The 121,693-nt window shown below is 36.1% G+C and overlaps 1 protein-coding gene across 5 annotated transcripts; it reads left to right on the top strand.

Moving 5' to 3' along the window:
• The first annotated feature begins 1,490 nt into the window (after positions 1-1,490).
• LOC110374607 (SCY1-like protein 2) lies at positions 1,491-120,201 on the top strand. 5 transcript variants are annotated; one of them, XM_049838163.2, is made up of 17 exons: positions 1,491-1,669; positions 28,768-29,000; positions 84,116-84,340; positions 92,092-92,256; positions 99,560-99,680; positions 106,278-106,373; positions 107,163-107,308; positions 110,599-110,729; positions 111,073-111,199; positions 111,665-111,810; positions 112,290-112,443; positions 113,523-113,772; positions 114,008-114,144; positions 114,235-114,496; positions 114,569-114,828; positions 115,027-115,098; positions 117,219-120,201. In XM_049838163.2, the coding sequence occupies exons 2-17, from the start codon at positions 28,833-28,835 to the stop codon at positions 117,516-117,518; spliced, it is 2,760 nt and encodes a 919-aa protein (XP_049694120.1). In that variant the 5' UTR covers positions 1,491-1,669; positions 28,768-28,832; the 3' UTR covers positions 117,519-120,201. The 5 variants fall into 5 exon arrangements, with proteins under 5 accessions (XP_049694120.1, XP_049694126.1, XP_049694129.1 ...); XM_049838169.2 differs by having other exon boundaries at positions 114,235-114,828; positions 117,219-117,359; positions 119,014-120,201; XM_049838172.2 differs by lacking the exon at positions 115,027-115,098 and having other exon boundaries at positions 114,235-114,828; positions 117,219-117,359; positions 119,014-120,201.
• Positions 120,202-121,693: the final 1,492 nt, after the last annotated feature.

Here is a 121,693-nt window from a genome sequence, read left to right as displayed (position 1 = left end):
AACATAGGCTATATTTTATCCCGGTGCGGGCGGTAGCTCCCGCGGAACGCGGGTGAAACCGCGGGAAAACGGCTAGTTTATTATATTATACGAATGTTTATTTTTGCTTTTGGTTTCGTCAATTAATTCACATTTATTTTAGCATAAAAGGAGAACTACATTTTACTTCTTTCGCTGTATTTGTAGATCCTACACAGTTTTTAATTGTTCTGACAGAAGATGTTGTGTTGGCGAATTACCTACTTGATTTTGTTTTTTATGACTATTCCTCCACAGCAGCAGCCGCAGCAGCAGTATAGTATTTTGCCGAAAGATACCTAAATACAAATAAATGTTTAATGAAATCAGGAAACGGATTGCAAATGTGGAATAACTTTTTTTTTCATACTAGGTATGTTGTTACGGTTTCGCTCACGGAAATCCGGGTATGGAAGCTGACTCCAACATAGTTTGGAAAAGGCTAGGCAGGTGATGATGCTCATGACAAAATATAATATAATCGATGTTTTCAATGCGAAGAATATATGTTATATTTAAAAATATTGTCACGTTTGGTACGGTTTAATAATACAGGACATTGATCTAAGTAGTTTTTGGGCGTCATAATGTGGTTGATTTTAAAACGTCCTCCTCCTTTTACCCAATTTTCTTTCGTACCTTTCTCAACTTCAAAACCAAAACGTAAAATGATTGCGTGGTTTGTAAAACCCTTCATGATAGATGTTTATCTGACACGCACCCTCCTTGTGATAATATCTCAGACCATCCAGTTGTGACGTTTATAGGTTGTTATGAGAGTAAGTTCCCAGAGGAAAATGAACATTCCACAAATATGATCGCAGTATCTATTTCTATTTTTTTCGACAAATGGATCTTTAGAAGCTGATGTATGTACATACGAAGTCAATATTTGAAAGATGACGTTCTTCGTCTCGTTTTTTTTAGGAACCCATCCTTAACATTTATTTATTCTTTGATTATTTCTTGTTTCAATTAGTATAAATAATTTATAAAAAAACAAAGCAGCACAGCAAATAATTCATTGTCCGGAAAGTGAAATAAACGGTTCAACCGTACATCCCGCGGACCAACTGTTGCACTAACTTGGTAATTTTGGCACGCAATCTCGATTACGCTAGTTCTACCCGCTCTTAACTCTTTTTGTCAATTTGACTTTATACTAAAGATTGTGTTCAGCCACGTGTTATAATGTCATGTTTGCTTATATGTGAAAATTAATTTAAATCTCTAATTTATTTTGTTTCCTGATATATTTCATATTTACTACCCATATTCACGTAGACCTAATGACTGTTTTTCGACAGCCTGTCGTGCCTAATATCGAATTTTTGGGACCAAAAATATTTTTGTTACTTTTTGGGGGAGTGATTGGGGAAAGGCGCAAGAAAGGTAGCTAGGTAGAGGGCGAGGTGTGGCGCGGGGGAGGCAACAGCAGCGGCGGCGCTCACAGCCCTCACTGTCGTACAGTACGGCTTTGTGGCAACACGCCCCGAGCCGAACCCCGACTTCGCGAACAGGCGCGTTCGTCGCGCCATGTAGTTATATCCCAACAGTTAAAGAACAAGCTTCAAACTGTTTTCAACTCTCACAAAAGTTGTTAAAAAATACTCCGGTGTCGGAACTGACTCCCAGCAGCCGCAGACTTCAGGTGAGCATTTTAAGATTTTGGATATACGCGCGCCATTTTATTTCAGGACCTTATCTTACCCTACAAGGCTCGCACCCTAAACGGCCCATTCGCACCTCGCGGAGGCGCGAGCTTTCGTGCACTACAGGTGAGTGGAGTTCAGTTCTGTTGCTCTGGTTTTAGCTCCACATTTCGGGACTACTTTGTGGTACATACGGTAATGTAAAAAAAAAACCTTATTTAATTTAAGCATAAAAAGTAAGAGTATTATTTTAGGATTCTTAAGTAAATCAATACTATTACAAAATATTCTTATTTAAAATGCATTATCATATTTTTTCGATTTATAAATATAATTTCAAACAGCGTTTCACTTGCGATATACAGAAGCCCTTATTTATTGATTTGTCAAAGGTCCAAAAAAACTACAATATATTATGTAGTATTGAAATTACTTGAATTAATTTTGGCAAGTAATTTACATAACTTCCACTTTTGTGGAACATTATTATAGGTTTGTTATTTCGTCAAATTGCCATCGACGGCGGACGGGCGGTACCGCGCTGACGTCCATGTAGATTTTAGCCCATATTTTTGTAGAAGATAAACTTCAAGCGTCGTTGAATAATCCTTTATAACTAATTCTAAAAATATTAGGTTGTAAGTTCATGTGTGGAAAAAACTGCGTCCGTTTTATCTCTGATCAGCAATATAATACTGAAATCATTTTTTAATGCTTGGAAAAAATCTTGAAGGATTTTTAAAATTATACGTATTTATGCTTCACTTGAATTTCTACTGGAATCAAATTATTGAATAGATGTCAAGCTAATTTACTTGTGCATGGCTTCATGCACATTTATTTAGGTGCAGAGCCGCAATTAGGTTCCAATTTAAATTATACTACTTAATTTACTTGGGTTACGGACTGTGTCCATAATAAATTGAATAAGCTGCATCACGTGAGTTCTAGTAAAAAGTAAAATGAGTAAAAAATTCAAAAGCCGTGGCAAGCTTGCAGCTTTAATTTTACTGGTTTATTTTTTTACAACTGGTCCAGTAGTTTACAAACGAAAACTATTGTAATTTTTCGGTAACAAATATTCACATTAAATAAATATTTCATTCTAACTGTATTATAATAGCTGGCTTATTAATTTACAAATATGTTTAGCATTGGATAATAGTAGGTCTATTTGAAGTATGTATAAATAGATAAAATAGATTAAAATGAATTCTGAAACCCTGCTGGAACTCAACTAGAATCTTAACCATCTGAGATCGATCAGAGAAAACGATAACACAGCTACTTTAGCGGATCATAAAATTTTGGTCCTTTTTACGACGCTGTATTGAATGAAGGTTTTAGGGGTGCTTACTCAGGAATAACGTGCTGGCTATTTAGTTTTAGTTCTAGTTAGTTCCTACTCCCATATAGTAGTAGCTGTACAAGTATCAGTTGTATAAGTAATCTGGATTTATAGTCGGCTCAGCGGTGCACATTGACGCTTTGCGGGTGCGGGCAGGTCAAAGGATCGATTTCTGAAGGCGTCCCGGGCTCTGTAGTACCTCGTTTCGTTTTTGTGGTAATTTTGATTATTTATCATCACCGTCTTATATTTTCTGTTGCCTTAAAAATATTATAACCTTTATTATTTCATCAAGGTAGATTAAGAATATATTTTGCTCTAGAAATTTGAGATAAAATGTTAATTATTAGCAACTTCAATTAATTAAGATATCAAATAGTTAATTAATATAACTTTTAATTCAAAATACGACTACTTAATGGAATATTATTTTCAACTGGGTTTTAATTAAAGCTTAAAGTATTAAGCTAACTATGGTTACATATTTTAAATCAATGATAATAATTGCAATGTCCATAATCTTTTGTACTTCGGTACGTTTGCCATTTTAAGTGATATGTTCAATTGTACATTATAAGAGTCAATTTATCAATGTTTTTCACATTTGGAGTGCTACATTATTATAGCTTCGCTTTTTATAGCTCGGCTCGTTGTGCCGTCGCGGACGGAATATACTCGTTGTGGGCATGAAGCAACAAGTTCAAAGAGCTTCACTGATGTTGCCCGAATAACGTTCTGCGTTTCAAAAGAAATAATCATAAGGAAATATGATTGATATTGTTTAAGAATGCTTACGGTTGCATTATTTTGTTAATTGACGTTCTACAAACAGTGAAATAAATGAAGTAGAAATGGGGGTTTATCGTTCAATATTTTGTGCTTTGAAATAGCGAATCAGATATTTGGTCATATTACTATTAATAGAACTAAGTGCCCTCGAGTTAAATGGTTTGGTTTATATAAAAGCAAATACATGATTAATATCGATGAAACATAGCTACATAATTAAATATAACACGTAATAATCACACTCTTAAAATGCATTAACTTAACAGGTAGATAAGATATAACTACCTACCTATATACTGTTAATATTTTGAAAAATATCTACACCCAGGTCACATTAAAGAATTTTAATTGAATCAGGATCGATTAACATAGATTTCAAAAATTAAAACTTAATTAATATTTAATTAATTTGTCAGATAACTCCAGTATATACTTTTGCATATAAAGCCTTTATAATATTGTAAACGCAGTGCGCCTAAAGCTCTTCACGCACAACCGAACAACTACTCGTGTTGAACGTTTGCTAAAAGGCTGTGAATATAGATATTTTCACCTCGTTGTAAAATAACAAAGGGCAAAAAAGGACAATGCCCAAAAATGCATAGACCAAAAACCAGAGTCGATTGGAATTACTAGTGTTTAATAAGTTAGAAAACAGACATAGGTACCTTATTATATAAATATTAATTACCGCTAAATCAATCATAACTTATAGAGTATCACTCTTAATATAATGAAAAGGAAAGTCGTTTTGTACGGATAGTTGTCAAATATAATGAAAAGGAAAGTCGTTTTGTACGGATAGTTGTCAATAGTTTGTTGTTGCTTGCATGCGCGTGACACCGCCGTGGGATCCGAGCGCGTAAAATCCGCTAGTGTGAAAGCACTGTGTGACGTTACTGACTATATACTGTCGCATTTTGGGTATTCCTGGCCTCTCGTAGGTCAGCCTAGGAGATGGCCAAGGTTCAAATATAATAACTACACAATATATATAATAATTTTATCACATTCTTTCTGAGTGACAGTCGCAAATCGATTAAGCTATCGACTGGCATGGACCAAAGGGCCATAGACTGCTCGACTCCAGGGTAGTCTCTGATAAGAATTCAGTCAGAGTCCAGTCTAAACCGGTCTCTGGATATGTTGCCGCCCCCGCCAACACCTTCGAGAAGAATCTTCCCTAGCATGGAATCCTGTCGAACACCGTGTGATATTTCTTGGCGGTTTGATTATCTATTATGAACGGCGCCTGTCGGTCTGTTAGAACTCATCTACTTAACAGAGATAGGTCAGAATTCTGAGATACTTGAGTGTCTCCCCACTGCAATTACAGGTTAAGGCGTACAAGGCGTTGGTGATGTCGACAGACACAACTACCCCAACCCAGGACATAAGGTCCCCCGTCATGAGGGAGCCCTGTACGGTACAAGAGCACAAGAGCCTCCAAGTCACGACACATTGACATTGGTGCATGATTGTTACTAGCTTGTAAGCCTGACAGCCAGTTTATCGATGGATATCGTATTACCAGCCAGGCGTTGTGTGAAGGTTAGATAGGCGATTATTTCATGTTGCAAAATGGATTAGTTGCACCCATTTTGTACCACATGATGTCATAAACGAAACACTTACTCTTCACTTCTGTCTTATGGCAATCCACTTTTTGGATATTTTAAACTATTCCATTCGATAACTGATTTGTATCGGTGCGTTATTTTTTGTTCGGCAAGCATTTGCTATTCCAGTGGTTTATTGAGTAGTATGAGGGTATTGCAGTGACGTCAATGCAGAGGGATTATACTAGGGAACTGCATGATGAAGTATGTAAACCCCATTGAGTCTAGGTTTGTTTGATTGGCCTCTGGGAGGGTTTTTTTTTGTTAAGTGTGTACGATATTGAGTTTTTCTAGCCCACTTCGTAAACTGCGTTCTATCCAAATGATTATAATTATACTTGTACATTATAATTTACAATACTTACTTATATTCTATGACTTTGCTTTATTTTGATTTTACTCTTTATATTCAGTCCTGAATACCTATTAGGTTTCAAATGGTTCGGTTAATTCTAGCCATAAGCATAGAATGCGCTAATGAATGAATATTATTAATTGAAGTTATTGAAAGCTTTATAGAAAGTTGAAGTCGCTTTTTTAAAATAATCACCTTTCAAAGGACTTGGTCGGTATTCAAAAGGACCTGCATTTTTTATAGAAACATGAGCAAATATAAATTAATTAACTGATACTGGATCTATTATTGAATTTATGGTTGTTCGTAGACACCTCAATTCATGGCTGAACTTTTTTATATGTCGTCGCTATACGTGCACCGGCCTTAAGTCTGTGTTCAAGGTTATTTCAGATATTCCAGAGCACGATCTTCTTTTACTCGTCATTAATGTCATTTTGCTTTTAGACATTCTGCGAAGTTTGGTGGAAAACTCCTGGGGGCGTGTAAAAATTCCATGTTGGTTTTTAGACTTTCATCTCTGGTGTATTAGTTTCTTATCTAGTTTTACTTTTTCTACTACTGCTTCTAAAACAACTATAATAAAATACAAGGAGGTTTTACGTGCGTCGCCAATAAAAATAATGACAAATAATTTTAATAAATATCTCATTTTTTAAGATAGTAGTCTGTAAATTAATGGGACTCTTGCAGCCATCTAATTTCGTTTGTTGTTATATAAGACTAATTTTGCGCAAGAGCGATAAAGTGATTATGGCTCCGATCTATCAATAATAATTATCTCTGAAATCGAAATTCATGGATGATGGCGAGAAATCGGATGACGGATAACGTACCCAGTGCACAAACTATCAAAAAAATAGATCTGCGGCTATACTGGGGCGTAATTTCAGGAATTTCAATCAATAAACAAATTCGGAACTATCAAGAGGAAACATTTTTTGCTTATTTGTACATTAGAGACTCCGAGACTACCGAATTGATTAAAAAAATCCTTCAGTTTTGGCAAGGTAAGATTGCCGTAAGCCGATAATAATCTACATCTTATCCGGGTGCGGGAGGAATTTCCCCCGGGACATGGGCGAAATCACGGGAAAACTTCGTATAATTCATGTTAAGGAATTGCAATGTGCATCAATTAAGCAGGAAAAAATCTTCCATTGCCGACACGTGGCAATTTAGTCGAAACAATTTAATTGGCAACGCTTTCCATTTTTCATTCAATTTTAGTAATTGCCCAAGAGATGTAACGATTCAATTAAATGCTTCCGCGTTGCAATTTGTTCCATTGCTTCTTTTCATATTGAATACGAGTAATATTTGAATGAGTAGGTAGGTAACTAAAGCTCAAAGTGCATGTCATCAAGAGACTTGAACAATTACTTATGTGTTAAATACACATATTTGCGTCACATACGTTTTTGTAGTTCTGCTTCACTTTGTTTAGTTTATTGTTTTAGTTAATTTACAAATGGTGTTTGAGCACTTTGATTACCCTACCTCTATAGAATCTCTATCGCTCTAAGGTTTGCTGTTAGACTCCCGGGCTTGAGCTCGCATTTGCACATGAACTTGCAAGATTGTAAGTGTTAACAATGTATTTGTGAGCGCAACAAAGTAGGTTCTAAAATTAATTAAAATTATTTGAACTTTTATTAAATGCGGAACATGACCGAAGTTGGATCAACGACAAGTAACTGTAGTAATACGCTATATTAAGTCAGAAATAGTCTAATGTCTGAAGAATATACACAAGCTACTCAAAAAAATAACGTTAAATAATTTTGAAACAAAGCTGGTTTTGCAGAAATACTTGCGTAGGTAATCTCTAAAAATTATTAGATTTTTTAGGAGATTTCCTGCAACGTTTACTAATAAAACAAGTAAAATAAAAGCTCTGTTTTGCTTTTCTTAATCCGGGGTTATCTAGGTATGTGTTGCACAATGACTTGACTGATTAACAATCCCGTCATCCAGACACAGCTACATCTAAGCTTTGCGCAAGTACGCACAGTACATGTATAATTGTATGTATAAAATAACGTATGGTTAATTAAACACAACTCCCAGCAACAGTTTTGCTTGCACTATATTCATTTACAATATACTCCAAAGTGGTCTGGGAAAATTATACTACGTTCGAAAATTGTAATACCTACGTTTCTACGAAATAATTGTATTTTAAGATAATTTCAGTAAAACCAGATATGTACTGTGCTTTATAAATACAGATCATACAGTTCTGGTTAATACAAAAATTGCGTTAAAGTTATGGAAACAATTTTTTTTAAGCGTGTTTCATAAACGAACCTCGATGTGCAATCTGAACATCGCGCTACCAGGTTCGACGGTCATTTCAGGCTTCAGGTCAGTCTGCCGCTGTCTATTGGCAGCGATGAACGTCTGCAACAAAAACCATGTACTTCATTTTTTACCAACTAATCTCGAACAACTATTACTTGATTAAACTTTCTTATTCAACAATAATTATCCAGTAAATGTACTCTCCATAAAATCTTGTCTCTTACTGACATATTATCTCAAAAAAGGGTTGAAAGTATCAAAAACAATAAACTTAAAATATGGATTCATTCGTGCTATTACAAAAAGTAATACAGTCGTTTGACAGGTGTTTAAGAAAACCCTAGTATAAAAGCTTACACGCGTGTCAAACGTTCGTTCTAGTTATATTCTGCATCAACCTTAATACATAATAGAACACGTTATTATCTTCAAAAGCAAGACGGAGAGCGCATCTATTGGTAATAGATTTGCATCGCAAGTGTACGGTTCTCGAGTAGGTACTCGTACACTAATCGTCTAAAGCGCAATGTGTAATACCATTAATGTGTGGATTTAAATGCAAGTTTGCTGTTCGGAATATTGACCAATGTATAGATGTGTACGAGTAGGTATTTAGTTAATACTTGCCTTGTAATATGTACATTTTAGGTAACATTTTTTATCAATTAATAATAATGTACTTTGATTACTATGTCCTGTCCTGTCCAGTCCTGTGTACTATGTATACATATTCACTCTAGTCTCTATTATCTCACTTTCGTAATCCTATAGGACGGACAATGGGCCAACGGCTTTATGTTCCATCTAAGACACGACAGGCTCCTTCGGTCTTAATATTGTGGACCATTATGATGCAAGAACAATTTGGACAGGCAAAATCGATTTATATACACAGCAAACAAAGCTATTGATGGCCAAAATCCTATTTAGATGTTAGTTAGAAAGATGATTCTACGATGAGCATCCATATTATTGTGAACAAGTATTAGTGTCAACCTAACCGCATGCAACTGAGTACCAGAGTTTTACACGGAGCGATTGCCTATTTGAACCCAGCAGAGTTACTTGGGCAACTTGATAGGCGATACTTGAGGCAAAACAGGTTCTTAAACTGTCTGGCTTCTGACTACACGTAACGACTGCCAAAGATGAGAGAGACCCAACAATTGTACGTACCTTTCGAAACATGGAACTCATCTAAGCATTGCTTAAACTTATGTTGTCATTATGTATTTCTCAAAAGTGGTGGTCTGGTAGTCATTCTTCAAATAAGTTATATAAATGTGATTGCACACGTTTTTCATAAAATTAAACAATGCTGGGGGTATATCGTTGTAAATTACGAAATTAGGTAATTTGGTACGTACTGTAAAATATGCACAAAAAAATAATCTAAAAGCGATAGTTTTGAGTTCTATTACTTTGCTATAGCGTCTATATTTGCTTAGATTGTCTACAATATCTTCAATATACAGACATTAACCTGTTACAGATGTATTATAGCTATAGATTTACTTTGCTCTGTTAAGCAAACAACGCCACTACCGTTCGTTGCTTATTAAATTATTCAGTCACTTAATTACCTTTAAAGTGACAGGCTTTATTCAGTGAAGGTAGAATATAATCCGAACAGTTATTCGTGGAACTATTTTTTACTTCATTATATTTCCTAGTATTGACCTTCAATTTCACCCACCCTTGACCCTGATTGTTAAAGTCAGTAAGATGCCACGAGGAGTGTGCATTCAAGTGCATGCAAGAAAAGTTTTCCAAAGTCGCTAGAGATTAGTGCGTCCAAGTTAATAAATTCTTCAGCACGATAGCGTTAACTTGAGACCTTGAAAATACTTTAGAACTAGTTAATAAGATTCACTATCAATATCAAGTCTTATTAGATCCACTTGAATGTCACAATTTTAATTGGAGCAAAGAGATTTCTTTGCTGAACTTGAAATACCAATGGAGAAGAAATTATTCAGTAACCACGTGTTTTTTTTGCACGTAATTAAAGTTGAGAACACTATTTTCTTGAAGTGAATTTTCTAACATGAAAATATGTAATATAATATATACACTGAATGTTATTAAACTAGTGCAGATGCCTTTTGAAAACGGCAAAGAACTTAAAATTATGGAAGGATGAAAAACATTGCAGAGATAACAGAAAACGGCAAAAAATATAGGAAAAATAATTTTACGGGCGATTTCAGGTCGGGAAGTAGGTTTTTAAGGGGAAAAAAATTTAAAAACTGTAAAAATTGTAAGTAAAAATATAAAAATTGAGGGTAATATAAGGAATACCTAGAACTTTTGTAAATTATTTAACCTCATCACGTGTGTAAAAAAAAAAGACAGAACAAGTTTTTGTTTTTTTTATTTGACAACGTTTTTATTTTTCTTATAACTTTTGGCCTATTTTCGTCCTTTTCGTGTTTCGTCGCCGTCGTCATCGTCGTCATCGTCGTCGTGACAGGCTAAAGACGTCCACTGATGGACAAAGTAGGTTGAGTTTCATCCTATTTTCAATTACTTTTGAAAATAATGCATCTACCCTAGCCTATTTGGGAAAGTTGCTGTACCTGTCTAATTATTTACTCCGCTGTTCATATTATGTGCATGTCCAAGAATATTCAAGCGAACTTAACTCGTACGTAGAACAGAATTTGCATTGTTCATGAGCAACTACGATAGACGTATCGACTGGCTTGTTGAGAACTAATATGGGAAATTGAGGCTGACAGATTCAATAATACCAACATTTTATCACAATTTCACGTGAACACATCGAAGGAACTCCCTTCGCTATTATACCGTCGTTGTATCGAAGACTTGTATTCAGAAGCTCGCAATACTACGAAACTAACAATACATCCCGACCAATTTCGTACGTAATTGGAAATACATACGAATGAACATTTGGTTGTATGAGTGTTAGATATGAATAACGTTCACTATTAAATAGTTATAGTAGTTGTACTTTATAGCATTGAAGATGAAAGGTTTTTTAAATTATTTTAATGTTGAATCTTAGCCTTTCCCTGAGGTATATGATCTCGAAAGACATAGAAAAAGAGCATACAATCAAATCTTTACAAGTAACACGTAAATTAGATTTTCTGATAAAATATGTGTGTGTTTATTTATGTAAGCGGAAAGTAATATTAGTATTCATATGGTGTAGTGGGATCATTGTGCGGTCCGTTGATGTTGCTGCGCCGGAGGGCTGCGGTTATGATGACTGACGGCCTCAATCGCCGCTTCACTCTGCGGGTAATACTGTGAAATTACGTTACCGGAATCCTTAATAAACTTGCTTAGTAAAAGAATCGTTTAAAGCATTAATTTTTAATAATTCCAAACTGAATGCGTCTCAATACATTGATATTCTAAAAGTTTCCCTTTTGAAATTCATACGGAGCTAACAAAAATTCTAAATGCCGACTTAAGCATTAATGCTATTCGTATCACGAGGAAAACGCTCTTGCTTTCTACATTATGGAGTAACCATTAGTGTGAGTAAACAGGCTGGATTAAACGACTACTTGTTGAAGCACCTTTTGCAAATAAAAGCCTCGAATGTCGTTGAGATCAACACCAGAAACAGAAGGTAATCATTAAATATATCACTATCGTGAAAATAACTTGTAAGCGGTGACGGTGACCTATATATCCATTCTGGCAGCTATTTCGAGTTTTTTGTTAGTCATATAGGTACCTACATTTCTAGTATGCGTTTAATAAAGTCAATTTTGCCTGAGCACAAATTCCTCTGCGAGTCCGACTCGCGTTAGTCCGGTTTGTTGGTGTTTTATTTTATACTCCATTAGTTGTTTAAATAACTTACCACTCAAGTTAAAGTTGGTTAAAATAAATCGCATTAGACGTACATAACTCACAAGTAATATGGTGATAATGATTGCATCCTGTTTTCTCTTGTTGAGGGCAAATGGATAAAAGGATATTCCACACCTTTCGAGCTGGTGCAGTTTGACGTCATTTCCGCCAAGACCAGCTAAAATAAATTAAATTCACATGTTTCCTAAATCATAATCTAACTAGGGAACTGGCCCAACTATGTGGGGGTCAGCTTCCAGCCTAACCGGATGCAGCTAACTACCTGAAAAGGCAACTGAGTACCTCTTGGCAAGAATTTCGGGCTTTTAACTTCCCGTCACATGACAAGATGGTCACCCATCCACAGACCGACCGCGCCGATCGTCGCTTAGCTTTCGATCGAACCGCGCGGGTATTATTTACCACAAGCTCATACGTATTCTTAATATTATAAAAGTTTATTTTATATAAACTTGCATGACTAGAAATAACGATGCACAAAAATATGGCCACTCAAATGGAATGAAAAACATTGTAAGAGCTGCTGAATGCGCGGCAACAGGTAAAACCGTTCGCGATTTTGTACAAAGAGCGCTGGACCGCGCTGTACTTCACTGTAATATTCAGTAAGTACCATTAAACGGTTCATTTTACTTTGTGGCATTCTTGTGTGGGGAAGAAATACAATATTTTATGTATTTGAAATAAAATCGTTTAGAGTTCATGAAATAGTAGTGATATTGAAAGAAAAATGAACGACGAGAAGAAAAACTTCATAAAAACATCAGCAAGTTAATTAGTGCCGAGCATTCCCGTTCTCAAACACAGATGTTCTGCTTCAAAATGTGACAAGAAATATTGAAATATGGTAATCTAGGCCAATACGTCGAGCTGTCTCAGATTAGTAGTGAGATGTTCTGTAGACCATTTTGAAATCATTTGCTTGGTTTAATCGCAGATCATATTGTATCTTGAATCATAGTTTACACTATTGATCGGCAAAAACTTTAACTCATACAAAGCTTTTATATGCGGCTTTGTATGAGAAGAGGCATTATTCAACGTGGAAAATAATTGGCTAGTGAAAATAGAAAAATGTTTATTCTTTTTTAATAACATTATAACCTAAATAATATTTCAAATTGAATTTTCTTTAGACATCTCAAAGAAACACTCTCATTATAATTATTCAATTCGCTCAGGGATCTAACAACCGCACTGTCTACATATAAAACATCAAATCTACCCATCTATGTGCATACATAATATAGACCCATGTACCCTCTTTCGAAAGGTTAATCAAATTGTTTTGTCCTTTTTGTTATGTTTAAACAAACACGTTAAATGAATACTGTTTTAGAAAGGGTCGCAACAGTCAATAATAATCAGAGCTTATTTAAATATCTAGTAATACCCACGGGGCCATTGACAAACGTTTAGAGATACCAATGATTAGGTACGTATGTTCCGTTCTGAACGAGAATTGAACCATGTCGCAAAATGATTCCAGAATCATAAATAGATAAGGATAGATTATTTTATATTGTAACTAGCTTATATCAGCGGTTTCAACCACTTCCTGAAGGAACTACTCCCCGAATAAAAAGTAGCCTATAAGTAATTCTGATGGGGTGTACTACGCCCAATCGAATAACAAATAATCGAATGCCAATTGCTCGACCACTATAAATCGAAATTCTAAATACTCGAACATTCATAATATCGAATGGTTATTAAATCGAACATTCAATACATCGCGCAGTCAATACATCGAGTGTTCAAAATATCGAATGTTTGTTTGATCGAGCGTTAAATGCATCGCATATTCATCCTATCGAAAATCTATATTTTTTATGAATACAAGAAAAACTCAAAATTTTGTAATAAATTACATTTTAATCTTTAATTCTTATTAGCTACATTTTAAACTAGAAAATTATACAAAACAAAAAACACTTCTTATTAAAATTAAAACTAAACTTGTTGCAATAAATAACACATAAACTTATTAGAACAATAACAACTCGGAGGATGATGATGACATTTTAAAGTTTAGTGTGAATTGCAATTGCACGCAGAAACTTATTATTTATTACTTTTTCAATTGCATTATCGTCCCTTTTGCCTCTTTTTTGGGAAGTAGGTCTTCCCAATCCCGCGTTTACCTTTTCAATCGTCCTGTTTGTAATGGCTTGCTCCTTAACTAAAAATTCTATTGTTGCATAGAGACCCCGTTTGTTCTTATCAAGTAACGTGTTCCATCTTCTGTGCCATCCTTCAATGTTGTTCTGGGTTCTAGGAAAACCCAGGGTATTATTTTGAAACACAGACCACAGTGAAGGTGGAAACATAGGAGATAAGCGTGCTATAAGTAATTTATTATTTCCCGTGTCGTGAGAATTAATATTTCCCCACACATAATATTTTGAAAACCAGTTGGTAATATCGTTCGCCTCATTAGGTAGTACTTCTCTCAATTTATCAAAAGCTTCTGGTATCTCTTAGTGGGGTAAATACGCGAGTGCGATTATCTGTCTCAACTTGACTGCAAACTCAGCATCCTGACCATATTTACTTTGCAAACCATTTTGTTGAATTTGACGCCATACATTTTGACCTAGGTGGAATAGACAACACTTGTGTTGCGCACCGGGAAATTCTTGTTTTACACCATTAATGACTGCCATCTCGAAATCCGTCATTATTACTCGTGGATTTAATTCGATTCCATATTCTAAAGCGTACAACTTCAGTGCTTGAAAAAAATGCAGGTAACAATTTAGCGTTTTCTTCGTAAGAAACGCATATACTAATGGCACGAAATAACGGTCTGTACCCGTGTCCACCAAACCATGTACACTATATATTTGTCTGAAAAGTATAGGACATGTTTCAAATGTACCATCCATCAGCCAAAGTTGAGATTTATTAAAAAGTATTAAATTTGATTTAGTCGCAAATAACATTATAAAGTTTTCATCAAACTTAATCTGACGCCCTAAAAATCTTTCACCGTCAACTTTCTGCAATCTATCGGGGACGTTTATATCATCCAAAGTAGTTGGTTCCTTCGGCATTTCTTTTCTTCTTGCTCGACGTATAATTTGCGATGCTGCTTTTTTGTTTGGAAGAGCACACGCACTTGATTTAGAAATTTTAGCCTCATTTCGCTGAATAATTTGACTCGGTCTGTCAAGCGAGCTGGTAGCATCAATTTCTAAAACGTAGTTCGTCTACCTTACCAGGATCTGGTGCGTGATTATGCTTTGAAGCATAGCTTTCCAACAGATGCTCCTCTTTGCCGTGCAATTTTGTTATTGCAGTGCTATTACAACTGTATTTATTTTTGTAGGAACAATGCCAGTAAAACTTGTTGTTAATATTTTTGTTTATTGCCATTACATAGCCATCCAAAAGTATGAGCGGCTTGTTTTTTTGAGATAACTCAGGCTTATAATATGACCCTACCGACATTTTTCACAAAATTCTCTACAAGTACTACGTAGGAACAATGCTTTTTGTGAATTTGCAATAAATGACGTTAGCCTGAAATAAATATGACTTACCTAATGGTTGCGTTCAGAAAGTCAATAAAATTATACATTTAATTATTTAATTTATCAGTGTTTAACTTGCAATATAATCATCATTGTCTTAAAAAAGGGGTACTTACAAATTATGAATTATAAGAAAAAGTAATAAATAATAAAAACAACATGGATTGTTGCAATTCACACTAAACTTTAAAATGTACCTAATAAGAATTAAAGATTAAAATGTAATTGATTACAAAATTTTGAGTTTTTCTTGTATTCATAAAAAATATAGATTTTCGATAGGATGAATATGCGATCCATTTAACGCTCGATCAAACAAACATTCGATATTTTGAACACTCGATGTATTGACTGCGCGATGTATTGAATGTTCGATTTAATAACCATTCGATATTATGAATGTTCGAGTATTTAGAATTTCGATTTATAGTGGTCGACCAATTGGCATTCGATTATTTGTTATTCGATTGGGCGTAGTACACCCATTCTGATGAATAAGATATACCAAGTTTCATCAAAATCCATTATGTCGTTTTTGGACTTACTGCCCGCTGCAACTCAATACCACATGGTAAAATTGGTTGTCGAGCACTCTGGCTTTTGTCTACCCATAACGACTGCCCATCCATGGACCGATGATGCTTAACATTGCTTATCCTTATGATCAAGCGACCCGTGCTCCTGCTTAACCACGATGTTCCAGATATTCCTATGTGTAGCAGTAGTTTGACCACGTAACCTAATAACAATACCAGCCAGTGATGGCGCAAGCAAGCTTCATATGCTAAATAAATATTTAGCCACACCATCTAGTTACACTGGAAGGCAACTGGCCGACAATCACATCAGTCCAGACATTATGCATGTAAACTATAAATAAATAAACGTTTGGCTGGACGTAGTTTGTGTGATACCCGGCGCCCGAGGATTGGGGACTTCGCGCGAGTCAAATCCAAATTGTTCATTTAGAAACGTTATAATGTTTTATTGTTCTGTGAGGAATCTAAAATCTTTCATCGGGTTGTCTAACCGTCATTTAGTGAGTCGAAAGCGTGAATGGTGTCAGAACACGAAACTGAGCATCGTGTTGCACTGTGGCATATATGGGTTACATTCTATTTCGGTGGTGATTAGGCAGAGTGCCTTTCTCCGCGATGTATCTGGCCGTTCGTGTGAGTCCATACTGATTTGCTTTCCCGCTTTTCCTCGAATTTCGTGTCGGTCAGCCGTTAGCCGTCTAACGAAACGCCTGCGGTGTTATTCGCTTTTTACTCAATTATTTGATGCATACATTTTCTTGGTGATTATTTACCAAGAACCAAAAACAAACTTCAAAAGGACTGAATTGACCTTCGCTGATGCGCTCTCTATTACTAATCAGCTTATGTACCTAAGTATATCACTTTTTTGTAGGAAACCATCAAATGGGCCCTGTCAGTGGGTGCTGAAATAGAATGATATTTGAGCAGTCTTTGAAATTGAGTGGCGTCGCAGTAGGTATTCGGCGGTCAGTAAGTCAAAAATAGTAGTTTAGTAGTGTTACAGAAAATTGTTTACGAGTTACCACAAACCACCGTGGCTAATATTTAATGAAAATAAAACGGTCTCAAACAAACCTGGTAACGGAATTACTTTTTCTCAAAGCAAGGTTGCTTTCAACGAGTCCAATTCAATAAAACAATTATTTGGTAGGTTTTTTATTTTTATTTGTTAGTTCCGGAGATCGGTTGGAAGCCCGCAAATATCCTGTCTAGGAAAACGAGTACTTTAGAAATTTTGTTACGGCTTGTGAATTGTCGCTGTAACATGTCCCGAGGGATATACTTCCCACACATAGAGGAAAAGTAGCCTGATATATAGGCCATACTAGTACCAAGTTTCATTAAAATCTACCCAGTCCTCACAAACTTTCGCATTTATAATATTTTTATTATTATAGGTAGTTACGTCTTACAACGAATATTTTAAACAGTTGGCCGATCGGACTATCTCAGTAACCAATTTTCTTAGGCAATCACATTCACGCACGGTAGGGATACAATTTATAAAGGATATACATATAAAGGACCTTTTACCTTTACGTCGATGAAAAAAGCGTTGTGCTCCCATAACCCTCATTCTGACGTCTCGGTATTATCAAGTATGATGATCATCCATCACTCTGTATTAAGATCATACATCACGTCTTACCAATATTTATAAACATTCTTTTTTAATTAAATCTTATATAGGTTAATATAAAAATAAAAGGTTAAAAGATGCCTCTCAGTTATAAAGGACCAAGGTCGTGCCTCTGTTCCATTGGCGAAGAGAATCCTTCCAACTATTATACTTTGCCGTCGACCTGCGCTTAGTCCTGATAATTAATACCTGACATTTAATGGCACGGATACTGTCTGGTTTTACTGGCATTCTCCTTGCATTCTTTTTGTATTTGGATAAAAACGCGCTTTGTATTTGAAAATGCAGTTGTAGTGTTTGCCTCTTAAATGGAATATAAATAATTATATAAATATCCTTTTTGTTCTGTAAGCGCAGCTATTGATCAAAATGACCTTTGTTATTTTTGCAGGGCTTCCATACGTCATAGAGTTTTATCAACTGACCTATAAAATCATCACTAAATAAAGTCCGTTGAAAATGACAAAAATCTGAAATGTGCAAATGTAAGTGTGTTCAATCAATCCATTTAATCAAAGTCTCAAGCATTAAACTCATGTAATCTCTCAAAGGAAATTAAGCCTTCTATTAGGAAACTTGAAATAAGTCATTGTACACAAACGACTTGTCTCAAGTAGTGTCGGGAGGTTTATGTAGATCATGTGACTCGGCAAAATTCAATGACATTGCGTCACTTGAATTGTCGAGTGTGAAGAGGCTTTTCGCAATATATATAGGAATAATGTATGACTCGCAGCGTATTACTAAAGCTGATGACGTACTACCATATGTATATCTATGTAAGTCATGAATACTTTAATTGTACGAACTGAAATAGACTAACAATTAAGTTATGAGATTAAAGAGGAGCTTCAAAATTAATTTAAATTATTTTTGTTTTGGAATTTAAAACTAGAATCGATCCTATTTATATTCTTAGCATTTATTAGTTCTCGCTAAGGCTTAAATAAAATAGATGATTTGACCTTAAACTGTTTGTGACGAGTGTGTCTAGTTCAATTAAGCAATGTATTCGCCAATCTTAACATGTATACTCGTCAGTATCGTTGTATCGTTGTAGAGTGTTTTGTATGATAGATAGACTTTTTGATTTATATCTCGCGTTATATCTATTAGACGAAGAAATACGATATCACTATCTTGTGAAACCACATTAATCAACTCGTTCAGCGTACTTAAACTAATACAATGGATATGTTTGCGTAGCTCTGCGCAGTGACGTGTACAGTGGCATTTGCATTATGCTACGGCGTAGCCCACTGTGCTTCGGCGTAGCCCTTTTGGAATGTTTGAGATGATTCACTTCAGGGCTTCAGTGCAATTCTATCGGTATGTGGTTTTAATTGAACAGCGATCCACGCTGCTAGCTTTGTACGATTGAGCTTTTGTATATATAAACCACAGAAAATACCAAACAGCCTCTGTTATTGGATTGTATCGGCCGTACTACGAGCAAAAACTGAGCACGGGAATTCGGGTGAAACAAAAAGTTAAAAACATTCCCAGTAATGTATTAACACGAGTAAACTACACGCAGACTTTTTAAATCAAGTAATTGGATATTACGACAAAGTTTAAACATATAATTGGACTGTCCTAATTAGTTGTTCTCGACTGTAATGTGTCCAATTATAAACAAAAGTTTAAACTAGCGATAATTATGATTGATTTCATGCATATTCATAATGGACTACTGACGATTAAATACGTTTTAAACAATGAATAAACGGAACTGAAATGTTTGGTTTGATTTGATGCACTTCACTGGGCAGGAAATAGCGAATCGCGGCTTTAATTCCTGAACTGAACAATATTGTTTGTATAAATTACAAATTGTTGTTCTTTGTGGGGCTAACCGGGTTTTTTTTTAACTTATGTATGAAAGATAAAGAGGATTGTCTAGCTAGCGTAACACAACTTTGTTATAACGGTCTGGGTATATATGTAGATCATTAATTACGGAAAAGAAACTTCCTATTATATAAGTGGTGTTTCTTGGCTTTTTGAACTGCTGAAACTTGACAAAGAATTATTGTTGCCCAAATATAGTGACGCATCAATTAGAATATTCTGATAATCTCTATAAATGTAAGAAAAAAATATTAATTAACAATTTATCCGGCTTCCCATTGGTGGCCTATGATTTTGCAAAATATCTGGTTACAATAAGTTTGTCCTATTTAAAGCACAGAGTACAAACGTTAATTATCCATTTGGCTGTAGTTTTTCTGGCTACATTTTTTCAACCTCGGATTATTTCTTTGCATACTTTTTAGTTTAGTAGAGCCTTTGGCTTCGCATAACTTAATTAATGAGTCCATCAAGACCGTAACTTTAGGAACTTACTGTATCTTGAAAACCAACACTTGGTTTAGAAAAGTTTTTTAAAACTGAAGAGTTTCTCCGAAGCCAATAAAAAATCTTGTTTTCTAAGTGTGCAAAATATTATATAAAGCAAAATATGATTATATAATATTATATATAAAAGCGTGAGCTTGTCTACTCTTGTTCGACCGCTCCTACGAAAGTGACACAACGTTGTCACGTCATGGGCTATCGCCGAGTGTCAATGTGTTACTAACCTAGTAATCTATATAAATAAAAATAATGTTTCGATGCGCAATTTACTTATATATCTGATCGCAAAACAATTTTAATGTTTGCACTGATTATTTATTAATTGCGGTATAGTAAACGGAAACAAATATAACCAGTAAACTGTAAACATATACATATATGTATAGTGAACCTTAACCGTGCATACATTAAATATGCAAAAGCAAATAACTGAATATTGTTGTAACAATGATATCAAAACAAAATGCTCCAATTTTAAATAAACTCGTTTGTTCTGTTCCTGTGTACAAATATTACATCAACAGGTTGCCTAAAAATGTGGTTCTTTTCATCGTTCACTTTGTTCTTTTTTTGTATATTAAATTAAACAGTAAAAAACCTTAATATCAATTTTTTTTTAAGTTTAGGTAATTGCCTACTACACACTCGTATGGTATATTAAAAAGATCACGCAAACTGTAATGGATAACTGAAAGGATTACAATTTTTTTTTTCGAAATTTATACCATATCCAGACGCATGAAATGATTATATAGAAAACGTCAGAAAAAACAACAAACATAATCTGAGGTTATTATAATCATACGTTGAAAGCAACAAGATGTTATATAAGGATAAAATAAGGTTGTTACCTTAATAAATAGCAAGAGCACTCAAGAATTTACAAGCAAGTGTGTTTATTGATTTTGCGACAATGGTCTCGTTCGAGCCCCGGAGATTTGGCTACAGCCCGCCCCAACCCTCCCCTAACAAAATTTAAACGAGCCATAACATTCTTCGGGTTATCTGATTGTGTTCCTGATTTATTTATGAAGATTAAAAAAATAAATTTACTTTCAAATCCCTATTACTGTAATGGAAAAATAGTAACATTTATTTATGTACCTACTTAAGCCTACTTCAAGCATTCATAAAAGTATTTACGTTTAATAATGCCGCAATAAAGAGAGCCTTGAAGAGTATCTCATAAAGTATTTATGAATGATACATTTATTGCAAAATCAAATATGATACGACTATTTATTTTATTCAGTTGTAATTGTTTTTTAGTTGTACAGTAGTTGTTCATAGTAGATACTTGTATGACTACTACGCACTTCTACTGCAAAGCATTAACTTGTTTCATTTGCACGAAGTACCGGTTTATTTACAAGCATATGACACATATTACAATATTAGACGTTCAACTTTCTCTGTTGCCATTAAGTAAGACGGAGAGATGAAATCTACTGAAGAGCAGCGTCCCTTTCTCACAATGTAAACTTGATGGGTTAACGCGTGGTAATACAGCCACGGTGTTGTGTCTGGGATCTTATCTTCGAGGCTACTGTCGCTGCAGTCATCACTTATAGAGCTACCAAACGATCTGTGTAACGCTAGAAAGTAAAAATTAACTGCCAGTATTGACAGACGAGGGTTTTTGTTTTAGAGGGAGCGTTATTATTAATTTTCATATTTAATAACATATTCTTGATACGTCTCTTATGTTGCGCCACTAGCAGTAAAAGATCTGTGGATGTAATGTTATAGAAATTGTTGCTGATTGGAAAGTTGTCTCTTAACTTTAAATTCCAGTTTTTCTTGGTTAAACTCTAAATAAAAATGGCAACATCAAATCAAAGCTAGCAGCGCTAATCTGAAGAGATTGCTCAGTGGGTCTCTATCTCTACTATAAGTCTGTCTGTGAGCGCCATCAAATTACATGAAAGTGTGACTCATAACACAAATTGCTACTTCTGTAATAACAAATAAACTATGGTTAACAGTCACACCCAGTATTTTAACTTAACCTTTTAAAGTTAATTAAATGTACGTTCCTAGAATTTTGTGACATCATCGCATATTCAACATTTCCATGTTTTAATTATGTAATTAAGTTATGCTACTGCATTACTATATGGCTTGTTCATATTTAATTAGGATATTGTGCGGTTTTTATTTGGCCGACACGAACGATTATAGGTATACAGATTCTTTATTCCTTGTAACACATATATATCAAAATGGCCCAATACCTAAATTATGTCAATTGGATCGTTGAGACATATGTCTTAGTCTTATTAGTCTTATTGTCCCAAGAGTTTTTTTTTTTTAATTAGCCTGTGCTGTCCCACTGCTGGGCAAAGGCCTCCCCCAAAGCCTTCCACTTTTCTTTATCCCAGAGAGATAAAGAAGAGGGATAAAGAAAAGTGTCCCAAGAGTTATCTTACAATATTTTGCTAAGGCACTATGATGAGTGTGAGACAAATTGGAGTGAAAAATAAAACAAATCAAAAGAACACATGGGCTTTCTAGATAAAAAACAAAAAAGTCTCCCAACTACAATAGTTTATTTTGTTTCCGTCGTTAATTGGTGCAAAATCCATCAACACTTGCAAACACAAAAATGCAGGTCTGAATTTTGCGTGAATTCATTTTACGATAACCATATTTCAGAGCAGTTAACAGGTTTTGTATATGATAATCTTATTATGCACTCCACGCGAACTACTAAAACATAATAAAGTATCAGACCGCTCTTCTACTCGTTTAACTACATAAACGAGAACATTTTGCAACTTTTGCTGCCAAAAAAGAATATTTTAAAAATAAAATCAAATAGATAAAGCAGACTAAACTGTAACATGAAGTGCGTTTATATTGCGTCTCTTTAAGATTTCATGCATTTAATAAAATAACTCAAGGATGTTATAATATTTAGATTATAGACCAGAGATAAAACACGTTACTTTCTGTCGAGAATTCTTGTAAGCAGCGTAATTCAAAACCATTACAAATGTTTGTTTTTACCGCCTCTCATTTCCATACTATTTTTCTTTCAGCAAAGTTGATACGTCAGAAAAAAGTAGATACGTCTCAATCAGATATTCAATTTTCTAACATTTACTCGTTTCAATGAATTTCTCAACGCTCCGATGTATATTAAATTCTTATATCAACACGTAAATTCCTTATAACGAGGAACCTATCTATTCACCGCTTTCTTTGCGTTTATTTAAAAAATAAACAAACACTGCTCCGTCGTAGTTCAAGCATAAGATGGAAAATCTTTTATAAGGAACATTTATGAAATAAATTATATTACGTGGATACTAGAAGAGCAGCCTGAGCATCTTTGTATGCGATACGAGTCAATACAAAAGAGGGAAGAAAAAATATAGGAGTATATTGGATTTTTCTCGGTCCGGTCACGTAATTAGACGCATTTCATAGAGGCGGGCATGTCCAACAGGTGATATAGCTCAATTGAATTAATTAAACCCGGTAAACTGATGACATGTGTTAGTACGATGATTATCTGATTTATTACATGATCGTATAATACAACATTAATTACTACAGCTGAAAGCAGGTTTTACATTATATTAAAACTTCTCCTATTTTTATTTACCAAATACTAAATTAAAGTTTCAATTGATGTACAAATATGCAATAAACGCAACGAAAATAACGTCCCAAAATTATTAAAATGACTTCCCGGATTCACATTCGTTTTTAGATATTTTTAAAGAGATGAAAGAGAGATAAATGGTGAAGGTCTGATTAACCGATAGTTAACTCAAGCTAAAGAAAGAAAATGTAACCCTGAAATAGTAAAGATATGGAACGTGCTACAGATGAGTTCCAAGTGAAGCCCGAGGCAGGGCCTTCGGCGGTAGCCTTACAGAGTAATCGTTTAGTACCTCTTAGTAAAAGAGTGTTTATTATATCCAGCTGTAATAATAAATAATGAGCCGTGAAGGTTTCTTGTAATAATAGACACGATACATCATTATGTACGAGATCAGAGACACCTGTCGATATTCTTTTCATCATATATAATTGATGAAAAATAATAGTTTTGCGGAAGATATGTTTTGTAAGTTTCGTAATATAAAACTGTTGTAAATAAATTAATACATTCGTACGCAATTGACACTTTAATTTATTTCTAGAACTTTATAAATCTCGTCACTTTATTAAGATTTTCCTCTTCGTAGATTATAAGTAAAACAATTCATATATTTATTACAATAAAGTAATAGAAGATCGAATAATACAAACTTCTTATCTATACTTAGGTATTGTTTAGGCTCCGGTGACAAACAAAATAAGTTAAAGGCGAAATTGAGCGTGAATATGTTCATCATCAATTATTCGTAAATTTAGATTTTAATACGTGAAGCAAAAACTTTTGATTCCTATCTACTAAAACCATGTGCGCGTAAAGGTTTTGATAATCTGGTAAAATATTTGAATAAAAGAGAAGGCATCTCTGGTCGATACATAATATACCAACCTCAACTAAGGACGGCACAAAAGTAATGTAAATAGCCAGTTATTGTAGAAACAGACTATTTCTGAGTCACATACATAATGTGACAAAGACATGGTTAAAGAGAATAGCAAAGTGACACCTTAAATGCCTTGCACAGTTTAGTTGAAATGCTTTGTTAAACAATAATAAAACTTTGTGCCTCTTTAATATTTAATTTTATTTTGTTTACTTAGAAATTATTACCTACAAGACGGTTAGTTTAAAGTGACTGCCAATAAACAGACCGCCGATATTACTTTATGAAGGTTCATAAATATTATATATGCTATATAATTATGAAGTTTTACGTATTCCTCACTCCTGAATAATGCGATTACATCAGAAAATTTCCAGTAAATGCAGCAAAATATTTAAGTGTAAATGCTTCAAAGTCATAATCATTAAAACTCTTTAGAACACGTTGCAAGTAAACGTAAAGTCTGCGTCTAACCTTGAAATGTTCTCTCGGGAGTTGCAAAAGCTATTATACTTTCCTTAACTACACAGATGACCTTCACACCTGCTGCGCTTCATTATAAGCATTAATTAAATTAAGAGCAACATGTTTTGCACCAGGCTTATACCAGTATGAAAAGCTCACATAGCCAGATGTAAAGAACGAGAGAAAAAATGTTGCTTCAGTGGACAGCAAAGGGAAGCTTTGGGCACCTTTAATTTAGTCAATGCTTGCAAAATATTATGCAACAACTGGTTGGTAGAAGAAGTATCTCAGTGATTTAGGCTATGCGTTTGTAAATGAGAGAGTTTACAAGTAATTATGGAAACAATGTATGTAGAATGACTTCACAATCCGCAATCACTTGGAATATAATATCTCGTACGCAATTGGCTGATCTCCTTTGGGATAGGCGACGTGACCCAAATTCTGTTTGAACTTAATTAGTGTAATTGTGACGCCGAGTTAGAATTTATGTATTGTGTAAAATGTAGAATTATGTATAGAGCAAACCCGAAGTTCGCCTACCCTAAGTTCAAATTATGCCAACGAAAGTCCTTTTGGGGATCGATATTTTTATTTAAAACTAAAAACTTCTTCTCAAGGAAACAGCAAAAGAACAATACTATTTTGATATGTTTGTTTTACTAATTGGTACATTATTTCCATATAAAATATAATAAGGAACACGTGTAACACATGTAGCTAAAGCCTGAAGATCCACAGGTAATAAAAAATAACCAGCTTACTAACCGACTATCATTGTAACTAGTAATGGAACGTTCCTATATCAAGCCTAAAATTAATTATATTGTGGTAACATGTTGCGCCCGAGGCTTCGAAGATACTTTGTTAAGGCAACAACGATGGCAAAAACTGTAATACAAATAAAGTATTATAACTAGCCTTGCCCGCGGTTTCCCTTGTTTTCTGAACTTCTTTCCGATAAAAGGCAGCCTCTACGGTACTGTGGTGCATACGCTGTTTTGTATATTTGAATGTGTATAGCGACTTGGCGTTTACACCTGTGTAATGTCCTCCGAGACCTACAGATTTCGTTGTTCGGACGCGTATTCCGAGGCATGCAGGTACCTTTTAAACACAGATGGTCAACCATACAAAACAGCGCTAACCGCAGCTTAACCTTTGACCGGTCGACCCGTGCGCTTGTTACTTATGCAATATCGTCATATTTTTGTGTTATTTCCTGGAAATATCGATATAATATATTGGATGATTTTCCTATGAACTGAAGTCGAGTAGCACATAAGGGAAGTAGCTAAACTTTATTTTCTTTTGAGAGGAGGAACGTGTCAACTTTGTTAACGGTTCGTTTGCTCGTTATCAAGATTCTAATTAAATTATACACTGGCTAGACTGGTGTAGTCGATTGGCTATAGGTATAACTGCTGCACTTACACTTTAGTAACTGCTATATATACTGGTTGCTGCAGTTTTTGTGTTAACCTAGTTTCTGCAGATATAGATTAAAAGATTTGGTAATAGTTAAAACTTTGGATTTCAATCAGTACTGGTCTTAGTATATTTCAATTGAATTGATCAATAAGCAATAGATCCACGTCCCGGGAAACCAGTTCCCACAATGGTGTAGAAAGTAACCTCTGTCATTTCTCAGGGTCTAGACAATATGGGCGCCAAATTTCATTTAAGTCGAATAACTACATTTGGCGTGGAAGCGTGACAGTCGACAGAGTTAGTTTAGCGTTCACAACGGGTGCTTAAGAAATAAAATTGCAAGTTATATAATCATAGGTGCTGACGACAAAATTTCCAATTTTAATATATGCCAAGAGTGTTTACCTTAACGAAGAAGAATTTTACAAACTATCGGAAATAAACGAAAAATATGGCAAGAAACTGAAAATGTTCTCCATTTCTGTATCGGTTGAATTATAGCAAAAAAGGTTAATTTATTTTTCCTCTTCTTAACAAAGTCCCTCCACTCTTTCTCGTGGCCTTTAAGATAAAGAGGGTTGCTTTCAGTTTTTTAATAGTCCATGTTCTTCACGATAAGTTTATTCGCTGATATTCACCGGCTTCGACGATAAACTTAGGAAGTTCATAATGAGTTTATAATTGATATTTATTTGCTAGGTTTTAAACGTTCATATAGATTTTTATTGCTTATTTTTTGTTCGAAATGAACGATATTGAACTGTTTTTTTTAATGTAGTAAACTGTTGTTTAATAACTGCGCGTAGTAGCCATGTTAGTACTATGTATGAATGATAAATTAATTAACTTTTTTTGTTGTTCTGCACATGAGTCAATTTTGGATGTTTAGGGCCTTACTACAAAAACTTTAAACCCTGTTTTACACTTGTCTAATAAAATTTTGGCTGCAAAATGAACCATATGTCAACGTCATAATTTGACATTTTTTTAGACAAGGCATAAACTGACGTTTAAAAGTTTTTGTGGAAAGACGGTTAGGGCCTTACTACAAAAACTTTAAACCCTGTTTTACACTTGTCTAATAAAATTTTGGCTGCAAAATGAACCATATGTCAACGTCATAATTTGACATTTTTTTAGACAAGGCATAAACTGACGTTAAAAAGTTTTTGTGGTAAGACGGTTATTGTTTTTGCAAATAAGGACAGTTGATTTGATTTGTGAACAAAAAGTTGGCAAGAAAAGAGAGCATTTAATAAGCACGTGTCACAGGGTAGATCTCGAAAGAGTAGCAAGTAGCGAGCCAGACGAAGAACTCCTAAAAAGAGTTTCACATTCTTTTTTAACCAAAGATTTATACATACGTAGTTTGTCTCCGAATTATCTGAGTCGTAAATAACAGTGAGAAGAAGGCTTCATTATCACCGACCTGCTCGAAAGCTTATATCAAATACCGGACATAAAATGTTACGATTGAATTTCACCAACAGATTTATACATTACAATTTTGATAATGTGACATTTATGGATAAAAAGGTTTTTGTGTCAGACACAGACAAATATCCCTTTACCATAGAAACTAAATAGAGTTAAGAAAATATTCGGCCTAACAGATGAAGTGGATTTTTTGAGCTGCTACTGTCCTATACAATTATTCGTGATATCTGGACAAATTTCAGGTCTCATGTTACATACTTATTTAAAAAGCTCTGTTACTACCAGTAAGATTGTGTATACCGATAGCCATCAAATTGAATTTGTACAGGACGGAAGTTCCACCCACATCGCAAGAAGGGTCCAGGAGTGGATAGAGGAACAAGAGAATTTACATTCATTTAAACTCCCGTCAAGAAGTCCGGATCTCAACCCCTTGAATTTATGGGGTTTAATAGTTCAAAATTCTATCTCTACGCGAGTTACATCGGTCATCATTTTACTACATACGTGTTTGACGAGCTTTTAGAAGTAGCGTCGCTTATGATACAAAATCTAAATCGGTCTACTGAGTGAGAACTTGAGTTTATAAACTCAATGCCTTCAAGGCAATGAGCAAAAACTTCACATTGAAAAGCATGTGGAAACTTAACTAAGTACTGTACCTATTCATAAACATTTTTATAATAAAATGTAACAAACCTCGGGAATATTTAAAAGGAGCTTAGTGGCCTACTTATGAATAGAGCCAATGTTCAACAGGGTAAAGAATAATTCAATGTAAAAACTTTTTAGAGACACAAAAACTACTTCTTTAGGTACCTGGTTTCCAAGTATTTTTGTTTCGGTATAAAGTTTTAATTTGTAGAAAGTAGAAAAATATTATTCTCAGTTTATGCTTTCAATAAAACCAATGTTTTTTTTTATAGGGGAATCAGCTTCCGACCCGGGTAGATTCGAGCCAGCATCTCTCGGCAAGCGACTCAGCGCCGGTATGTCTGGGATCATCACCAAACTGAAAGTGGGGGCTAACCAGCCGCCCCCGCCGCCGCTGGAGAACAACCCCATCCTTCAATTCTTCGAGGTGGGCAAGGAGAGCAGCACGGCTGGACCTGGCCTCATCTGGAGAGTACACGATGCTTATAGGAAGAGCGATGGCAAGGTAAGTGTATTTCAACTTTAAAGTAAAAACAATATTTCAACATTGTAAGGTCCTTGTTACTTGAATAATACTCAAGCATTCATCTAGTCTTGATCAACATTTTAGAAATTTATCTTCCATTAAGGATGTTAGTATTCACAAAAAATCCCATACTTGATACCTAATGAAAGTCAAAAGAAATAATGATTTGACGATTACGCAAATTGTGTCTGATTTGATATTCTTTTTACTAGAAATCTATGAAATTCGTCATTGTACTATTCTTGGTAAATGTATAATTTCTAACGAGGTTGGAATGGTGAAATAAGTTTCACATTTCTTAAGAAAATTATTCAAGATAGGTAAATAGTTGTGAAAAACACCACAAGTCAGAAATATCTGATCGGGATTCCTGCAAATATAAGATAGTAATTACATAAATTAATATACATCTGCTAAGCCTCGTAATTGTACATGTTTTCTAGGCAATGAATACAACTCTAGACATCACACATGCCCATTAACATATATTTTTCAAAGGAATGAATCGGTTGCTGACGACTGGCATTCAACATAATGTATGTACTATGAATTTCAAAAGGTTCAAAAGGTTCATACTATGAATTTCAAAACTTTACCACCCACAAGGTTTATGCATCGTCAATTTTTCGATATTCCATAATACATAATATTTTGGAATTTTTGTAAGATGCAGCATTGACGTTGGAGGAAACATCAAGGGCTGCTTATTGCATTCTTGGAATTGAAAATAAGCATGTTTCGTACAGACATTTTATGAAACAATTTTGTTGAAAGATGTAGGTATCTAACCCTGACCCTCGTCCTTCGTGGAAACGCACTTAGAAGTTTATTGAAAACAATAATGTCGGGACACCTTTTCACACACGGTCGGTTAGCCCCATGGTAAGTTATTAATTAACTTGTGTTATGGGTGCTAACACAACTGATAAACTACATACAGCTACATATATACATATTTATAAATACATATTGTAACACCCAGACCACGGCCAACAAGCATGCTCATCACACAAATGTCGACCGAACCAGGAATCGAACCCGGGACCTCAGGTTCGGCAGTCCGGCATGGTGACCATTGCGCCATCGAGGTCGTCACACAATATTAAAATAAATGCACAATCATCTTGAATGCTCATAATCCTAACTAATATTATAAATGTGAAAGTAACTCTGTCTGTCTGTCTGTCTGTCTTTTCTTCACGCCTAAACTACTGAACCGATTTGTGTGAAATTTGGTACAGACATAGTTTGGAACTTGAGAAAGGACATAGGATAGTTTTTATTTCAAAAAAAAATATAAAAATAAAAAATAAAATTTATTCCGGACATATAGCGCCATCTATTGGTACAAACCAAAAATATGCCGGAAGTCACTATTCCATGCGAACGAAGTCGCGGGCAAAAGCTAGTTTTCTCATAAATAAAAATAATATTAAACGTCATTTACAAAGATATTCAACATCAGCACCAAACTTCAGGTTTTAATTAAAATTAATAATTTAATACCACCATTCATAGGGCGACAGGCAATGCAACAGATAAAATGTGCTTTTAATTTATTCGGAAAGTAAATAAATTGACTTAACATATGTATTTACCAAAACAATATAGTACAGAAGGTATTTAAATAATACAATAAATTGTCGTTAGGAAATCGAAGCGCAATATGAAAATAAATATAGAGGCGTAGAATAGATAACCATAATACGAATAAATACCTAGGTAAGCACTATAATTACGATCTATTCGTTTAATGCAAGTGGAAAAGCTTTTAAAGACTTATTAGAATAAACTGTAAGGGAAATTGCATAATTATATGGAGGCAAGTGAAGTATTTCAAGTGCTTGTGGAATTACGCTCAAGAAGGTAGATATATTTTCTACACATGCGAATGTGTGCTCCTGCATTCCCGCTGCTTTTTTCAACTTCGATTCGCACAATGTTCCGAAACGACAAAAAGTTTGAAGGGAAGTATTACTATAGTATCTTCTCCGAGTAGGAAATAACCACTTTAATATCCGCAATTATCGCCTCAACAGCCAATTTACTGTTTGTATAATCAACCGTTCCTAATCGCTCTCCGACGTTATCATTCAGTTGGAGAATATAAACATTGGCTAGCTGAAGTGAGGTGTTCAATAGTCCGCCATCAAGAGATTTGCACAAAATTATCATTTTTAATTTTGAGCTTCCAACATAGAGTAACCGTTAAACTCTCAAGATTTAAGATAAAATTTTCTTTATAAAAGCTTTGTTCTATCGAGAGTTTATCGTAGCGATCGTGGAATGCAAATGACAACAGTATCCCATCTACAGCCGTTCTCGGTCACACGGCTATGTAATGTGTGTGTATGTACAATCTTGCGGCATTGTCAAAGTTATGTTGGACAAACCACGATATAATTGTGACGTGCACTAGTGTTGTAACAGGCGACACCTTGAAATAACGAGCTAAGGAATTAATTTAAAAACAATAGCAATCTTAACTTTGTCCTTAGAGCAAGAGAAAACAAAATACCGGCCGAATTGAGAACCTCCTCCTTTTTGAGAAGTCGGTTAAAAAGGGATGAAATAATTCTAATGGGTTAAATAAAATATGTTTTAGAATTCAACGCAGTGTTAAGGTTTTGATAAAGCTTATGTACTCAGATATATAAACATCAAGGGATCTATAGCGCGGGGAAACAAAGTGAAAGTATTGACGAGTCGTATATCGCCCAGATCCGAGAAAATAAAGATTCTCGATGAAGAATATTGTACCGAGAAAACGGTTTGTTGGCTTTGTACTGAGCGAAGTTCACCGCAGTCGCTCTTCGGTCACGTGCCTATTGCTTGCACATGTCAGCGGTGTGAAGACCGCAATTGTTATTTCAACGGGCCTTGTACTAGAAATGTAGTTACTCGCACCATGCAATAGAATACCTGAAACGAAACTTTATGGTAACGATGATCATTATTAGTTAAACAACAAAGACAGTAGGAAATTTTATTCTAACCTAGATTTGAGACGGTGTGCATTCGCATTGATTAATGGGCCGTACTAATTACTTGATTAGGCTTAGCAAGTCAAGCCAACTTTGTATGATTCTGTGTACCTATTACTACTTACTATCATATTATGTAACTAACGTTTTATTTATTTGTAAAAGCTATGGATTCCTAAAAATGAGGATCACGATACGCACGGAGAAGACGCACTGACTTCGAAACTCGCGAGTGGCAGACTAGCCCTTTCGATTTCCTCTGCTGCCTTGTCATGGGATTTATGTCAAACAACGCCATTCGGTTCTTAGGGACTTAAACAATAGTAGACGAGTATAGCAATAACATTGTTGATATTATCTTACCTAACCGACATTCATATTAATTGCTCACAATTTCTTGTCCCTGTCTCTTCTTTGTTTAGATGGTCTACATAATAACATAAATATTCTTATTATTTACCTTTTGCGAAATCAAAGGAAGTTCGCGGCTTTTTTATATGTCGATTATCAATGACTAAAATAAATTTTTGACTGAGTATCCTTTCTACAAGTATGCTTTTGACAAGACGCCTCTAGTTGTTGTTTTGATTAAGCACAGCTTTCTATGTAGGATTGATGTATAGAATATAATAAGAATAAATAATGAAAGAACATTCATTCAATTTCCCAATCCTGAAAACCTTATATAGATTCCCAGAAATATATAGGTAAACGCCAAGTAGGTAATAATACTTTCAAGAAACAGATGAATAGCTTTTCTTCATTTGTTCCGAGACGTGCTCGGACGTAAACAAAGGATGGGTTTATTCTATTTTTGGCCCTTTAATAATATTATTGTTCACACTTCTCTAACATTCGGAACGTATCTAAATGGATTCTGGTTTAAAATCTGCCAAATGAATACCGAATGAGTTCAATAACAACATTAAAGCTATTATATTGTGTAGGTACATAATGTCTAAAGTATATTTCAACATACTTTTGTATTATCTTAGGTCAAGATCGAATTCCAAACTCTCATTCTGAAGGATATTTAAAAAAAAAAAAAAAAATAAAGGGTCCTTTTTCAAGCGAGCTGGACTGCCGCTCGCGCAGCAACTAAATGAAATCGGTCGATATCTGAGAGCGACTGCACGTGCTGTCGACGATCCAAAACTATTTCATGTACATACATGCAAACAATTAGTGCAGCTGCGGCACGTCCGGTCGGCTCCCAAAACGAACCTAACACTTTATAAACTGCTAGCCAGAACAAAACGATCCCATCAAAAACATTAAATGTAATTAAAAAAACTAAAAAACACGCTTTTTATAGAAAAACGAACTAAAAAATAGGAAATAAATTTTAATGAATTTAAATTAAGAAAACAGTGTTAAAAATTTCAATTAATATAAATTAATAATAGTGTGAATACAAAAAAAATATTTAAAAAAAAGCGTGGGGTGCATGGTGTCAATAGTTATAAATATTTTATTGACAGATATGAGTACAGTGATTTTCATTTCGATAATATCTTAAAAAGCACCCCACGCTTTTTTTAAATATTTTTTTTTTGTATTCACACTATTATTAATTTAATTTTAATTGTTTTCTTAATTTAAATTCATTAAAATTTATTTCCTATTTTTAGTTCGTTTTTCTATAAAAGCGTGTTTTTAGTTTTTAAACTATTATTTATTTTCTACTTTTAGTTTGTTTTCAAACTATTATTTGTTTTGTAGAATTAAAATTCTCTTTAGTATACAAAAATTTGTCAATATTAGAGAAAACGGCTAAAGATAATTATTGGAAATAAAAATTAACATCGAGTCCTGCCTTATCGACTGTAGAGAAAAATTCTAGAAAATTTTAATTAATTTTCTTACCTTATCGACTATAGATGAAAATTATATAAATTAACAAAGATCATATTTTGCAAATTGAAAAGCCTAGAAGTCGGTGTCTAATGGATGTTACTAAGTTAATTTTGCCACCGACTTCTAGGCCGATGCACCTAAAATTAGTCTTTTTGCTTTTTAGTGTTTTGGGAACTCGGTTTAATTTTTTGTAAAAGGTTATTTATTTAAAGCTTTTCAGTGATACGAATAGTTGTCACTATCCATACAAGTGGGAAGTTCTCATCAATACAAAGAATATAAGTCCAAACGAGGTATTTTACATATTCAGTTGTCGAGTTCCCTTGACTTTCTCTGGTCTCCATCATCAGGTCAGCTCCAAACCTTCACTGTTGCATAGGTCTTGTCAATACGAATAATTTAAGCCCAAACACGAGGTAGTTTACAGATTCAGTTGTCGAGTTCCCTCCATTTTCTCTGGTCTCCATCATCAGGTCAGCTCCAAACCTTCACTGTTGCAAAGGTCTTGTCAATACAAATAATTTAAGCCCAAACACGAGGTAGTTTACATATTCAGTTGTCGAGTTCCCTCGACCCTCTCTGGTCTCCATCATCAGGTCAGCTCCAAATTTTCACAGTTGAATAGTGCTTTTAGGCGTACACCTAAGTGTCAAGTTTTTACCCTATGTATGCCTACAAGTTTTGAAGGTTGCCCTCGATTTCTCAGGGTTTCCATCATCAGATCCTGACCTGATGAATATGGGACCAACTGGCAGCTATTCCAAGTCGAACAAAAAAATAATCACGTAAATCGGTCTATAAACCTCGGAGTAATCTATGTGTATGTGTAACCTCCTCCTTTTTGGGAAGTCGGTTAAAATGGAATAATTTTATCAAATTAGTGTATTGTCATCGGTCCTCAATAAATCTACAAAGTTTGAACGAAATCTGGCCGTTTAAAGTGGGTCAAAATCGCGCCCAAAGAAGTCGGTTACAAACAAACATACAGGTGAAGCTAATAAAAAGCGTGTAAAAAAGCCAAGTCTCTCTAACCAATTTTCCTACCATAAAACGTTTTGAGATCGCATAGAAGCAAAGTCCTGTTCAACTTAATTTGTAATAATAAATGAATATCTTGTGACTATATCAATAATTTTGTTCGCAATACAATAATATTGTCCACATGGATGATACAGGGGGGCCGTGCCTGCTTTGCTCGAGACTTGGCTGGGGCACTGCCGTGCCCCCAGATATATCGAGTCTGAGTCTGTATGTGGCGCTTTGGCGTAAATAGTCAAGCCTGAGAAAAGCCATATTGCCTTTTATTCGATAGCGGGAAGTAGTTCCCCCGGGTACCGCCGGACCGCGGGAAACTAGTGAACACAAGTGTCACTATTTTTTACAAAATAAGCGTAAATACATGTAAAGTTGCAAGTCCTAAACCATCAGGGGACAGAATAGAGCAGTATATTATTGCAAAAGGCTGTCTACTTTTCCATTCACTATGTATATTAGATACACCTGAGAGAATGTAACCTAGATTCCGATAGGTTTATGTTTAGACTGGCTCTAAGCAGGGACTATTTTAGCTTTATAATACTAATGTATTTATATAGGTACTTTGTAATTTATATGTTAAGTGAATGCGTTTTTATGCTCGTAACTATAACAAACATTTTTAGTTTTTGGAGTGTAATTTTGGTGTAATGGATTCGTATTGTGTGTGGGATTTAGTTTTTTAAGCACACACAAAACGGATTTTACTAAAAAAAAAACACGCTTTTGTATAAAAGCTATTGTTTTTTCCAAGCCACTGAAAAGGGGATTATAATTTGAATTTGCTGTATAGTAATATTTGATCATTTCAGTACCTTCAGCCGTGTTTGGAAAATATAGGAAAACAAAATAGTAGGTAATAGTAATTGGTGTACCACCACCTTTTAAACACATACAAAAAAATATTTAAAATCAAGGTCAATTTGAACCTGCATACATATTAATCAAAAAACTGAGCCAACTAAAAGAAACCATTTGTCTACATAATATTTATAACCAACATCCTGAAGTATTTATAATACAAGAAAAATATTACCCTCTTCGTTTAGTTAAAGTTGATGTTAATCTTTTAATCCCTATCAAAGTACATAAAAGTTATGAGAACAAATAAAATATAAATAGGTAAAAAATATATAAAACGGAAAGTTATCTATAACTACAGATTAAATTTTTATAAGTAGATAATTTCTGATATCCTGTTGAAAAGATTTAAGTTCGGAGGGACGGTGGCCTGTGATTAAGGTAGCTTGTATAAAAGTGATGGTAGAAGGAATAAGTACCTTTGGCTCAAACGACTTTACCTACTAATTAAAAATTCTATATACAATACTAAATACGAAATACTATATACAAAACATAAAAACAAATATAAAAGAACATCGATTAGGCGTCGAAGTACGCATCACTATCTTCCGGAAACGTGCCCAGAAGACTGGCTGCATTGCCGCGTTGAATGAAATGCTTATTTTTTGTCCTAAGAATAAGCCAGCCCTCTGGTCACGTGAAACGTCGACAATCCTTTTCGCGATATCCTTGTAAAGCAATCGTGAATTCGGTCCGAGCGTTTCGACCCCAAATGACAAAAAAACTATAATTTTCAACAAGGTATATTTGCGCCGCTTGGTGAAATGAAATGAAATGAAATTGAAATGAAATTGTTTATTTTGCAAGTTGGACATTACATCACTTTTACACGTCATCAAATCTCTGTGATCTGTGATCGGTGATCTCTGCAGAAGCAGCAGCCGCCCCAGCACAGCCCGCCGTGCCGTGGCGCCTGGGTGTCAGCGCTCGTTGCGTCCCACACCAAGGGCTTACCCATCTTCCATGGCAAAAACGTCATACCATCTGGGCTCTTTCCATCGTCACGTACTAAAGGGTGTTCATTTTGACAACTTTATCTAATAGGTTCGGATGTTTGCACCGATGAGAGAGCGAAAGATATATGTAAATTTTGGTCCGAAACAACAATATCGAATAACAACAACAATGCCGAATTAAAATAAAATTTTAAATAACCTGTCCGAAATTTTGATTATAATAGAGGAAAAAGAGTCGCCATAGATTGGAGACCCCCCGCAGGCGAAGAGAAGCTTCCTCAATGATTTTTAATTGCGGAGCTGTGGTATGTAATTTTGAAATAATCGTTTGCCTATCTATGAATGGTGGTGTCAGGAATGAAAATTTCGCATTTCGAAAAGTTGAATGTGAGACCAATTGACTGGATTTTTTCTTGTAATAGTGTAAGATCATTGGAAAACAGTATCTTCATCGCCCCCCAGGGTGCCATCACCTCTAAATACTGTACGTTTTTTGAATTTAGTTTACGAATTATTGGATTTATAGCTAAACTAAAAATGACTGCCCCAAGAGGGTCACCCTGTTGACATCCAGTAGCAGATTCAAGAAAATGGTGTTTATATAATAATTTGGAAGGGTATCTATAGCATTGCCAAAGGAATTTAAAAACATTGAGAATTTCTTATTTTGCTTCTGTCAACAGAATGTCCCTGTTTACGGATTTAAGGGCATTCATGACGTCAACCTTTAAATTGACCTCCCCTTCATTACTATTGAGGAAAGTTGTTAATGCATGTACCGCAGCCCCAGACTTTAGAACCAAAACCTAACTGCAGGGGCTGGAATTTGCTGGCCAAATCGCTGTAATAGGCACACACAACAAATTTTGGCTACGGTACGTCGGTAGGTGTAACCTACGGCAACGGGACGAATCACCATCCTTCTTAGGGCACATAGATTGGCTCCATACAAGACATCACATTGCCAGAGAGCATTAAATTTATAAGAGCTGTCAACTCCCTCAAAAGGGACTCATCAGCTTTCTCGGCACTTGAACTCGTTAGGTCTTTTAAGTGTTGCGGCGTCAAGCCGTCGAGGCCCCCGACGGAACCACTCCTGAAGGAGTTGACAGCCGACCGCAATTGGACAGCTGTAATGTATAATGGATCTGTATCATTGGGTTCGGGGAAGGAGAGGTCATTTGCTAGGGCCGGGTTTTTACTCTCCGGGGCTAAAAGTGTCTGAAGAGTATGGCGCGACCACATCGCTGCTAAAAAGAACCCTAGCAGCCCCCCTTGTCACCTTCCCCTAATTTTGATTCCACATGATGTAGAAGCCCTTTGTGGGGTAGATGTGCCGGTATTTAAAGAAGAAAAAGAACAGTTTTCTTTATTTTGGGCTGTTAAAGTTTTTTTAGATTAGCCAAACTTTTTTGAACATGTAGAACCCTATAAGGGAAGGTTAATAAGTTTTCCCAGGCACGTTCAGAGTTCTCTCGGGAAGCAAAGGAGACGCATCGTGCTAAACTTTTTGCAACCGACGGTATTGTGCCGCGAGGAGCTCTCTTCAGAATGGGCACTGAATGTATTAATTTGGAAACTTGTTGCCAAAGTAGGATGAGTGATGTAGCTGTTTGAGAGCCTGAGGGAACACCGCAAGCTTTATGTACTTTGCCATAGTGCAGGCCTCGTTCACCTTTAAAAAAACGTCACACCTGTTATCCTTCCTTTAGAACAATCCGGCTTCTTATGTCCTTTCTTTCCACATTTGAAGCATTTCACTTTGTCATTGTTGTTCCGTTTCTTGCTTTTTATTCACAGCCAATGCCGAGTCTGCTGAAGACGATGTACTAACCTTGACGTGAATCCTCTTCTAGTAGTTTCTGCCGTACATTTTCCGATGTGAGTTTCATACCAGAATGTTCCAGTGCCATACGCATGGGCCGGTACTCGTCAGGTAGTCCTCTCAGTAACACGACAGCTACAATATCTTTCGGTCGAATCATGTGGCAATATCCTTCAGCTCCTGCGCAAGAGCATGACTGCAGCAATATAACGCCTTTGTCCTCAAATGCTTTCGCCAGGCTATCCTGAGAATCCTTGGCATGCTTCAAATCCTGCACGTGAGCATATAATGTAGGCTCAACATGCAAACAAATCAAAGCCAGTGCCTCTTGATCCTTTTCGATAGCCACAGAGTAATTGGAATCAGGGTATTTACTTGTGAACGCGACTAATTTTTCTTTTATTAAAATCATTTTTATTGTGAATTTCCACGTAGCATAGTCATCTAGACCACAGAGGTTCTTGATGGCGAATTTAGTGAAAAGGGCCATAACCTTTAGAAGAAATAACTAGAGGACTATAATAAATAGGAATGAAAATAAAAAACGTTGTTTTTAAAACTCAAACGTTGTTTGCAGAGATAATTTTCATGTATGTGAATGACATGAATCAATGACACACGTCAGTAATATAAAAAAAGCATTCTCTCAAAGAGTTCCAACAATCATATTGGTTACATAGAATAAAAACCGTCTGCGTCAGGACCGCCGTCACAAATCACCGATCCTCTCGAAATATATATATAGAGTTGCTACCTAATTGCTACCAGCTACCATTAGTTGCTACCAATTGCTACCCTCGTGGTTTTGAAGATATTCAGCATCCTAAGGTGACAGCCATTCTGATATCAGGATGGCTATCACTTTTCCCAGTGTGAAGAAATGGCGCAAAAGTATTGAGTTTTTTTTACCCAGAGTTGCTACCTAATTGCTACCCTCCAGAATTAAATTTTCGACCACATCGATTCCGTGGATAAAAAGCTATTAAAAAAATTAGTTTTTGCACCTAACAAAAATAGATTAGCAAGTTGACAGTTCAATATAAAACAGTACTTTTGAGTTAGGCGCTATCTATATTCTACCTGTCATATTAACTTGTATGCTAACTTGCTAATGTATTTTTAACTAACGAGATCCTGTTGATGTAGTTTTATTTCTATTTTATTTATTTATAGTTATAAATGATGTACGGCGATATTTTTTTTATAGAGGGGAAGTTCCATGAAAAATAGTTTGTATCAGGCTTTCTGGAACCTTCATATTGAAACACCATCATAGCAAAACAAATGAGTACTTATACTTACATATAGATTCGAACCATTCAAGTGCTGTAGTGCAACAAGTTACAGGAAGCAAGCAGTAGGCTTTTGAAAGTGGAAACAGGCTTAAAATGCTCGTTAAACTATTAAATATAATACTGGTTCTACATCGAGTTGGAAGTTCTTACATGAAACGACGGGCCTAAGTTGTCACGTCGGCTTCATTTCATAGTGATGAGTATGCGAAAACTTTACCTCAAAGAGGAAAGAAATTTCCTACACCTGTGATCAGCCATTTTGTAGACACCATTTTATATGCCTTGATGCCGTTCTCGTATATAAATTTATGCAGAATATTAAATGGAATAATGGTTGTCGCTACATACTTCGGAGATAAATTATATAATTTATGAAAGCTTGTTACTTGTAAGCTTATTAGGGGTATATCGATTAAGCTTCAGCTGGCATTGCTGCGGTCGGTCCGTGGATGGGTTACTGCATCTATGTACTTTGTTATACTGACCTACTTTGAAACATACAATGTTTGTCACAGCTTTGAGTTGTTGCATACAAGTTGGGTACCGCCCAGTTTAGACATATGGCGTCCCCATTCCTGTGCAATACATGTTTTAACAGATTTCTTATCTACATAATATGAAGTCGCGATGGCCTAGTGGCTAAAGAACCAACCTCTCAGGGGTATGAGTGCGTGGGTTCCATTCCAGGTCACGCAAGTACCAATGCAACTTTTCTAAGTTTGTATGTACTATCTAAGAATATCTTGGACACCAACGGCTGATAAAAAGGTGAAGGAAAGCATCTTAAGGAAACCTTGACTATTAAGTCTGAAATCACTAACCCGCATTGAGCAAGCGTGGTGATAAACGCTCAAGCCTTCTCCATGTGAGACCAGACCTCCTGTCTGTGCTCATCAGTGGGACGATAAAAATAAAATAAAAAAAAGGTTATAACGAACGAACGATAATATGGTCATATGCTACATTCAGTTTATATAAAGTTAAGTATGTCAAAATCCAGTTATACTTATTTATTTTGGTACCGAAGCCGTCACTGCCGTCAGCATCTATTTTCAAAGGCAATTTCCTTCAAAGAACCATCGCTGTATTGACAAACTCTTAATGAGTTGGCATGGCTCATTCACGGAAACATTTGTATTTATATTTACGCACACATACTCATACTTCTACCGACTGAGCTGTCATTTCCACAGCTCTTTGCTTTAGCAGTGCCACCACAAATATCTTACATAATCATAACTCCCACGGAAATGTCAAAGCAGAAATTAAATTAGGTATTATAGCTGGGCTTCGTTCCGAGATTGATTGAAAGACGGTTTCGGTGGTAAATAAATGTATAATGCGCACACACGAATTAATTTAAAACTAGGGACATTAACTAGCGGCACGCAAGCGACGCAGGCGTCCGTCAACCACAGAGCGCATGCGTCGTGCTTCACGGTTCATCGGTCACTGTTGACACTCCGCGCGCGCCGCAAAAGCTGCGCGGCTGTTCGACTTTTAATTTTGGTAGCGAGCCGGCGCGCGTCTTAGCCTAGAGGGGCGCGGAGGGGCAATAGATAAGGTCCGCGCTACATCCTCCACCTCCAAGTCAGCGGAAACTTGTGGAGCTGGCTTGGGAACCGACTTTTTAGGTCTACCCTTACTTCTAACCTGAGCTACATCGGATTCACCTACGTAAGGTGACAGGAGACTAGCATGGCACTTGCCGCGAGGTTTATTGTTTTTGTCAACGATTTCGTACGTGGTTGGTGAAACAATTTTCCCTATACGAAACGGGGCTTACGACGCGGTCACGCGCAAATAGTGCTTCGCGGGTAACGCAGCAGCCAGCAGAGACGTACTCTGTGCCTAGTGAGCAGGTGTTCGACGGTGCGATGCCGTCGACTACGGATGGAGGCGCATTTTTCGTTGACGTGCGATCGTCAACGCCAACGCTGGCAGGATGCCCTGGTGGTCACGCGCAAATAGTGCTTCGCGGGGGAGGAAGAGAGGACGTAATGGGTCGGGAGATTCAGGAAAAGGATTGAGGGTAGCATGGCAACGACGCTGTCTTCTTTGAAGATAATAAAGATTCTTCGGGAACAACACACTTGCTCTTTAAATAAGACCACCAACTTTGCATTGTTTTTTGTTTTTCACAATGAAGTATGAAACTCGAAAACGGCCCCACGTTGGGCGCCACGTATATCTGGGCTTCGTTCCGAGATTGATTGAAAGACGGTTTCGGTGGTAAATAAATGTATAATGCGCACACACGAATATATTTAAAACTAGGGACATTAACTAGCGGCACGCGAGCGACGCAGGCGTCCGTCAACCACAGAGCGCAGGCGTCGTGCTTTGCGGTTCATCGGTCACTGTCGACTCTCCGCGCGCGCCGCAAAAGCTGCGCGGCTGTTCGACTTTTAATTTTGGTAGCGAGCCGGCGCGCGTCTTAGCCTAGAGAGGCGCGGAGGGGCAACAGATAAAGTCCGCGCTACAGTATTAATAATTTCCCACACACCTATTTTACGAAAATCTAATTCCAATCTCTAAAGTTCGTAACTTTTCCGGCAGTTATTGACTTGAAAACTTCATAGGTATACATTTTTAGCTCTGCTAATGGAAGTAAAATAACTTACCAATAATTTTCAGAGTTAAAGAAAATATAATTTATATTTTTAACTTACCTATATGACGTCAGTAGTTTTGCGGCTTAGTAGTCTACCCACTCACATGGCTACATGTAGGTATATATTTTTTTTATTATATGATGCGGTCGCTGTATGACCAACTAGAGTGACCACAGAAAATTAACTTATTAAATTAAAAAAAAACCTAAACAAGAAACAAGCCGTTCGAGTTTATATCGAGTTTATAAGCGCAGTAGTTCAATAGGTAAATATTCTAACAATTCTACTATCAGAATGTTTTGATTTAAGCTAAATCTATATTCAAGCTATTATTTGTGAAATAATTCCTGACATCGAAGTTCAATCCTTCAGCTTCCATCGCCAATGCCAATGTTAATTGAGCCATAAAATATTCACCCGTCCATGGAATGAAACCTTCAAAATACCTAGATGTTTATATATTATTCAAACAACTGCTATTATTTCAGGTATTATCAATCTACTTTTTGCATAAAAAGGACTCCATAGCTACATATTGTGGTAATGGCCATTTTAATATATGTTGCGTTTCGTTAGCTCGTGTTCCAGACAATCTTCTTACTAGTCTTACCAGGGGATATTGGTTTGCCCGGGTTGAAGACGTCAGATAGGCAGCCGCTTCATTACAAATATAGCTGAATCCCTTAAGTTAGTCAGGAAGCCGACGCCAACATAGTTGGAATATGGCTAGGCAGATAGTGTGTTGTGTGTATGCACTCCAAGCTTTATTTGTATTGAGCAAATGATTTTGCTCTTCTTAAAAAAAATATAAACCTTCTTTCTCAATTCTTTAACTCGGGACGTTTTCCAAACGAATTGAACATTTATTTTTGGTTTGAAAAGGTAGGTATTACTTCGCAAATGTGCACTAAATTGCTTTTCAGTGTTTTGTTTTTTCGTAACTGAAAGTTTTTTTTTTAAATAGTGGTTTTTTTGTTGCAGTACTTGAGTACGAAAAGAATTTATTAATGTAGCGATTATTATTTAATTTTGTTATGACACCCCAACGCAGCCATTAACACGTAAAGGTCGTATATACTAGAAAAAAGTCTAACGTAAGTACTCACGGTTTACGACCCGACCAAAGCGACAGTTTTTAGCTTTTTTATATTCTGAGCGAGTCCGAGACGTAACTTAACGAGTATCAGATCGCGTAAAAGAAGGCTCCGAAGTAGGTGAATGGAAATAAGACTCGGTAGACTTATTTCACGAGGCAATTTAAAATTATATTACTTCAAAACAGGCCACAGGTAGGTAAACGTCCTTGGTTGTACTGGACCCATTGATATAGATCAAAGGTTTCAAAAGAGGTTTTTCCATTAAGTCATATATTATGTATACTAGGTCTCTCTTGTTTCATTTACTAAATAAATACATGTCTACAGTATCAAAATGTAATCCCAACAGCGACCAACTGAATGATAAATGATATCTAAGAATAATATTAGCGGGGCTCCAACGAACAAGCCAAATACCTATTTGATCAATGAACTAATTAAAACTTAGAGAAAACGGTCGCTAGGTAAGGTTTGAAGACGAGCTGTGTCACTAGTGATTCCGATTAATTAAGTCGACTGGTACAAAGATATTGTCCTTGTACATACAATGGTGAATCTTAACAAGAGAATCGTTGCTAATTAGTTTGTATTCTGGATTTATTTAAAATATTATAATTCCAGGAATAAACATGTTTCATGGGCAACTGAATATATGTACATACAAAGGCAAGATTAACCCAGGCTTAACCTAAATTGTGTTCCTTGTGTAAGTTTCCATCGTATTTTCATTTTACATAAACTGTTTTTTATATTATTTGCAATTAATATTTTTCAGAAATCCTTTAAAATTCAATAATGGAGTTCAATGCATGTATGAAATCGTGCTAAATTGAAGTATTTTCATGATATTTTTCTGCGTATGAATAAAAAATTAAACTACAGTCAAAGCCGTTAAGCACACGAGTATGTACAATTACAACACTTGTGTTTTAATTTCAGTATACAGTTCAATACAAAGCCGTATCTGTAATTGAAAACGAAAAGTTACTTTAAATCATAGGACCGTTCGCACGTAATTGAAGTGAGCTGTTTTCCATCAATTGGCGGTCCCCTAGCTCTTTGTTTAGAGTAATTGATTGCCTAAACCGGTTTAAGCCAGGGCTTCGAAGCCGGACTTACCGTAATTATTTAACGTTGTAAGCAATTGTTATGGAATGAAATTACGCTGTTTATTGATTATGAACTTTTGCAATTAACTGGTAGGTCAGTATATTAGTATATAGTATATTAGGCAGAGAAAGCCTTTCCAGCCCAATTATACCGCTTTCGGGTTATGATGAGTTCACAGACAGTAATATTTTTCCCTGCCACGCAAACCGCTTCAGAGTAATTATAAAAACCCACAAGAGAAACAAAAATATTGTCTCTTCGTTAATAACCGAACTTTAATTAATTCAGTAAATATAGTTTTGTATGTTCGTTTTACTAGGATAGTTTTTTATATGTATTGTAAATATGTGTGTTAATATCTCCGCAAATAAATGAATGTATATTTGAAAATACAATTAGGTAAATATAGTAAGCAAAAATTAATGACAGGTTTTATTACTCGTTTTCTCAATAAAGTTCCTTGAAGCCTCTAATGCGACATAAATCTTGCAAAAATATCGAATCTGTATAAAGTATCAAGCTTAGCACGCACGGTTGGAAATTTTATCCGCTTTATAAAACGTATGAAGATTACTTGGTTGTCATGTTATAACGTGAGCATACAAATGTATGAAAAGAGCGAGCTCACGTATTTGATAAAAGTAACTTTGTATTATATTCGCAATAAAATAATATATGGTACAGATAGCACCTCTGCAGTTTTACAAATATACCTAATTATAATCACTTCTAAAATTTATAATTTCAAGCGCAACCCAGAATATTACCCTTTTTTAAATATCCGTATAATACCACTTAGATACCTTGATTAAATTTATGCAAAGATGAATACTTAATTTCTCAATAGCAGTCTGCCTGCTCGGTAAGACCGACTCAAAATTAGAAATGTCTGTCTTGAAGTAGCTCGAGGAAGCTGTGTAAGTTAGAAATGAAGCGGAGAGATGAATTGTTCCGTTCCAGTTGCACCCGTACACCCGTACTACTTCATTTAGAGACTACGAAATCGGTAGAAGCTTTAGTTAAAAACCTTTATTCAAAAGTCGTGTTGTCATTTAGTGGTGTGAATGCAACTCTCATGCTTTACTGCTTAAAGGTTTAGTTAGTTTTATCATTCAACATGTTCTATTTACCTATTCTACGTAAAGTGCGCAACCACCCGCCAAAATAATATTAAAAGTAATGGTTCGCAAAAAAGTGCATAGGATAAGCTGGTAACATTGTTCAATAAATTGGAGTAGTTGAATATCGAAGATTTTTCCACCGTACAATTTTAAAATAGAGCCGCTTTCTCCTTGCTGATAGAAAAATATAAGGACAAATTCACTGCAATTTTCTACAAAAAGGTACTGTTAACGTTTCTGAGACGGTGTAAAAATGTTGCAAGTGCTGATTGAAATAATTAAAACATTTCAGTAAATGTATTGCGTTTATAAGTTATTTCTTTGATTCGTTACAAGTTGTAGTGAAAGCAAATAAAGTAATAAAAATACCTTATCACCCAAGCTTAATTTAATATGTCATATAAATATATGACAAAAGATCTCAATAAATGACAAATATCCGAGTTTATGCGCCAACAATTGCACTCACAATAAAATCATAATGTTACTTGTACTAATTTATTCAAATTAACCACATAGTAATAAAGTGGAACGGTTTAATTAATATTTGTGGTTATTATTTAGCTATCATACTGACTACATTTATGAAATTACTTTGTTGTCTATAAATTCAGTTAGTGTATGTCTCATTTCTAGGACATTTCTAATTAATTATTTTTTTTACTGAAGAGTAAATGTTAACTCCCTCGATCAACCCTTTGTGCTCCAGTGCGATGGTAACTCTTTTAATCTATCCGCATCATAGTTTATCAGACATTCTAAAAGGATGTTAGATGACTTAATTTCAACTAGCTTTTGCTTGCCAATTCCTACACTCATTGAACGAGAATTTGATGCAAGTGTCGCAAATAATAAACCTTCACTTCTTTGGTAATTTAGACAACTACAAATCCATTTCATTGAGTTGGTGAAAAATAACTTTTTGACAAAAGCCGCATCTAAATCCATTGTGCCGTTTTTGAGCCTATCGCACGTTAAAATTAATACTCGACAAAAAGTAAAAAGAGATTGTAACGCGGTTAACTAACGTTATTGTAACTGAAGTTCAGTCAGAATACACGTGAAAATATATAGGTATATTTTTAATGTGTTTTGGATAGGTAACATACACTATTTGCTTATTAATTAGGCCCTAAGACAGTCATGTGTCTGAACACATGAGTGTGGTTGCTTAACATTGGGAAGGCAACAAGTTAAGTAAAGTTGTATCTAACGTACCGGAATGGGACAGTTTACGCGAGTTTGCGGTGTTAAATCAAACCATCGGCGGTTACTTGACTAACTTATAACTCGATAGGTCCTACCATATTTACTATTACTATATACTTCGAGGATCTGTTAAGACAAGTGAAATTGTGCTATATCGACACCGTGTCATGTCAAGTTGAACATCACGATATCATTAATGAAAAATGACCGCTGCTGATTTTGATGAGAGTAGGTGTACTAAATTATTTTGATATAACTCCTATGTCTTAATTATAATAATTGGGAACAGTAGGTAAGGAAATTAAAGATGTTCAAATGACAGCCAGTTCTAACAAAAACGCATCTTTCGAAACAAGAGAAGGAACTTGTTTTGCGGAACCTATCCATCCAAGGTCCGCATTAAGCGTTGCCCAAGTTTTATCGAGTGATATGATAAGTCTTTTTTAATCTTTTTAAAATGACGCGAGAAAAATTGCATAATTTATTACATTGAACGAGCTTCCGCCAATGGTTTCACCCTCGCCCCGTGGGAACGGATGAAAGAAACCTATAGCCTATTTGATAAATGGGCTATCAATAGTTTCTGAGCGTTTTAATATTTTTATAGATATGAAATCATCGTTAAGGACTGACCACACTTCGATCAGCCACTAGTGCTACTTAAGCTTAGCACACAAAGCCATTAGGATCAGACACGAAATGCCACTCCTGTATGTTCGATGATATTGTTTTTCGAATGGGTAAGAAAATGTAAAGAAAATAACCCGAAGACCGAATAATAACTTGTAAAAAATATTGGAAAGAAAGTGGGTACATTATGTACGTGCATATTTATCACTCCTATTTACATTACACGACGAGCCACTGATCGTACGAGTTTTTATTTACTATCAATAATAATTTAATTGATGATGTAGACAGTAAATAAGTTAAGTATTTATACAAACATTTATTACACATACTAAGTGACTGAAGGAATCATGCAGCACTTAATAGAATGAAATCTTATCGCATCTTCGTAATAAATTACAAAATGTATACAGTAACTGACCTATCTGAATATTGCATGAATGCAGTCGTCGGACTATTTCATTTAACCGTTAATAGTGTATGAGCTGTGGTTACGTAAATATTTATATTAGGTATTCTGTTTGTCTGCTTCGTCGGTGTAGTAGTTGAATATCGCGACTGCTATGCGCGGAGTATCGAGTTCGATTCCCAGGTCGGGTCGAAATCGCTGTGGGTTTAGGGAACTTTCACAAAGCATTCCTAAGTGTGGAGTTTGGTAGTACACCCGTATACCGGAGAGTACATAAATATCGGTCTTGCGCCTGATCTCTCTCCGGTCGTGTCGGACTGCCATCTATGCTATGCTAGGCTATGTCCACAGCAGGCAAACTGTTGGCAGTCCACTGAGTTTGCAGCGTTTTATTTATTACGCCCTTCCATACAAGCCCCACAAAACAATTTTAATAGTTTGACTGTGGGGTCACTGAGTCTCTCTTTGGATAAACTTATTTAAGTTATAACATTTCTGAATAATAGAATTTTACTCTACGGTCAATAGTTAGGGTAAGTTTTTACTTTTAGGAAAACATCTCGAGGAATCTTCCTCGTGATTATGCCGAGTATACAGAAGTACTTAACTATATTACACAGATATACATGGTTCAGGAGAACTCTTAGTCTGAAACCATCAACCCACATTGGGCAAGCGTGATCATTAACGCTTTATCCTTGTCTGTCTTAGATTAGGCCTGTACCCAGCAGTGGGACGACAAAAGGTATGATCATGATCAATTCAAGAAACGCTGCACAAATGTAATATCATTTCATTACTAGAGCTTCACATCAGGATAGATAAGCATGATTTAAATCAGCTTTATCTATTTATTTTTTAACCATGTCTCCACGTGCAATTAATTTATAAACTGTTTCCTCTTATAGCACGAATCAAAAATGTATTCGCGAACTGCTGGCACTCTGTAGGCACTCTAATGTCCTTTATGACGGATGAAATAAGGAGAAATTCGTGCAGATGTTGTGTTCTCGTTGACTTACTGCGGAAAAACAAAAAGGTTTTTGATGATTTAATAAAGTGGCATCAGACATTTGCGATGGGTAAGAAAGAAATATTGCGGAGTATTCGCTCCGTGCTAAGTAGGTACGTGTGTGTGTATGTAAAAACGCACGCCCGCCGTGATTGTTTGCAAAAAAACCGTCAAAAATCTTAGTTCATGTTGCTTCAATCGTTTTTATTAAAAAAATCCTCCAAAGTTACATTTTTATTTTTTATTTACTTTTGATGTTCTAACCTTTTTTTAAAGAAAATAATAAAATGCTTGTTAGACATTACTTATTTCAGACTACTCGGTTGAATTGCGAATTTCATGCATATCGGAAATAGCGTTGCTGTCGTAATAAGCTTTTCATTTATAGGTGTTGTGTATCTCGCATGATACAAATACGTATCCAAATGTTTTGAATTGGTTAGGTGCAATCTGCGATCACACCTCATTGTGAAGCAGTTGCTTTTATACTGGCCTTGCTTTTAAACTGTAGGTTTTTCACTACTTAAATCACTATTTTGTTTACCTGAATTCACCAAAACAGCGTTCGAAATTATTTTACCGCTATGTACCTAATATAAAAATAACTACTATTTTTAAATTTTAAAAAATTGTGTTTTACTGTCCAGTAAATATTTTAATATTTAAAATTATTGTGGCATCATCTACGAGTAGGCATGTAGGTGAGGGATGTTTGAAATATTTATTACCTTTATTAAACTGGCAACACGATCGGGGTTAGAACCTAATAATACTATTAAAACATCAACGCACCATTAGTAGTTCATAATTGCAATATACTATACATAATTGTACTATCTTGAGTGCCTCATTAAGTGAATTACAAAGTAATTGACCCATCCTTTTGGTATACACAAGTGATTGTTCCACAGATTTATTTTGTCTTATGAATACCTAGCTAGCGATTCCAGCCGCGTCGTGGGAAAAGGCTAGGCGGTTGATGATTCCACCCGTTTTCCGAGGGAACCACTTCTGGCACATGGATAAAGACTATCTGTGTGCCTTTCATTGAAATCGTTTCACTTATGTTTTCTATAAAATGAAATAGATAAAATAACACGAAACATGATGATTGAATATAGGATTGCATTTTAATCCTTCAATAGAAATAAAATGCCTATATTGAAAGTGAACACGAATGGTTCAATCTAAATCTGTTTTTATTTACTATGTGGACTGGCTACGTAATAAATGAATAATGGCTCTCATATTTTCCGCTCCGTTGAATGAAGAGTTGAATAAATAGGATTCCAGAAATGTATGAAAAAAATATTTAAAGTGGTTTTTATACTGTGACTGGTTGTTAATCCTAAAAGGGTACAAATGAAACATGATTAATAAATTATTTTGATATTATTTTCCTCGAAAATCTTCTGTATTTTAAAAATTAGTAGGATTTTTTAAACTTTTACAATGTTGCCACACCGCGTTCCTATAACAAGTGATTTTGAAAACAAGTGAACGTCAGTGCACCAGACTATAAAAGCATTTCAGCACTATAGCCGCATCGACACAAAATGACCTATTTGTATGAACTCGTAAGGTTTATATCCTAACTTTTTCAACACCTGACATGCACTGCCACTGTTAGCTAAAGCACTTATACTTTTTTCCATAGTATTATGGCAAGTCCATTTCCACTACAGCATTTGGGTAAGAAATGTCAAAACAACAAACATAATCCTGATGCAATTTTAATTAAATCGGACAACTTCTACCTACACACTGTTGCATAATACCGCTCTTAAGTGAAAATTACAAAGTTTATAGTGGCAGCATTCGTGTGCTTAGTGACAGCTGCGCAACTACAATGCACCTAAATACAGGTGCTGTAACTTCAGTAGACTGGTGTACTATGATATTTACCTGAGCGGGCGAATTTATCTTAGCATTAAAAGCTTTAAAGCATAGAATAGCGGACAGATTTCAAAATATCAGCGTGCTCCAAGAATTTGCAAGTTTATAGTGTCTGTATTTATTTCGGTGCTTTCATCATAATACTGGCTGCACTGCATTTCAGACTGTCACTCAACCTTAGCAGAGCATAGTTCATATCGTGGCAAAATTATTTATTGATACGCTTTTGCATTTTCTGCCTAGGTACGATTCGTTTTAAAACAATATCAACTTCTATCTGGACGTTTTTGAGAAACGCTGTTCGTTTTGCGGTTTTTCCCAGTAATGCCACGTGATTTCTAGGCATTATTTCCGTGGAAATCTATCAAGGGAATTTCTAACTAAAAGATACACGGAATAAAGACACATTATTTTTCTTTATTTGTTAGCGTATAATACTGTCCATTTGAAAGTCAATTTTTCTTATCATTTATTTATTTTCTGACATATGATTTACATTTTTAAATATTAAATATAAAAATAAAAAACATTTAAAAATATAAAAAATAGGTTGCCACCGATATCGGGCACAGGGTCCAAGGTACCGGTGGTTAGGGTCCCAGAGACAGAAACCTCCTCACAATACGTGCCGTATCAAGGAGTACTGCCTTCTGAATCAGTCCCTTGATCCAGCCGCCCAACGAGAGCCTCCTGAGGTGTTCGTCGAGGCTCTTGGCTATTAAACCATTGGCCGTAACGACAATCGGCACAACAACAGCCGTGTCGACACTCCACATGGCGACAACCTCGTGCGCTAAGTCGAGATACTTTATTTGTTTCTCTTTCTCAGCTTTCACAAGGTTCTCGTCATGCGGAACGGCGACATCGACTATCATCGCGCGGCGCGCTAATCGATCTATCACCACAATATCAGGCTTATTGGCTACAATAGTCCTGTCAGTGATGATAGATCGATCCCAGTACAACGTGATATGGTCCTTTTCGAGAACTGGGTCGGGCGCATACCTGTAGTACGGTACCTCAAGGTCTACAAGGTTGTATTGCAGAGCAAGCTGCTGGTGGATAATCTTGGCCACTTGGTTATGTCTGTGCAAATATTCACCATTAGCCAAACGAGAACAACCAGATATAACATGTCTGATAGACTCACCCGGATGGTGACATGCCCGACATATGTCAACCGTCCCGTCTTTCACGATATATCTCCGGTAGTTATTCGTAAGGATAACTTCGTCCATAATTGCACATACAAACCCTTCGGTTTCTCCAAACAAGTCACCGAAGCGTAGCCAAGATACGGACGCATTGAAGTCTACATCGGGGCCATGAAGAGCCCCGAAGAAGCGTCCGTGTAGCTGTTTGCTCTGCCATACTTCCTTGCGATCATGGGTAGTTAGTACCACAGGTCTGCGCCAGTTCTCATTTGCCAACGATAGCGGGTGAGTCCTTTGTCCACTGCTACCATATCACGATGCATACCCACGTCGCTTTTGAGAAGATATTCTCTGAGACTGCACACCTCGCGGTTGTGGAGCGTCTTTGCATTTAAAAAGCCTCGGCCTCCACATTTCCGTGGGATGTACAGTCTCATCACCGACGATCGTGGGTGATGCATTCGTTCTGCGGTCAGCAGTGTGCGGACTCTCCTATCCAAGGCATCCAATTCAGTTTGAGTCCATTTGAGTATGCCGAAGGAGTACATCAGGACTGGCATGACCCAACCATTATAGGCGCGAACCTTGTTGCCGCCTGATAAGGAACTTTTTAGGACCTTATTCAGGCGGCCAAAGAAACGCTCCCGCAATGACTGTTTCATGACAGCCACATTGATGCCTAACCCCTCCGCCATACCCAAGTATTTATATGTATCGTTTGCGGAGAGTGATCTCAGATTTATGGAATCTGAGAGTTGTACTCCCTCAGATTCCACAATTCCCCCTCGCTTTACATGCATGAAAGTCAATTTATTATTATATTTTGAACTAGCTTCTGCCCGCGACTTCGTACGCGGATCCTGTCCCTTATGCCAGCGACTACGGGGTCAGCAAAATCAAAGATCTGAATAGTCGCAATAGACGTGACCATAGGGATAAAAATAGTGATTCTAATTAGTCCGCATTTAAGTTGTGTGTGGATAAAATATTACACGTATTATTACGTAAAAAAAACATTAAATAGATGACAAAGTCGTGGTGACTTAGTGGAATTTGTGGTGGTTTAGTGGGTAGAGAACCAATCTCTCAAGTATGAGCGTGCGTCTTTAATTCCAGGTCTGGCAAGTGCCTGCCGATGCAACTTTTCTAAGTTCGTATGTACTTTCTACGCATATTTTGGATACCAATGACCGTTATTTGGAGGGGATGTTAAACTGTAGTTTCCGACTGTCATTGAACATTCTTGGCAGTCGTTATGGGTAGTCAGAATTACTGGCTTCTGACCTTCCAAAGGACCGTCTTACCAAAGGGTGTTGGGTTGAGCGGGTAACCGGGTTGTGGAGATCAGATAGGCAGTCGCTCCTTGTAAAACACTGGTACTCAGTTGCATCGTGACTGGAAGTCGATCCTAACATAATTGGGACAAAGGCTCTTGAGATAATAACGACAATAATAATGAGATATAGGCACCGCAGGACATCTGAGGCTGATGACGGGGAGTAGCGACCCCGCGGGGCTATATATACTGAGTTCTCCAGGGAGTGTATACTGTCCCCCATCTCCGGCCGGTCGGAGTGAACCATGACGGGGGTAGGTCTCACGCCTCTGGCTTGGCTTGGCGGTCCAGAGTGAAATCGCTAGAGCAGGATTAGTAGCCCTGCTCGGAGGGTAGGAGCCTCATGGTAAGCACAGGGAGCGCGTAATCTGCGTTTAAAGTCCGCCGAGGTATCCTCACCCTTCAGCCACTCATGTCCCTGTTGCCCTCTTGTTGCTATTCAGTGACTGGTTCCCGGGGGCCCAGTAAGTGAGGTGGCGTGTCTCCACCTGCCGTTTTTACATGTACCTAATACATTGTCATCCACTAACATACCATCACAATAGCCCAAGTAGTTTCCTCCATAGTTAGCAATAGTTTAGCACAGAACTGGGGATTATCTTTTTTTTAACGACGTCCACCGGGGATTGCCCTTAGTGTATAAAGGGATAATCGTCGGTTTTGTGTCACCATTTCATTAAAGTTGTCTCAAAAGGGCTCCAGCGTGTTGGCTTCGGTCCCACGTTTGCCTCCCAAAAATTCGGAACTCTGTAGTCCCGAGGTCTGGAAGAGACATACTAAATAATAATGAGATATAACGCAACAAAGTTAGAGAGTGGGGGCTCGTGACGCCACGTCTAGGTATGTAAAATTTGTACTAAGCAGTGACTTAACACGAAATTCAAGCGTTGTTGTATCTTCGTTATTATTTGTTTGTGAGAGAGAGAAAAGAAAAATGCGTGTCCATTATTTTAGGGTTTTAAAAAAGACGGACTAATTACTTTTTTTGATTCACCATACCTATTTCATAACATTCATTTCTATACATTTCAAGCTCTTGAAGTTCCACATCAGGTGTTCCAGATCTTCGATGTTTATACGTCAATAGAGAGTGCTTATCAGATTGAACCACTTTTGCTAAAACGTCATATCTTCATATGCTTCATATAGCCTAGCAGGGCTCCTGGAGTTCCACATCAGGTGTTTTAAATCTTCAATTTTTATAAGTCAACAGAGAGTGCTTATCAAATTGAACAACTTTTGCTAAAACGGCATACCTGTATATGGTACAGAGAAGCTGGGCTGGAGCTGGGTGTTAGAGATCTTAAAATTTATTATCTCAGCTGAAAATGCTCATCAAATGAAACAATTTTTCCCACGGCACCATATTTGTATCTCTTATAGTTTTATTGGTCTGTTGGAGTTCTGCATCAGGCCTTCAAGTTTCGAAGATAAATTATAGCCTATATGTTGACCAGGCCTAATACTGATACAACAAAGAAAAAAACATTGAAATCCGTTCAGTGGTTCGGAAGATTAGCGTGTACAAACAAACAGACAAACAGACAGAATTTTTTTTTTGGATTTGTGCTCCATTACTGTTTCTAAACCCCACCCAATTTTTTTTTTAATATATTCAATGTACAGACACCGTGTTTTTACAGATTTATTATATGTATAGATACCTATAGATTAAGTAGTCGGTAGATTTTATCTTATTAGTATTATCCATCCGTAATAAAATAAATACTGTACCTACTAATAGGTAATCCGATTGTTGATACTTATCACTATCAATTTCAACTTAACAGCCCACACAATTATGTTTCCTGACAGTTTTTTAAAGTTCTTTATTTTTCTTCATAGAAATTAGAGACCGACACTTCATAAACATTAAAGTAACATTTCCCAGCAAAAGCGAAATTCTGCTAGTGCTCAAGCAAGCGAAGTTTGCGAGAGAGATAAAATTTATACACCAAATTGGTGCCGCATAAAACGAAATATGCATTCTTGACAAATATTTGCACATTCATATTTGTTCCACGTCTCACTCCACGAATGAAACGATTTTTAAATGTTATATTCTGACATTATACAGCCTCTATGTTTTTCTTTATTTGTGTACTGAGTAGTAGAGAGAGTTGTACAGAACGGAAAGCATTATAAATTGGTGGCTCCCAGCTGTCAATTGAACATCTTTGGGTGTTGTTACGGAGTTAGTTGTAACCAGTCTGACCAAGGGGTATGAGGTTTTCCGGGTAACTTGGTTGTGGATGTCAGATAGGCAGTCGCTTCGCAGTAAATCACTGGAAAAAGGCTAGGCAGATAACATGTACAAAGTTTTAAACTATATTACACTCAAACATTTTGAACCATCTTCGTTTTCTTGCCTTTGCTTTTTTTATTATTTCTAGCATGTTTTTAATCTCATTTACCTGAGCACTATTCAGGGAGTACTCCTGTACTCTTTTCGCCTGAGGATGCCCAGTTTTTGTTCAAGTACGTCAAACTTTCACCTGCCAATCTGGCTACGTGACTGGCCAACTTTTTCTTATTTTCGAGAGCATCTATGATAGGTATTGTACTTTCTGATTTAATTTTTCTTTAAGCCTGAAATTCATGTAGGTTATTTTCGAAGTACGGGTGTTAGAGTATTTTGTTAAAGAGTGGACCGCCATTATTGAAGTTCAATTTCAGATTTTTTTTTACATTGTTTGGATGAAAGTTTCAGCAAGAATCTTGGAAACACACACTCCTGGGTCGAGGTACACGTTGCATAGGTTATCACCTTGAATACCCATACCAGACACATAACATGACAAACCAAGTAGTAAGCACCCACCCGTGAGTTCATTCTAAACGTAGTTGGTACTTAATTCCCAAAAAACTGGTGTCAATATTTTTTACATTACTCTGTTTCTATTGCCAATGTGAGCTGTTCTTTTAGTGAATAATAATCCTCAACTATTCATGTCATTCTATTATTATATCGTATAAAATTAAAATAACAATATTTCTAAGAGACCCTATACCCCATAGATGTTATTTTGGGTCCAAGGCTCGGTCATGCGAAGTTTGCCTCGGAAAATTCCATAAATGTATAAATTGTTGACCAATTTTAATAATATCCTTTTCCATGCTAAATTTAAAGTTACATGTGTATGACAGTTTTAAGTTCCTGTAATATAAAAGCGCATTCGTTCATTAATTATTTCGTAAAACATATTGTTTTTTTGTAATCAGTAAGCAAATGGCGTCGCGTGACTGTTACAGTTTTCTAATGGCATGAATTACCAGCTATGCTAGGCCAAAGCATTTATTTTCATAATTATTATATCTTTGTGATTGACAAGCCAAATAACGGTGGCTGATAGTTTAAGGAAAATCACCCATCGTTCCAAAGTCTTTTAATGCTGTATGGGGTCAGCTCGCATCACAACACTAAAAGAGGCCTTTTTATAAATTTAATTCTGATAATTATACAAGCTTGTCTAAAAAACCGTTGTCTCAACTATGTTGGGGTCGGCTTCCAGTCTAACCTGATGCAACTGAGTAGCGATGTACCACATGGAGCCATTACATATCTAACCTCCTCAGCCAAGTTACCCAGGAAACCCGATACCCCTTTGCTAGGATGGTTTGCTAGACTTTCTGGATTATTATATTATTATCGTGCCCACCAATCGTGCCTTATAGTCCCATCCACTGACCGACCGCGCCAAGCGTTGCTTAACCTTATGATCGATCGATCCACGCGGCTTTGACCTAGCCTTGAACTTTTTTATTCAATATAAAGTTGCAATATTTTCAGTGAATTAAAACAAAACGACAATGACCTTTTGTCAGACATACAAAATAATAAAAAGGGCGTTCTAAAGTTTCACTTTAAAAACTGACTTATGAAGAAAAAAGTCCGCGAGCCACAATCGTACTTTAGGTATCTTCACTAAAAACATTTTCTCTAAGTTAACTGCCACGAGGTTGTGAACTAAATCATGAATAATTTCTGCGATTTTAAAGCCAGATAATCATCACCGTCGCAAATAAAAGTCAGAAAGTTCACAGAAATTGTAAAACTGTTGAAAAGTTAAATGCTTGCTTTGTTCCATTAAAAAATACTTACATAAGCTGTATGATTTTACGGTGATAGATATTTGAGCGAGCTAGCAAATTAAAAAAAAATGTTTCTTAATATTCTGCACGGTGAAAATATCAGAGCAATAAAAATATATTTTGTAGATACTATAAACAAGACAACAGATTAAAGAGATAAAAACTTGTAACTTGTAAAATAGTTAATCTTGAGCTTTAAAACACTCGTAAATCCCCAGCTATACCGAGCAAAAGTCTTGATAGACGCGTAGACAGGCAAATTGACAGCAAAGTCATTCAATCTGAGTTCTGGTTTTGCTGACAGAGGCACGGAAATCCTAACCCACGTTGTTTCCATACCTAAGAAATTCAAACTAATAAACAGACTTTCGAATCAATAATGCCAATTACTCTCAGTAGGGATTATCCGTTGAAAGCTGTGAGAGTTGTATCAAACAAACCCGACACCAGACGTAGCTAGAAAATGTTTCTGCATTAAGCACCTTCGTTTTCTCGCGACGTTTTCTAAGAACATAGGTAATGTTGCATTTTTGCGATACAATCTTTTTCTCTGGTTCTAGTGAGCTTGCTAGTAGTTCTAGGTTAGAGCAGCATTATGTCAAGTTCAATGTTGAGTTATTGCGAAAGTCATGCGCAAGGAGTTCTCGTGAATCTTCTGACAGCGAAGCGGGATGTGGAGTTGACGAAGGATATTTTAGTGGGTGTGTGCCCTTCATAACCATCTCGTATTCCCAAGCGCTGGCAGTACCTATGCGCAGGTATTTTCTACTTATGATAAAAAGTTAGATACCTAGAAGCGCGCACTGACGTATTTATGGATATATTACGTTTAAATGTATTTGACTTCGTTTTATTTACTTAAACATAGCAACCATGAATGGTGTTCTTTCATAATAATTCACTGATTCTGTGTAATAATTTTCAAATACCACAACACTTCATCTAGGTATTGGTATCAATAATTCCACAGAAGTGCATTTGCATACCTGGAAATGACATGGATGGAGCTACAAAGGTTTTATTAAAATATACGTTAACAATGTAGACCAGGTACAAGAGTTGACCAATACACGAAATTAACGCCTATGTGTTACATTGGTTTGCATTGAGTTCAAAACTTTCAGTTACAATACTCGTAATCTCGCTAAGTGCAACAATATAAATTCATATTACTACAACGTGTTTGATATTCATCGCTAGCAATTACTTTATGAACCGGAGATATACGATTTGCTTTGCACTGCTGTTTTGTTATTTGGTAGTCCATTAATTGGTATCTATTGTAAATTATTTACAAACGTTTCATTAGATATCTGCTTGAGCTGCAATCACCGTGACCACAACATTGGAAATAAAAAGAAACTTGATTTCGAATTAGTCTTGTGATTTAGAAAAATGTCTTTAAATTAGTTAATGTCTATTACAAGCTGTTTCCAAAAGTGTCACCAAGACGAAACAAAAGACTGCGGCTGAAGTTAAAAATAATATATCAATAAGTACCTACAGAATAAAAATATGTATGTAAACAAAATACGTTTCTGGCGAAACATGACGCTAACTAAATGTCCCTGGCCCTGCGCAACCAGTTAAACGTTAAGCCTATTATTTTTAGGTTTTAGTACCTAAAGCCTAGACTAGATCTAACACGACGTGAATAAGGCACATCCATTAATCAAATGCAACGTGAAATACTCCAACACCACCGCTACCTGATATTCAGTCATCATGTAGTGAATCTGTTATCTGATAAATGGCTTGGTGTTGGTATCCTGCCGCATGTGAAGGTCATCAGCTTGAATGTTTATTATTCAAGGTCGATACGCAAGGCCGAAAACAATGCTTTTTTCGTGCAGGAACCTATCTCTTCGCCAAAAAATCTGGCATTGAAATGTAGGTATATCATTTCGAAGCTTCCGGATTTAAAAACAACGAACCGGGTCAAACTGATTGTTTGCCCGTAGAACTGAATTGCACGTTCATAAATAAATATTCGAAATTAATCGCCGATGTTAATTCAGCGAGTTAATGTTCCTGTTTTTTTACCAAATCTTCCAGCTGAACAACTTGTTGTTTAAAGTTATTCATAACAGTCAGCGTTCTTCCATAAACTCTGAACACTTTTAACTCTTAAGCTCGAGTCTAAACATGAGTCTGAGCGATGCTAATGTTAATCATATTACTTTCTAAAGTTGCTGAGATACTCGCAAGGGAAAATAGTTTTGCACGTTGCTGGTTCAATTAGGTACTACCTACTAACAGTTCAGTTAATTAAAATTTACGCAAACATCGCATAGTTTATAATAAATTATTAAAACTAAATATTCTTTTTAACACGCTTATTACGTTGCAAACTTTAGTTTACCAAAAGAAGCGAATAAGTCGATAATCAGAATGATATCAGCTATATTATTTGCTATGTTTGTTGTTTTAGATATATGTTTCTTCGGTTATGAAGTAGAATTATTGCCTACTTATATTATATACTTTAATCGCTCTCAAATCACTTAATCGCTCTAAGATTTGTAGTTACAAAACTCAACTTGGAGTTAAGCTCTCCTTCTGTAACGTGTGCGTAAAAAACAATCTTGAGTATGCAATAAAGAAAAAAAATACTGCACATGAAGGTTACGCTATTGTACAATGGCGGCAATTGAATAGCCGACAGAATGCAGCGGTCCCGATAAGCGGAAGTCGACCGACTTCAATTAATGCCGTTCGAGCGAGTTGCTCTGTCCATTGCCCATTGCCGTTCAAATAATTCTCCTTTCAATTTGTCGTATTTGTTATAATAGAAATAGCTCTCGTGTGAAATATGAGACGAAAAGAATGCAATGAAGGAATAGAAAAATATTTTATGTAGAAAACTAGGTACCTAGGTATTTATAGAGATTCAATTGTCACAAGGATGCTTCGGTTCCTAAAGTCAAACTTATTTTTCAACAAGAGGTAGTTGCCTCTACAAATGGACTTCTGTTCAGTTCTGTCAGAGTCCAAGCGACGCCACGGAAGGAGCTTTCGACATTTTTGTGTAACTGCCACTCTTAAACGGGTGCAAAAGATTTTTCCCGGAGAGCTTGAGTGTATCTTTTGTTGGTTTGGATTCACAGTTCGACGAAGCCTGATAGCTGGAACTGAATTCAACGCAAGTAGTGTTTGCTAGTCCATATTAAATTTACATAGTTGCGCTAACGTGTGGATAGCATTAAAAGTTTCGCTTTTCATTGCAGGGACCTACATACATAGCAGAAAATTTCTAAGCTTCAAAATAAATAAACCAGTGCTCTAACAACATTTTAAAAGGAAAACAGAGTTAGAATAAATACTGAGCAAAATTCCATTTTGCTATGAAAGCTGATTTCATATAAAGTACTTGCAAAGCTGAAATTAAATAAAAGTTCAGTCATTGGGAGTTATGTGCCAACATTGAAATTCAAGCATAATGTTTAGTTTAAATGTATGATGTAGGTATGTGGTTAATTCTATATTTTCGTATGATACAATATTTAAATAAATGAGGTTTAATTTTACCTTCCATATACTAATAGAAATTTGGGATTTGATTGAATGTAAATTTATTTGACTATTCTGTTGGTTTTAAACATATTTTTTAATGAACCATGTTATTAACATAGCGCATGATGATGTTAAATATTTGTATAAATGATATATACCCACTAATATAATAAAGAGCTCATGTGAACTTGAATTAGTTATAAGAATATACTTGTAAGTACCTAGTTTATAGGTAATAATCGATTAGAAGGATATGAAGAACTATATTTGCTAGCACTTTTAAACATCAAAGAAATAATATTTTTATAAAATTTCTGTATAAATAAGGCGCATTTTAAATAAAACTCTTTTAGAATGTTCCTTTAATGCCCAGTTTAGCAAAGTGAGTCTACGTAAGCCTCACTAGGATTTGCTTTGAAAACGATGTCAAGTTCTCGATAACCTTGATATCGACTTATGTTATTTATGACATACTAGTTTTATAATATTATATTCTAATTCTAAAGTTAACGTTTTTTACATCCAACAAAAATTGAACATCGTCTACTGATATTTTTATTGTCCCCCTTTTTTTTGCCCGCATGCTAGTTTGGCCAGCATGCGGCGAGTCACTCGCCATAAATATTAGATGCAGAGCAGACATTTTTCTCTTCACTGTGGTCCGTAGTACGCTGTGTTCCGTAGTTTGCAGTTTCCGATAAAACATGCACGATACCATCGTTCGCGTGCGGCACGAATGCGTGCGTGGCCTGCATGCGGGCATAAACACGGATGGTAGCAAACAGGCCTTTACTCTGCACTTACACCGGTTTCGATTCCTGTGTACAAAATCAGATTCATTCATGGAAATTACTCTCATAATACTTATTTTCGGTACTGATTTTTTGTAGAATAATATATGTTTTTATCTATGTATTTGTATACATACACACAATCAGACTGTGTCTGTACATCTATAATATAAAAATGAATCGCAAAATGTGTTGGTAAGCGCATAACTCAACAACGCCTGGACCAATTTGGCTAATTCTTTTTTTGTTGTGTTTGTTATCGTCAGGAGAAGGTTCTTATGAAAAAAAAATAGGGTAAAGTAAAGAAGTCAGTTGACGGGAGCGAAGCCGCGGGCAAAAGCTAGTTAAATATAATAAAAAAATAGGAGGGTTTGGAAACAGTAACGGAGCACAAATTCTATACAAAATTCTTACTGTTTGTCGGTGTCTTTTTCTTTGTTGCACATTAAATCCGGGTGACTTATAATTTATCTTGGAAACTTGAACACCTGATGCAGAACCGCAACAGACCAGCTATATTATAACATGATGTGGAACTCCAAGAAACCAGTATGTATAGGAATGACGTTAAAGCGAAAATTGGTCACAGTGATGTGCATTCTCTGTTGACTTAAAAGTATAAATAAACTGGAACGTCTCGAATCGTCTCGCGTCTCGCGCATCCCGTTGTTTTCCCATCCCTAGTCTCTTAGAATATGACATCAGACGTTTCAGATCTTTGATTTTGACGAGTCCATTATCGCTAGCATAAGCAACAGGATCCGCGTGTGAAGTCGCGGGCAGAAGCTGGTATACACATAAATTCAAAAGCATAATCCCACATCAACTTTATCACCGGTGACGAGAGTCTCGGCAATTTTGCGTAGTATCAAACTTTATTACCGGGTAATAAGGTTGAAAATCATTTCAAGGCCATGCTCGCTACACCCCTACAAAATTTAATAAAATCCTAATTTATCCTACGGCAACTCCAATTTCTAACTTTTGGATATTCTTATTTACCCCAAAATTTAGATCCTTGGCCTGATTAAAAATCTATCGCTTGCTTATAAGCGTGATTACCTTTTCTAATTTTTCATTTTCTTTAATGAGGATTGTGCATTAAAATTAACACAATAGCAGTCTTACCTAAAAACGTGAATTAAATAATAAGTTATACTTAAGGGGTATTTAAGAAAAAATCTTACTTATATAGGTGGCTGAAATAAATAATTTTCTTAGCAATGTCTTAAATGAGCTGTCAAATTAAGTAGCCTCACACCCTTGTTTAACCCACTAATTAGCAAAATGGCTGGATTCTTACCAGCTGATTTTTCATTTCCGGTTTATTGACAGCTCAACTTTTAAATTTTATATTTTACGGATGCCATTGTTGCCATTACACAACGTTTTCATGACAAATTTTTTTTTAAGCTACCAACATTCCGGTAGTGTTGAGAAATTAGTATGTTTTTATGTCATTATCTGTTCATTACTTAAGACATGCTTAAGCAACGTTTATAGGTCAAAATAATTTAATCACTACTTAAGGCTTTAAGTAGTAATTAGTTAAAACAATGATTAGAAGATGATTAGTTGATTTTTATAAGTAAGGCTGTTAATGGATAAAGTCAAAAGCTGTCAAAAGTCAATGTCTGTGTATTTTCGGTTTTAAATTCATAAGCAGATGATGTTTTGACAGCATGTAGTGGGCTTAAGAATCAATGTACTTACTAAGAATATTCTTTCAACCGAATTTGAATTGGTCGCTTTCAGAGTTGGTTGTCATCTTTGGCTCAGACGAGTAACTTGGCAAGCGGCAGCGACCAAGTTTGCGTAATGTTATATCGGTACCTAAGTATTTACTCTATTGAATCGAGTTTGGAACTACACCGCCATCATAATGAGCTGTTTATGAGTTCCTCGCTGAGTTTGTTGTTCATTGAACTTATTTGTAATTTGGAACATTATACTGTTTCCATATTATGCTGTCCACTAGAAGTTAGTTAAAGCATACTTTTATAACGATAATGTATGTTTAAAGTACTTAATATTATTTTACTTTAGTTCTATTTAAACTTGCCAGAAAAAAATAAAGGTTTTTCCAATCTTACGATTATTTATATGAATGGAAGACCGAAAACTCTCATATAAGAAGCCGAGTAGAAAATTATCAAAAGACAAATTCATTTGTTGGGCTAGCAACGTTTGTCTCATGCGCGGTCATAAAATGCGCGAGCGAGACAACACAACACTCAGTATTAAGCTTTTACAAATCTCTTTGCAAAACGTACACCGTCCTTCTTGCACGTTATGGTTATTTAGATTAAATATTCTTAGTACTTACACCACTGCGGTTTCATAGATAAAGATATATAGAACGTAACCAATAAATAAAACAAACAAATGAGCATCCTGTGTCTCCTTACACTGTACAGGTAAAAATACTTTAGGCGAAACAGGTTACCGCGTTGTTGTAACACCAAAATGCTTGCGTAGTCCACGCCCATTTTGTTGTATTGATCTTATTATGTTACGGTTTTAAACTATGAACCGTCGCTTAATAAAAAAACACTCTTTACGTACACCACCACAATATTTCAGCATCATAAAACACGCATCAACTAGAAAAGTTTAGATGCTACATTAAATAGAAAATATGTATACATTAGGTACCCTTTTCAGTGGGACAAAAATGTTATTTTTACGAAATTATGTTCGGGACTTCCAAGAATTTTGTTTGTGCATTACGTGGAAACTTATTTGATTCATTTCGTCGATTTAATTTTCTGTGAACTGTATTTGCGTGAAATAGGAAGGCATGTGCAACACATACCTACATAAGTATAAATCCACGAATTTATTACGTTTTGAAGGTCGACTGAGCCTGTTATGAGAAATACATGCCTTTTACAGAATACTAATAGGATTACGAAGTAGTGTGATAACTACTTATGACTGCTGTGGCCAGGGAATTTTCAATTACATAGAAAGCAAAAAGTCTATTATAATAAGTACGTATTTAAAACGCCATTGTTTAAATGAACAAACTGTATTCTAGTGTTCAACTGTTTATTTTATATAAACAGTTGAACAGCAATCTATTTGCATGAATTAATTTGAAGAATAACAAATGTAACTGTATTTAAGCTTTTAATAAAATGAAGCTATATCCAGCGGTCAGAGAGCAACTGACAGCGCTCACTCATGAATGGACATGTTCATCTTTCATCGGCACATTTCAATTGGGAATCAACCGATCCGATACACGTGCCGGCGATCGAAGGTACATCACCTTACGTATGTAATATAATGCCGATTTACAAATGACTTTCGCGCAAAAAAGAATCTGGATTCGTCTTCTAACTAAAAAAGAGATTCTAAGTTTAACCTGTGTGTATGTATATGTTTGTGCGAGATTATCTCACGTTTGGCTGAACCACTTTTGATGCGGTTTTCAGCATAATATTTTTGACTGCATTAAAATATTGTAGATATCTATTACTAGCTAATTTCCCGCTTTCGTTTTCGAACTTCTTACTGCCTTACCGGAATAAACTAATTCCGATACCTACTCGGGAATAGTATTGCTTTCCAATGGTGAAATAATGTTTCAAATCGGTCCAGTAGTTTTGGAGCTTTTAGGGTACAACTAAACAAACAAAGAAATGTTTCTCCTTTATTATATTAGTATAGAACCTAAAGTTCCATGATATATTCATTATTCCAACATTTTTAGTAAAAATCAAATCAAATTTTACTAATTCAGATGTTACATCAGTTTTACTGAGGTACTTTGAGCACTTCTCGCTCACAAAAATGTCACCTCGTTAACTTCAAATAACTTTGAACTTGTTTCTTGAAGATAGCTGTTTGAGGTGATCATTTATTTTAGAACGAGTGTAGGCTTCTAGTCACTGAATAAAGTCGATCAACTCAAAGTTCAAACATAAGTTCGTATTTGTAATTCACACCCCGAGAAGTAAATATATCATTATAACACAAAAGAGCACGTACCAATACCTTTTATATAGTCTTAACTAGAACTTGATACAATAGTCCCCAATAAAACCGATACACTTAAATGGCCCAGTTAACACTATAGTTAAATAAATACGTAATAGATTACAGCACCACTGTGCCAACTTAATGGATTAACAGTCTCAAGTTTCTCAACGAATGAATTCAATTGAATTATAGTAAAAGAGAATGTTCTGAATTCAATTGTGAAGGTACCTACTCGTATTTCTGTCCCCATCTCTGTGGCAGCTATTTATTTCGTGCTATGTTTTAACAACTTATTTTCGTGCAGTTTTTTTTCCTTTCATTTACATTTTAGAAAATAAAATATGAGATAGTCAAAGGAATACACAAATTATATTTCGTTGATTTCATCTGTGGCTGGCGCAAATACGAATATTTTTAGTAACACGCAATATTTACTCTTTCATTCCAACCCCTATTTTTTATCCTTCCCGCTAAACAAATATTTAATCTGAATATTCCAAATATTTGCCAAATACCAATGACAACAAAATAGTGTATAAAAAGCTTCCATAATGTTTGTTAGTCCATTGATTTTTAAGTAAATATTTATCAATCTTCATTTTTCTCTAATTTATTTTATCAACAAAATTAATAAATTAAATAGCAACAACTAGGGGTTTTTAAATTGAGTGGAATTTAAGATAAAAATATGTAGTCTATTTTTGTGACTAAGAAACCAGAACAAGTACATCCATACAAAATTTTGTCTCTATCGCTTCAGCCGTTGTTAGCGTAGCAGCGTAACAAAATAAATAGACTTTCGCATTTATAAATAAACAAGATTTTATTTGGGCAAACTACATTTCCTCTTAACATGCTCACCACTAAACCGCTCCGGCAAAGCACCTTCATTCCAAAACTTCACGCTCCGAGTGACAGCTTGAATGGCAATTAAAATCATAATACTAGTTTATTTTACACTTTCTGCCTTTTACCGAGAGCGTTATACACGCTCAAATGAATCCTTTTTTAAAGGCTCACGTTTATAAATGGGGCTTCTCTGAAAGGAACGGCGGGTACGCTTGATTTAGTCTCCATTTTACGGTATTATCGGAAAATCCAAGTGTTATTGACTAATATATAAATGTTAACAAGACTTCATAACTTACACTTTTCCAGTTTAGCAAATAACGAGCTTTTCGCGGTGAATGAAACGAAGTAGACATATAAATAAAATATAAAAATAAAATGTGGAAATATATAACATTGTGCCAAAAAGACCAGACTCTATACGGATAAAGACCGTCCTCATAGAACTAATAATCTTTAACAGATAAATCATGACGTTTTTAGGGTTCCGTAGCCAAAATGGCAAAAACGGAACCCTTATAGTTTCGTCATGTCCGTCTGTCCGTCTGTCCGTCTGTCACAGCCGATTTACTCGGAAACTATAAGTACTACAGTGATGAAATTTGATGGGAATATGTGTCGTATGAACCGCTACAAAAATATGACACTAAATAGTAAAAAAAAGAATTGGGGGTGGGGCCCCCCATACATGTAACTGAGGGATGAAATTTTTTTTTTCGATGTACATACCCGTGTGGGGTATCAATGGAAAGGTCTTTTAAAATGATATAAAGTTTTCTAAAAAACATTTTTCTTAAAGTGAACGGTTTTTGAGATATCAGCTCTCAAAGTCGTAAAAAGTATGTCCCCCCCCCTCTATTTTTATAACTACGGGGTATAAAATTCTAAAAAAAATAGAGGTGATGCATGCTAATTAACTCTTTCAACGATTTTTGGTTTGATCAAAGTATCTCTTATAGTTTTTGAGATAGGTTGATTTAACTGTAATTTACGGAACCCTTCGTGCACGAGTCCGACTCGCACTTGGCCGGTTTTTTAAACCTGGAGGTTATCAACGAGTACCTCTGGGTTTTGGAAGGCGCGTTTTATTTATGGGCTTTAGACTATCATGCGAACATCTTAGTCTGAGAAGTCACAAGCCAGTGAGTCTGGCAACCAGGCCTACTGGCGGATATCAGGTTGTCCAGGTTGGTAGGTATTGAGTTGAGGACGACAGATAGCACGTCGCTAGACTGGGCTTCCAGTCAGCCTTCAACAAAATTGGTAAAAGTCTAGGCAAATAAAGCGAATTGTTATAATAAGGACAAATCAAGGTACCCTAGCAGGTATATTCATACATGTGTAATTGATAGACAGTTTTTCCACTCCATTTGATATTCGTGGAATCAAATAACATTTTCACGCTTGCTATTATTAGCATACTGGTACTTTTTGTGAGCTCTTTCTTATTCAATTTGTATATTTACAGATTATAATGTAGGTATTCTGTTACGTATTCTGAATGTAAGAATACCTTATTTAGTTGTGTTAAGACCTCGTTTATTGGATAAGTATATTTGAATGAATATTTTTATATAATATATTTGCTTTTGCCCGTGGCTCCAATTGTGTACCGAGTGAATTTCTCTCCACACCTGGCTATAAAATAGGTAGGTCCTTTCTCATGTCCTAGACTAGCTTTGTACCTTTCAGTAAAAAGTCGCTACCTTTCATTTTGGCGTAAAAGTCTTTGACGCAAAAAGCAGCTACATCGGCTATTTCGGTGGTTTTCGGTGGACCTCTGTCAAACAGGCAAACCCCATCTTTTTGCACCGAGGATTACAATCAATATTAATAAGCAACTGATTGTTGCTTAATTATCTGTTATTTGAGGAGGAAGTTAATATTATAATTAAATATTTCGATAAGTTTCTGAAGTAATTCCGGGACTTGATTAATTGAGCCCGATACAAGTCGCCCTCGGGTCGATTCGGAAGCCGATAAAACTGCCTTCGCAAAACGAAATTATTACAAGCTGATCACGTTTTATAGACAAAAGCAAAAAATGAATTAACCCAGGGAAATTATGTAATACATTTAATTTCACAATCGCATCAATCAGTGAGAAGTTAATGAATAATTAAGGTGTAAAAAATCCTTTGTAATTCAAAGCCTAATGCTCCTTATGGTTCTTGCTGACCGTTCACAGCATAAATTGACAAAAATGTCACGTGTTATGTAATTGTCAATCTTATCAAGTCTGTGCATATACGTTATTGTTGGTACATTGTGAACGTGTGCCTTTTATCTCCAATTAAATTGAACATAAACAATTTTAGGATCTAGAAGCTTTCAATAAGGTTACATTTCACTAGCCGCTCCTAAAAGAGTAGCAAACGCAAAATTATTTTATTAAGAGGATAAAACAAATAACAGGCATGATAAAAGAACAAAAACCTAATTAAAATATTATGTGGGCCGTTACTACGCCCTAAAACGCATTCCATAACAACATCGTAATATAAAACAACCTGTAGAGTTTGGAGGGTTAAAGGCCGGGCGTTGGATGTGTGGCGTAGCCCGGGTGGCGTAGTACGTAGCGTAGCCACGGAGCGTAGCGAACACGCGGCTCGAACGTGTTCGGAGCTACAAGTGTCAGCGACAACCTTTTGTTACGAACGCTTTACATGATACAGTCTCTTTGTTCTCGACAACAATATGGACAAATAATAAACTAAATTGTCATAATCGCTCTCAAGATTCTTGATAGTGATTCCTTTATGACGGCTTTTATTTTATTTTGCGACGAACAATAGCTGAAGAAATTAACTTAAGTAATTACTTTCGCGTTCTGGTATATAAATAAAACTCTTTAGATTCCTCTAGGTTGAAGGAAGACCCATTATTGTTTAGACATCGCTCTATACCAATGTTTGTATGTACTGCATAAAACAAAAACTGATTTACTTTCAGAGAATCACTCTCTCAGTCAATAGGGCTGTATAAAATTTGTGATAATAAGTGAGTTTGGGTTCCATAGTAAGCGAAAGCCCGACCACTCCCTAACCCGTGAGGCATCACATCTCCCCACTCCCCCGACCTCGGGGACATTTAGGGGTCGACCGACTTAAGAACTCGGTGTCTGGGTCTACGGACCCCCTGTTTTGTGCTACTATGATAACAAGCTTACATCAGCGCGCTCTTTTATTTGTGGCCAATTAAATTGTTCTAAAATTATTAGCAATCAATTAGAAATTTCAAATCAAGAGTATTAGAGGCACTTTGGCATTTTAACAAAGTGTGGGCGTGTTCAGTTGGTTAGTACACAAAAGCTAAACTATTATTCCCAAAAACAATATTTCAGTCGGATTGTCATCCATCAAACTGAGGTTTCTCTCCATTTAGAGTTGATACGAAAATAACTTTACCATAGCACTACGTACTTTTTACTTGCCTACGTCAAATAAAATCATATGAAAGGTATTAAAATTACAGTGCTGCTAAAAATATATTTAAGAACCTGCACCCAATTTATATTGGGTCTGGTCTGAAAAGGTGCGTGCAGACCAGCCGAGTGCGCCGCTAACGACCCACCTGCGAGGCGCTTACAATTTTGCACGCATGCTGTTCGCGTGACAAGTTGAACATAAGTATTGCTACTGGATAAAACTGAGCAAAAAAAGGAGACAATTACTAAAAAACTAAATTAACATATAAATATAACAATGTTGAAAAAAACACTGCGCGCGTCCTACGCCTGCTTTGTGGCACGTACTCTATTCAAAATTATTGGGTTGCACTGTCACCGATGAACATTTACAAGATTTTCTTATAAAGACATAAAACGAGTTGTATATAGGTATTTGCATTGCATTGAATTTAGTTCAAACGTCTGACTGCAGGCGGCTTAATATACGGAGCCGTAATTGAGGAAATCGTCCAGCATCGTCCGTGCTCTTGACTTTGCGGTGGCTACAGAGATGCCTCGCTTCGACTGTGGTTGTAGCGTGGTTCACAAAAGCAACGGATCAACATAAACGTCAGTTCTTAAAACACCTGATTAATATGAAGACCAATATTTAAAGAAAACAGTTGTTTTACGAAAACAGACGTTTATGTTGTCAGTGAAGACGGGCCTTAAGAGTGAAATTCACATAAACTCTTCTACACTACGTCGTCTTGTCACTACATTTCATCTACCTGAATAAAAACTGACTACAATTAATGTAAATAATCGCGAAATTACGTAAAATTTAACAAGCAATTAAAACTTTCTCTTATTTATTTTAGCACATGTACACGTGAGGCTCCGTTAATTTAACGCCTGCACAACAATTTATTTCGTAAATTGACAGCCAATGTATTTCCAGATCACCCCAAGGATTATTTTCGATTGTCAATAAATACTTGTCAACATTATATTTATGGGAATTTGTATATGCTGTATTTGATTGATGGTGAAAATATGGAAAAATCTTATGGTTTATTGTTTATTCATATGACCTAGCTTTTGACTTACGGCCGTTTAGAAAGTTGAGAATTCACAGATAGTCGACGCCGATTACGACGTTGATTAAAAACCAGTCATGCAATAAATAATAATTTAATAATTAAATGAACAGATAGTGAGTCCATCTTCATTAGTAAATTAATGAAACCAATCAGTAGAATTGACTTAAAACCTCAGATGGGAGCTTACATCAGCCAATCAAAATAATGGAGTGCTTGGTTACAACTGTTAATGCCCACAAAAGTATAATATGGGGTCAGCTAAGAGAAGCAATAATACTTTATCCTCGAGTGATTTAATTAATATATTTTTTACAAACCTGTACTAAAAATATTTGTTACTGAGCCATCGTTCAGAATTCCATAAAGATTGTTACACTTTAATAATTCACAAACCTCCAAATCGATTTGATCCCACTAGTTCTACGGTAGAACTGAGCAGGAGAACTAGTGGGAACAAGCCATTTTCTCCATCGATTATGGCTAAAGAGCAAACTTTGAATTCCGTGGCTGTTACCCAAGTATTTTATAAAAGAGCCATCGCTCTCTAGGGCAAGTTGAATCACTGTCTATTTAGTGACCATATAATAATCATGTTCGTCGTGGTGGCCTAGTGGGCGAAGAACCAACCTCTCAAGTACGAGGGTGCGGGTTCGATTCCAGGTCAGGCAAGTACCAATGCAACTTTTCTAAGTTTGTATGTACTTTCTAAGTATATCTTAGACACCAATGACTGTGTTTCGGATGGCACGTTAAACTGTAGGTCCCGGCTGTCATTGAACATCCTTGGCAGTCGTTACGGGTAGTCAGAAGCCAGTAAGTCTGACACCAGTCTAATCAAGGGGTATTGGGTTGCCCGGGTAACTGGGTTGAGGAGGTCAGGCAGGGCAGTCGCTTCTTGTAAAGCACTGGTACTCAGCTACATCCGGTTAGACTGGAAGCCGACCCCAACATAGTTGGGAAAAAGGCTCGGAGGATGATGGAGGATGATGATAATAATCATGTTGAAAATTAGATTCTTACGTTTCCATTTTATGGTTGTTTTTCCCTTGATCCCCTTCTTGTTTCCTATATTCCATAAGCTTCTTTATTTACCGCTCTGCTTCAATGAGCATAAAGGGTGTCGGCAATATTGCGAGTTGCCTTTATTGCTTTTAATTACGCTTCGTAACTATTTTGGGATCAGCTTGATTAATCCCCGGTTTCTGAGCTATGTACTTTTATCTATTTTATTATCGCTATACTCATCTGATAGATTATGAGAATGAGTATCTGAACGACATGCTTCGCAGCGCCCCTTCCTCGGTGACACATGCTTCACGCACGTTAAACACATGTTAACAACACTGTCATGCTGGAAGCATTATCATGACAGTGTCTTATAAAACTTCAGTTCCACGATATTTATAAGGCTTTATCAATTCAACAAAAAAATTGATAAAAGCAGTAGTTTTCCGACTATAGATCAAACCTATTCCGACCTCATCGACAGAAAAAATCGGACAAAATCTTATTTGCTTATCTAATCTGACAAAATCTATCTTTGACCTTCCAAAATGTTAATTTACATTACTTTAGCATTATTAAACTTAATAAAGCCCTTTTAGTAAAACATTTTCAATTCTATAATTGCACAGATCCATCTAGAGGTTGGCTAACGAATCTCTTAATAGAGTTCAAACCGCTCTGTGTCTTAACTCAATTGGAAATAATAATCGGGTTGTTTTATTAAAATGATTTTTAGTATTAACTTAGAGTGCCCGTCGCTGCTTTACCCAAAGTACCTTCGGTGGCTATGTACGAATATGGATTTTTGCCGAGCCTCTGGATGGATCTGACAGTACCTATTTATGTTCATTTATTATTACAATGATACGACAGTTTGCGCTTTTATTTAATCCTCAACGACTATAGGGGATATAATGTGAGAGACGGTACGCTTAACATTGTATCCTAAATGTCGTTACCTCGGTGAATCCGACATATCATCTCTGGTTGTTCTAACCAAGCTCATGGCCAAGATAATACAACAGCCACTTGTCTCTAAAATATAAACTTGTGGAATCCGAGCTACAGGTTGTGCCCGACCCAGTTCCCGAAAATGTTCATATCTTCTTCTTCTTCGCGAGTCGATGGCAAACTTAAATTTTTGAGGCCCAATATTTCGCTACGCATACGGCATTGTCAGTAGCGTTATAGAGGTCATCCACTATGCAGCTGTCGGGGCATAGTGGGCAGCATAAAAGGTGCCGCATGTTCATATAACCTTGTACTAGAATCGATATATCATCACTGATTGGACTGTTATAGCTAACAAGCCTGATGTGATTGTGATAGATCGATTAGAGCGCCGCGTAATATTTTTTGACTAACGAATTTGCCAAACAATAGCACGCATAGCATATATTTTATTTAGGTGCGCGAATTTGATCTCTCACGACATAATCTTAAGGAAACTACAACTTTGTCAAAGTATGACGCAGCCTCATTGTAACGTTTAAAAGCAAAACCTTTTTCAAGTTTCCGTATCAGTCAAAGTTCCGTTTAACAACGTTCTAAACACGCGAACGGTAACAACCAATCAATCTGTTAAAGTTACTGTGACTTGACTATAAAACCTTATCACACGAGAGTAGAATAGAGCAATCAATAGATTCTTATGGGGACTTTTTATGTGGTCGTAACCACTGCTTCTGTGCTGAGTGACTATGTGACGTCATACTTGTCTTGATGTCCGAGTGAGCGAAATTGATAATTTAGACTAGATTTATGCCTAAGTCGTGGTTTTCTGTAACTGTTTTAATCAATCTTCATACCTTTTATCTAAGACTGCATTCAGTTTTTGCTCAAAAGCATAAGCAACAGACAGAGTAACTATTGAATTGACAATCAAGTATCACATTTATACAAGGCAACATGCGATTATAACTATATAGTTCTCGGAGTATAATCTCATAATGAAATATGCAGTAAACCGTTTAACCTTTACTTAACATTGTTAGAATTTCTGAAAGCCTAACAACTAACGTACATACTATGGTTACATACATAGACTGGCTTGCCAGTCATTATAGAATTACGAGTACTATAATTATCTTAATGCCATATTACTAATTAAAACCACGTTAAGTTAAAGCGAATGTATGTAGATTTAAGAATAGTCTAGAAAAGCGTTTGTGCTGGAATATTCTTGTTACTAGAGAAAAAGGCAACATTTTATTCTGTTCAAAATGATTGTTCTGTGATTGACCGTTCTATCTTCTTCTCTTCCTAGTCCTTATCGATTGCCTAGTAAATATCGAGTAAATGGCGAAGTCCTTTTGCACTAATATTAAAAAGACACTTTTAAACACAATCAAAATAAAAAAAATCATTTATGATGTGTATGAGAACTTACTTTCAAAGGAATATATCAATTTTATTGTTATAAAAGTGAAGTGTAGACTAACACGCGAGCTATTTATACCAACATACCGTGAGGGAATAGATAGAAACTAGTTCGCATAATATAACTAAATGTAATGTAATTAATATACCTGGCTTCTGACCTCCGAAACTACGCTAACATAATACATTCCATTACTAAACCTGTATGTTGTGGTCACGGATATATGCTATCATACCCACAAATATATTAATTAGCACAACTCCTGCTGATAGTTAAATAGTTTAAATTACATAGAATGCTAAACTGGATTGTAGTGAATATCGTTAACATTGTTTCATAGTAAATTGTTCTTCTTTATGAAAATGAAATTCTCTGAAATTCATTCAATGATTTCAAATTGACGGTATAAATGCTGCAATATACTTGTGCTCACGTTTTTCACATATCAATGAAATATAACGGAACGAAAAAATAGCTTCCAAATAAAAGTCCTCTTTGTTTAAAAAAAATATTAATATCATTCTAGTAGATTTTCGATTTCAAATAGTATAAAAACGTTATTCTGCGACAAATAGTGCCAAGTAAACATTAACCTATTTCATTTTTTTTGCTTAGACCTAAAATGCGTTGTGTGTAAATATTGTCTTATATCTTTGCAATCGAAAAATAATGAAATAATAATTTTCCTGATAAAATGTAAGAACAGTCAAGAATTTCATGGTGTGTTTTAATTGTGACTATCAAGAACTAACACAATGTTGGATCAATTCTGTACTGCTCTTCTTAAGAAACTCAATTTTATTAAGAAAATCTAATTACCGGCAAAGTGTGAATCGGACTCGGTTATGAAAGTGAACGTATCTGGGAATGAAAACTTCAAGAACAGTACCGGTTTATTAAAGATTAATAAGACAGTTTAGCTCCTTCTACGAGAGGACAGCCAGAAATGGAGGAAGCGACGCCGCATAAAAGTATGACGAAAAGCACCTCATTATTTTATGACACTACATTTTCTTTGCTTTCCACCCTCGGAACGCTGTTTTTCATATTTTTCTTGTAATAGTAAATCTACAAAGTTTCAAATAAGTTAGATTTTTTGAAAGTCACTGCCAACTTTAATGACTCACAAAGAAATCACAGAATGAATTTGTTTGATGAAAGTTACAATATTAAAAAATATTTTCTGCTTTAAGTATATTGAATGTTTACTAGCTTTACAGTACAAGTGCACTGCAATACGTTCCAGAAATTCAGTGACGACACAATATATAAAACGTTTCCATATTGCTGCAAGGCTCTTTACACTTGTTGAATTTGTGAATGCACCAAAATGTGTTACACGAACCTTGATGCAGTTTGTAACCTTTGTGCATTTTTGCAAGCGATGCATTTTATAGTACGTACGAAAGCGGTATGAAAAGGAACTTTTTCATATCCTTCAGTACTAGACTGGTTTGACTAATCGTACACACGATATCAATAAGTCCCTTTGCACACTCGAAGAAATGATTGAAATAATGCCTATCCTTAATAAAAGCGAGATTCCTCCGGTCTGCAGCACTTTATGTTGCTCACCTGACGATCGGTACGCTTAGGTATATATCTTTTAGTTTACCTGGTTTAGCAAAGAAATTCTAAAATTTCCGTGAAACTACAACCTTTGTTCGCAAACACAATCCAGCAGTAGACTTCTGCTGACGCTATTTTTTGTTGCGAACAAATGTGCGTGAACAATAATGGAGTCTCGCCATTACGTTCACAAAATATTTTAGTTCATCCGTTCACAATTGGCCTCAAAAGAACAAGGTTTTATTTCTGCTTATTTGTATTGTGGGTGTGTATATGTGGCAACCCTACTCGTCAGTTAGCCATAACAATTGGCCCATGTAGACTAAACAACCTTCAAATAGAATATGTTTTCAGTTAAATGCTGTAACAAGTAATTATGGTGTCACAAAAAACAGAAAAGGTACTACTACAGCCTTGGTTTTATTTCGAAACAATACATATAAGTAATCATTTTATTTCTGTTACAGCGCTTTAACTTTAGTACCTACTGTGTTTAGACTAAATAATACTCAAATGGAAACCGATACACCTTAATAACAATTGCTATTAACAACACCGTAAAAAAATATTGTAAGTAGTCATACATCAATAAAATCAAAGAGAAAGAAGAAAGTGCACCCGCAATTCCGGATTTTGCTGGCAACGTATTTCCCTTCAAAGAAATACAACCTCCGCTTAGCAAAATAAAATGTATCGTGGCTCTTTTCAAGACTTTTACTTTCTAAGATATATCCCAAGGTCACGGTTAGAAGCTAGTTATCTCTAATATAGAAGAGGATTTACGTTGAACGACAAAGACGGGCATCTAAGTCTGTAGATTCCGCACTATTCATCGGGAGCTTATAAAGTTCCCCTTTATGCGCTACGATTGGATTTTCCAGGATTTCTGAACCTACACAAGGGCATGTGACATTAATACCTAAAATCGATCTATTGTAAGCTTGCATAATGCAAATTCAAGGGCAAGGCTATCCTATTGAATTTACGTCCCATAGAGCCGCATACAGGTAATTGCATACCTAGTTGATTAATTGAATCGCATCCCTGATATTCTGATATCACGGGAATTAACTAGGCTATTTCGCAAAATGTATGATTGCAGGTATAGTAGCTGGGAACAAATTGATATTAGATTCATCATCATCATCATCAGCCTATCGCAGTCCACTGCTGGACATAGGCCTCTCCAAGTGCACGCCACTGAGATCGATTTTCGGCTTCTCGCATCCAGCTCCTGCCAGCCGTCTTGCGCAAGTCATCACTCCACCGTGCCTGAGGACGTCCTACACTACGTTTGCCGAGGCGCGGTCTCCACTCTAGAACTCGTTTACCCCAACGGTTATCGGTTCTTCGGCTAATATGGCCAGCCCACTGCCACTTCAGCTTGCTGATTCGGTAGGCTATGTCGATGACCTTGGTTCTCTGACGGATTACCTCATTTCTGATGCGATCCCTCAGAGAAACGCCGAGCATAGCTCTTTCCATAGCCCGCTGAGCGACTTTAAACTTGTGGACCAGCCGTACCGTCAGTGTCCACGTTTCAGCTCCGTAAGTCATGACAGGTAGGACGCACTGATTGAAGACTTTTGTCTTTAGGCACTGTGGGATCGACGATGTTAGGACTCGACGTAGCTTCCCAAATGCAGCCCAACCCAACTGAATTCTCCTATTCACCTCGTCCTCAAAGTTGTTTCTACCTAACTGCAATGTCTGCCCGAGGTATACATATTTCCGAACAACTTCGAGAACGGCGCCGTGTATCGCAATCGGTTCCGGTAGAACATGTTCATTGAACATGGCCTTGGTTTTGTCCAAGTTCATCCGTAGGCCGATGCGTAGAGAAGATTCAGCCAGGTCGTTCAGCATCTGTTGTAGGTCCTGCAGCGTTTCCGCCATGATGACGATATCGTCAGCAAATCGCAAGTGAGAGATGTGTTCGCCATTGATGTTGATGCCTCGCCCTTTCCAGTTCAGCGTCTTGAACATATCCTCCATTGCATTAGTGAACAGTTTCGGGGAAATAACATCCCCTTGTCTCACTCCTCGATGCAACGGTATGGGCCTTGTTTGCTGATTCTGTACTTGGACGGACATTGTAGCGGCTTCGTAGAGACATCTCATCACTTGGATGTATCGCCAATCTACTTGACAACGCTGCAGGGACTCCAGAACAGACCAGATTTCAACCGAGTCAAAGGCCTTCTCATAGTCCACAAATGCTAGACACAGGGGCTGATTATACTCTTCGGTCTTCTGTATAATCCGAAGAGTATAATCATATAAAAAAGATATTAGAAAGATATTAGATTATTGGAATAATATTAGAGAAAGTTCTAGTTTACAGCAGGTAGGTACTTTAGAATAAAAACTGTTTGATAAGCATATATTTATTTTAATTTAATCGTTTATTATAATCGTATACAAGTTTTAGAGAGACAAATAAAAAAGCGAAAGAAAAAATTTTACTCGATGACAAATGTGACAGAGTGAAGTTCACGTCGCAGGTTCACATGGCGTCGTTTACATGGCGGTAACAAAAACTTAAAAAAAAAAACATCGACTTCCTTAATGTATCTAAAGTCTTCTCCTAAGCTTGACATAAAACTGCATCAATATCGGTTCAGTCAAAAGTGAAAAAATCGAGCACAAAACTACACACAATTAAACTGAGAACCCTCCTTTTTTGAAGTCGGTTAGAATAGGCGAAGCTGTATATGTATTATTAATTTTGTAATCTCCAATAAGACCTTGACCTAGATAATATATCTTTATGTTATGAAAAGTTACATTATAATACATATAATACATTAAATTGACACTTCCCGGGACCCAAAGGCTGGCTTTTATTTCGCACAGAGGTTGAGCATTGCCATCCAACGTGGCAATGCTGCCAGTCTTTTGGGTACATTACCCAGTGACAGCGATGAGGAGCAATTTTTTGATGCATTGTATTAGTTTTAAGTTGTATTTATATGTATATATAAGTTTATTTTATTTTCAATTAATGTAAATATTTTTTTGTAATTAATGTAAATTGTGAATAAAATATGTTAGTGCAAATTTTATGATGCAAATGTTATGATATCGTGTTTGCTCTAGCTGTATAATCTTAGCTAATAAGAGCCGCGTGCGTTGTGTGTCAAAGGTAATGCAGGGCTTTGCGTAGTCGTCGTGTGGATGAGTGATCTATGACGTACATACATAGTTCCTCCCTGCTTCGGAAAGCAGGTTTAGCGTCAGGTGACAGCCATTATGAAGTGCATCTTTGACAGCCGCCAGGGACAGTCGTCCACACCGAGAGCAGTAGCCCTTTTCTTGATCTCTCATTTCCTTATGGGTAAGTGGCTGGCTGAACTGTAAAAAAACATTCAAACGCTGGGAATCATTCTATTGGTTTAAAACATATCCTGTTGACCCCACTTGGTGGATTCTGAACTTGTCAAGTTCTCATATTTTTCCAGGCAGATTGCAAGCCAACCTCTCCGCAGTTTTGATATTAGAGTATTATTTACAAATTAATTAATAATGAAGTATTTGTTTAATGTACAGGGTGTTGATATTGTTTGAATCTATATGTGTGAATAGAGTTAATAGGCCGGCACTCTAAAACGCGAGGCTTTAAATGTAATCTCTTTAACTTTGCAACATTATGAACCATTCGACACACAAAAAATATTTATATTTCGTGAATAAATATTTGGTCTTACGTACGTAGGTTGGCAGGCGAATTTATACCTACCTCTGCTCTTTCCCAGAATATACAGAATTAATATTATTTAGTATCTGAAACATATATTTTTACCACTGGGTCTACTTAGAGTATCACATTAAATGTCTTGACCTCAAAATTTCAATGATAAAGAGGTTTTTGTTAATAATGCAGAACAGTCGAAACTCTATCGACATGAAGCGATTTCGTTTTATAGTAAAAAAAAAAAAGTAAAAGTTATTGTAATTATGTTTGATTTTTTGCTGCAAACACTTTGCCGTCGAATTTATTGGCCTCAGCAACTAAAGTATTAGTATTGTAATAGTCAAATTCTTCTTTTCTTATCACTCAAATATAGCCCAGTCATTCCAGTCTGCCCATTCAACTTAATATACCCTAAAACCACATTTAACTTGTGCGATTCACCCAAACTATTCCCTTTGTTCGTAATTCAAGGATTTTATGTCACCCTCGAGTTTTCACGAGTTTCTAACTTTTAGTACAAAAGGTCAAATCAAGTACATGTTTATTTAGATGAAATGTTTTTTCAATAACTAGGTATATCGAAGGTAATAAGTGTATTAGCAGAAAAAGGAGTAGGACATACTTATGTTCATTCAACAGCCATTTTTTATTTATAGATCTTCTCTTAAATAGGCCTGTATCAAGAAACAACTTTGACGAATTTCATGTTGTTTCCGTGCTAAGGAAATATTAATATGTTTAGTGGAGGATAGTTTCCAGGGCAAGGCAATGTCGGATCCATGAAGTCAGAAAAAGCATTGCGCAACCTTTTCAAAGAACTTCCGTGTTGATAACATTTAACCGCGAATTGGGAATTGAACCATGTGAAGTGTGTGCTCCGCGTTTCTTCTTACTCGCTACTTCTTGTACGAAGCCTTAGTTCGCCATTGGTTGGCGAACAGCTATTTCCCCTGTATTTAAGTCGTTACTCGCGTCGTTGCAACAATGCGAAGAAACTTTTGATATAAAAATGTTACGGCGAGAGGGTATGGTTTCAACTTAATTTTCTCATTTCATAATAATGAAATTTATTAACTGAACTTAAATGAAGAAATGAATAAAAAATGTACAACACAAATTATTGTGAATAAATTAAAATAAATGAAGCAAGCAGTATTTACATTTCAGAAGCAGGTTTATTGAAAGGTAATTTAAAGGCAACGGTGGCTAATTGTTTGCAGTTTCAACATTCAGTATTCATTATCGAATAGTAGTCATTCGAAAACTGAGTCGATTGCTCAAGTAATTACACGTTTAGCTCTCGAATAAAGTGATTCATTAGTGCCGTCTTTATCAAAGGGCAGTCCTGATACTAACTTGTTAAGCTACCTTATTTTATGTGCGCTAAGCACCGCCACCGGCTTACTAATCTGCTTAATCACAGAAATTGTTTGCTATAACAAAATTTTATTGAAATAGCCACCAATCCCGGCAATATGCAATATAATCATCGTCGAATCTTCTTATTTAAAACATTAACAGACCAAAATTAAAATCAAGCAACAAGGTTTCTATTGGCCCAAATTATAACGTTAATTAAATCTAATTATAGACATTTTATTTACCTTATTGGATTCATCTGATCTTTAAGTTGGTCAAATATTTTGCTAAAGCAGCAGATTTTTAGTAGTAGTAGTTTATTAGATGGTGACATGTGATGCGAGAGGCATCGTGCATATACATGTATATACTTACCTACAATCTGGCCGCTGCCTCTGTAGCTTTAATTGAGCAGAAATCATCTGAGTAAAATACACTCGTTGACAAAATAAAGAATCACCTATTTAACTCCAAATAACTTTGAAACTACATAAGCCAGCTAATCGAGTGAAAGGTTTTCAGTGTATAAATTTCGGTTCTTAGAGAGTTATATCTTGCTCGTTTTCTATTGGTAACAACAACACTTATGACTGTGACAACACCTGTATTAAATCCGTTGATGCCTAACACACGTACACCGCCTGACCGCGCGTTTGAGCGGTGCTCTTTTGTTCGAGCGCCACCGCCCTCCGCGGCGGTGCGCGGTGCCGTGTGTTTATCGCCTAAGACTGCTGAAGTGCTCGATACGATACGATGTCCAACGATACCTTTTTAGTGATGCCTTTACATATACTTTTTTACATGTACCCTATGTCCCCATGTTCCTCGAACAAGTCAGTAAGCTGGAAACATTCGATTTAAAGTTTGCCTTGAAAGAGCGTCCCTCGTTTTGTGTAAACACAGTTCAATGATTACCTATAAATAAGCCATCTTTTTGGAAACAATTGGAACTCTTTTTTGTTTTGTTGGACCCACATATCATAGATAGTTACTGTTCTTCAAGACAAACCTCTTAAGAAGAAGATGTGACCACTTATTCAGAATAAAACTGATTAGTTCGTTCACGCACATTTGAATTCAGTGACATTGGCCGGTTTTGACCTCACAGTTCTTGTCCTTCATCTCTGGCCTGTGTGATACTACAGTTTTACACACAAAAGCCATTTAGAAGTTAGCTGAAAAAGACGTTCACCTCCAACGAAAAACTGCACATGAACACTTAAGAGTAGGTACTGTGACGTTTACTTCGCGTCCAGGGACTCATTTTTCACATTACACAAATAATTCCATTTTCGTCATGAAATACAAGAGAGAAATGTCTGTGATGCCTTCACAAAACAGCAATTTAAATAAATAAAAAAGGCGGAAGATTTGATTGTCTGTTTGAGCTACAAAACTGTAGAACCGATCACAAAAACAATAGCTATTCGGAAAGTACACCATGCCCCGGAGACGAGCTTAATTTCATCTCGTTTCAAATGTCCAATAAGTAGGTCGTATGAGGACCTATGCTACGGCATTTAATACAAAAAGAAACGTCAAATATACGTTTTAATTTTCATTTGTAATGACCAGAATAATCCTATACAATTTGTATAGTACAGTTAGTAGCAATACCACTTGTGAGGTAAACTTAGCCCCTGTAAGCGCATTAACATTGTTATACGCAATGTACTCGCGTATAACAATGTTAATAACGTGTCAGTACTAAAACATAACATATCAGTGATTAAGAAGTCGACAGAGTTTCACAGTTAAATTTATATGAAGAAAACTATGCTTTGATCTACTGAAGATTTCCAAATCAATACCCATCTTAATCGCTCAGTTGGTTCTACTCATGGAATTTCGCGTATTTTACATAATCTTTAGCTATATACGAGGTATATGTCCACAGGTATACAAATAAATAAAATCATAGTGGGTAGTATCTGTTTGAAATATTAATATAATTTTATCGTTTTTACTACGTACACGCATATGGATGTTAATACCTACATAGGTACATATTTCAATACAACACTTTTTAATATTTTTGTCTGTATGTTCGTTTTGACTAATCTCTGAAATGGCTGAACCTTTTACAAAGGACTTTCGCCGGCGGATAGCTGATGTAACAAGGGGGCTACTTTTATCTCGGTAAAGGAAGTAGTGTCTTCCTTTGGACGCAGATGAAACCGCGGGGAACAGATAGTCCTTAAGGCGAGGAAGTGGTCAACAATAATTCCATAACCGGCACGCGCATCTAAGGCGCCAAAAGGGGTCGGAGCGTCTGAGCGGGGCGAGGATAACAATACGCGCGCTAGCTTATAACTAAAAGTCGTAAGCGACAAAATGGTTTTGTAATTTTAATATTTAGAAATGATAATTTAATAAAAAATCCTACTACCATTTTAAAGAGTATGTATATACTCAACTACTAAAAAAGTTAAGAGGCTTAAATCGGTCCCGTTTGCCCATAATATGTGAATCTCTTTTTAAAAAGAGGTATGTTTGATATATTTTTCTCTGTTATAAAAGTTACCTAATTATGTTTCTACAACTAACAAAATAAGGCTTATATCATGAACTTTCAGGTAACCAAGTTGTATTTTGATCCGTTTTGTATTTACTGAGAAAAATTGACATCCTTGGCGCCAAAAATTCCAATTCGTCCTCTTAATAAGTAAAGATGTGCTTGAGCGTATTTCCTAATAAAGTTTGGTCGTTAACCCAAATTGTGGAGTTTAGTTTAAATTAATGACTGAGCGCTGGTGACTTCACTCGAATTAAGGCACAAATTAATCTCGAACAATGTCTAGTAATAGACACGTTTCTAACATGCATAACCAATCAATTGTCACAAGGCATCTCTACTAGCCAACCCTTGAGAGAAAGGACTCGAAGCAACAACAAATACTTGACCTTTGTTATTGAATAAAATCATTTTTCATGTTTTGACCGGTTTTTCTTTTTGCAGGAATGTTCGGTGTTCGTGTTCGACAAGCGCATCGCGGAGAAACTTTACAAGCCGAAGCGCAAGGAGAGCATGTTGGACTGCATTCGCATCTGCATCACGTCTATGGAGAAGTTGCGACACCCGAAGATGCTGCAAGTCATCCACGCTCTCGAAGAAGGCACCACTACCATAGCCTTCGCTTCGGAACCCGTACTTGCGAGCCTGGCTAACATCTTGTCTTGGCATGTAAGTATTTTCCAAAATTTTCCTTAATAAAATATGCCCTTCGAAACATATTTGGCCCGATATTTTAACTTTATACTGTCAACTAAATACTACGTCTAATCATCATCCTCCGAGCCTTTTTCCCGAACTATGTTGGGGTCGGCTTCCAGTCTAACCGGATTCAGCTGAGTACCAGTGCTTTACAAGAAGCGACTGCCTATCTGCCCCCCGATACCCCTTGGTTAGACTGGTGTCAGACTTTCTGTCTTCTGACTACCCGTAACGACTGCCAAGGATGTTGGATGTTCAATGACAGCCGGGACCTACAGTTTAACGTGCCATCCGAACACAGTCATTGGTGTCTAAGATATACTTAGAAAGTACATACAAACTTAGAAAAGTTGCATTGGTACTTGCCTGACCTGGAATCGAACCCGCGCCCTCATACTCGAGAGTAGGCAAAACGTCTGAAACGTGGTTGTGCGGACTTACTGACTGCCATCAACATAAAAACCTTATAACCTGCCCCATAATTCCATCTATTTGCCTGTAATGTTCCAATTAAATTGATTTGATAATTACCAACGTATTAACAGTTTGGTATTTCAGATTATTGATTGGTTTATTAAATTACTTACATTAGTTTAACAGTACAAGTTTGGTACATATTTGTTCACATTTTATTTGTCGTAGGTCAATCGATGACACCCAGAGAATAAACAGTATATTCCAAAATACTAATAAGGATAAAATTATCCAAATATACACAAACGGAGCAATTTACTTTAGTATAAGATAACAGCTGTAAGTAAGTCCCGAAACATCGGTATAGATTATTACTTACATTCATGTCATAACGTTCATATTAATATCTCGGATTCAAGTCGATCAATTATTACATAATCATCAAAATTAAATATCAATCAGTTGCATGAGAGCAGAAAGATTAAAAAATCATTTATCGAATCAAATACTTAATGTGATATCATTTCAGTTTGCTGAACATCATTTAAAGGTTAAACAGTTGATTAATGATTAATTTTTTTGTTTATTTAATGCGAACTGGACGTACCGGGTTGAATCAACATCGAAAATTGACAATCGTGGATTCGCAAACACTTGTGTGTGCATAATTATGTCAATGTTTGATAATAGTAGTCCAATTTGACGTGACAATCTACATATTTCCTTAGTGATTTAAGTTATTACTTTGACCTCAAATGCCGTGATGAGTGTAATTCATTCTACTTATGCCAGAACTTTTATAACAAATATCAATATTCGGGTATTTTTCGTATTATATTACGACAATGATACCGAACGTAATGTAATTTGAAATGTTTTTTCCACTGAGTATTATTTACTACAACCTCAATCACCCATGTCAATCATTCGTTTAAGTAGATCAATTTTATCAAAGTACTTACCATAAAATATTGAAGTACTCATTTGAAGGTTCATTTTACGATTGACTGACTTGTTATATTTACCGACAGTAAATACTGTTACGAAAACATAACTCAAGAATTTCTCGTTAAATATCATTGTTCCTTTAAAAATATCTCATTTTTTGGCCATCGAGTGATAGAACTAACAGTAACATGATATTTATCGGACATTTTCATACCGATCTATTAGTTATATTATTTATCTATTATCTTCATGATTATATAATCAAGAAGTGACTAAGTGCTAGTTATTATTTAATTTGTTATAAATAATACTGGTTATAAATAGCTATAAAATGCGATCCTATTCACAAATTAGATCGTGTTTATAAACGGCTCCTGCTATTGACGTAAGTTTCAACAAACTTCGGGTGTTTATTCAATCGATAATCTCTCCTTCAAGACTACACACAAAAATACCTCAGATAATTATTGTACTTTCGACTTTGACATCGCGAAGAAGATTTTCGCTTGTCTAGACGTAGACATTCTTGGATGTGAAGTTGACTTTGCATGTTAACGCCGGCAGCGCGTAAATCATACATTAAATAGTTAAGAACTTGATCGGAATTTTTGAGGTATTGAGATACTTCATAATGTTATGAAGTATTTTACCAAGTTAGAAGTAAGAATTTGGTTCAATTTAAACACATATTAATATGATACATATTTTATCGCATAAATACCTACCATAATGAAGTTAAAGGCAGTCAAAGTGTTAGGCAGTGCCATGATTTTATATGGATGGTGATGTAACGTATTGAGAATGTTAAAAATGAACACTGAACTTTACAAGTACCACAAAACACCGCACTAAACCCTGAAATGGTACGACAAAACTATTTTTAATGAAGAATATTGTAGGTACGTTAAAGCAATATTGCTTATCCAAGCTTGAAATGAGTTGATTTATGAGCACCGTATGTCACTTAGTACTTTACCGCAAGTATATTATCCCGGCTTTAAACAAGACACCTCATCGTCTCGGGGGTGGCGTAAATATATAAATAAGCTGGGTGTGGTGAAAGAAATCCTCCTTTTTGTTCCAGCATTCTAAAAGCACATTTTTGGCAAGAGCCTCCAAAACCATTTCCTAATTTCCTGCAATGAATGATGTATGGAAAGCTGTGAAAATGCCCACAGTGTTTGTAGCAAGCTCGCATCGCTCATATTGCGATTGATCCCACAATTTACTGCATTGAATTGATATTGAAAATACATGAACAATATTTGAAGGTCACGCAATCAGCTGAAACGCCCGTGAAACAGGATGCTGAATATTTTGATTGTGAGCATTACTTGATTGGTTTGATGTCCGTGAATCGGCGAATCGTGTCGAGGGCAGGGTAGATAATTGTTAATATCCGCAATAGAAATCGAATGGTAATCCGTCCGGACGCTGCAGTATTAGGCAAGTAGATACAACTGCGTTTGGTTTACCTACTTATCTCGGTTCACCGCAGCCGGATCGGTATTATCGTTACTAATTATTGCTAAATCCTAGTATTAAACTAGAATTGTAATGATGTCATACGGTAAACTTGCCGTGGTATCAGACGGATCATTTTGTCGATGTCCATGTTATATGTTACTGGCTGTTTTCAACGGTTTCAGCCACGTCCAAAGAAAATAACTGCTCTTGCTTATATACATAAGATATAAAGTCGCCTATAAGTTGGCATAGTCATTATAGCGAGATATAACAAGCACAAGTAAAAAGCTTTAGGAATTTACCTTTTATCCCGTTTTATTATAGTATTTATACCTATTTTACTTACCTAGATCTTGATCTTGTGATCCCACTCTCAAAAGCCGCTGGCTCGTTAGTACTAAGTCTTTGATCCTATATTTATTTTACTCAAACTCATATTTCGAAGTATTTTTGAATACGTAGACTTCGCTTGATATTATTGATAAAGCCAGCGACTTGTAGGAGAATTGTTAAGATTAGCTCTACCTTCTGCCCACCTTATGATAGTATTTTACAATTTTTTCCCGAGCTGATCCTTTGCCGTTGTAGGTACTCGTTTATGTTAGACATTTGACGGGATTTACTCAGACTTACTTAACTAAGTATTACTTAAAATTCCCCTATAAAAATCAATTGGGTAAAGGTTGCCCAAAAACTTTTTTTAGGATTTCACAACGTGGCTTTGAGCCTTAAAGATGTGTCTTTCCCGACATAGCTTTTCTTAAGAACATCAAAAGCTGGTCGATTTCCCCTTCCCCCTCAAACCGTGGCGCCCTATTTCCCGCCTACGGTTTACTCGCTTTCACTTTCGCCCGGGGTCTTCGTACCTCGGCGACGTGGCCGGATGGGGGCCGCAGGGGGCCATGAACGACTGCCAGCCGCGTACACACCACCTGATGCTATGCCGATGTCTCCACGTCCTAATTATAAGTTGGTCGTTCACTTCCTCTTTGAAATACTCAATATAAAACTTTTATTTTGTTATTGTATTAATTAATCGTTGGCTAAGCATCATCTGAAAGAGAGAGACAAGTGTTAGATAGGTATGTTTATGATTTTCAACGAAAACTTGTTATGAGTTTTGTGGTATTCAACGTACCTACATAGGTATTATGTAGGTTCGCCGTACGTCGTGGTGACGATCTATACTTCATGTAACAAATGAATTGGTGTTCCATTGCATTTGTGTGTGGGTTCGCCACAAATACACTCGGATTGTTGCACGGCGATTGTACAGATGACACGTGTATTAAATCGCAATGCCATTAATAACAACAACTAAAACGATGTATGGAATAAACTTATTGAAACAGTTTCTGTTGAATTTCGGTTTCTGTGTCAGTGTCATATTTAGTGAAAATATTAGTTGCTAAGAGCATTTAGTTGGAGTAGCTTAACAAAACATCAAGTGCCTACTCAACTATCTAGAATGTTTCAAATTGGGTACGATGAGCCGAGAGATAACGAAGACACATTATCCATCTTTCAGCTAACTACAAATTGATATTGGGTCGCAGTAATGAAATGGATTTTCAGAAACTTCTTTTGATGATATTTTGGGAGGGTTACGTTTTTCTTATTCCGAGGGATCGGATAAGTATCCATAAATTGAAAATACAGGTTACACAATTTGTACTGGTGGTACTGAATTAAATCTTGAGTGAAAAGTACCTTGTTCTATTTATGTTTAAGCGAAACGGTTCGGACGTTACGCTAACTGTCACTCAGATTGATTTATTATTAGGTGGAGCAAAAATGTGTTACGTACTGGAGCTGCGGAGGTGTGCACTGCAGGATAAATGGTGACTGACCAGCTCCTCCAGGGACATGACACTGTCAACAGTTCGTTTTTTTTACACTCACGATTCCACATTCACGATTGTTTTGTGTTGAAGACAACTGTTACTCATCTTGGATATCTTGATTTGATATTAGCCGTATTTTAGTGACCGTGAAATGCTAACTTATTTCTGTGATACCTTATCGACGTCTTCAATTTTAATATAACATCAAGTCATTCAGTGTTCTATTTCAAAGGTATAATTTTATTCTAGAAATGATACGATTCGCAAATAGATTGTCAACTACAAACATACATTTAAATGCCGTGTAATTAAACAAGTTTTCCCAGAAATATTGGACTCTTGTTGTTACACACTGTTATTCCAACTCAATGCAATCATGTTTAATACATTTGAGAGCATTTATTATTTTACAACATACTAAACAGGTTTTGAATTTCAATTAAATGTTTCTGTGGCAGGTTGAAATGGAAAATGTATATTACTCTATTTGTTGTTATAAAATAAATTACTTACGTCTGTCCAACTAACGTGTATCAAAGCATTTTGAATTTAAGTAACCGTTGCTAAATAATTAATGTTGCAACCACATTAGTTAAAATGAAAGCCAGTGAATATAAAGGTACTCTACGAGCACATCAGCTTGCAGAGAGCAGATTCATGATTAACTCACTTATGATGTAACAATTATAATAAAAGTCGTCCTGTACTTATCATATCTTTTCTTATAAAGAAGTTTTCCAAGTTGATATACCGCTGACACAATAAACAACCTTGTTGCCCCAATCCCAACTACTTATTTCAGAAAAACAATTTCACTTAGCTTTGGTAAATAATAACTTTGTTGTGCATTAAAAGAAACATGTTATTTTGTAAATGTTTCATCAAAGCACTTGCGTCTGGCTATAAAAAAGCAATTTAGACGCGATTTTTTCATTTCAAGCCAAACAAAGGTGTTGTTCAATACCGTTTAAATCCACTAGTTTCTATTAAAGTCAAATACGGTAAATGCGGCTCAAGTTGCGGGTAAACGTTTAGCTACCGACTCTTTGAAAGGGGTCCTTTTGCACAACTTTCATCAGCAGATTGTTCAATGAGGGTTTCGTAAAGCTATGCACTCCATCTATTCTTACACGACCGTCTAAAGTTCGAATCACTTCACACAAATTTGATTTGTCGTTCGAGATTGTTGGTTTAAGGCTTGAACGATGAGGATCCTGACGTAGTAGGGTGGTTTTCAATATTGGACAACTAGTTTTTCGTTAAATTCGATTATACGGGAATACTCTAGATGTTTTGATTTTGACCGTCTCAAAAAAAGTACATACTTATATGATCGCGATGTGGTTTTAAAGCACATAATAAAACAAACGAAACAACATTAAAAACAAACATTGGGAACTTTTTATTATTATTATTTTCCATTTATTTATTTTTAAACATATAAGTTACATTTTTAAATATTAATTAAAAAATAAAAAACATTTAGAAATATTATTTATTATTAACTGAACTTTAAAATATTATTCATATATGTTTCCATACAAGATGTTATTTCAATGGATGGGATGGGATGTGCTTGAAGATTTTTTAGATCATGAGTTCTGCACACCTACTTATGTGCCATGAAATACCAAGTGTCGCCTGCATCGCGGGGTATATGTGCTGTCATTGTGAATTATTGCCGCCGCCATTAACCTGGATTGCCTCGCTTATCCACGTGGACACCTTTCAGCGCCATTGAACATCAAGCTGTTTATTTTGATAACACTTAAAAATGAAAGCGGCGAATGAATTTTGAAAAATCCATGTTGTCAATTTAAGACTAGTCTTGATTGATTGATCTATTTTTTAAAAGAATGCTTGGGGTTGATCTATAATCTAGTAGTTTACATATTCAGTTGTTGAGTTGCCTCAACCTTCTCTGGTCCCCATCATCAGGTCAGCTTCAAACCTTCACTGTTGCAAAAATCTCGTCAATACAAATAATATAAGCCCAAACACGAGGAAGTTTACATATTCAGTTGTCGAGTTCCCTCAACCTTCTCTCGTCTCCATCATCAGGTCAGCTCCAAAACTTCACTGTTGCATAGTGTTATCAGACGTACACCTCATTGTCAAGTTTCTCTCCAATGCATGCCTACAATTTTCGAAAGTTGCTCTCGATAATCTGTACTAACTACTAACTACCTCGTGTTTGGGTTACATATATCATTCGTATTGATGAGAAATTTCCACTAATGCGGATAGTGACAACTATGCTTGTCACTGAAAAGCAAAAAAAAAACTATTCTTAGGTGCATAAGAACAGATTTCCTTTTCAGTGTTTTTGGGAGTAGACTTTTTATAAGTACCTAGGTACACTCAAGACTACGCAACTCAAAAAAGAAGAGGCAACACAAAAAATCAGCGATTGCAATAAATTTCCTCCGTCATCCGAACCGACGATCAAAAACTAAGAGACCAACTCTTAGTTTTCGATAAATCTATATGAGCCCAGTATAAAATTCCGTAAAGGGAATCGATTAACCCTAATGCACGTAGGCGATGAGGCTAACAACCTTTGTTGAGGTGATATTCCTAAGCTCAGTTATAAATATGTAAATGTGGCCATTATATTTATAAACACAAAAGTATGTATGAACGTATGTATCTTTCTCACTCTTTGACGCCGAAACTACTGAAAGGATTTTTATAAAACTCGGAAGTAATATAACTCGTATACAGTGCGATAAATTTTGCGAGGTATTCATTGTGGAAAATACATAAATCCCACGTTTTTGCCCCCAGGATCTTTATCATAATTATATATTACGATGTATAATATGTATATTAATCGGATTTTTTTACTGACGTCAAAAACTATCAAATGACCCCTCCCGCTGTGGGTTAGCAGCGGTGAGGGAGTGTCAGACTCTTACTGACTAAAAACCGTCGTATTCCGTCGTAGGCCTTTTAACTATTTAACATTTTCGGAGAATTTACAGCTAGAATAAACGATATTAGATGCAAAAAACTTGCAGAATGTATGATGCAAAACTTTGTTCTCAGGAGTGCAACGTGCTGCCAGGCAATGCGCCTCCCATTATGCCGCACCCCATTACCCTGGGCCCTCCAAGCGCTCAGCAGCAAATCCTGAACACTCCTGCCGTGCTGCCTCCACATGCCAAGGAGTACTTCTTCCTGGACATCGAGCTGCGATATGGATTACTGCAGGTAAAAAATATCTTTATTCTCAACTAGCTTTCGCCCGCGGTTTCACCCGCGTCCCGTAGCCGGATGGTGACAAAAACTATCCTAAAACCTTCTCCCGGGTCTAAGTTACTTTCCCTCTAATTTTCAGCCAAATCAGTCAAGCCGTTTTCATGTTATGTCGTGACAACGGAAAGCGGGATTCATTAAACGGTTTTATTTAGTTTTTATATAAATAGATATATAGATTACCACATTACACGCCACTTACTTGAGTACGTAAGATTAGGTTCAACAACATCTGGACAAAACAAAAAAAAAACAAGTCCCATCCAACACACTAATTTTTCGGATATTTGATTTACACGTTATTAATTATTTAATCGGACAACTAAACGATCCATAATCTTAGTAAAAATATCACTATCTTATACCTAATGTTAGTCTACACACTATCATGATTTTAAAATAAGTAGCATTTAGCAAGGAAGATGACCAAGTACATATTTAATTACTAGGTCATCATCCCCAATAAAAAATATAAATAAAAGGTAAAATAAAGCTGTTTTGACTTAAACTCAGACAATATGTCCTCGTATCGGTGAGCCTTCACTATTGACTGCTTTGAATGTGTTCGGCGCCGTCGCTTTTAGTACTTTTCTGTGTGTGAGTGTGTGTGTATCACCTGATGGCTATGGTTCCCGTTTTCCTGTGGGTTTCCGGGAAAGAAACGTACTTATTTATTATTCTTACTGCGCTTTCCCATTATCTTAGTCAATCTAAAATGAAGTATCGACCAATAAGCGGCGATTCCATAAAAAAATGTACAAGGCCTGTTCGTTTGATTCTTGATAAAACTATTGTTCAAGTCTCTAATGACCAAAGAGACCGCGGCCGCTCCCTATGTAATATACGATAACACATTTCCACGAATCGATGTACGACTCGTGTTCGTCTAAACAAATATTATAAGCTTAGACTCACTTCCAAACTGTATTCTGTTCACGCAATATTAAGTCTCACTTTCCTCTGACTGAAGCCACACCAAAAAATATATGAGAAATTAGAAATTAAAAGTCCTATGAAACAAAGATACCTATTGATATCATATGATCCTAGAGAAACATCCAAAGTGTGTTACTAGGCAACTCAGTGCTTTGGTCATGAAGAGTGGCGTTTTATCAAACTTAAAATATATTAGTGTTCCAGTCCTTACATATGTATATATTAACTAGCTGACCCGGCGAACTTCGTACCGCCTAATTATTGGAGGCATATTTTTGCACAATACTTTTTTTTTACTTTCGCATTTTTTTCTTATTTGCTCACCGTTTAGACCTACCCTGGACTACGACAAACATTTTAAAACCAAAATAAGCCAAATCGGTCCAGCCATTCTCGAGTTTTAGTGAGACTAACGAACAGCAATTCATTTTATATATAAGACTAGCTGATCCCGCGAACTTCGTTATCGTTTAAACCTTCCCTGCAAAATGAACCATATGTGAACGTCATAATTTGACATTTTTTTGGACAAGGCATAAACTGACGTTTAAATGTTTTTGTGGTAAGACGGAATATGTTTAATTTTATGGGACACACGCCAAATAAATTTTACAGCCATGTCTAATTTTTCAAACATTGTGTCCTCCATTAAAAGTAGGTGTCTGGAGTCTGAGAAACTGACTCGGAACTTGGTATCCGACAAGACGTCGGACATTTCTCGCTAACTGTCGGACTAGCTTGTTGGTGGTAGCTTGGAGGTATTGCCTTAAGTTTGTGATATGTCACTGCATATTCTGACTTTATCTTGGCACCCATTTATACTAATGGCTTTAAGGGTGTGTCTACACTACACGGTGCATGTAGCTGGAGCAAGTTAACATGCGCAAGTGACAGGTGACAAGAGCACGCGGGTGGGCATTTTGCTTTGGTACATGCGCGAGTCACAGGACCCGCACGTTTTTAAACTGCATGTAACCTGCGCATGTGCGACAACATGCGCAAGCTACTTGCACCGTGTAGTAGATGAACCCAAACTGAAGTGGAGCTCGTGACTAAATAGCAGTAGCACGGGTCGATTAATCATAAGGATAAGCAGCGCTAACGTGGTTGGTCCGCGGATTGGTGACCATCCATGTTATAACGAGCCCCTCCGCGTTAAAGCAGGAGTATTAAATTGGTGGGTCCCGGTTATTATTCACATATTTTTGACAGTCGTTACGGATTGTCTGAAACCAGAAAGTCTAACAACCAGACTTATCAAGGAGCATTGGTAGTACGGGTAACCGAGTCTATCTATTTCCCCCAGCAATCACTCCATTGAAACGTTGACATTACCTACCTTTTTCCTAAAATGTTAAATGTACTTGTGAGATACTTTCTATTTTATTACAGCCCCTAATATATATACAAAATTCTTAAGAACAAGATCACACTCGAATTATATCGTATAGTATATGTTTTTCTACAATAAGTAAAAGATTTTGTTTAATACATTACGTTCCTCGAGTGTCGCGAGTGAAGCTGCAAGCTATTTTGGAGACCCTAGAATCTTGACAGAGATCTGAATTATATTTATTCAAGGCTCAACTGTGACATAATATTCTATTAATATTTTCACTCCAATTACTTAGCCATCGATTTAACGTCACTGCATCGAGGCCACTAAGTCTCAGGTCTACGCCTACTGCATTACTATTACAAAATACAACCATTTTATTAAGCTAATATTTATTGTTTTGACAGGATAATATGTAAATAATCTCATAACTACACTTATTAAATTACCTTATTAGGTAGCCCAAAGGTTTATGAAAAAACACCGTTTACCAAGCTGCGAGTTTGAATATCTTTTCATAATTAAAAACGAACGTAATTTTTTAATTACGGACCGAATCATAAAAAAATATCTGACGTCATGACCCGCGCAAAAGTTCAATATAGTATTCAGTAATATTCGGTGTTCTGCGTAAAAGATGCGATATTCTTGCGAAATATTGTGGACTTCTAGCGCTTATAAGTAGTGTTCATGATTTGAATAGGCTTATGTTTAACTGATCACCAGATATAGTAACAAACAGCAGACAAAAATAGTAAATGATCACCAAAATGAAACTCGCATTTTAATGTAAAACTATCACCAAAGTTTTAACACTTTGCTATCCTATTTAAGTGAAATTACTCCAAAATAAATCATGCGTAAGCCAAAAATAGTAAATGATCACCAAAATTAAACCACCATTTTAAAGTAAGATTATAACCAAAGTTTTTAAATTCTGCTATCCTATTTAAGCAAAATGAGTCCAAATAAATCATTGTTATCCCAAAAGTAGTAAATGATCACCAAAAGTAGTAAATGATCATCAAAAAAGTTTTTACATCTTGCTATCCTGTTTAAGTAAAGTGACTCCAAAAAAATAAGTTCGGCCTGATAAAATAAATGTAATAACATTATGGGGACCCTTTTCCTGCACTAGCGTGGAAAATTGTCTGTTGCATGCCTCTAAACTGTGCGATAAGAGTGTGTTTTCAAGGGAGTGTATTGAGAAACACATTCTTCTTCTTCTTTCTCCTGCCCTGTTCCCAATTTTACTTGGCGTCGGCGCAATATGTCATTTTCTTCCATTTTCCCCTGTCACTCGTCATACTGACACTCACGCATGCATCGCAAGCCGGACACATAACTTAATGTGGCATCATAATACTTTATTTGGTAATAAGCCTACATTTTATGGCAATCACAGTGACTTATTTAGGCAAAAATAATACATAATTTGGTCGTCAAGAGTTGGTGATCATTTACTAAATTTGGTGGTCGAATACAATTTAAAGTGAAGTCGTGACTAAAATGGCTGGTACTATTACATTTTTAGACTTTATTTTTCTGGTGTTCAGTAGATATTTCTGGTTACAAAACTTAGGGTATCAAAGCATTTTATGGTGGTCATTATATTTGTTCCCATTTGAATACATATATCAGACACAGTATAGATGGCTTGTTAAGGTTAAGGAGAGCTTCGTCTGATGTTCATCTCGTTTACTGACAAACGCGTGGATAACCAGCCTGATTGAAAATCGATGAACGAGCTCGATGTGATGTGGTCTTCCCATAGCGGAGATGATGGTGATTATGAACAATTTACTTATTTGCTTTAACCAAATAGTTTTTTGAGCCGTAAATAAAGTTTCAGCAGATTTCTTGCCAACCTTATTCAAACTTGTAGCCTAGGATTAATTAACGAAGTTGAACACGGTTTCCTAAAAAAACATTACGAATACTACGATAACAGGTGATACACAGATAAATCTTTATCTGTTTGTACATTTAGGAATGGAAAATGCGAAAACAGTAATTGAAATCGAGAAATACGTTAATCGAATCTATCCTCTATTCGATTGATCTGAATAATAAAAATAGCACAAAAACTATTCTCCGTATCTCATCGATTTGATGTATTAACGAACGTTCAGCCACAGGTGACTGCTAAAACTAAGCAATTGAAAGCTTATGTGTATCAGCAGTTGGGTCCAATTGCCAGAAACAGACTTTTTATGATGGTATAGTTTTACCGTGGAATGTAAATCCTTGAGAAGAGTCAGAATATTTATTTCGCATTGAAATGTGTACAATAAGATATTCAATTAATCCAGCTACATTCTACCTCAAGCATGCATTGAACTAATTACCAACGTGTCCATTTTAAGTCGAATCGCTACGAGTTTCTATTCTCATGATATTTGTTCAACTGCAGCAGTTTGCGATACTCCATACATATTGTATTTAATACTTTAGTATGAACAAACAACATCTTAAAAGAAAACTCCTCGATCAAGAAGAGTAGTAAGTACTAAACGATGTTGTAGTTAGAAATTACGGTTAACCTTTGTTTCTCCTTTTCGTAGCAAAAATGACGTTGAATTGAATTATCAAAACATAACAGATGATGTATTTCTTCTTTGTATAACGTATCTCAGTGCCAATATGATAACGAGTGGAGAACATTCAATTCACACCCAACTAACGATAACTCGCAGTTCAACGTGCCGAAATTCAATTTTACAAAATGCTATATGGCAAGCCTTTCATAAAAATGAACGTGCTAAAACCATGTCCGTGCACATTGTTAAGCGATCGATCCTAGCGATAATGAAAAATGGAATTACGAATTCCAGGACACAGCAAAAAAATGTCTCACTTAAACTCTACTAGGTTAGTGAGGAAGCGTTAAAAGTTCCACGTCACAAATCACTCTGAAATATTTTAAATGTTCAAAATTTTCACGACTTTTCAACTACCAAAATCGTAGTAGATGTGAATGGCGCCGTATTATTGGCCGAACAAAGTTTGCTGCCGTAAGTTGCACAACAGTACAGCAAGCCCCGGTCTCACAACCGATCTCAAGTTCTCAAGCTGTTTGCAACTTTACGCGAGTCTGCAAAGAGCTTTACATACGGCAACATGATTAATTTCGTAAGACTAACATTTGGGAGAAACGATTTGTGTAATTTCATGTGAAATAGCGATAGATGTTGCCTTTGTATATTTTAATGCCTCGACGATGTGATTCGCACCTGTTAGTTCATTGAGTAATGGAAATGGCCACGATTCTGCCGATACCAGCCTTGTCTACATAAAACATCGTCGTATTCACATGTTACTTATAAGATAGTATAACACGATTAATTTGAATCGATGAATTTGTTCTATGATTAGTAATGTTGTATTCAAAACTAAGTATCTATTTATTTTGTTTAGTACAGTTTCTACATAAAAATTAGAATGTGTAGATGAAGCCCTTTTGCATGGTATCCAATATAACTTTAAGTGAACACTATTACACTGAAACCATCTTTTTTGTAGGTATATATTTATTTGTGCTATAAGCGCACCTAACGCATTGATTTTATTTCATTAGTTCAGATCCCTTTAACGAATCTAAATACAGTCAACCAAAAGTTACGAATAGCTCTGTGCACATAATACTCTGAGATTTGCACAGCGCGCGAAATGAATATTATATTCCTCATTTCAACGAGGATTTTGTGGAGCTTCAGTAGCATTCAAATCTAATAAATTTAGAACTACCTACGACGTTAATTTACACCTGCACCTTTGCTGAACAAAGGTTTCCTCTGGCACAATTGTGGCTTTTCGACTTAGAACAATCGACGTACAATATTTGGGCGTTTACACTTCACAGAAATTAACGTGTTGAAATAATAATGGATTTATAAACTGAACAGATGTAATAAATGTAACATCATGTACAATTGCTATGGTAAACTTTTTCGCATAGTCTTCCATCGCTAAATATTATTTTTATTTAGTTGGTCTTTCCCCCGCACGGGACTTTTCGAACTTTTGAACAGAATTTAAAAAATATATTTAACTATGCCTTCATAGTCGATTTTATTATTATTGATTACAGCATTGAAATATCTTTAGAACTTGATTCCGATAAAAATACACAAAACCAGACACCTGGGACTATGCAATAGTTGACGTCCGTACTGAAAGCAAAGTACTTACCTAACTTTTAAAACCTTTTACCTACTTGATTTTTTCTTACTGGGTACATATTTTGCTCGTTCTCGAGAAAAAATGTACGAATTTCATATACCCTTAACCTTGTGTTATTTTACATGGAAATGGCAAGAACAAAGGAAAACAATCTACTTCAATGTAGCAACAAAAGACTTTTTTGTTCTACGCGCGCCTTTTAGATTTAATTTGACAATAAAATACCTACTTATTTCGACCAAACTTAATACGTAATGCCTTTGATCTTTTTATACATAAATACAATTGCAAGTTCAGTCTTTATGAAATGAATTAGAAAAATACAGTTCTTACAAGAATCAATTAACAGAAAATATCCAAGTTCACCGACAAAATAAACATCCGTTTTTTTTTGAAAAAAACGTGAAAAATTCTTACTAGACAGTTTTTTCAGAAAACTCACGTTTTTATTAATGTCGAACTTGAGTCTTAAGCGTCCATATAAATAATAAGGGCAATGAAGAACTGGCACATTGGACGAAATTCAACATAATCAATGGCCTTTTTGCATCTATAAAAGATGATTTATGAACTATACGACAGAACTATTCCCGTTAAAGAAATCAAAACTTTTCCAAATGATTGAGGAGTAAAATTCGATAGAAAATCACAATATGTTTCTGAACTCATAAAACACCCCTTTTTGTCGATTAAATGACTTACCATCATCGCTTAATTTACAAACGTAGCTTCATAAACGATGTAAAATCAACCTTAGCTTGTTTTCGATAAGAATCAAATTAACGAGTTCGTTTGTCGGTACAGCTTATCGACGCTCTTCACTACATGCACTACAACTCGCACCAGATGCATCGCAACGTGTGCCCGCAAGTCATCATCGTCACCAAGAGGGGAACATGGAAGCTTTTCGGTCTCGAATTTGCTGGTAAGTATAATTTGCATTTTTTATTAGGATATATAGCGTAATTCCTCCTCTATTTCAGTGTTCATAATTAAAATAGAATCCCGTGTAAATTCCTCCCTTCCTAAAATCCTCTACTAATACGATTATACTTGCCCTTTGTGTGTGCAAGATTTCCCACTCACATAAAAGTGCAACGAAACAGTGCTACCTATTTTATTCGCAGGTAGCTTAACCTAACGTTATTTAACCTGAAAACAATATCCCATCAAAAACATTAAATGTAAAAAAAGCCAATCCTCTACGCAGTTCCTCCACCGTAAAAAGTTTTGAGATCGCATAGAAGCCAAGTCCTGTTCAACTTTAATTGTAATAATAAATCAACATTTTGTGACTATATCAATTAAATAGTTTTGTTCATTTAACAATAATATTGACTTGGCCATGAGCACAATAAACTACAAATATAATACGGCATATCTTGGAGAGGTGAAAGTCAAACATGGAGTTTAATATCACAGAATTAAATACATTTAGTTTATTCAATCGTTACTAAATGACAGTCAGTATCATCCATCACTGAACTGCACATGTAATTCTAAGTCTTTTAAGTTCTTCAGTGCATAATCAGTCCAATCGTAAAATCATGTCCATATAGAATTTATCAATTCAATGGTATTTACACATTATTACAAGGAGCGACTTTTAACTTGTGCTCATGGCCAAGACAATATTATTGTTAAATGAACAAAACTATTTAATTGATATAGTCACAAAATGTTGATTTATTATTACAATTAAAGTTGAACAGGACTTGGCTTCTATGCGATCTCAAAACTTTTTACGGTGGAGGAACTGCGTAGAGGATTGGCTTTTTTTACATTTAATGTTTTTGATGGGATCTAATTTATTTTTTGTAGGTCTCTTTCTTCTCTAAGTATCTCTTTCTTCTATAGTATATAACAAATTAAATTAACTTACATGCAACTAACTAAATATATAACAAACTAAATATGTACACCTAGTTAGCACGTAAACAACATTTTTTTAAAATAAACTAATAATTTTCGAAATTGTCGAATTTTTGAATCAAATATCTTTTAGAACAAAAGAGATTTATTTCAGAGGTAGATGGCGCTATCACATGTAATTATTTGATTTTTTTTTATGTACTACTTATACTAAGCTATGTAACGAAACCATAGCGCGATTTAGACCAGGACAACGCCATCTATCGAGCGAGCATGCAGTATGTATCGCACTGCATTAATATGAAAGATTTTATCATTGTTCATTTCATTTCAACCTAGCTTTTTTATTCATATGTATGTATATTTAATACATAATAACAATATACCACACTACGTAACAATAAAACAAATAGTACCATTTTGTACATAAATAAATAACAAAGTTATCAATGCAGTCAAAATTCATACACAATGTTCTTGAAAAACCGCAAATATAAATTTGTTTCCTATTTTTTTATTAAGTTTAAGGTTTTTGTAATTTTCCCTTTATATGTAGCTAGTAACCTATCTTGGTGCCAAATTTGAAGGTTCTAAGTTTGCTAGAAGTACCTTAGACTTTTGATGATCGGTCAGTGAGTGAGTCAGTGACAAAATGGTGTAACTTTGATCGCTCATAACTCGTAAACTATTTATTCAAATGTCTTGTAATTTTGAGACTGAGCTTGTTCTAATACTTACTCTTGGTCATCGAAAACCTAAACTCATAGCTTTGATCATATGGAAGTTACAGGGGGCTGAAAAAGCCGCGAAACGCTTCGAGAAAAGATAGTACGGCCGTGCCCGCTTTGCTCGAGTCTTGGCTGGGGCACTGCCGTGCCCTCAGATGTTTATTTCATAATATACACATATTTAGCGTTATAAATAAAATGAATCTTATATAACTTAAAACTATTATGACGTCAGAGTGACATGTTTAACAACTCGTAAATATCATTATCATTTAAGTAATAAAGGAGAACATTCATTTCGTACCCAAAACTAAAAGTGCCGGCCAGAAGAAAAAAATAGTAGATTCTTGTAGAGGATAATGCCCTGAAGATTTTTTATATTGTAAGGAACGTCTTCGGTTAACCCTCAGACTGCTATTTGAGTTAATCGTGAATAAAAATCTATACTTGAATGTTACGGCAAATAACGTCCACAGTATTTTTTTAACTAATCGAACGTCTAGTAACTTTTTCGAATAATCCCGCAGCCCCGGCAGGTTTTGGTCACCTGGGGTTTGCTGACACTCTCTTGTCTCCAAGAGAAAGACGAAGGGACGATGAGCCACTCGAAATTCTATAGGGGCGAGGGGGAATGGGATGCCTTCGTCTCCTTCTGCGAACCAGGAGAAGGAGGCAGTGGAATTACTGAGAGTTCGCGCCTCTCATCCCAGCCGCTGGACGTGGAAGACACCACGCGCGTCGGGTGTCGAGATGACTCCCGCCACCGTAGACGTCGGTTTGTGGGCGGTGAGTTTAGAGAGGCTCATCGTCCCTTCGCCGCCTTGGAGACTACAGGCCCGTGTCGGCGGCGAACGTTGACCCAAGCCCTCCTCAGACCGTCAGCAAACCCCAGTGGGGCCCACCAGGGTCAGAACCTGCCGGGGCTGCGAGTTTGTGCGAAAGAGTTACCGTGGCCCCGGTACAATATCAGAAGGAACATGATGGGTTTAAATCAGTAAGTCTCCTCGGTGTAGCAGGAGGGGGGGGGAGGGTATATGGTAAACATTCAATTTGTAAAAAAAATACTTTGGACGTTATTTGCTGTAACATTCAAGTATAGATTTTTATTCACGATAAACTCAAATAGCAGTCTGAGGGTTAACCGAAGACGTTTCTTATACCTATAGTAAAAAATCTTCAGGGCATCCTCGACAAGAATCGTACTATATTTTTGCGGGGACAAGGCCTATCGAGGCTTCGGGATTGTTCGAAAGAATTACCGCGGCCCTGGTTTCCCCATGATGGGTTTTAGTCAGTAAAAGTCTGACTTTCCCACATGACATTTGATGTCTTCCCAGGTCGGGCAGGAGTCGTTTGAAGGCAGTGGCTGGCTTCTCCAGTTTGGGGCCGTAATGTAATACTCCAAACATTGTGGGATTTTTTGGGATTTTCAAAGTCAAATAGCAGCCTAGGGGTTAATTGTAGACAATTCTTGTAATAGTAAAAAATCTTCAGGGCATTATCCTCTACAAGAATCTACTATTTTTTTCTTCTGGCCGGCACTTTCATTTTTGGGTACAAAATGTTCGAGACTTGAATGATCTCCTTTTAGTTTTGAATTGTTTCAAAAAACACAATCCCTTTATATAGAGTAACTGTGCTACGTGTATATTGTGTGTTGTGGTAATCTGCACCCGTCACATAGGTGTTCAAGTATAACATATAACATCGTTATTGAAACCTCTCGAAGTAATACCGGTGTAAATACGTAGCTCATACAGTAACACTTATCTTAATTAAATTAGTTTCTACAGTTCAGTCCACTTTAGGTGGTAATTGCAAACTACGAATTATACTCCCAATAAAGGAAGAGTGCAAATCAGATTTGAGTAAGAAAGTTCCAAACTTGGGTAATATTATAATAGTTATGCGTGCCACAGTCTCATCCAGAGGCGATTGAGATAGCAATGCAAATCAAATACCAAAAACGGTTATGATTATGTTTGTTTTATATTGATGATTAACCGACTATCTGACAGTAAATCTGAAATTCGCTTAACTATTTGTTTGGAATAAATATACTTCGTACACTGTATGTAAATCCAAATACAAAAGTAATTCACGTAAAACACGGTTACTTATCAAATAAATTTCAACACAGAAAAGATCCATATTCTGAATTGTAGAAGCCAAGCCGTTTTCAAGCGTACTAGACGTAATCTAGTGGGTATATTAGTAGTACATGTGTACCCGTTCGTATAATCAGCCGCGATTCGCTCCGGTGCATCCCCCTGGGGAGGAACGGATGTAAGTCCCTTGCAATTTGAAATAGAAAGATCATGTACATAATGAATGTGTTGGCTTCGAGGTTAGATGGGGCCACTTTTCATGGCCGGGGTAAAAACCTGACTAATAACGTTCCGTATTTTCTTTTAATCTCCAATTTTTGTATCGATACTTACCATAAGCTTTTGTTTTGTTGTACGAAAATGGCTAGGAGTTAATATGATTAGAATAACTTATAAATAGGGATAAATAACTTATAATAAATATAAATAGGGGATTTCCACCTAATATTACTAATTTCAGTACGATCTCAGCAGCCAGGGCTAACGATTTTACTAATCCATAGGTAATAAGCTGACCCCAACATAGTGGGGGAAAGTCTGGGCCGATTCTGATGACTTATTTATATTCAAACTACAACAGTTTGCATTTTATTTTAACTGCTGTAACTGCCAGATGGATCCACAAAGACGTTATCGTCCCTAGGGATTTTGTAGATGCGAAATAAAATGGAGGAAAGGCGCCACGAGCAGTGTTGTCTTTATTTCATACGCAACTAAAATAACAAAATAAATAAACTCCAGCAATTAATACTGCGGACCGTCCTAGCTAACTAACCTTTCTAACGATTCACCAACTACGTCACAACTGAAAACTATTTCGACGAGTTTACGTTTTTCCCTATTGGAAAAGTTGGCAGTCAGTCAGTCACAGTAATTCAACATCCGCCTTATTTACTGCCATAGGTGCTCGTTTGATAACTTCAAAGCTTTTGATTCTTACTGTTGAACAAATATGTAATATATTATACTTACATCGATACAGTAAATTGACATAACCTACATTATCCTAATTTACACGTTGATGTAATTTCAATTACTTGTGGTGTTATTTGTGAACTATGCAGGATACTTTTATTAAAATTATACTTCGAATAGGATCAAATGACAATTAATTGGTAACTATTTACTCACTCACCTTCATTAGGCATGATAACTAGGCAATCATCTCCGGTATTCCATCCCAATAGCTTTTAAGTGTTAGGACAGCCTATTGTAATCTCACATATTTATCTGTATCGTCCTATTTCGTTTTGTGCTAATGGTGTACAATAAAGAATATTCTAACTCTATAATGGTCTGACTGTTTCATCAACAAAATCTAAAACAACAGACACAATTTTTTAGGAACTATTCTCAAGAATTCTTTTAGAGAATATATTTTCAAGGTTTCCCAGTGCATTTTCTGGAACACGTTATTATGGCAATTACTGTAGTGTACTTTTAGAAAAATGTACTCATTATGAATAACAATGTGCATGTTTTGCGAACACAGAAGTCTTGGAGTCGCAGAATATTATTATAAAGAAAGAGGCAGGAATAAAACTTCACTTCCATTTATTTATACGCTGTAATAAGAAAATCTTGTAATAGCCTCATTACTGAGTGCACCACCTGCCTGCTGTTTTTCCAATTAAATAGTGGTCGATATCCAATCCAACTGGATGTAGCCGAGAGTTAAGTACCTACATATTTATTTAGCGTCTTCCGTCCTGGTCAGTATAACGACATTTCATTAAAAGTTTCAAGGTTTCCGGATATCTTCATACACATATACATTGCTATTAATTATCATATGACAGTCCACAATAACCACCATTTTTATTTTGACTTTATGAATGATACTTAGCTGCAAACAATCTGCTTGGAAGTTTGAACTTTACAAAACCACGTGGACAAAATGCTCTCATTTTTTATACCGTAGTTTCCATCGATGTTATTACCTATACATATTTACCAGGTTTCACCTTTCGAACCTTCGGACCACTGTGACGTAGAAAGCATAATAAAAATAGTACAAGTACCTGGGGAGTGAGATACATAAAAGCATCTTAGTTATAGTCCATATATCCTTGAAAATATACGATATACGACAAACCTTTCTTACGCATCCAATCATTTGCCTTTGTTGGTATCGGCCAACCTTGCCAATACAGAATCACTAATGAATGTATCAATATAACATACCTAATAATAATACATTTCTGATCATTTCGTACTCGACTTTCCTCGTAGTTTACCCTCATTCAAATAAACAGAAATTAAAGAAATATTCCTTTTAAGTCGAAACGAAACTTGAATCGAAATTAGAGTCAAGCTGTGAATCGAATTAGGATCATAATCATTTCAGCTATCTGAGTGTGAAAATGAAGATAATCAGATTTAGTTTTCCCATTTATAGTAACAGATCGTAATTCAAAAGTGTTCAATTTGTTTCATAGTAGAAGAAATAAAAAGAATACTGGTTTATACATGTTTGTTTATTAATGACTCTTATGAAATTAAGTTATCGTAAACACGGATTTTGATGCGGATTTCGGATAAGGCTCGGGAGATGATGTTATCCCTATGTAATAGGTACATAGGGATATCATCATCTCCTTAAATCTTTGAACTACGCAACTCATTTTGATGCGGTTTTTTTAATAGATACAGTAATTGAAGAGGAAGTATATAGTTTTATATGTATAATAACATCCATTAAATCCGACACGAACTCACCCGTGCGAAGCCGGAGAGGGTCAATAGTTGTTTAAAAGAAACTAATTAATTATTACAATAATATAGAAACTAATTACATTCATTTTTGGTTTACAGAAAACTGCCTGTCGTCTGATCCCACCGAAATGATCTGCGTACCTCCGTGGTCTATCAAGGTGGCGAAATTATCGCAGCCAAACCTTGATTTCTTGGGTAAGTCCTATCAAAATTATTTAGAGCAGAACTGCCGTAGTCTGGCGATTCCAGCAACAATGGGTACGTATTCCATTACATTTTTAAATTCCGTCACAGATTACCACCCACTCGTTTTCCATCTTGCAAAATAGATACTACATTAGATTTTTAAACCCAAACTTTCTTATTTTCATTCTATTAGAAGCCTGAAGCGTATCCATTTGTAAACCAAATATTATTAAAATCAGTTTAGTAGTTGTAGCATATTTCACATATGCAGTAATATATAAAAGTAAGGATTACTGTATCTTTGAAGTTCGCGTACCTACTTTATAAAGAGGTCTGTTTAATCTCGTAAATAAATATTATGCTACACAACAGAACTTGTTTTTTCACTTCAAACAATTTTTATAAAAAGGCTCGCCTTTTCTTCACAACAAAAATTGAATAAAATATTGCAACTCCTGACTCAAATACTGAATTTCGTTAGTCATAATATTATATCATGAAAACTCTATTACTTGTTATAATCGACCAAGCAAGCACTTTTTATTGAGGATTACAAAAATCACGATCATCTAGTGTAATAATTATTTTGCAAGTGTACGTTTTGTACTCGCGAAATATGTAATGTGTTTAACGAAACTTTATTTTTCAGGACTTGAAATAATACAAGTTTCTTTTCAGGGATTCATTGGTTGTGAAACATTTATAATCCTAGAACTATAGTCAGTCTGTTGATACTGTCTATAGCTCTAGTTGTTGTTTGACGTATCTGCACTTGACGTGATCTGCTTACATGTTCAGCTCCTGAGGTGCAGACCAGCGGTCATTGCAGCATTCTGTCTGACATGTTCTCACTGGGGCTCGTCATCTGCGCGGTCTTCAACAATGGCAAGCCGCTGATACAGGCCAATAATAACCCTATGTTGTACATGAAGCAGATTGAATTTGTGAGTAACCTTACCATTATAATTTAATTTCCATTTCGTATCAGCAACGGACAAACGTGTTATTTTAGTCGCCGGCCGGTGATGGCTGACTCCCACTTACTGTAGGACTTATTTCTGAATCATCAATCTGAATGATCTGCGAAATTGGGTTTATGAAACACTGGAATATCTAACACCATTTTCCACAACAAATTCAAAGTTGGCGCTCTTCCAAATAGCCTTCCATCACATGAAAATAGTAAATTGAAATGTTAACTGACAACTTAAATCAATGCTAGGTTCGTGATGTTATAGCATTTCTTTAAATATCTAGGATTAAATAAAAAATATAATTAAAAGATGGCATCGAAAACTCATCACTGCCCACCGGGAGCGTACTCAAGGGGCTAGCAGCATTGCCACGTTGTATGGTAATGTTCAACTTTTGACCAAAATAGCAACAAGCTTTTGGGTCAATCGAAGTGTCAGCAAGTCGTTTCGCCAAATCATTATAAAGGAGATGAGCACTTGTACCCCATGGCCTGAGAATTTTAACCCCAAACGGCTCAAAGGTATAGTTAGTAAGGTAGTACCCACAAGGGTACCTATATATTTGAGGTTCTCTGCGCAGCAGCGGGGCCAGCACATTGCGCTGAACTATTAAGAAGGGATGATGCAAGAGTATCGACACAGTTCAAGTCCCACACTAAAGACTTACCCATCTTCCTCGGGAATAAAGACATACCATATATGATCTCTAACGACTTATTATCATGTAACCGTTAAATCATATCGTCAGAATTTTGTACAATTCTATTGAATAGGTAGTAGGTATGCTAGCATGTATGAAGTTGGTTCAGTTTGCTCAACTTTTATGAAATTGGTAATTTATTTTAAAGGTAGATTGGTGAATATCGTTATTACCCAATGTAACAACCATTTTATGGGTTATGTTTTTGTTTCTGACGGTGAGCTAACAGCCTTCATTGTTTTTTTATGTTTCAGTATAAAGGTCGAAAATGTGTAGTACCCAATGAATTTATTTTATCTACTATAAGTTCATTAATTTATTACGAGCTAAGTCTAGACATAGTTAAAAACATAATGTAGGGATTAAGCAAATGTAAAGTTTCACTAAGTGGCAATGAAAAATTAAACAATATGTATTTGCAATATGAGAATCAAACATGGTTAAATACAAAGGAACAAAAAGGTGCTATAAAAATATTGCCGAGACTAATCCTCCAATGTCTGCCAAATATCAGAGCTAGGAAAAGATGGAGCTAATGTCATATTGTGCAAGACTTTGTTTATGTACATGTGTGCATATTGTTTATACAACACAAAATCTCTTTTAAGTGGTTAAAATACCGACAAACGTGGAAACTTCAAGATAATTGTCTCCTGCTTTAGGTTGACAAATTCGTTAATGCCACTCTAATGAACCGACGCTGATAGCGTAGCGGTGCTGTAGCTAGCGGAACGGGGTATATTACATATATTTTTGTAATATGTATAAAGCAAATTAATAAGTCCTTACAAAGTTTTACTCTTATTCTCTTACTTCTTTAGTACATTAAATAATTGTATCAAATATATGGTTTCTGTTTTCCACAATCTGCGTAGGTTCGCAAATTAAGAATAACATTGGAGGTAAATATAGTTACGAAGAATGGGAATCTAAGAACTCTAATAATAGTCTCGTCTCCTTTACAAGTATCTAAACATAATTGTTTTCTGACTCCTAGTAAACAAAAGTCTTCGGTTTCAACGAAACGTAGGTTTAACGTTAATTTGATATTTTACTTAACAATTAAAGAATAATTAGAAATATTTTACCAACGTAATATCGCAGAAAATCTTAATTTATGTTTTGCTGTTGTATTTTATACTAGTAAGGTCATGGAGATGCATGATAGATGGCTACGTAACAGCACGGATTGATCGCTCATAAGGTTTATTAACACTCGGAGCGGTCGGTCCGTGAATAAGTGGCCATTTTGCAATAACCGAAACGCACAAGCCTTAATGATCATTATCATCGGCTTATTGTTGAACGCCGCTCAACGTAGCTCAATGAGCCTAATGATCCCAATGTCCAATAAACGCCAAACATTGGGAGTAAGTACAAAAAAATCTTACAAAGCGGTCAGTGAAAAAAAACTTTTATTGATCACGTAAAGGTCCGTAATTAGTGAGAAAACTGCGTAGTCACGCGATATCTCTCTATCCACCTGTCTGTTTGCGATTTAATTCAGAGAATCTTTGTAATAGAAAGCTCTATTTTCTACTCTTTACCTACACTTTCGCTCGACGCCCACATGTAAGGTGTTTAATATCAGTCTTATCATAAAGATAACATATTATGACTATTATGTTACAATAACACTATGAGTCACTAAAATAAAAAATATATATAATTAGGTAGAAAGTAGGTAAATGGAAAAGCTTTTAGCCACAAATGAGAGCGAATGAACAGTTTTCTAGTTCACTCCGTTCATCTCTATCTTTATTGAAAAGTTTTCTAATAAATGCAGTTTTTAAGTTGAAATCTACTTATTGCTATTGGTTAAAGTGAAGATGGACATTATAGAACCGTCTTTTTTTGCGCAATCTAACTTGCATTACCCGTTAGTTTTTAAAGTATGGCACAAAGGTGTAAAAGATGTAGGTAGACCAGTTGAAATGTTATGAATCTCAACACTCAACTCTTTTCGGAACTCCTCTTACATGCTTTTGCTTACAACAAAAGACTTTGTGTATACAAAGTCTTTCCTGGCCATCTTTAGTTTCGGAATAATCCTCATTCTATAAATTAAAAGTTTAACAGCAAAACTGAGTCTTGTGTAATGGGTTTATATTTATTCTGCTTTTGAAATTATTACTTACTTGAATGTTCTGGCTCTGATCAGGCAGAACTTAAAAAAAAACTCGAAATATACTCATATTTCCAGTAGTAAAACAAGCAAAGAACCACCAGTTCGGAGTCACAACCAGCAGAACACAGCTGAATGATTAAAATATGTTTTTTTTTTGTTTTACATACTATCTTTATTTACTTACTTTTAATTTATCATTCCTTAAAACAAAATAAGGAACCGCGATATTGGTTCACCTAAAATACAGTTATTATTTTGTTATATTCTCTTTCATTTGATTATGATAAAATAAGCAGTTAAAACAGAACATTAGCATTAATTTCTTTGATTTTTCTTGTTTATTTTTTAAAAATGAACCTCGATGATGAGGTTTTTTATGGCTTTTGAAATGTTTTGAGGTGGTTGTTTTAACTGTGGGTATGTGTGTGACAGTTGGACCAGCAAGTAATCCAGGTGTTGCCTCGTGTGCCCACTGCTCTGCAAGAAGCCGTGCAGCGCCTGCTGGCGAGAGACCCTCATCCTCGGCCCACGACGCAGCTGCTGCCCCTCATAAAATACTTCAAGTAAGTAACCATTATAAAAACCATATCCGTTTCTCCTAACAGTTAGAACATCTGAAAGTAAAGAATTTATAAGCTTTCTTATTCGTGCAAACTTCATGTAATCAATAGTTAAAAGTGTAATGAAATGATGAAACAATTCACAATATTATGTTTTTAAATAGAACATTATTTATATCTGATTCAAACTGCATTAAACAGCACTATGCCTACTTACTTTACTAAACCTTGGTTTTCCCTTGCGTTTGGTGTAACTTGTTGGCTTGTATACGACTGTTTACTCTATGTCTATTTGGCATAGTTTTATTAGAGGATTTTCTAACAATTTTCGTTTTTTTTATAAAAGCCGGGGTGAACATGAGCAAGCGATAGCCGCCATGCAATTTCTGGATGTGGTGACAATGAAAGATCCAAATCAGAAGGCAAACTTCTACCGAACTACTCTCATTGATGCTTTGCCATGCATACCAAAGGTAAGTTTACGTCCTACAAAGCTTATTAAGATAACATGAAACGTTAAAAGGAACTTGACATTGCGAAATAATTAAGTAATTCACATTTTTGTTTGCTTACTACGTTAATCTTTATTAATTATTAATTAGAACGTCGATTTATTTAATCCATATGCTTACATCCTAAGAGCTTTTGAGTCTTGCCAGGCTTAATTGCGCTAGTTTTTATACATGAATGTAACCCTTGTTCTCAACTCCCTGATATTTGTAGATAGTTCATTTAGGTTTTTCAGTATCCATGTTTTTGCAAAAATAAAAAAACTTCTCGCAAACGGAAGTTTTCGAAACGTTATTATTATCGGCCAAAAAACGTCTAAAATCGTGAATTTACTTACAACAGTATTTTATTGATTTGGATGCAATAAATGTTTTATGCGCTCCCATTATTTTTTTTCTATAAATTCTTAAGCCGAGTATTTTTTTCAGAAACTACGCTGGCAACATATTTGGCCTGCCCTGCAAATGGAGGTCAGAACCGCTGAAGTTCTAGCCTCAGTCTTGCAGTCAGTGATGTGGCTAGTCAGGGAGTCCACCCAAGAAGAGTTTTCTTTCTACATCATGCCTACTTTAAAGTAAGTCTTATTACATCCTTACGTTCTTATAATGAGATTACGATAGATCGAACGCTCTGATGGCTAAGGCAAATTTCAGCCAAGTGCGCAAAATAGGTCCATCGGGATGAGAAACCTGTAAAATAAATATGATGTTAAAATAATATAGGTACCTATATAATACGGTTTCACTGTTACCGCAACATTTATTCGAACCATTTGACTTTTCCAAGCTAGACCGGCTTTTCCGGATTGGATATTTACAGATTTCCATTCAATTTATTTTTCTAGTTGAATCCATACCTATGTTAGTACATTTTATTCGATTTTACGTTACCCGCGATTTCACCCGCATCGCGCGGAAATATGTATCATCTATTCCATTTTTCATTCTTTGGAGATTTACGGATTAAGATCTAATCGGATAGATCTTAATCCGTAAATCTCCAAAGACCACGTTCTTATTTACAATAATAAGTTCACATTCATGTTTATTTTAGAATATTGCTGAATTCACCAAAGAGTATCCAAGCTTCGGTCACAATTTTGGAGAATTTGCATACAATTATGCAAAAGTGTACGCAAGCAGAAATTGACAATGAAATATTACCAGCGCTCTATCATGCCCTGGATAGCAACACCACGCAAATCCAGGTATATACGTATATTGTTTAATCATCTTTGTAGCTTATTTTTTACGATCTGACTTTTAAAATATTGCTTATTTATGTGTTGATGATTTGTACAACCCGTGCCGATAAAGAATGGGATTAGAAATGGCGGCTCATTGAGCTGGGAGCGTCAGCATAACAATGCAATAACAATAAAAACTAATAACTGAATAACGTTAAAAAATATCGTTACCGTTGAAAGTGTTTCGTTATTTCATGAATTAAAATAAAGCTTATGTTAGTTAAATTTGTGATCGTTTTGAGACTACATTACGTAGGTACACAAATTGTCAACAAAACCATTACCTGAATCGCAGAGAGGGTAAGGTTGGATATAAACTATTTTCGCTTCATAACTTTAAATAATCTCAAATATCCATACTAATATTATAAATGTGTAAGTAACTCTGTCTCTCTGTCTGTCTGTTATGCTTTCACGGCTAAACCACTGAATCGATTTTGATGAAATTTGGTATGGAGATAGCTTGAATCCCAAGGCCTTCCTTGGGCTTAGGCTAATTTACTACTACATATGCTACTTTTTATTCTTCTTCGACTTTCTACGCATGCGCAACATTCACGTGGGCAAAGGCTAGTTTTGAAATAAAAGGATGTAATAAATATTATAATTTAGTTTATTTCCACATCTTGCTGGTGCCGGCAATTACCGTATCAATATCACTAAAGGGGGGGAACGCATAATCAAAGTCGTTATTTTTTTGTCAGTCGGTACCAAAGAGTGTGAGTATAGACGGAAATAATGTGCGAGCGAGAAGTGAATAGATGCGCCGCCATTTCTAATCCCATTCTTTATTGGCACGGGTAGTAAAATGAAAACACCGTAATCTTAACTCACCCAATCTTGCTGTAGATGTCTACCAAAACTCAAGAAGTGTTTTTTATTAGGAATAAAATGTTATTTATTAATTACTCTCAATCAAATGTTAATTAAGTTTGTTTTCTCAAAAAATATAAGAATAATTCCCTGAAATAAATTGACTTAGGAACGTTGTATTTCAACTCGGGTGTTCATATGTTAACCTTAAAAAAATCTATTACCAGGCAGCGTCACTGATAGCCGTTCAAAATATCTGCGATGTCCTCGAGGACAGGATCCTTCATACCACAATCCTGAACAAAGTAAAAGCACTACTTGAGAGGAACCAAAGTGACGTAAAGATCATCAGCCTGATCCTCTGCTTCTTCGAAAAGATAATAGTGAGGCTCGAGCGGACCCACATTTTGGAGCAGGTGATTCCCACTCTGCTGGCTATGCGGCTCAGCGACCCCGATATCGTCAATCGTGTCGTTAGTGAGTATACTTGGACATGTCTTTAGTAGGATCAGACTTTATCATAATATCTTTATTCAACACAAGCGTGAACAGCTCTGACGCCTGGCGAAGCCTCGCAATGCGATCTCTGCTAATTTTGCGAACGTTTTTATATTTTCATTACATTCTTTCGTCTAAAGCGAATACAATGTTTGCTGATTTTGTTTTATAAATTTTATTGTAATGTTTAGATGATTAAACCTACCTATTACAGAACTCTACAAGAACTTGCTCTTGGAAAGAAAATTTGGATTGAACACGAATGTGATGGCAACAAAAATGATACCGTCGCTTGCTCCACAAACTGTTAACCCGGCTCTGAACGTCGACCAGTTTACTAACTTGATGGAGGTATATGTTCAGAGACTTTAGACTTAACTCTCCTGTAGTGGTTGTAACACGATTGTAATGAGGTTTGTGTTTGTCACGCGGTGGCGCCAGATCCTGTACGACATGCTGGAGAACATCGACCGGCAGCAGCGCTACAAGCTGAAGGCCGACAACCTCGCGCTGCCGAGCCCCGAGCGTCGCAAGCTTCGTCATCAAATGAGCACAGATAACATGAATGCACCACCTTTTAATATCCCTAACTTAAGGGTGGAGCAGCGTAAAACCTCTAGCGCCGAGGACATGGCCCGTAAAAACTCTATGACTGGGCCCCCTCCCGCAGCTAGTGCTAGCGGTAGTGTAGGCGGTTTCAAGAGTAAGCATGAGTTTCCAACCTGTAATGTAAAGACTCCGACTAGACAAAGAATTATACGGAAAATTTATTCAGGCACGGGGATCGGTCAGTGGTTCTTCGGCTCAAGCAATTCTACCAATAACGACAACAATTTCCTTCGCGTTTCAAGCGCTTTTCCAAATCGCCGCCTGTCGGATAACACTCTGATGACGCCCAAGATCCGCATCGCGCCGTCATGCGCCTCGTCCCCCGGCGGCACCCCGGGGGGCACGTCCGGCCTGCCCACGCGCCGCCACTCCAGCATCGGGCCGCAGGAGCGCCGCGGCTCCGCCGTCAATCTGTCGCCGCCTACCGTAAGTCACATTTTGTCAGAACCCCTATGCTTGCACGCTTGTATTTGACACTGATAATATTAATACCTAGTATGTACTACATACATAATAAATGATTTGAATTCAGTAGCTTGGAACAGGGGTGCAGTAGTATAACGATGCTGGTGGAGAAATGAAGGTGCGTGGTAATGAGGGTAGTGACAGTGGTTATTTTGGCAGGGCTACCAGTACAGGGGCAGAGGGGGCGGCTCAGGCTCGAGCCTGTCCGTGCCGTCAACGTCTCAATGCGTTGTAAGTGATGTCAAACTCGTACACGTACGCCTGCCTGGCTGCGTGTCCTCCCTGAACCCCCTTTTGAATGTGAAAATGTCCAGCTTTACATTGATGTGGTTCTGTTATCTTCTGCGGTCGTGTCTTCTTCCCACACCGACAGGGAGAGATAGTATTTGATCTTTCATCACATTATCATTTTTGTATATGCACGTGGATCGGACCTTTCACCGCATCGCATCAATGCTACTCCTTCCAATCCTGCGAAAAGTTCGAACAGACACAAAACTTCAAGAAATAATGAAGTGTTGCATGTCCGTTGATGATTTGTTTAGTGAACGTCCGCGATGCATGACGCCACTCTCCGCGTTGACTGTGTCGTTGAATGTTCTGTGCCGAGGGTAGTGCCTCTCGCCAGGAGAATGCTACTGTATCCATTGTGTTCATGTGTGGGTGTGAACCTGCAAAAACGATGATCCCACTGTCGCACGTTTTTCCAAATTAACCCGGTTATACATTTCAGGAAAAAAATTACATAATTTTTAAAAGCAAAATAATTGTCACTTCGCGTCTACCAATTGGCATTAGAAACATCGGTTCATAAGTACTTCAAGTGTACTGCGAAACAATGTAGATCCACCAGTTCAGCAGGTCACATAGGTCTTCTTGTGTGTTGAATGTGTATGTGCAAGGAAAGCTACGCCAGTAAGGTAATCATTTCTTCATTCATGTGAAGGCTCTAAGCTGTGTATTACGTATTCGCTGTCTCATTTACTGTTGCTATTTGTTCTTCTACGCAGCTTGCACGGAGCATGATCGTGAGTATGATTTCATTGTACCGCTCGCTGCGACTCGCGCAGCGTCACTCATTCATGTTTTCAATCTGTAACTGTTGCAACTAGAGAACACTAAGATGTTGCCGTGTCGTTACAACATTGTGTTCAACTCGGTCGACTAAACCTTATCAATGTACAGATTCTATGTAATACCTATTGGCAACATCTACGTGCGAGTATTTCGCTGTAGAGTAGTAGTAAATGACTATTTACTGACACAAAAATTTCACAAGCCCACCACGCTTTAATACGCTCAGTATGACGTACGTACTTTATTAAGTATAAGGCATGCCATAGTTAAAAATATTATTATTGTTTCGATAGGTTAAGAACTTGTAATAGTTTAATAAATATGCTCAACATTTAAATTAAATTTCAACTATGCCATTTAATTGGAAATTTGGGTGGACTTATCGGTGACATTTTATCATTACTTATGTACTTGTTTACACATAATAAGATCTTGGCTGGCGACTGCCATATTGCTTACCAGATAGCATGTTTATTGGTTTATTCGTGAGAAGAACATTGAAATCATGTTTTGCTTTGGAGTGGTGTTCGACAAGAACGATTCTCATAACTAATCAAAACTTTACTTTCCGACTTTATTTGAGATTAAATCAATAACCAGACTGCTAACAATCCAATAAATCCGATTTAACGTTATAATTTGCTTGCTGCGATAACTTTGTACCTACCCCACCTGACGTTTGTATGATTGGGGAACTTGGGCTTAAGCTCATTATTTAAGAAATTGGAATTATATTTGTCCTTCGCTTGGCCACTATTATAATATTATTTCATGTCAAGTTTTGACATATCAAATCAACAAGGTCCGAGTTTGCCGACACAAACTTCAGTTTTTTCATAAAACAACTGTTAACTATGAACTTACGCCCAAGGCTTGAAATTACGTAAAATACTAATGTGATTCGTATAAAAGCATTGATTACACAAGATCATTGTTATCTAGTGGGTAATGTGGTAGTACTTCTAAAAGCCAAAATTTATATTACATTAATCAGTTATTCATACCTATTTAACTACTTATTAAACAGATTATTATCCCCTCATGCATTTACTAACATGTCGAATTTTATAATATTATTCTACGTCCCTTCATGTTGTCTCACAAAATCCATCCTCAAAGACACTATTAACAAGTTTAGTGTATAGTGTAGCGTATTATTCTACTTCATAATTTGAAATGCTTTCTTTGGAGCAGAATTGACCCTACTATCACAGATGTCAACCGCTAAGTCACCCAAATGAACGTGTAGATATTAACATATTGCTGCTGTGTAGGGTGGCTCAATGCCTAATACGTCATCGAGTGTACCGTTTCTGCTGACCTCGTCAATGCAATCGATTCGGTCGCGCCGGCCGTCGGCCTGCCTGAGCAGCTCGCAGGGCTCCGGACTGCTGCAGCAGCTCAGCAGTGGCATGGTAAGACACCTGCCGAGCGGCAGTAGACACCACTCGCACGCCTCCACGTCGACGAACTGGAGCCTGCAGGGGGCCACCGCCGCCGGGTACAACGCCCTGCACCACACCGCCATGGCTGTGAGGAAGTGCCCCTCGCTCAATATTACCCTCACGCGCTAAGCTGCGCCTCTGTCTGTAGTAGCGGCACGCCGAGTGTCTCTCACCCTGCGATCTGCCGACAAGGGCGATCCCCGTCCGGTCCCTTGATGTTTTGTAGTTTTATCATATTATATCGATGTTGTTTTAACTATTACCATATTACATTTATTTGCAAATACTTTTTAGAGATATGAACTTGTTTGTTTTCGTATGCTGTCTATCAATATTGATTTTTGTTAGATTGTGAAAGCGTAAGAAATTGAAAGAGAATACGGAAACGCGTGGATTTTAGGTTGACATCGACATCTCTAATTTGATGAATGTGTAAATTCACTTTTAAAAATGTCAGCAAAGGTATGAGGTAGGAGACCCTGTGTAAGCTTTAATCAATATAATGTGGACATATCACTTTGTGTGAAGGAAAAGTGTTAAGAGGATGTCCATTTGTAATAAAATGTAAGAGTTTATAAATTGAATTATGTACTTATTAAAGAGTATAATGTTACCAAAACTGATAGTGTACAGCAAAATGTTGTATCGAGGTGCTGTGATATGGTATTGTTATATTTATTAGAAACTACTTTAAAGTAGTAATAACTTTCTGCTGTTGAACGATGGCATATTAAACACTAATATGGCATTGATAAATTATTGGCTATCAAATACGAGTCGTTAATGTGCCAAATATTTACGATAATTGAAAAAGAGTAATGTGGTATTCCACGTGCGAGCGCGAGCCGCACACTGCTGCGACCGGCACGGTGCCACGTCGAGTGCTCTCTGTGTACTCACATCGCTTTACAACATTACTCGCACAATATGCGGGAACGTCATTTTAATTTATGCTATTGCTCTTAACTTCTTATTTACCTAAGTACTTATTCGGTTCAAATACTTGCAATTGCAAAGAATTAAAAATTACATAAGTATTACGAACTTGTTGAAAATGTAAGGTGTTTTTATACACTAGAGACAGATAAAATTTGGCTTCTCAGCTGCATATTATAACTAAAACGTTTGACAAAATCGTCGTTTGTTGATACCAAGTCTGTTCACCATTAATATATCAACTATTAATAAAATACACAGAAAGGATCAGTTGAGCGAAGGATTTCCACAATACTTATTCGTTTAATATCCCACTTTACTTTCTGTCCAGTCAGCATAATATACTCGTAGTTAGGTATTTGCACAAAGTGTATACTCCGTGCCGTATAACTGGATTTGTTTTAGATATCATTGACCCCATCCTTTTAGCTTGAGCACATTTAGTTTGCAATTCCGGCTTATCGGTAGGTATGATGTAGTGTTATTGAGGTGTGATGCCGTAGTCCACTAGCCAGCTGTGACGAGAGCGGTCGGACGGGTGACAGCGTAGAGTAGCGTAGCACTAGTTGTAGCGTAGCGGGCGGGCGGGGACCGCGCTGCCGGTTGCGGAGGCGGCGCGAACCCCGCAACCACTGATCTGGCACGCGCTTTGTTTTTAATATTTTTTTTTTATTATGGTTTCTTCCAGTACCAGCTGTTTTCCGGACGTACATAAAAAGAAATTGATATACGTTAGAGCCGCGTAGCGTAAACCGAGAGCGGATCGGCGATCGCGGCGCGCGCGCGTTGTGCCGCAGAACGCGCTGCGCTGCTCTCTCGCCGCGAGCCGAGCGCCGCTCGCCGCCCGTCCGCGCCTCGCCGCTGCACGTGCTCATTTCATCTCATACATGAGCTTCTATTTTTGAAAGTAAATTACCGTTCCAAAATTAATAAACCTACAATAACAATGCAAAATTACACTAGTGCATGACACATTCATGTGTTATGCCTCGGCCTAACGATTTTGGAAAACTTTCAATAACATCTAGCAAATTACTATCGTTTGTAATGCATGCTGACTGTGAAAAACTACTATTAGATCTACTAAATATACCTACCTAATATTACCAAAATTTATCGAGAATTATATGAATATCTATCTTTTCCTCATTTTTTTCTGATGTCATGTAGCGTTTGCCTGCCACGTGATCTTGTATTCAGTATGGGAAGTATAAAAGTGGTGCACGTCACATGTTACGGTTATGACTTCATACTTTAACATCATGTCTGTATTTGGCACAGTTATTTGCACTTCTTTAAAAAACAGTACTTACTGCTTCTCCATGCACATTTACACACTCTTTTATTGAAATATTTAAACACTTTCCAGTTGTTAGAAGTAGTACAGTCATTTGGTAATTTTGCCTGGAAAGCTCTTAAGAATTCGTAAGGTTTTTTTACTTCACTGTTCTCGCACATAGTAGCGAATTTCATCTTGGTCGTCTCATGTTTTGGTCGCTCGCGACTCCAAAATAGAAAATGGCATTAATAACAGATTTTCGGCAACATTAAATCTTTTGTGTAAAAGCGTGCGATTAAAAACTCGTTGCCATATGGCCTGCTCCTATGAGAAAGAACGATGAATATGTGAATTTCGAATAATCCATTTTCCAATATTCCGAACGTTAAATATTAATTTATTAAAATTTACCAATTTAAAAAACTAAAGGAGTACTCTCCAGGTAGACTTTCTTTAGATCAAATGGCTGGACTATAGACTTGAGATCGAGAAGTACCGGCAGAGTCTCACGATACGATGACATTCGCAAAATATATACGTTATTTATTTATTATTTCAATACCTATATTTACGTGCCGTGAACGTAACTTAATAGAGTACTAAACATTAAAAGAACAGCTATTTGGCACCGATTGCTTAGATTTCTGGGTAAGCGTGAGTACATTGTCGGAAAGCAAAGATTAGCTAGAGTATTCGAGTATGTATTGTGCTCTTTAAGTAAAGTTAAGTAAATGAGATTTTTTGAAATGTGATAGTATTTCGTGGAAGTTCACCTGTCGGTCCAGTGCGCTAATTAGGTGCCAAATTAATTAAAAATAATATAAATGATTGCGCTGGAAAGTATAATTCACGCGATATGTAAGTAAAAATTAATGAAAATATGATTTTCAACTAGATCCTTCATTGAAGGAACAAAACTAAAGGCATTATTATACGGTGATACCGTGTATTACATTTTATTTTGTTCTTCGTCGTAAAATATTAGCTAAATTGCAGCTTGACTCCTTCGTTTTTCCGCAGCGGTTATTATAGAAAATAACGTTGTTTCAATAAACTTCCGAGACCCAGACTCAACAAAGCAAATGTACGGTTTGGATATTATGTCTTCTAAATTGGCTTTTAAATACCGTTTCTTTATCATCAGTTTTATCCATGAGAAGATTGACTAAAACTTATCTTGAATGAATAATAATGGTATAGAGAGAGAAAAATGACTGTAACTGAACACAGAAAAGACACATAAGGTATAAAAAATAATTCATGAAGGTATTGAGTGGACCACGTTTCCACTTACACATTTTATTATCCTTAAATAAAACTCGCATACTTTCAATTCCTTTCAGCTTTATGTACATATATTTGTATAATACTGGCAAAAACATGATTATCTGTCTAACAATGATACTGTAAACTAAACAAACAAACATTAATATAGGTATGTGCATAATGTTCCGTTAAACATTAAAATGTGAAGGCATAATTAGTTATGTAGTAAGGATGTCCAGAAAGTGAGAAGTAGAGTAAGCATGATATAAGATTTTATCATATTTCGTCTATATATATTATTATTATATCGTATACCTAGTTATAGTTTTAATATATCATTATTGATTGATGTTATGAACTTAATAACTTTATTCTCAAATACCTTTGCCTTCATTTTTATTGATATTGTATTTAAATGATAGTATATGATACATATATGTATATTCAGGGCCAGGCAATTACTCTATTTGATGGTACATGTATATATGTTTAATGAATGGCAATCTCTCGACAATCGCTGTTGCTATAAGTGACAGTGGCAATTAAAAATACTCATGTATACTAGAGCGTCACGATTGGCTTTTAAAGCTTACGAAGATTATCTCAGGTCCTTGCCCCATTAGCGACGTATTTTTAATAACATATAATATTTGCAAAAGGAATACCAATTTCACTGTTTTAGAATGTATAGTAGCATTCAGGATTAGTAAGAACGTGTCTCTGTTCGCGCAGGTTTTACGCTTATAAAATTCTGCACTTTTAGCAAGCTCAAATGTTTACACAATAATATACGTTTATGAAGCCCTCGATTAAACAGAAAGTG

The sequence above is a fragment of the Helicoverpa armigera genome, chromosome 1 (assembly GCF_030705265.1).
Source record: "Helicoverpa armigera isolate CAAS_96S chromosome 1, ASM3070526v1, whole genome shotgun sequence".
NCBI lineage: Eukaryota > Metazoa > Arthropoda > Insecta > Lepidoptera > Noctuidae > Helicoverpa > Helicoverpa armigera.
This window is presented reverse-complemented; position numbering and strand designations above follow the sequence as displayed.

Excerpts from the sequence above, each read along its gene's own strand:
- LOC110374607 (XM_049838159.2), top strand. The coding sequence starts at position 28,833 with ATGTCTGGGATCATCACCAAACTGAAAGTGGGGGCTAACCAGCCGCCC. Across the intron at positions 107,309-110,598 it reads ACATGAAGCAGATTGAATTT|TTGGACCAGCAAGTAATCCA; the intron begins GTGAGTAACCTT and ends TGTGTGTGACAG. Across the intron at positions 111,200-111,664 it reads CTTTGCCATGCATACCAAAG|AAACTACGCTGGCAACATAT; the intron begins GTAAGTTTACGT and ends TATTTTTTTCAG.